The sequence below is a fragment of the Styela clava genome, chromosome 2 (assembly GCF_964204865.1).
Source record: "Styela clava chromosome 2, kaStyClav1.hap1.2, whole genome shotgun sequence".
NCBI lineage: Eukaryota > Metazoa > Chordata > Ascidiacea > Stolidobranchia > Styelidae > Styela > Styela clava.
Genome location: NC_135251.1, coordinates 18,341,931 through 18,486,109, shown reverse-complemented (window position 1 = coordinate 18,486,109; position 144,179 = coordinate 18,341,931). Strand labels below are relative to the sequence as shown.

At 34.2% G+C, this 144,179-nt stretch overlaps 13 protein-coding genes and 1 pseudogene across 18 annotated transcripts; 3 read left to right on the top strand and 11 right to left on the bottom strand.

Moving 5' to 3' along the window:
- Window positions 1-9,674: 9,674 nt before the first annotated feature.
- LOC120336281 (zona pellucida sperm-binding protein 3 receptor-like) lies at window positions 9,675-13,995 on the bottom strand. 2 transcript variants are annotated; one of them, XM_039403923.2, is made up of 10 exons: window positions 13,758-13,995; window positions 13,100-13,294; window positions 12,658-12,846; window positions 12,265-12,450; window positions 11,704-11,880; window positions 11,201-11,557; window positions 10,763-10,936; window positions 10,426-10,611; window positions 9,901-10,041; window positions 9,675-9,819 (listed from the first exon to the last, which is right to left on the bottom strand). In XM_039403923.2, the coding sequence occupies exons 1-10, from the start codon at window positions 13,978-13,980 to the stop codon at window positions 9,800-9,802; spliced, it is 1,848 nt and encodes a 615-aa protein (XP_039259857.2). In that variant the 5' UTR covers window positions 13,981-13,995; the 3' UTR covers window positions 9,675-9,799. The 2 variants fall into 2 exon arrangements, with proteins under 2 accessions (XP_039259857.2, XP_039259858.2); XM_039403924.2 differs by lacking the exon at window positions 12,658-12,846.
- A 15,012-nt stretch (window positions 13,996-29,007) lies between these two features.
- LOC120336286 (uncharacterized) lies at window positions 29,008-35,622 on the bottom strand. Its single transcript, XM_039403928.2, has 2 exons — window positions 31,806-35,622; window positions 29,008-31,261 (listed from the first exon to the last, which is right to left on the bottom strand). The coding sequence occupies exons 1-2, from the start codon at window positions 34,801-34,803 to the stop codon at window positions 31,176-31,178; spliced, it is 3,084 nt and encodes a 1,027-aa protein (XP_039259862.2). The 5' UTR covers window positions 34,804-35,622; the 3' UTR covers window positions 29,008-31,175.
- A 3,264-nt stretch (window positions 35,623-38,886) lies between these two features.
- LOC120335418 (serine hydrolase BPHL pseudogene) lies at window positions 38,887-40,949 on the bottom strand (annotated as a pseudogene).
- A 38-nt stretch (window positions 40,950-40,987) lies between these two features.
- Window positions 40,988-44,716, bottom strand: LOC120335471 (uncharacterized). The gene has a single exon (XM_039402973.2). The coding sequence runs from the start codon at window positions 44,703-44,705 to the stop codon at window positions 43,059-43,061; it is 1,647 nt and encodes a 548-aa protein (XP_039258907.2). The 5' UTR covers window positions 44,706-44,716; the 3' UTR covers window positions 40,988-43,058.
- An 18-nt stretch (window positions 44,717-44,734) lies between these two features.
- LOC120335472 (serine hydrolase BPHL-like) lies at window positions 44,735-46,632 on the bottom strand. The gene has a single exon (XM_039402974.2). It carries the CDS (start codon window positions 46,526-46,528, stop codon window positions 45,704-45,706), a length of 825 nt encoding a protein of 274 aa, XP_039258908.2. The 5' UTR covers window positions 46,529-46,632; the 3' UTR covers window positions 44,735-45,703.
- Window positions 46,633-56,142: 9,510 nt separating this feature from the next.
- LOC120335420 (uncharacterized) lies at window positions 56,143-66,164 on the top strand. 2 transcript variants are annotated; one of them, XM_078109656.1, is made up of 16 exons: window positions 56,143-56,421; window positions 56,756-56,915; window positions 57,406-57,501; window positions 57,702-57,814; window positions 59,685-59,975; window positions 60,267-60,369; window positions 61,128-61,248; window positions 61,363-61,545; window positions 61,832-62,039; window positions 63,429-63,531; window positions 63,814-63,945; window positions 64,342-64,491; window positions 64,746-64,831; window positions 65,558-65,622; window positions 65,789-65,834; window positions 66,149-66,164. In XM_078109656.1, the coding sequence occupies exons 1-14, from the start codon at window positions 56,364-56,366 to the stop codon at window positions 65,566-65,568; spliced, it is 1,815 nt and encodes a 604-aa protein (XP_077965782.1). In that variant the 5' UTR covers window positions 56,143-56,363; the 3' UTR covers window positions 65,569-65,622; window positions 65,789-65,834; window positions 66,149-66,164. The 2 variants fall into 2 exon arrangements, with proteins under 2 accessions (XP_077965782.1, XP_077965781.1); XM_078109655.1 differs by lacking the exon at window positions 66,149-66,164 and having other exon boundaries at window positions 65,725-65,810.
- Window positions 66,165-66,175: 11 nt separating this feature from the next.
- On the top strand, window positions 66,176-67,936 carry LOC144432007 (receptor-type tyrosine-protein phosphatase O-like). The gene is made up of 7 exons (XM_078120000.1): window positions 66,176-66,245; window positions 66,413-66,477; window positions 66,643-66,798; window positions 66,846-66,977; window positions 67,116-67,267; window positions 67,390-67,525; window positions 67,931-67,936. The coding sequence occupies exons 1-7, from the start codon at window positions 66,176-66,178 to the stop codon at window positions 67,934-67,936; spliced, it is 717 nt and encodes a 238-aa protein (XP_077976126.1).
- LOC120336315 (receptor-type tyrosine-protein phosphatase epsilon-like) lies at window positions 67,707-72,897 on the top strand. The gene is made up of 8 exons (XM_078109663.1): window positions 67,707-67,810; window positions 67,931-68,061; window positions 68,142-68,218; window positions 68,310-68,432; window positions 69,885-70,018; window positions 70,185-70,324; window positions 70,422-70,557; window positions 70,926-72,897. Exons 2-7 carry the CDS (start codon window positions 68,007-68,009, stop codon window positions 70,466-70,468), a joined length of 576 nt encoding a protein of 191 aa, XP_077965789.1. The 5' UTR covers window positions 67,707-67,810; window positions 67,931-68,006; the 3' UTR covers window positions 70,469-70,557; window positions 70,926-72,897.
- A 190-nt stretch (window positions 72,898-73,087) lies between these two features.
- Window positions 73,088-87,105, bottom strand: LOC120335422 (uncharacterized). Its single transcript, XM_039402925.2, has 10 exons — window positions 86,293-87,105; window positions 82,339-82,478; window positions 82,018-82,155; window positions 81,312-81,456; window positions 80,765-80,895; window positions 80,570-80,675; window positions 79,824-79,966; window positions 76,983-77,065; window positions 76,229-76,330; window positions 73,088-73,618 (listed from the first exon to the last, which is right to left on the bottom strand). Exons 1-10 carry the CDS (start codon window positions 86,372-86,374, stop codon window positions 73,393-73,395), a joined length of 1,296 nt encoding a protein of 431 aa, XP_039258859.2. The 5' UTR covers window positions 86,375-87,105; the 3' UTR covers window positions 73,088-73,392.
- A 755-nt stretch (window positions 87,106-87,860) lies between these two features.
- On the bottom strand, window positions 87,861-94,579 carry LOC120336445 (cAMP-regulated D2 protein-like). 2 transcript variants are annotated; one of them, XM_039404130.2, is made up of 11 exons: window positions 94,431-94,579; window positions 92,960-93,105; window positions 92,652-92,863; window positions 92,167-92,420; window positions 91,813-91,948; window positions 91,313-91,521; window positions 90,836-90,980; window positions 90,417-90,581; window positions 89,708-89,851; window positions 88,741-88,917; window positions 87,861-88,409 (listed from the first exon to the last, which is right to left on the bottom strand). In XM_039404130.2, exons 1-11 carry the CDS (start codon window positions 94,433-94,435, stop codon window positions 88,203-88,205), a joined length of 1,800 nt encoding a protein of 599 aa, XP_039260064.2. In that variant the 5' UTR covers window positions 94,436-94,579; the 3' UTR covers window positions 87,861-88,202. The 2 variants fall into 2 exon arrangements, with proteins under 2 accessions (XP_039260064.2, XP_039260063.2); XM_039404129.2 differs by lacking the exon at window positions 94,431-94,579 and adding an exon at window positions 93,547-94,356.
- Window positions 94,580-97,704: 3,125 nt separating this feature from the next.
- LOC120336446 (uncharacterized) lies at window positions 97,705-102,035 on the bottom strand. Of its 3 annotated transcripts, XM_078109659.1 has the most exons (8): window positions 101,942-102,035; window positions 101,510-101,626; window positions 101,323-101,428; window positions 100,983-101,066; window positions 99,945-100,028; window positions 99,625-99,687; window positions 99,188-99,244; window positions 97,705-98,455 (listed from the first exon to the last, which is right to left on the bottom strand). In XM_078109659.1, exons 2-8 carry the CDS (start codon window positions 101,600-101,602, stop codon window positions 98,130-98,132), a joined length of 813 nt encoding a protein of 270 aa, XP_077965785.1. In that variant the 5' UTR covers window positions 101,603-101,626; window positions 101,942-102,035; the 3' UTR covers window positions 97,705-98,129. The 3 variants fall into 3 exon arrangements, with proteins under 3 accessions (XP_077965785.1, XP_077965784.1, XP_077965786.1); XM_078109658.1 differs by having other exon boundaries at window positions 101,323-101,626; XM_078109660.1 differs by lacking the exon at window positions 100,983-101,066 and having other exon boundaries at window positions 101,323-101,626.
- A 6,436-nt stretch (window positions 102,036-108,471) lies between these two features.
- On the bottom strand, window positions 108,472-112,386 carry LOC120336275 (interleukin-17A-like). The gene is made up of 5 exons (XM_078109664.1): window positions 112,269-112,386; window positions 112,042-112,142; window positions 111,902-111,959; window positions 109,934-110,049; window positions 108,472-109,744 (listed from the first exon to the last, which is right to left on the bottom strand). Exons 1-5 carry the CDS (start codon window positions 112,272-112,274, stop codon window positions 109,510-109,512), a joined length of 516 nt encoding a protein of 171 aa, XP_077965790.1. The 5' UTR covers window positions 112,275-112,386; the 3' UTR covers window positions 108,472-109,509.
- A 12,396-nt stretch (window positions 112,387-124,782) lies between these two features.
- LOC120336175 (interleukin-17A-like) lies at window positions 124,783-127,915 on the bottom strand. The gene is made up of 5 exons (XM_078109665.1): window positions 127,762-127,915; window positions 127,535-127,635; window positions 127,399-127,456; window positions 126,082-126,197; window positions 124,783-125,892 (listed from the first exon to the last, which is right to left on the bottom strand). Exons 1-5 carry the CDS (start codon window positions 127,765-127,767, stop codon window positions 125,658-125,660), a joined length of 516 nt encoding a protein of 171 aa, XP_077965791.1. The 5' UTR covers window positions 127,768-127,915; the 3' UTR covers window positions 124,783-125,657.
- A 7,642-nt stretch (window positions 127,916-135,557) lies between these two features.
- On the bottom strand, window positions 135,558-137,483 carry LOC120336294 (interleukin-17A-like). Its single transcript, XM_039403939.2, has 5 exons — window positions 137,348-137,483; window positions 137,122-137,222; window positions 136,982-137,039; window positions 136,559-136,674; window positions 135,558-136,350 (listed from the first exon to the last, which is right to left on the bottom strand). Exons 1-5 carry the CDS (start codon window positions 137,351-137,353, stop codon window positions 136,116-136,118), a joined length of 516 nt encoding a protein of 171 aa, XP_039259873.1. The 5' UTR covers window positions 137,354-137,483; the 3' UTR covers window positions 135,558-136,115.
- Between the last annotated feature and the right edge of the window lie 6,696 nt (window positions 137,484-144,179).

Here is a 144,179-nt window from a genome sequence, read left to right as displayed (position 1 = left end):
AGTGTGGCATACAAGAATTAAATGAAAATTCTGAAATCATATTGAGAATCATTACACAATGTATATCTCAAATGTACACCTATTCGGCCACCTAAGTGTGGCATACAAGAATTGAAATGAAAATTCTGAAATCATATTGAGAATCATTACACAAAGTATATCTCAAATGTCCACCTATTCGACCACCTAAGTGTGGCATACAAGAATTGAAAGGAAAATTCTGAAATCATATTGAGAAACATTACACAAAGTATATCTCAAATGTCCACCTATTCGACCACCTAAGTGTGGCATACAAAAATTGAAATGAAAATTCTGAAATCATATTGATAATCATTACACAAAGTATATCTCAAATGTCCACCTATTCGACCACCTAAGTGTGGCATACAAGAATTGAAAGGAAAATTCTGAAATCATATTGAGAAACATTACACAAAGTATATCTCAAATGTCCACCTATTCGACCACCTAAGTATGGCATACAAGAATTGAAATGAAAATTCTGAAATCATATTGAGAATCATTACACAATGTATATCTCAAATGTACACCTATCCGACCACCTAAGTGTGGTATAAAACAATCAAAATTAAAATTCTGAAATCATATTGAAAAACATTACACAAAGTATATCTCAAATGTACACCTATCCGACCACCTAAGTGTGGTATAAAACAATCAAAATTAAAACTCTGAAATCATATTGAGAAACATTACACAAAGTATATCTCAAATGTCCACCTATCCGGCCACCTAACTGTGGCATACAAGAATCGGAATGAAAATTCTGAAATCATATTGGGAATCATTACACAATGTATATCTCAAATGTACACCTATCCGACCACCTAAGTGTGGTATAAACAATCAAAATTGAAATTCTGAAATCACATTGAGAAACATTACTCAAAGTATATCTCAAATGTCCACCTATCCGGCCACCTAACTGTGGCATACAAGAATGGAAATGAAAATTCTGAAATCATATTGGGAATCATTACACAATATATATCTCAATTGTACACCTATCCGACCACCTAAGTGTGGTATAAAACAATCAAAATTAAATTCTGAAATCATATTGAGAAACATTACACAAAGTATATCTCAAATGTCCACCTATTCGACCACCTAAGTGTGGCATACAAGAATTGAAATGAAAATTAACCATCCGACCATTTCAGAAGATATGTAATTAAAACACGAAATTCTGAAAAAATATCGAGAAACATTACACACAACATATCCCAAATGTTCAATTAAGTGACGATTTCAGTGAGGCCTATAAATGAGAAACGAAGTTTTGTCATGTCAAATAAAATGAGAAACATACACCAATTATAACTCAAATGTCATCAACATGGAATTATTGTACCCCCGTATCAATTTAGAATCTTTGATCAATTTATATAAAATATTTGCACCAACTCAGAATACAAAAACATGCTTGTTATTTTGAAGTTATAATTCAAATAGTAAAAATGTAGGCCAAGTATGTATACGAATGTGAATATGTCCACTAGAACAAGTTGTTGGGGAGAGACAAAATTATGCTTACTGCCGGTTCATCTTTATGAATTATACGGTTCCCGTACATTTGAACCCACATACATTTGAACCCACGACAATTGCACCTGCATACTATTGCACCTATAGAAATTTGTTTTGTTTTGCAGATGTTTTAATCCATACTAACCCTAACCCATGGGTTTTAGCACCCGCATATAGATTAAACCCGCGGATATACACATGGGTTCAAATGTACGTGGGTTCAAGTGTACGGTCACCGAATTATACAGAGATGTCCTAAACGGACCTAAAGCTTTACAATAAACCTCTCGCAAGATTTACTATTTGTCGTTTCTTTTCTGATTCGCGTTTATTTAGAAGCTTTTTTTGTAATTGATTTACAGCCTTTTTTCTTTTCCATATATATGGTTTTCTTTGAAATCACTCCCGATTCTTATTGAAAGTAATTCTGAAGATGGTGCGGTATAGTCTGTTGATTCATCTGAAAATTTGGTCAAAAATACATGCATAAGTCACAAACATCATCACTACAATTATTCGTAGATAACTGCGCTATTCGTGATAGGCTACAAGTGATATTATGACTGATTTATTATCATTCATTGGTATCAATTTGAGATGTTTATTAAAAACAAGCATTGCAACCTGGCACACCTACATGTGAACAAATAATACAGCCCAGTAAATAACTAGATAAGGATTGTAAAATAACACAGGGATATGTGCCAAATCACAGAACCAAATTGCTAGCAATGCAATTCTTCAAAACTGTTTTCCGAAGATAAAATATTCTAATTGAAGCGGTGTATCAGATATTTTCATTTATACCAAGCTATACGAACCTATACTGAGTGGAGTCAACCACTCGCTTCTCGTATCTCCTTCTGTTTCGAGAAAAAATTGAATTCATTGAATTTTCACAATCTTCGTTTGTATATTGTCATCTGGATTTAGAAATCTTTCTGAATTACACACTCACAAACGCAAACCCAGTCGTAGCATTATTTTGATGGTCAGATCAGAACTACGACCAGTAAAAGCATAACAGTAATAGTAATCTATATTTTGATAATCTGGATTACGTAAAAAATCTCAACACCAAAAATAGTAGCCCTAATATTAAAAATCGTTATGACTAATCATCTTATCCGATGAGTGATGATTTCCAGCAACATTCCTCGGTGACGTTGAAAACCTTGTTTCAAGTTATTATGACTCGACTTTGAATTACTGGGTAATTGACTCTTAACATAAAAGGAAAGGCTTGAATCGCTTATCCAAACATAACTGTTCCTTTTTACCTAAATTGCTGCAATCACGCACTCATGAAGATTCCAATCCCCTCATGGCGTCCAGGTTACTTGCGAACAAAACGGCAAACGTGGTAAAGGCAAACGTGGCAAACGTGGTTCTCGGCGAACCCGACAGTTTTACTATTGTGACACAATGCCTCTTTACTACGGAGTTGTGAATTGAGGTCCTTTATAATATGCAGATATTTCAAAAATATTAAAAGAAAATTTTTTGATACTGTTTTACCGAAGAAAAAGAGACTTCAGCAAAAAATCGCAAAACGTTTTAATTATGGAACGTGGAATAATTAAGCGGACAGGAAAATGTCTACCCAATTTTTCCGTCTACATAACTGTCGCTTTTTTAGCACGGTAAGTTTACTTAACTACCGTTTTATATATGTATATATAGCGAAGTTTGCGGTGTCGTAGTACTTCAACATAACAGTTTATACATATATGTGACGGACTTGTCACAAAACGTTACATTGTTTGCAATTCAAGTTTCAACCTCAAGAATCGATTCCAATGTATCGGAATCGATTATAGTCGATTCCGCGAAGAACCCATTCTGTAATCGAATCCGGACTCGATTTCGCCATCCCTACTTGTAGCGTGAGCAGGTCTGGTGCTACCGTCAAAGAACAACCAAGTTCGTCTAAATTGGGATTCCGGACCCAGATAAAAAAATATATAAATTGGATCGCGTGGCGCTTCGTCAGCTCTGCGGTTCGTCACTGTTGTCACATGGCCAACTCTTGAAAATAGAGGAGAGTTTGTACTAAAATAAAGGCACGAAACGCCTCTTCAAATGAGGAGTTACTTGTCGTAAGCTTATCTCACCGACTTGGTCCGAGGCGCAGTTCTTACCACTTCATGGCAGCTCCTGCCACGTCTTGGACACGGTGTGGGCCACCTTGAATTAAATAAAATGATAATGTAATTCTAAATTACAAGAAAACTATATACAACTTAGTAAAGTTGGTAGTGACAACAAATAGGTTGAGATGATGATTGATATTTTACATTTGTTGCTCTGGTGAATAAACGCAAAAACTTCTTCGGAATTCCAGTCACATTCAGTCAACCACATGGTATTTATAAAATAGCCTTCATTCCACGGCATCCATAAAATCGGTTCCGTACAGGCAAATTTATATTTTCAACATTAACTAATAACAACAATTTAGATAGAATGATTCAAATTACTAAGTAAATCAAATTCAGCCACGGGCAATGCTGAAGTATATGTTGATATATTTAGGGAAGTTATCGGTTTTGAAACTATTTGGCCATAACGGAAAACAAGTTTCATTTTGACAGCATTCATATATAATAGGAAAAGTATCAATCAGTTCAATTTAGTTTCTATTTTGCCAAGTCCTGCAAAATATATGATACTTTTATACTGAAATTATTTTTCTCAAATAGATTGAATTTTTGTAGACATTGTTCATCGAATAATACTTAAACTTCACCCAGTGGTGGCATAATTTCAAAATTCGTTTAAATAAACTTGATCAGATTTACAAATTCAAGCTTAAGATTTCGAAAAAAATCGGTCTTGCCAATAAACTTGAGGTATAAGTAATTACATGAATCGACTTGTCCTCAGAACTGAGGTTTAGAGCGCAATAATGCTATTTATCGCAAAATCGAAGAGGTCGTAATTTTGGTGTTGATAACCTCCGCCAATTTGGAGAATTAATTTTGAAAAATACTTCATGCACCTCAAATTTCTCTGAAAACATTTTTAATCAGTAATCATGCGGCACCTTTAATATTCACTTATAACAAATATTATCAGGTTTATTAAGTCTTAAGTATTTTAACAAGAATTGATATGTCAGAACTTTGTACTGTTTATTCCGAGATTAAAATGATTATGTTGCGTAGTTATTCTTAAATAATACGATGTACAATAATCACATGATGTACATTACAGAATGGAATATAAAAATAATAATGATTGTCTGGATACTTTATGCTAAAAACTAAACTGCCTTCCATAAGGAAATGAAAAAAGTTTATCAACGAATTTGTTAAAATCTGCGCATAACGCGTGAGCCTCTGAAGCCACGAAACGTAGAACAATATGTAGGTGAAAAAATTAGAAAATGTGGGGCAATATATGATCTACTCCCACGAAAAATCTGGCATTTCAGTGAATTTGGGCACTGATACGAAATGATGTTTGGAGAAAAGTTCGAATAACATTCGGCTATAGTAAATTTTTTACATCTTTAAAAATAGTTTCTCTGAAAACCGAAGGGGAAAATCCGGTTAAATTAGATTTTACAAGCAACTGGAAAAATTACAATGGGATTTTGTTTGGTTGAAAAGCCATTCGTGGATTGACAGTTTGCTATTTTTCAAACATTTTGAGGTAAAACTGCGCAAATACTGATAGAGAGGAACACAGAAATCGAAACCGCTAATATTAAAAATGTGATTTTGACAGAAGATTCCCGGTTGTGGAGACAACAATTTGTAATCCTTGGAAACCAATGTAAATTATTAAACTAGGTATAAATAATTAAACACTGATATTAAATTTGATTTTTCATTGTGAAATTCGTGAAACGAAGTGTTGCGTTATTGAAAACACATTACTAATTATTATAATAAAACGAAAGAACTCGAATTGTTTATATTATTGAAGTCTATTAAAGTTTTGAAATGAAAACCCTTTTTATCAAAATGAGATCGCAAGTGACTTTCGGCGTTAAAGTTTAATTGGGTTCATTTGACGTTCGGCTGATTAAGGTGCAGCAGACGAAATGTGATTGGATCAAATGAAGACCAATGTAATGCGCATTTGCAAGGTAACTTTATCAAAATTATTAAAGTTGGTGGTAATAACAATCAAGTTTTGAGATGTTTTACTGACCATTTCTATATTTTACACTTGCTGCATTGTTAAATAAACGTGAGAACTTCTTTATAATTTCAGTTAAATTCAGACAAGTTTCTGATATTTATGAACCAGCCTACATTTTACAGTATCCATAAAAATCTGGTACAGGCAACTATATTTTTTCATCATTTAAATACAGCCACGATAACTGTCTACCATAATTATTCAGGGGAACAAAAATGATAATACATTTGTTTCCAAATATTCAGACTGAATTTAGAAATTACTATTTAAAATTTATGTATGAAATGTTTTCTCATTTTCAAAAATGTTAAAAAACGAACGTATTTTTGGAATGTCAAAATTCTGAGGTAATATCACTGAATGAAATAATAGATATCATTCTAGTGACAGAATATTATGTAAAGAGGGTAGCAGATAACAAAGAAATAGACCCATATTTCTATTTGGTGAAGTAAAAGTATCGAAGAAAATTAATCACTGTTTAAATATTCCAAGCTTTTTTAAACTCCACTCGACAACACACTTGACAGAATGATCAAAAAGTTATAGAACCGCTTTTCATATTCGAACCATTTTGTTTGTTTGTAGAACTGTCTATAAAGCAGGCACCAACAATGCAGATATCATTAGTTTTTCAACATATTATCCATAAATTGGAATTGACTTCATACCATTGATGCAATTTATCGAGAGAACTTCTGTTTTATTTTTTTTGCGTGTGTTCGTTTGTGTTTTTTCTCGTTGCGTAATCTTTGTATTGTCTATCGCATTTTCACGTATATGTGCAATGTGTTCTTACAAACATCATTATAGAGGAGAATCTCAGTTTCTTTTTTAGCTGAACTTTGATAAAATATTTTTCCATAGTATGTGCTTTCTGAGCAGATATCTTCGTTTAACAATTTGACGTACCAAACCCAGTTTCAGACACTATAGTACTAGTAGATTGTGTGTATAGTATTGTATTTTTAACTAATTAGATATGACATAGAAATACTTTACGATGAGCTTGTTCTTGTGTATCAAAAATTCACATGCCAGTGAACTCACATGTGAAATGATTGCCACAATAGTGAAAGATGGCCCAACTCTACGTGTTCTTACCCGAGTACTATTAAACGTGCTTTAGCGGGATAACCCCGCTGTCTTCATTGTGGGTCAATGAACACACAATAGATTGTAATGTCAAAGGTTTGTGTATTGCAGAATTGTGCGACGAAATCAAATTTCTAACTCACGAAGATAGCTAAACAAGGGTCAAAATATAAATAATATGTCATCCACTTCTTTGCATAAAACCTTGCATGAAGGTAATCATATAGCAAATGAAATCGGGCAACAATCTTGGTATAGGCAAATAGCATACACTATTAACAATAAGTGGTTAAAAAGATTGTAAATACACAGTAACTATACCTATGTACTCACTACAACAACCCCGCTTTTTCGTGAATTATATATCTTTCATAATCTCTTTTATTATATGTCAAGTGTGCTTTATGTTGCCTCTGATATTTTGTATTTTTGCGATATAATATTTTATTTGGATTTTCTTATAATGTGAGCTAGAGCCAGAATATTCTTATACTTTTTATATTTTGCTCGTTGGCTTGAAGTGACATTCATGTAGTATTTTCTATGCAACAATTATTTACGACCTACATATACTAGATGTCTTTGGCGTATTGATCAGCCTGGTTATCTTGCGTTTTAACAAGGTAATAAAGTGGTTGAACGTCTTCTTGATGTGTTCAATTCAGTGGTATAAGATTATCAAAGGCATTTTCGGCATCAAGCTTGAAACTTTCTTTACAGGACATTTTACGTCTTAGGCATGCCTTAGCTGCCCTATAAGTCACTTTGATATTGTAAATGCAAAATATAATGAGAAAATGATCGGAGATATCCAATAAAATGTAAGACGAACAATCATGATCTATTGTATATATGCATCTATGATAGATTATTTAATGAAGTGACTCTTGCGGGGTGAGTAATCATGGGTACAGCCAAGTGAGTTAAAAGCATGTCTATGTATTGATCAGTATGTATATCCTAAGCTAGTAGATTAATAATAAAATTGCCCATAAAATTCCGAAATGACTATTTTTGTTCTTTAATCTGTCATATGTCCACTGCTTCTGTGAAGTGAACAACATTACTGCGAGGATGTTTGTATACTCTTTCGACAATGATGCTTTTCTCATAATGATGACTTTCAGAAAAATGAAAATCTCCTAATAAACGGGCCAACAGCTTTCGTGGGAGAGGGGTTATGCAGGTCAACTTATTTTCGCTTATGGCTAATATATGGGTTGCAAGACGAAAGCAAATATTTCAAACAGTATCGGAATCTGCATAACTAAATTTGTTGGGTCAAATGGTCGAAAAAATAGTCAGAAATTTCCGATTAGTGTTGGTCAAGAAAGGGTTTTCTGTTGATTGGTGAATGTATTGGTAAATGATTCAGTATTATCCATAGTTGTCGTATTTTTTCTATAAATGGCATAATGATATTAAGCAGTTTCAACACTGGCCTTTGGGTGAGAAGGAATAAATTGGTTATTTTATACTGGGATGGAATTACCCCAATGTTAATAAAACTCTTCTTTTAACGGGCACATGGATGTAGACAAACTCAATGATGTCTCAGAAGAAATGTCTGACGAGTTGGAATTTTGAATCAAGGCATATAGAGGACAAATAGCCAGAATTAGAAGGTGGCAAACTTATGCAGGTAAGATGAAATTTAAGATAACATGATTTAAAAACGTATATATGAGTTATCATGGCATAATGTACAACAGTTATTGCATTTCATGAATATTTGTGATGGTTCAAGAAAAAGAATTAAAAAAAATCTGACATATTTGATTTTTTGAATATCTTCTTGGCCTAAAATTTCCAAAGTATCCGTCATTTTTATTCTGACTTTTCCATAGATATGCATACGCACATTTAAGCCCTCGCTTAAAAAATTTTTGGACTGCGAGTCGGAAAACAATGACTACAGGAAATGTCACTTGGTTGGATATCTACTTTTGTTAGTTTAGAGATTTCGAGTACAAGTGTCCTCATTGGCTAGCTGTAATTTTAGTTTTTCAATGCTGGTGCGCCTTTCCTGATCTTTCGCATGCTCAGTAACATACAAAAGATATTTCTCGGGATTTAGAGTCGGTATAGAATCCGTGTTTTGGGATCGCGATTGATCATCTATCATGTTCTCGCAATTCAGGAAAGATTGAGACGTCTTGGTAATTAGTCTTTGAGATTTTCACTAATTGATTACTATTTAATACCTGGTCTTAGGGATATGAATTCTGATGTTGGAGATGGTAAAGTTTTCAGAAATACAATGAGTATAATGAATCTCGGAAGTTTAGTTCAATGTTTTATGTATCGTTTCTTGAATCGTTGGCCAGCATGGGAAAGTCACTGCCTAACTAATTAAGATCGGTGTAGCGAAAAAAAATGACACTGTGGCAACAATTGAGGATAGTCCAGGTTATGGTGGACTTGTGTGAGATTTTTCGTGCAGATTTGTTTCTTCAGAGCTGTTCATTTTTGGATGTTAGATCATTATCTTAGTTATCTTTGATATATCTAGAACTTTAATCGAAATATGTCAACCACGCCAGTTAATTATTTGGACACTATCCATTATGACACTAATGCACAACTCTTTCACATACCAGGCCTAACGGATTTGGGCTCTAACTTAGAATCTTTCGTGCCGTGAATTCGAATGTAATTTTCGTGGAGCCGCTTAGGTTTTGTATTCTTTTCATCTGACTCATTCAATGTAGTTTTTCTTTTCAAATATTATTGCAAAAATAATTGCTAGAGCATGCGTCACGTGTTTGTCTATACAAGTCAGAAAAAACGAGCCACATTATAGCCCTCTTAAGGGATAAGCCTTTGTACAAAACATATCGGTATTCTGGCTTTGATTTTAATATGACACTGTATATTGCTGAAGTTTTATTAATATAACGTTCAATATAATTATTAAATGACAATTTATCGTAACGTTGATTCCAAAATTCCAGTGTGTCTTATGATGAGTGCTCATCTCTATTGGCGTCTGTTGCAGTTAATACAAATGGCCATAACCTGAAAAATTGAAAATTTTCAATGTCATTACCATTCCCACGAGAAGTTTGTATTTTAAGCAATATTCGTGATGAAACTTACGTTTGTTAGCGACACATTGTTTATGATAGTCAGGGCAACAGTTGTACATTTTCTTACACCTATAATGACATTGACATCCGTATCCAAAGTAGTCGCCCTTTTCTCCACAACGTTTATAGCAGGAATCTTCATGAATTATTTCTAAAGTGCAATAATATGATGTTATGAGAACGAACTTTTGCTTCGGTATCTGTTTGTAAACATCTGAGCGTCTTGGACATGACACCTGGGACAGAGGGCCTACAACCGCGAAATAGAAAACCTTGTACAAGCTTGTAAAGAGTCTGGTAGTCACTATGAGTTTAAATAAATTTTATTGTTGAAATTTTGAGCAGGTTTTTAGTTTTTAAACCGGTTTACAGATTGAAAAGCTCTGTCGACCTCTAGTGGATTATATTGAAATTTTAGGTACATGAGAAATGTAGTCGTCAACATACAGTGTGGGAATGAAAAATACACTTTTGTATGTGTAGCTTCAACAGTTTTTCTAAATTAACCAGCAATTCAATAAAAATGTAAATTTACTTTCGCATGTGGGAATAGGATATTGCCAAGTTCCATCTTTATTGCATCGGTTCTTGAAGTATTTTCCTGTTAATTTGTATCCCGCAGAGCAATAATAAATTACGTAGCTTCCGGCATTGTACCAGTCATAAGATGGCTTGACTCCTCCACCAACTAATTTGTGTCCACGACATTTTTTCTCTAATGCTGCATAAAAATAACATGCGTTTTAATGATTCACTCAGCAAAATGTCATAGGGCATTTATCCACAACATTGTGTAATGAGAGTCTTAACATTGGCCAATTCGAGAGCACGCAACAGCAAACCAACCGCTGATATTTACTCAATGAACATACCTTTGCAAGTTGGGACGTGGCTCCATTGCCCATTGGCCTTGCATTGACCTTCATCATCTCCATCCAGAACATAGCCATCAATGCAGAAATATTCAATATATTCTCTTGCCAAGTAGAAATCTTTTTCATCTTCAACTCCACCATTTTCGATCTCAGGTGTATAGCACTTTCGAACTAGGACATATATATATATATATATATATATGATCAAATAAAGAAACAACTCACGTATAGTAGAAGTTTGTGATAGAAATGGGGTATGGTGGTTTTTTATTAAGAACAATAATGAAAGTTAGGTATTACATATATCCACGTCCTTTAATACTTTGGAAGAACCCCATAAATAAAGCCAGTAGATATTATTACAACTGTATAATATATACCTATTAGTTTCATGAAATGATATATTATATTACTTCGAAATTTCACTTTTCTTACCGCAAATGGGAAACTCTGTATCCCAATTTCCGCCTTTCGAACATCTAGATTTTTTCTCTCCGACAAGGTGGTAGTGTTCTCTATCGCACTTGAAGTATATTACTTTTCCTTGATCGTAGTAATCAGCTTCAGGGCTATAGGTGACGTATGGCGCCAAATCTTCCACTTTGCATTGTTTTAAGCAATATACCGGTTTGTTGACCGCCCATTTCCCATTTGATTTGCACTTGTCTTTTGAGTTACCACTGAGACTATACCCGTCTCTGCAGCTGAACTCGATCACTTCATGTACGGAGTATCGTTTTCGGGATGGAGTCACTTTACCGTTTTCTGGTGCTTCCCTGCGAGGACATGTTACTGCAAAAAAAAAGTTAACAGTTTTGTTCGAGTTTTTAGAACTTGCAATAAACGATGAAGGTAGTTATTATGAATTATGTAAGAAGGTGTTTTAGCATTGAGGTTAAAAATTCAGATATTCAACCATTAGAATTCTCAATTCTTACTTTGACATGTAGGTGAAGGATAGTTCCATTTTCCACCTTTCTGACAGGTGAGTACCTCTTTTCCCTTAAGTTCGTAGTATTTTTCACATGTGAAAGTTGTTATTGCACCAACGGTATAGTAATCCTGAATGGGTTCAAACTCGCCTTTGGTTGGTTTAGATGGTTGCTTGCACAGTGCTGGTTAAACCAAATGTAAAAAGTTAACCTGCAGATCTGGCAGAAGTTAGGCTATTGGTTGTTTTTCGACAGTAATAGATCATGCAGAATTGCGTATAAGGCGAAAATAAATGTAACCAGGCTAATTATGTTTTAGTAGGCTACATTGATATTGTCAGAAATATGCCAACTGCTCGTACCAACTTGAAGTATCTCAAATTAAGGAAGCAAACGCACTCCCCCAAATGTAAGTAAACTAAAGTGGAAACGACGTATAGTAGTTTCAACAGGTAATTAACAGATTGAATTAGTATTTAGTTACTCACTCTTACTCACATCGATTTTAGGTTTCATTTCGAAATCAGGCAATTAAAGTAAATTTGAAATTGTTTAATTATCACTTACGAAGGCATTTTGGAGGAGGAGTGGGATGCCAACTTCCACTTTTCATGCATTGGTATTTTGCTTTGCCAACCATGTAAAATCCAACGTTGCATGAGTATATTATTTTGTCTGGAAACTTATATTTTGGTCTGGCCAATCCAAAAGAACCATAGCTGATTTTAGGTGGATTAGGACAATACTTGACACCTTAAAATAAAAAATAAGAACACTAGTGACTAGTGAGTGAGCACCACAATTAAGCATCTTTTTGTAAAAAAGCAATTAGTAGGAAGACCATTTTTGGTGATAACACATTTTATATCTCAAGCGTCAGTCATATTCTGATTGTTTCACGTAAACAACATGATTTATGGGAAAGATGGGAAGTGAAATAAATATTTTTGAAAAACTCACGTGCAAGACATTCTGGGGCCGGAAGGTCCCAATCGCCACTTGCGGTACATGTACGAACAGTGTATTTGGGGTTGCTCAAATAATAACCGTATTTGCATTCATAGGTAATGCTCTGTTTGTAGAAGTAATATTTTTGAACAGGTGAGTATGAACCCTTTGAAGGTTGTGGTGGTGGATAGCATTTGGTTCCTGTTAAGCAAAAAATGCAATAAGTATAAAACAACAGTCCAATCAACATGACTTGTACGCATATACGGCCATCGACTGAAAAAAATTGATATATATATAATGATTATTTTATCTACGGATGTATTTGTACATAGATGGCAAACCTTAGAGGGAGAATATAATAATTATTAATTGATTATGCTATTGTTTTTAAACGGAAAACCAGAGGTAGGAATATGATATATAATAAATAAAATTGTGTAAATACACTCACGTTCTACGCATTTTCCAAATTTGCGTGGGTCCCATCCGTAATAATTACACTCGTATGAATTTGATTCGGCAGTCCAATCATAACCGGGATCACAGTGGCATTTTACAACTGTTCCATATGGGATGAAACTCCTTGGTACGTAACCAACCATATCAGGTTCGCAATACCCATACTTGATATCTGGATTCCGACAACCTGCAAGCCGAAGTTTCGTGAATATAGAAAGCGCTTGATCACAAGATAAATATGAAAATGAAATGGTTCAAATTCGAATGAACTAATCGATATTAACTAATCCACCGCCTTAATTCTTCATAGTCTCGGTAGCGCATGGCACGTCTGTGGATGGCTGTAACCTTGCTCAGAGACCAGTATCTTTTACTTCTGAGTTATTGTACGTGACTTAGCTTTGAGCAAATTTTCTTATGTTAAATTGCCATTTTTTCAATAATAATTGTAGAGCTTTCGTACGGTGTACACTACCAATGAGTTTAATTGATTTCTAATTATTTGCTTATCGCTTTTAAGCTGGCAGCTTGCGTCTCTAATTCTAGGGGACTCACTCTTCTCGTGTGTAGGCCGACCCGATCCTGACTTGAACAAATATTCGTATGGAAATTAATCAGATAAAATAAAACGGCAAATGCCGTGTACTCACCACCGGCAGCAAGGGATACGCCGATAATTGCCAGAAATACGGCGATCGATAATTTACTCATTTTCTTGTATTCTTCCAAACCGTGTAAAGGTGAGAAGAAGATGTAAGGAAATGTGTCGTCAGTTGTAAATCCAGGGTATTTAAAGTTTTTTTGCCACCATTTTTTTCTTCTAAAATGTATCTGACATGGCCTGAAGTCAAAAATGATATCAGCAATTTTCATTTTTTTCGCTGATGTGTCATGCGTCAAGGTGACGTGATGTCTGTTCACAACTTTTTCGTTTCCATATTTCGAAACCAAATGTTGGCTGCCTGTTTAAACAAAAAAATCATTGAGTCATCATTTTATTGTGTTTGCTTACCAGTGAAAGCAACTGAAACATCTTACTATATTTGTCGTTTTGTATGCAATTGAGTAAGTGGTTCCTAACCTTGTCTATTTAGGAATTTTTTATACCCCCTATTCCTCAATATGCATAAAAAAAACTCTGTTTCTAATATTTTTTCCATCTTTAGTAGGTCCGTAACTAGTGCTCCACACAATTTGCATTATGACTTTTGTGCAGTTCGAATAGTTGATAATTTATCGATGAACACGTCTTAGCATATTGTTAAATAACTAAACAATAATTGTGAAACCACGCTAAATACAATTTGTATTTCCTCCCAAGAACATCAAAATTCTTCCCGGGGAGGAATTCCTTCCTGGTTGGTAAACGTTGAACTAAATAAAATAAATGGTGGAATGTAATGACAAAACCGATATCCTTAGTATTCTTCTCTTCAAATGTCTATTTATTGTTGGATGATATTGGCCATTAATTTTAGAGTACATAAATAAAATAACAAGGTATCTGAATTATATTACAATCTATAATGCGCTTACAAAATTAATAGGGGAATGTAAAGTTCAACTGAGTCGCGATTTGAGGTTACAGTAATTTTGTGTTGCACTGAAGTGCACAATAATATTTTTCAAAGTGTAGCAATTGCGGATATTAACACCGAAAAATTAAAACCAGATGTGGCGATGTCTACATAGCTTATTTATTATAACTCCGTAATGTAACGCCATTTGCTGAAACAATCGATGGTTAGCTGAATCGCCCGAATTTGGTCTATGACACTATAGTCTATGTGGTAATCAGAATTGGCTATAAAAAACATGATTGTCTTGAAACTCAATTGCCTTCCATGACGAAATGGAGAGAGTTTCCCATCAGATTGAATAAAATTTGCGCATAACGCGTGATAGGATATAGTCCGTAGTCATTTCATACCCATGGTTTGGATAAGCTCACAGAGAGGCGCACCCTCTGAGCCACGAGACGTTAAACAATATGTAGATGGAAAAATTAGCGAATGTGGGGCAATAAATGATCTACTCCCACAAAAAATCTAGCGTTTTATTAAATTTAGGCACGGATACGAAATGATGTTTGGAAAAAAGTTCGAATCAAATTCGGCTATACTAAATTTTATGCATCTTTAAAAATGGTTTCTCTGAAAACCGAAGTGGAAAATCCAGATAAACTAGATTTTACAAGCAACTGAAAAAATCATAATAGGATTTTGTTTGGTTGAAAAACCATTCGTGGATTGACAGTTTGCTATTTTTCGAACATTCCAAAGTAAAATTGTTGTGCGCAAATACTGATTGAGCGGAACACAGAAATCAAAACTGCTAATAATAAAAATGTGAATAAGATAGGTATAAATAAACACATACTCAGAATATAATTTGATTTTTAATTGCGAAATTCTTGAAACGAAGTTTTGCGTTATTGAAAACTCATCACTTATTATTATAATAAAACGGAAAACTCGAAGGTTTATATTATTGAATCCTATTGTAAATTTAAAACGAAAGCCCTATTTATCATAATGAGTTCGCATGGGCCTCTCGGCGCTAAATTTTAATTGAGTACATCTGACGTTCGGACGATTAAGGTGCAGTAGATGAAATGTGATTAATTAAATTAACTGAAATGTCAATGTAATGCGCAATTGCAAGGTAACTTTATACAACTTAGTAAAGTTGGTAGTAATACCAATTAAGTTGAGATGTTTTTATGATCCCTCTTATATTTTATATTTTACACTTGCAGCTTTGTTAAATAAACGCATGAACTTCTTTAGAATTCCAGTTAAATTCAGTCAACCTCCTGATATTTATAAAATAGCCTACATTTTATTGCATCAATAAAAATCTGTTACGTACAGGTAAATTAAATTTTTCTTCATTAACTAATAATAATAATTTAGATAAAATGATTCGAATTACTAAGTAAATCAAATACAGCCATGAGCAATGCCAAAGTATATGTCAGGGATGGCCAACCATTGACCCGCGGGTCAGAAAGTGACCCATCGCGTGTTTTCGGTGACTCGCCGACGCACAAATGAAATAAAAACATACTAACATATAAGTGATTAAAATTGATATGACCGGCTCTAATTGAATTTAAGATTAAGTAAACTAACATAATGTACAGCCAGTCAGGCCTGCAGACGCTCAAATTCAAAATTTTCATTTTTTGGATTGGTATGGTAATTTCCGAAAATCTCAAACTCGGATGCACGTGTTCACCATTGTATACCGTTATGCACTTATGGCTGAGACATCGTTAATGACAAAACAATACAATTGATTTTTTTTCACTACATCTGGTTAAAGTGTTCCCTATCGGAAGGACATGAACCAAAAGGCAGCACTTTGGACTGCTTTGGGTATACGAAAGCTAGATGCTACTTTGAATTTATTAGTTTCTCGCCTACAATGCCGTTGAGAAAACAAAATCTTCTAGACTTGAAGTAAAGAAATCTGAAATAAAAATAGGGCAGGTTGAAAGTGTCCTAGTGTAGTTGGAAGCTGATCGAAAAACATAATTCTATCAGAGTGGAATTGCCTCCAAACTCTTTAGTAATTTGCCGCATCATCCTGAAAGTGTTTGGGTAATTTATATGGATATTTTGTACACGGGTTTCATAAAATCGAGTGTCATAAAGAGTCTAGTAGTTACTGATAGAAGTGCATCGTGAATAAAGCCCAAAACCACACACAACACCAACTGAAGCTTATGAGATTTGCAAGATTAGATGCAGCAGCAAGTTTTTTATATATACCAATCATTGATTACATATCTGTGACTGTGACCCCCACTCTTCTGTTCCGTGATAAAATCCAATTTTTGACCCATTCTTTAAAAAAGATTCGCCATCCCTGGTATATGTTAATATATTTGGGGATGTTATACTCAAACTCTACCCAGTGGTGGCATAATTTCAAAATCCGTTTAAATAAACTTGATCAGATTTAAAAAAAAATGGCTTAGGATTTTGCAGGGAATCGGCCTTGCCAATAAACTTGAAGTATATATAAGTAATTACATGAATCGACTTATCCTTAGAACTGAGGTTCAGAGCACAATAATGTTATTCATTGCAAGATCAAAGAGGTCGTAATTTTGGTATTGTTAACCTCCGCCAATTTGAAGAAATAATATTGAAAAATAACTTCATGCACCTCAAATTTCTCTAAAAACTTTTTTAATCAGTAACCATTGCAAATTAAAGATGTAACTCCCTTTCTATTCACTTGTAACAAATACCTTTAGGTTTATTAGGCCTTAAGTTTTTTAACAAGAATTGTAATGTCAGAACTTTGCACTGTTTATTCCAAGATTAAAAATGAGCATCTTGCGAAGATATCGTTAAATTGCTAAATAATGCGATGTACAATAATCACATTATGTACATTACAGAATGAAACAAAAAAAAAAACATGATTGTCTGGATTCTTTATGCTAAAAATTCAATTGCCTTCCATAAAGGAATAGAGAAAGTTTCTCAACGAATTTGTTAAAATTTGCGCATAACGCGTTATAGGATATGGTCCGTAGTCATTTCATATCCATGGTTTGAATAGGCTCACAGAGAGGCTCATCCTCTAAGCCAGGTGACGTAAAACGATGTGTAGGTAAAATAAATCAGAAAATGTGAGGCAATATATGATCTAGACTAGTTTCAGTAATTTTAGGCACTGATACGAAATGATGTTTGGAAAAAAGTTCGAATCAAATTCGGTTATAGTAAATTTTATGCATCTTTAAAAATGGTTCTTTGAACACCGAAGTGAAAAATCCAGATAAACTAGATTTTACAAGCAACTGAAAAAATCATAATAGGATTTTGTTTGGTTGAAAAACCATTCGTTGATTGACAGTTTGCTATTTTTCAAACCTCTAAGTAAAACTGTTGTGCGCAAATACTGATTAAGCGGAACACAGAAATCGAAACCGCTAATAATAAAAAATGTGGTTTTGACAGAAGATTCCCGGTTGTGGAAACAACAAATTGTAATCCTCGGAAGCCAATATAAATTAATGATATACGTATCAATATTTACAGACTGAGAATAAAATTAGATTTTTGATTGCGAAATTCTTGAAACGAAGTCTTGCGTTATTGAAAACTCATCAATCATTATTATAACAAAACGAAAGAACTCGAATTGTTTATATTATGGAATTGTATTGAAGTTTCAAAACAAAAGCCCTATTTATCAAAATGAGTTCGCATGTGCCTCTCGGTGTTTAAGTTTAACTGGGTACATTTGACGTTGGGCCGATTAAGGTGCAGTAGATGAAATGTGATTAAATTAAATGAAAGGTCAATGTAATGCGAAATTACAAGGTAACTTTATACAACTTAGTGAAGTTGGTAGTAGTAACAATTAAATTGAGATGTTTTTATAATCACTTCTATATTTTATATTTTACACTTGCTGCTTTGGTAAAGAAACGCAAAAACTTCTTTAGAATTCCAGTTAAATTTAGTCAATTTATGATATTTATAAAATAGCCTGTATTCTACGGCATTCATAAATCGTACAGGCATATTTATGTTTTCGTCATTAAAACTAAAAATAATAATTTAGATAGAATGATTCCAATTACTAAGTAAATCAAATACAGCCACGAGCAATGCCAAAGTATATGTTAATATATTTAGGGATGTTATTGTTTTTTAAACTAATCGGTATCACGGAAAATGAGTTTCATTTTGACAGTATTCATACTTAATAGGAGAAGTATATCAATCAGCTGGATTTAGTTTCTATGTTGCCAAGTCCTGCAAAACATATGATACTTTTATACTAAAATTGTTTTTCTCAAATGGATTGATTTTGTGTAGACATTAAACATTAGGGACATTAGACATTTTGTTAATCGAATAATACTCAAACTCCACCCCGTGGTGGCATAATTTTAAAATTCGTTCAAATAGACTATCAGATTGGGAAGGCTTGGAATTTAAAAAAAAAATGGCCTGCCCGACTTCCGGTGAGTCGACTTGTCTTTAGAACTGAGGTTTAGAGCGCAATAATGCTATTTATTGTAAGATCAAAGAGGTCGTAATTTATTTATTGCTAACTTCCGCCAATTTGAAGAAATAATATTCAAAAATATTTTCATGCACCTCAAATTTCTCTGAAAATATTTTTAATCCGTAATAATTGCAGCTTAATCATGTAACACGTTTTTTTAGGTTTATTAAGCTTTAAGTTTTTTTTTAACAAGAATTGAAATGTCAGAACTTTCCACTGTTTATTCCATGATTAAAAATGATTACGTTGCGTAGTTATTCTTAAATGATGCGATGCACAATAACCATACAGTTTGTAATTTTGCTCCAGTGGTTCTTTTAATCCGAGTGATATATTATATGTCATCTACGACTCATTTCACGGTATTTCTAGGAACAGAAAGAAAATATGTATTCGCTGCAAACATTGGATTCAAATTTGAAATTTGCGCAAATGGGGTATGCAATAGAGCCATTTTTCAACAAACGCAAAATATACCTTGTGAATGTATAAAATGACTGTGATGTAAACATGCTAAAATGTACGTTTGAATAGTTTGAAATGAACAAAAGAACTTGTTGGACACGTAGTGGACATAACGATCGTTTCAAAATTTTGTCGTTATTGTTATTATTTGTCTCCATCATTTTTAAAAAAATCGCTTTTCTCTTTGACTACTGGACCAATTGCTTTGAATTTTTCAGTGAGTAAAGATTGATTTTTTTGCCAGAAGGCTATTACTTTTATTTATTTCTAAATTTCGCATGAAATCTGATATTTCGTCTAAAATTTCGCTGTATTATTTTATCCATGGGAACACTGGCTGTCCGGTTTGATTCTGTAAATTATTTCTACGCTAAACTCGGATTTTTTTGTGGGTACCGGTGGCGTCAAAGGTAAATACTGCTTCGCTCTGGTTAACGTGTCCATATATTTGAGCACAGCTCTCTTGTTATGTATTACAAATCTATTTATTTCGTTGAGTTCATTCGACCAAATTCTTAGAATAACATGTATTCGGATTTTACATTCTGAAAACTAATTGATATAATAGGATCGGCTTAAAAACCACACTTCTTGTCCTGATAACTTAATTAAAACAACACTTGAAATAACATGAAATTATTTTCGAGATCGTCAAGTATCATTATAGTAGGTTCATGTAGTTTGGTAAACGGCAATGAATCGTGCCTTTTTGCAAAAATTGCAGACACAAGACCTAAAATATTCAGCTTTTGGAAACCAGGCGTTCCTGTCATGAGAATGCATATCAATGTGGTCAATTTGACGTTGATATTAAATATTGTCCATTCATTAAGTCAGTTCCTACTGGTTCATGCCGTATTTGTTGTTATTCTTTATAAAGTATATCCCTGCTGTACAACAAGATTGCTTGAAAATATATCCGTGTCTTCCACATAAGTCGACATCTGGCGGTAAATATTGTTTAATAAAGTGATTTAGTTTAGACTAACGCGCGTAGGCGGCTTTGTTGGGGGAAAGAAGCGAATGTTTACATCGCCCGATGTTATGATGTTTTCGTTGTCTCGCAAAAAGGCATCTCGCTCAGAGACGTTTTCATTATTTGGATCTAGTTGCTTTAATCCATTTTTATGAGAGATTTCAAATCCTGTCTTTGTCATTTGAGAAGTCTCCTCGCTAAATCTGGTAGATCAACCCTAACAATCTGAATCATTAGACGTTTTTAAAATTTAGCAAAGTATATAATGAAAAGTATGTAAATAAACGCCTTGGTTGATCTCAAAAGTGTCAAGACCGTTAGACTAATCTTCTATCTATAGAATCTATATTACCGTGTATACGACACGAATATAATATGTTTTCGAATGAAACTCAATCGCGATTCATGGTTACAGTAATTTTGTGTTGCACTGAAGTGCACAATATTAGTTTTTAAAGCGTAGCAGTTGCAGATATTAACACCGAAATATTAACTAAATGTGGCGATGTCTACATAGATTATTTTTGTAACGTCTTGAAGTAACGCTTTTTTAGATATGTGGTGGTGAGACGATCTATAGATAACTGATTCGCCTGAATTTGTTCTGTGTGATAATACAAGATTACAGAATCAAATATAAACGAATTGTTTTGAATAAAAAATAATGATCGTCTGAATACCTTATGCTAAAAATGCTGGTTTTGAAGTGTGCTAAACAAGTGTGTTTAAATTCGCGTATAGCCCGTGATAGGAAATGGACCGTAGCCATTTCATACCCATGGTTTGAATAGGCTCTCAGAGAGGCGGACCCTCTGAGCCCGAAACGTATAACAAAATTTAATAATAATATTGAAATGATTAGAAATTCGACTAGTAGATTTTAGACATTTTTAAAACTTTTTTCTCTGAAAACCGGAGCGGAAAATCCAGATTAACTGGGTTTTACAAGCAGATTGAAAAAGACTTAATAGGATTTTGTTTGGTTAAAAACAATTACTGAATCGACAGCTTGCTATTTTGCAATCATTTTTAAGTAAAAATGCTGATGGGCGGAACACAGAAATCGAAACTGCTAATAATAGAACGACAGAAGACAGAAGATTCTCAGTTATGAAAACAATTCGTACTTTTCAGAAGCCAATATAAATATATATATATAATAGGTATAAATATTTAAATACTGAGAATAAAATTTGATTTTTCATCATGAAATTCTTGAAACGAAGTCTTGCGTTGTTGAAAGCATATTACTCATTATTATAATGAAACGAAAGAACTCAAATTGTTTATATTATTGAAGGCCGTAATAAAGTTTTAAAACGAAAGTCCCATTTCTCAAAATGAGTTCGCATGTGCCTCTCGGCGTTAAATTTCATTTAAGTACATTCACTTTCGACTGAGTGAGGTGCAGTAGACGAAATGTGATTAAATTACCTGAAAAGTCAATGTAATGCGCAATTGCAACTTTATACAACTTAGTGGAATTGATAGTAATAACAATTATGTTGAGATGTTTTCACTAACCACTTCTATATTTTACACTTGCTGTATTGTTAAATATGCGTGAGAACTTCTTAATAATTACCGTATTTCCCATCGAATAAGTCTACCCGGCAAATAAGACGAGGCCCGTTTTTCGCCTGAAAAAAATGGGTTTTTGCATATAACCTGCCAATAAAAGGGTAGTAAAACCTCATCAACATCGGATTCTCAAATTACCATTCAAAAGCTTTTGAGCGGTTGCCGCGTTTGCGCATTGGTTGAAATGGTTGCCTATAATGACTTTTTCTTATAGCGTAATATTCAATCCATACCAACTACGGGAATTCAAACTATCTTCCAATATCAATCTAATTGTGTTCAATGTAACTCGCGATTGCGTCCACCATATAAGAACATTGCCGATCTGAAATAACACCGCAATCTGCGGACATAATAATGTGAGATAAACTACCTGATTATATTTAGTTTGTATAAATAAATACACGTAGTGTATATATGAAACATACATATTTATCACCTGGAAATCTCCACAAAACGAAATGTGTTGCTTCATTGATTTAATTGTGATCAATTCAATCTGTCATTGGAACAATATAAATAGTATCAATGCTCTAAGACTAAGTTACCAAGGCAATCCGTGGACATAAACATGTACGATTATGTGTTGTTTTGATTTGTATTTTTGCAATTTAAAAACATATCTGAGCTGTTTCTGCAACAATTCCGCTTTATCGCAATGCTGCCACTCGTTATTTTGAGTATTTCAGGTAGGAAAAAACCTTAGTCAGCGATAATATCTCACCGAGTAAAATTTATGTCGAAAAAAATGAATTAAATATACTTTACATTACGGTATTATATACATATATCATAGTCGTGTCAGGGGATGCTATCGCCGAAGGTATTTTATCGGCCGAATTGAATGATAAGGCGACACCAAAAATATGAAAATTATCATACTCGCCTAATAAGACGACCTCCCCAAAAATCAGGCCAAAAATTTGGGTCTAGAAAAGCGACTTATTCGCCGGGAAATACGGTAATTCCAGTTAAGTTTAAACAACTTTCTGATATTTTTTATAAAATAGCCTATATTTTACGGCATCCACAAAAATCTGTACAGGTACAGGCAATTTTTTTTTTCATTCAAATACTGCCACGATAACTCTCCATCATAATTATTTTCAGAAACGAAAATGCTAATACATTTGTTTTCAAAAATTATGCTAAATTTAGAAATTACAATTTAAGAATTATATATATATGAAATGTTCTTTCTTTTTCAAAAATGTTAAAAAACAAACGTATTTTAGAAATGTCAAAAATTTGAGGATTTTTAATTTCATACTAGTGACAGAATTATGTGTAAACGAGCGTAGCAAATGAAAAGAAATAGACCCATAATTTTATCTGTTAAAATCAGGTACGTCAAAGAAAATTATCCACCGCAGTTTGAATATTCCAAGCTTTCTAAACTTCACAGGAGGGGTAACAACACGCTCGACAAAATGATCCAAAAATTATAGAACCACTTTTCATAATTAAACCATTTTTTGTTTGTAAAACTTTTTATAAAGTAGGAACCAGCAATGCAGATTTTATTAGTTTTCAACATATTCTCCATAGATTGAAATTTACTTTAAACAATTGATTCAATGTATCGAGAGAACTTCTGTTTTTTTTGCCGTTTGTGTCTTCCGTCGTTGCGGAAGCTTTGCACTGCTTATTGCATTTTTCACCTGGACATGAAGTGTGTTCTTACAAACATCATCATAGAGTTTAGTTCTTTTTTTTAGGTAAACTTTGATACGAATTTTTTTCCACAGTATGTGCTTTATGAGCAGATATCTTCGATCATTGACTTGACTTACCAAACCCAGTTTCAGAAGCTATAGTATTAGTAGATGAAGGAATCAAATGATATATTTTCTGTGAAATGGTGATGTAAACGACGAGAATTTTTGATAGTATTATTTGTCCCGATAAACTAAACTTCTTTTTTCAATTTACCAACGAAACTTTGTAATTCTCTGAAATAAATTAAAATAAAACCCCTAATACTGCCCTGGGGCATAGATTTTCGGTATTGGTAAGTGAGTAATCTTGTTTTCAACCACAGTATTAGGTTTGTATATTTTCGTGTTTACTCTAGAAAAATTAATTAATTCATGGCCTATTTGGAACTTAGAATTCAGCGCATTCGTCATCAAAACCCAACCAAATCAGTGCATTTTAGGTTCATTGTCGTAACGGATTGATGAAAAAACTATTGGTATATGATTGGAATTTGCCTGTCCAAAGAAAAGTTTATTGATAACCCAAACGATATGAGTCAGAAAACATTTGTGGTCTGCACTTGACAAATATGAAGCACAAAATAAATGAAAGCATTTCTATTTTAAGTTATTGGTTATTAAAAATCTACTTGAACATCTTACACACATTCACGGAAAATGAGTTTCATTTTGACATTTTCATACATAAATAGAAGAAGTATATCATTCAGCTAAGTTTGGTTTCTATATTACCTAAAGCCAGAAAAATATAGAATACTTTTATTCTAAAATTGTTTCTCTCAAATAGATTGGTATTTTGTAGACATTTGTTACTCGAATAATACTCCACCCAGTGGTGGCTCAATTTTAAACTCCGTTTAAATACGTTTGATCGGATTCAAAAATTAAGGTTTGGGAAATCAGCCTTGCCGCTAAACTTGAAGTATAAGTAAATATATGACTTGACGTGACCTTAGACTTGAGATTTAGAAGTCAGCAATGCTATTTATTGCAAGATCAGAGAGGTCGAAATTTTGTCTTTCATAACCTTCGCCAATTTCAAGAATTGACATTTTAAAAGAACTTCATGTATCCAAATTTCTCCGAAAACATTTTTTCACCAGTAATTACAAAAAAATATTTTTCGATTTATAAGGTTTTGTAACAAGAATTGAAATGTCAACACGTGTCATATACCAAGCCATGACATTTTAGTGGCTGATTGAAAGAAGTCTGCACAGTTTATCCCAAGATTAAAAATGATTATGTTGCGTAGTTCTTGTTAAACTGTCAAATAATGCGATGTCATAGATAGAAAGAAGTTTTCACATGTGATCCCAAAATCGAAAATTATTATGTAGCGTAGTTCTTGGTAAAATTTGAAATAATGCAATGTCATGATCGTTTTAGAAATCTCACACGAAACTTTAGTCGAGTAGGCTACTGTTGTGGTTTGTGCTCAAGTTAATAATTGACTGCAATGCAATACTTTTGTTTCCACGTTTTGGTTGTAATTTTCCTCAATAACAACAAATATAATTAGATTTTAATTGAAGTATTGATAATTTTTTTATAACATCTACATAGTTCAAGCTGAAGTTCTTGTGTGTTGTTAAATGCAAAACTGTTGACCTTTTAATTGCCCCAATATTATCTTGCTTCGTAAATAGAACTTGGAAATAAAAATAAAACAGCTTTAATATAACGTGATTATTTGGCTGTTTTTGTGCTATTGTTTACTGTTGGAATAGTAATAGACTGTAATAGATTTAAACAGAGAAACTCAAATGAACTAAACCATTTATCTTACCAACTACCTATACATAATTTAATAATATTAATAGTTTGGTAACATAATTTTAAACGTAAGTGTCGCGTGTCGATTGTGGTTTCAAAAGAATTACTGAGGTATTAAATGCCAAATAATATGCAAAACTGCTGATGTACAATAATCATACGGTTTTGTAATCTTGCTCCAGTGGTTCTTTTAATCCGAGTATATCACGACTGTACAACAGGATTACTTGAAAATACATCCGTTGTTTTTCACATAAGTCGACATCGAGCGGTGGGTAATGTTTAAAGTGATTAAAGTGTCATTTAAAAAGTCCTAGAAGTTTTCTTGCCAAATCTGGTGGAAATATACGGGGGTGGGCGAGAGGTCACAAAATGGAATCGGAAATTTCCATGCAACGGCTCCTAAAAACGGTCTCCGCGTTGTGTTAAAAATGCCGGTCTTTTCACATGATAATAAATTTTTCTGTCTCGTAATATTCAATCTATGACAACTACAAGAATTCAAAATGTCTCTCTATTTTAATTCATTTGTGTCCAAGGTAACTTGCGGTGGCGTCGACGACAAAAAAACTCATTACCGATCTAAAATACCACGCCAATATGCGGACATAATAATGTGCTAATGATAATAATCAATCAATCAGTGATAATCAATTGCTCGATTATATTTAGTTTTGATATGTATTGCGCCCATGCGAATTCCTTATCGTCGTTAGAAAGATCTGGTGTAAAATAAAATACCAGAAAGTATATATAATTAATTTAGTACAATGAGAATACATGTAAAGTTTATTAGTAAATCAAAAATGTATATTTATCTCCCCGAAATTCCGCGATACGGCTCCTGGCCCCTGGGTCAGTCATTGAGATTATGTCACTCGTTAGAAGAGCCGACTTTTTCAACGGATATGTAATGGTTTTTGAGATGGTTGAATAAAATATTAGATCCATGACCGATATACATATTTAAAATGCTTGCTTTATTTATTTAATTGTATATAATTAACTTGCGATTGCTTTGATAAAATAAAAGCACCCCTACCCCAAAATACCACAGCAATCCGCGGACATAAAAATGTGTTGTAAACTGACAGAATACATTTTGTTTTGATTCATATTCCTGCAAATTAGACCAATATGAGTTTTCGCTACAGCTCTTACTCCGCGCCATTGCAATGCTGCCACTCGATTGATTTTCAGATATCATTGTTAGAGAAATTCCCAAGTTTGTGATAAAATCCAAGGGAGACGAATTTATTTCAAGTCGGTGGTTTCAGAACATTACAGGTGTGCCGCAAGCACGAGGAATTTATAAGTTTTGCAAGGTCTAAGAAAGTGTTTTTAATCTGTCGCGGCAGACGAAAACAATCGGATATTTAAACAAAATGCAATCGCAAACGTCATTCTTACTTTATTTTTCAGTGGTCAATGTCGGGGAATCGTCCACATGCATGATACTTTTTAGAAAAAGGACTTTTTTTCTTTTTGCTAAAAATGTACATAAATTGATTTACACTTCTCCATTTTATAAACTGGGTTTTTGAACCTGGTGGTTGTCCAAGGGTATAGATAGTGAATTTTGGAGACGTTAGGCAAGCCAAAAAGTCTGTTATTATTGTGTGTTTTTAACACACAGTAGATAGTTTTTGCATTGCTCAATAGTGATGAAGTAAACATTGGATTGAAATTTTACGTGTCTTAAGTGAACTTCCAAGCAGAAAATACATACGTACGTACGCATACGTTTGTTGCGTGCCTAGTTTCACCTGAAACTTAGTTTAACTTTACCAGAATGTATGATGACCACTGGTATGGCTTTATGCATACGACCATGAATGGCGAAGTTGTATTCCGATGCGTTTTTAGCCTAATAAACATTCAGAGCAATGACGCTATGAGACCAACACTCTTACAGCGCCATATTAATATAAAACAACCAGCCCATTGCGAAAAGCAGATTTTCAAAGAAAAAAAATGGGGGGAGGGGGCGAATTTTATAAAATTTTTCAAAGGGGGCGCGACTCAAAGATTTTAAGAACCACTGATCTAATCAAATATACTTCTACAAGTTGAACGCATGCCTGTTAAATATGCATGCCGCTATATGGTGCCAGATAACAATAAGTGAATGAATGGACGCAATTAGCTAAATCTGTTGCAGCGATGGTTATTTCCCAATATTTCATATGCTCAACACCAAAAAAATTTTCGAAAATCATACAGTTTCGTTTGTAGCTTATTCTGTGAACGAAGAATTACGCAGGATGATAGAAACAAGGTATTCAAACAGATTACATCCATGTGGCACAAAGCACTCGTTCTATGAAGACAGCCAAACGAGAATAGAGGGCTGCGAGTCCGAGCTACATCACTGCCAACTTACGCAGAGGTGGCAGAAACAAAATCTGGGTACAATAGCTAAAATAGGGATGAGAGTAATTAAGACATAAGGCGCACAACTATATGTGGTCTACAAAATGACAAATATGCATACATATACTGCAGATGCATGATGAGATGTATTGGTTTTAGGAATAATATTTGCAATAATTTTGCATTTGGCAAACGTTTGAAGAGTTTTCCTTTCAGGATTGGGTAAATTTGTCTTAAGATAAATAAGTTTTTACCAAGTCACATGCGTTGTAGTGTCGTTCTGACTTCAAAATTTGAAACCTGATTAACGCTGTCCTTGAATCCCTTCCCTATTGTTTGGTTGGGTTGTTTCATTTGTTTTGTGTCAACCGGGAACCTTCTGACACACAAACCATTATGCTATTGTTTTGGAAATAGCCTACGTCGTGTTAGGACTTGAATACACCACGAATGACGCCTTTGTATTTGTTTTTATAATCATTTATTACTCTTTAAATATGTTTTGCCGTAACATGTAAACGTAACATCAATGTGTCGTTTTCGAGGGCTTCGTTTGAATCGTGTTTGATCATTCCAAATTCGCTCCTCTTAAATATAAGATTACATGTCATGCTGGAGACGCAAGTGTAAAACGATATACAATTACACAATACCCGTAACTATTCAGTAGGGTGGAACAAATGATTTGATATGACAAGCATCTTTAATTGCTATGTTGAGTGGCAAAATCAGAAATTTTATAGAATTGCAGTGAAATTCACGAACTTAATGACGTGTCATTCGGTGCTCAATTGCAATTGTCTGGGTAATTAATAGCGAATCTCTTGATTTTTGGTATCATTGGTTTTGAACTGTTTTCAAAATTCATCTAATTTGCCCAGAATGCTACGACTTATTCGAATTGAATGTCGATTCTAAGGTGCACTGCTGTAGCCCTAATATAAATTCAGCGCCTGCGCATTTTATTTCCCTGCAGCAAGCATATGAGATCAATAATTCAAACATTTATTCTCTAAGATAAGACGTTGAATATAAACATCATTCAAACATAATACAGAGATAATCATCATGATCAACAAAAATAATATTTTAGACTTATTTGTAATGTTAATCAATTTGGTTATGACCTATAGATATGAGCCGTAGATAGGCAATGAACAGTAAAGCATAAATCAGGAAAATCCTCTGACCAGGATTTAAAGAAAATATAATATTTGATTCGAATAATTGCAATGCAAATGCAACAACACAGTGTTATAAATCATATTAAAACAGACTTGAAGATTAATGATATGGGGTGGCGTGTTCCTCTACAATATTCTAAAGTAGCATACTAACAGAACCAAACAAAGAAAAATTTGAATCCGATTTTTGATTAGGTTTAAAAAATATGAAGACAACTAAACATCATACAGGCATCGACCTAGCTTTTAAGACATAAATGTCAAATTGATGAATCCATATTTATTCAGAAATATAGACCAACTACTGTTGCTAAATTTTTTCATTCCTGAACAGAGCTAATGACAAATTAATGGGGATAAAGTTTTACATTAAAGCGATTATAAATTATGGTAAACAATATAAAAAACAATATCTTGAAAACTACCGTAACTACAAATATCTGCAAGTATTTGCCACTCATATGCAAGTTAAAATTACAAATGTATAAACAAAACACTATAACAAGCTCATCACTATGATAATGTACTAAAACAGGAAGTGAAGTTCCACAGTTGCTTAGACAATTTTGGACAAAAGTTGGTTGAATGTACCCTGATAAATATAGAAGGTACATGCTACATAAAAATCGGGAGGTTTTAAACAAATTTTGCTCGAACATGAAGGTGATTTGAAAGAAATGATTATTATTTGATAGAAGATCGTACAGCAGGAGGCATTATATTATTCTTCTGTTTTGAATGCTTCGTTTCGAAAAATAGATAGGAGCGTAAATTATAAAATATTCATACTGTAATCAATCATACTAGAATTGGTAATAAAACACATCTAAGATGTAACAATAGGTACGTCTTCTATTTTTATTACCATCATCAAAATCTCAGGGAGACACTTGAAGAAATTACACACCAAACTAATATTACACCATCTAACGATCTTTGGGATAAAAATAGTGCAATCACAATGATTATGTTGAGCCAAGCAAGAGAAATGAGGGAAAATAAACTGTTAGAAAATCATTATCTATGGTACAAGCATATTCTTGTGGTCTTCTAAGATTGAAACATCAATGAAGGAGCAAACAATATAAAGGTCGCTAGACAATGTCTGCAAACAATATTTATGTAGGAACGAAGATATGAATTTATTATTCGTGACCTGTGACAATCAAATCAACAAACAAAGAGGATAAGCTATGGTGCTAGGTGTACTATCATGTTGAAAGTAACCAATAGCTCAGCTTTCGTAACACATGTTTTTGTATTCAAAAAGATTATCATTATTAATATTTAACAAATATTTTCCCTCATAAAATAGAAAAATGTAATAACGTAATCAGAGAAGACTACCTTATACTAATATACATAAAATTGATGCCAGTGATGACAAAATGCAGCAAAAACCTGTACTGGAAAATAAACAGAAATATCATTATTGTAAAAATTAATGTGCAATTGAATGAAGAACACAAGCTAAAACAGTGATACTACATTAAAAATAAGCAAAAATGAAGAAAAAACATAAAATCTATTTGATATTCACATTATTCTATGTACAATATATTTACAATTCAAAAATGCTGCAGCATGTGGACAAAAACTCGAAGCGATCACCAATACCAGTTTCAACTTCAAAATTGAGGATTCTGAAATATCTTCCGAATAACTGCCTTTTCATCTATGTTTTGGATTATTTGACACAAAAATACCCAGAAAGATGCTTAGAAATGGCATGATCTTATTGTATGAGATAACGAATATTTATGAGATTTTGCCAGAACACGGTTCACAAACAATCTTTTTTCCCAAAAGAACAGAAGTAAAAACACAGCTATTCCAATGATTTTGCTTCAAAATTTCACAGAGTATTTATACATTCACCAACATGCTTCAGTACTGAACATCAGTTTTGTTATCTGAATAATGGGTAATTAAACCCTGCTAACAGTAACATAATTTTCACTCAAGAATCAATGTTTCTAGGGAATTGTTTTTTCTTTTATATTCTTCAAGTTTCTCAATTCCTTCTTTGGTTATTCTATTGCCTGGAAAAATGCAAATAATAATGAATAAATTACTTAAAACTGTAAATGACAAATCGAAGCATAACGAGCGAGTCATTGAGTCCAGAAATTTAAAGAGAATTTTGAGATTTAAATTAATCTATTTAAGAAAGATGTTCCAAGATATTCAAAATTTTATCCAATTTCATGAGTGAAATTTGGCATATTTTTCTTAAAAAGAATGTCTGAACTCGAAGTCCAGATTGGAAAGAATACCAAACCATTAAGATGTGAAAATCACAAAATCATATGCAGTAATCAGTAAGTAGTAGCAGTAATGAGTACTTTGAAAATATTAATACTGTCCAAAATTCAAATACTACAAATAAAATTAATACTGTCCAAAACCAGTTCACAGGCAATCATGGTATTGTTCAATATTAGTCTTAGTTATTAGAATTCAAAAATCTGAGCCCCGAAAATTTTTGCATTGCAGTGGCTTACCCTAATTTTAAACATTGAATCCACTGTGGCTCAAAAATACTTAGCCTAGGGCTACGCACATCAAAATTCATGGTTTTCTTACCTTTTACACTAAGTTCTAATAATCGACATTTGTCGGTGAGTTTTTCTGCTATTAATTCAGCATGTCTGTTGTCCATTGTTGTGCTGTTCATGCCCAAAATTCGGAGATTTTTATTGCTGCCATCTCCTAAAGAGTTTATCAGGGATTCCAAAGCTGTTGTACTTATCGAGTTTCCGCTCAAATTCAATGTTGTTACTTTAGGATTTAGTGCTAAGTACGAGCCAAGACTAACAAAAGTACCATGTCCTGCCTTGGTATTGGAAATATCCAAATCTTGTAGAAAAACTGTTTCTGTTACAGCTGTTGAAGCCAAGCTTGACATGCTTGAAGAACTGGACATACCAGCGCCACTTTCATCACCGAGTTCCTTTCGAGAATCTTTTAGAACTGAGGAAATTAGGCTTTGAGAAACTCTTTTCTGAATTTGAGCTGTGACGACATTTGCTTGGGACCTTGTAAATCCGCTAATCAGTTCTTCACACCCATGGTCACCCAGAGGATTGTTAGCGACAGACAAATGATCAACTGGATTTTTCTGGCACACATCAAGTAGCAACTCAACAGAGTCTTGTGTAATATTGTTCCCGCTCATGTCAAGGCTTTTCAGAGACTTGGCTTTGAGTAATGATTTTAGTATTGCTTTTCCTCCTTCATTTCCAACATCACAGCCTTTTAGTGACATTTGTTGTATACCAAGAGCCGATGGATCTTTATCCAAAAACTCAGTTAGTTCTTCAATCTGATATTTTGTTATTTGCTTGCCACTGAGATCAGCAGTAACTTTTCCTCGAACAAGGGGTAAAATGGATGCATTAATTTTCTCTTTCTGATCTGCATCTTTTGAACCCTTTTCAGCATCACTAGACTTGCTTTCAAAACTCTCAGCTTCGCTACTATCAGAATCACTACTAGAGCTTGATTCAGATGCTGTTACAGGTGTTTTAGGTCTTGGAACATCCACAGGTTCAGTACCATTCAAATGATCATCAGTAGTTGAGGGCTTTTCGTCAGTCTCTGTTTTTATTTCGCTACTATTGTTGTTATTTTTATTGACATCAGGAGTTTTCCTTTGTGGTTCTTTTGTTTTCCCTGTTTCTGGTTTGATTGCCTCTTCAACAGTATCTCCAGAATCAGTGCTTGACATACTTGACAAAGACTCTGATGCAGAAGTTCCCCCTATATCATCTTTTCCTGAATTGGACGAGGGAGGTGGGCTTTTGTTAACTTTCTGAATAGATGGTTGCTCAGATTTAGTGACATTTTGTACTGGTGATGGGGTTCTTGTTTTTTCTATGGGACTTTTTGCTCTTTCCTTTTCTACTGGGCTCCTAACATGCTTCCTCTGTTGCGGTGGATCCTGTTTAGCTGGAGTTGGGTTTTTTGATGTTTTTGCAGGTGGTGGACTTTTCTTCATGGTCTTTTTTGTTTGTTTACTTCTCTTTTGAGAATCTTCGCTACTACTATCAGATGAGTATGAATCATCTTCACCAGGCTTCAACGATGACAATCTACTCTCAGATTCTGAACGTTGGTTTGCATCTTCATTTTCCGAATCACTTACATCACTTATTGTACTCTCCGATTCTGTGTCTGATAATTCAGAAGATGATTCATCTGAGGCCATTTTGGGACCATCTGTCTGAACATCCTCAGATGTTGAAGATTTTGATGATGTTTGGAAGTCATCAGCATACTCTTCTGGCTTCTGCTCATCTACTCCATGTAGCCTTTTGGCTGGTCTCCTCTTGGTTCTTGTTGGCTTGCTGGGTTTCCCTGTTGGAGGAGGAGTAGGATCTGGCCTTGTTTTCAACTTTCCTTGAGCTATCAAGCATTTGAAGCAAGCTTGAGAACCGTCGACTTTGACAATACCAAAATGACTGGATTTTGCACCCAACTTGTGGCCAAGCTTGTGTTTGTACTCACAACAAGTGCTCAATCTTTCCACTTGAACTCCGTTGAGATAAAATGTCAAGCTAAATGGGAATGTACGATGTCTACGTGAAATGACAACAAATCTATCTCCCTTCATTAACATGCCTTTGAAAATACGCAGATTTTCTCCTCCACAGTGTTGTTGCATCACAACAACTTCATCTCTGGGATCTTCTTCCTCATGATCCAAGTGAACCATCTGACCCAAATATTTGAAAGTAACACGGGCCAAAGTATGAAGTTGTGCTCTATGCATCATTGGTGGCTCCCTGCGATGCAATTTCAGTGATCTAGCATTGGATCTTGGGCGAGGTGCTCTTATGCTTACTCGAGCACTTGTACCTGTGGCTGTTGCTGGTCGCCTTCTTTCTTTCTTTTTGACAGTTTTCTCCAGTGGAGGAACAGAATATGGGCTCACACCACTACCAAGATCAAACTGCGATAAATTGAGAGTGAAAGAGCGCAAAGCATCCCTGTCTAACTCATATAGATGTTGATTGTCAACTTCAACTTCTGGATATTGAGTTTTCATTCGGTCAGTACGAGTGTTGTAAGGTGTATCCGACGGAATAGCTGGGTAACCCACACTTTGAGGTGGTTGTTGTTGATAATCATCGCTATCCGTTACTGTCTGTAAAATTGGTACTTTCTCCCTGCTTTTCGATTTCCTGCCATGCTTTTTATCTTTGCTGTGCTTCATTCTTGGAGAAAGTAGTGGCAACAAATCTTCATCACCTCGAAGAGATCTTTCTGAACGGACCCTGCGTACTCGTTCAATTTTTCCAATTTCTTCAAGCTGCTTTTTAATATGCATCTGTCTGTGTCTTTCCATATCAAGAGCCTTATGTATTATAGCTTGAGCCAACACATCCCGAATATGCCTCTGGTGTTCTTTTCGAGCATTGTTCAGACGAAAAACCTTTTCTGATACAATGTTACCTCTACTAGTTATCAGACCCATTTTTCTCAAATGTCTTCTCATTCGAGAATTATTGAAGTACCCAGTCAGATGAGGGTCTGCTAGACTTTCATAAGTAGCAAGCGGGCCTGGATCTATGTGACTCATGATTTTTTTTGGTTTTTTGAAAGTAAAACTGAAATTACAGGCTCTAGGTAAACTGAAGCTATAAAAGCAAAAGATCAAATAATATTAGATAAAGAATCGGTATATTAGTGTTCTCAATCAGAATTTATAACCTCTAAGGAATAGTAAGATCAAAATTGTAGCAATCATTTTCGTGAGCCCAAGAAAATTGTTGGTTCAATTTTAGTTGCTTCTTTGACACTACTTAGCCGAATCAAAGATCATCACAATACTGTAATAGAATGCATTCCTGGCTCTTTCACTAAAACCTAGTAATATAAGTAAGTGTAAATAATGAAAATATAACTGAGTTAAAGATTATTTGATAAAAATTTGAAATCACTAAAAATTAGAGGAGATGTTTAGCAAACAGCCTCATACACCCAGTGGTGGGATTCAGCCGGTTCTATAGAACCGTCTCACGGAAGTTTATGAGATCAGCAAACCGGTTAACATTACTGGTTACTGTCAATGTTCTGTTTGTAACAAAACGGACTTGTGTAAAGGAACCGGCTGACAAAAAAATTGAATCCCACCACTGCATAGGGCCTACACCTGCACACAGATGTGAGAGTGCAGTATCAGGGTATTGGGGAAATAAACAGATAAAATATCATTCCCAGGAACAGACTATTTTAGTATTTTAAACAACTGATCTGGCCTACCACATAGATAACTGTCACTGATAATTTCCCTTAGAGTACGCTAAATATACTCCCTTCTTTAGCTGAAGCTGCTCGTAGACCTTGCATACTGTATTTCGAATTTAACAATTGAATGGCTGCGAACACTTTGACAATAGTCCAACATCCTACAGTCCTTATTCATCAATACAGCAAAATTCTACTTTTTTTTAGCTTTCCCTAAAAACTGAAAAAAGAGTATTTGACGTCAGTTTACCTTTACACATATTCTGCATAATACTGTACCGGTACCTGTGTACAGTAATATGCAGAATAGCTTCAGGCCTATTAGTTTCAATTATACCGCAATCAGACAATGGGGTCTGAAATTTATAGCCCTACTCATACACAGTCTATTTTTGTACATGTATTCATTCAGCTATGGTAATTGGTACCGGTACCGTATTGCAGTAGATATTAGTCAATACTGCAATGGGCTAATGTACCGTACCGTACCGGTGCAGCAATAAAAATATATCTTTAACAATCAATCATCCAGAGATGGATCAACTTGAAGAATTATAAACAGTTGATATTTTAGAAATAAGTGAAAAAACACTCGCCATGACAAGAAGTGAAATAATCCTGGATTTCTGAACTACTCGCTGCTCATTTGCCCTGATGCCGAGTGGTGTTTAGCAGCTGACGCGGTTGCTATAGATGGTTGCTATGTTTGTACCGACACCTAGCGTAAAATTACGAGCCCTCCCCCCGCTGGCTTTTGGGGTGGGGAATTTTATGTAGCACTACATCCATTTTTAGATTTTCGTGCGAAGTTTCCACGTATTATTTATATGCAGTAACAACGTAATAATTACGTGCAAAATCGCAAGAGAATTTGCGTTATCTACCGTCGGAGCCGAACAGCTTTAATCATCGCCTCCTTGCGCATCGATTTCCTTGCTTACTTCTGTAACAACTACAAATCAGCAAAAAGGTAACAATTACGTAATATTCAAAATTTATGCCGCGATCAAATATTAATCACTCAGACAGATATTTAGACGTGGTTGCAAACAATGCCTCTTGTTTGCGGCTTTGTGTGTTATTTGTCAAGTTTTAGTTGTGTTTCCAAAAAGTAGTTGTAAATCAAATAATTTAATTGTCATTGTGTATAAATACATGCTGATCGACGCTAGCCGCTATCACGAACTGCCTGATCTAGTTTCCAAATTAATTAGCCTCAAAACTTATGATTATTCCGATCAGCCAGCACATACATCAGGTAGCAATAGTAATATCCGTATCGTGTATCAAGCCGCTGCCCGCTATTAGGGTATCTCGGCGCGCATCGACCACTTCCGCCGAAAGCTCCTAATGCAGATGCATTGTGGACGTAACACATGAAACAAGCGAAAACATGCCCGTCTCGTTTCGCTGTAGGCGGGCCGCGGGCAGTAGCGGATAAGGGCGATCAGACAAGGACCGGCAACGCTACAAACCGGTTCAGCGAATAAATACAGTATGGGAGATGAAGATCGAGTTGCCGCCATATTTTAGCCAACTCATAAGTAGGGCTGGGCATTTTCAAATAATGATGATTTCAGAATCGAATCGAATAATTTTTTCGAATCGAATACTTGGAAGGTATGAAATTGTATGTAACTTTCTTATTATTTTAGGTCTTCCAAACACATAAATAACTGAAAACATAGTCAATACATCACTGACAATAAAAAACACGTTTTCATCAATACCTCAATACAGAAAAGAGTCATGTGTCAGAATTGTGTTGAAAAAATATGGCTTCAGTGAAAAAAAATGAGAAATTTACCTCGACCATTGGCGGAAAAAGTAAAACAAGATGGCGGCGATTCGAAAATTTGCTCTTAACCGATTCGAATAATTTACTATTCGATTCGAAATGCCCAGCCCTACTCATAAGTTAATTGTTGCAATGATTAATGCAATAATGGGTACAACAGGTTAAGAACCACTGCTCTAAAATACCCAAATTTTAGTTACAATTTGCATGCCATCTTTTTTGTTTTGTTTGAAACTTATTGACCCCTGTCTCATTTTTGTGCCCAAAATTCTTTTTTTTTACGCTGACTGCTCGCTCAATTGCAGTATTATTATGATAGGAAGATATAATTAGTGAATAATTCTCCAAAAAGCTTGTCTGGGGATTGACATTTGACAACCTCTACTTTATAAATCTTCGGCACTCGAACCTTGATGCAAATCAGCCTAATATAGTGCTTTTCCCACACATGTTAATAATGAAAGTAATACCCGCACGTTGTATTAATTAATGATATGTAGATAGGAATTGAACACTAATATTTCTGTAGTCAGGCGAAAGCACGTAACTTGTACGAGCGTCATTGCTATAAATGTTGTCAAAACGGGTAATAAAAACGAAGATCATAGAGCAGACTATTGATTCGTTAAGACCAGATTATTTAAGCCTTTTTCTATAGCTGACGTCATCACGTTTTGCATTAAAAGTACGGCTTTTTCTTGATACATCTCATTTACTTGAGCCCAAAAATTCATTCTTGCCTTATTTTGCAAAAAAATAACATACGCCAGCACGACCGCAGGTTTTAGCCTCGACGGCTACATGTTGTGTATACCTGGCTTAGACAGAGCGAATCTCGATTAAAGTAAAACCTTCCATAACGATGGTCAATCAATCAATCATCATATGTCTGGTCTGGTCGCCATATATCTCTTTCGAATACCTTCTGTTCTTTGGCAATCAGTATATTCACACCGTGAGTACATCATTTTTCTCTTGTTCCATCCACGACAAGATAACGTCTTTGAATATCTTCCCCATTCACATGTAAATATCGTAATGAAGGTTTGGTTGGATATCAATCGATAGTGAAAATTTGTCAGATATAATTGAGATTTAAATTAAATTGACTAGACCAGTGGTTCTTGAATTTTTTGAGCCGCGCCCTCCTTTGAAAAATTTTACAGTCTTCGCGCTCGTCACCCCCTTTTCTTTTTTTGCAATGAAAAAAATGCCGTTGTGATGGGCAAGTTGCTCCTTTTTCCGCTCAGTTTGCAATACCTGGTTAAGTCAAACTAAGTTTTAAGTAAAACTAAACACGCTATAAACGTCTGCTTTTTGCGCTCCAATGCATTTTCTGCTTAACGTTTACATAAGACACGTAAAATTTCAATCAATTGTTTACTTCATCACTACTGACTCACAAATACACAGCAATTACAGACTTTATGGCTTGCCTAACGTCTCCAAATTTCACTAGCAATACCTTTGGATAACCTGGTACAAAAATACAGTTTACAAAATGGAGGAGTGCAAATGAATTGATGTACATTTTTAGCATAAAGAAAGCAGTTCAATTTTAATAGTTATTATGCATGTGGACATTTTGGTGTTTATTCTCCCTAAATGAGAAATTTTTCTCTACATATTTTTGTGCCGCGAAGACGATAATTACTTTTTTTTTTATCTCGCATGGAACTATGACACATGCGAGGAAAACGAGTTATTATATATATAAGCATCAGCGACGAGATGCTAAAGATAGAATAATAAAGTGATTCCGCAACCAAAAAATTATTGACTGAAAAAGCGACATTATAAAATACTAAAATTAAAACGGAAAACACCATAAGTTTTGTTTTGAGGTGGACCGCGACAGATTGAAAACACTTTCTTAGACATTGCAAATCTCATAAATTCCTTGTGCATGCGCACACCTGTAGTGTTCTAAAACTACCGACCTGAAATAAATTTTACTCAGTGGTATTTTATCGCAGACTTAATCTGCAATCGCAAATTTAATTTATCATAATTAAATAAATAAAGCAACCATTTCAAATATGTATATCGGTCATGAATAGAATTTTTTATTCAACAAAAAAACCATTATATATCCGTTGAAAAAGTCGGCTCTTTTGAGTGGCGGCCGTACCGCGGAGATTTAGGGGCGATGGATATGTATTTTTCATATGCTAATATACTTTACATGTATTTACATTCTACTAAATTAAATATATATTTTGGGATTTTATACCAGACCATTCTAACGACGATAACGAATTCGCATGAGCGCAATATATATCAAAACTAAATATAATCGGGCAGTTGATCACACATATGTCTTCGGATTGGCGTGTTATTGTAGATGGTAATGAGTTCATTTTGTCGCGAGTCGCCGCAACCGCGAGTTACCTTGACCACAAATGAGTTAAAATAGAGAGACATTTTGAATTCTTGTAGTTGTCATTAATTGAATATTACGAGACAGAAAAAAATATTATACCGCGAAAAAGCCGGTATTTTCAACGAACGAGGAGACGGTTTCAGAAGCCGTTACATTGAAATTTCCGATTCCATCTTGTGACCTCTCGCCAAGACATCTGCCCCCAGTTTAAGAACCACTGGACTTGACTATCTGAAAAATTCGGAGTCAAATGACAAGCCTCATGCTATCATGGATAAATGATGAGTCATGGAAAACCTGTACAACAGCACTGCAGATTAGTCTTGATTGTCTGGTTTTGAATCTGCTTTTAAATAATACTTATCAATTTTATGCAAAACCAAGATTCTTGGCCCCATTGTTCGTTCGAGTGTTGAGGTGCAAAATCAGGTCGCTACGACAATTTTGAGGTAAAAAATCACACTGTGATGAAATCTGGCGCTGCGAATCTCACCGCATTAAATTATATTTGTTTTACTTTGCCAAAAGAAAGGCTTGTACTATTGAGTTGAATTTTGCGGAGTGCTGCAAATGGAGGCTGTGCTTACCCTCAGGCCAGCATTCGATATTAGACCGTTTTATATTTTCGTGCAAACATTTAGCATGTGCATAATTTACCACCTGGTCCTTCATACCATGAATGATTAAAGTACGAGCTTGAATATTTCCCAGGCATTTTTTGTAAACATCTCCATCATAATCTTCAAGTATCTTTTTCATAGTGTCCAAGTTTTCGGTCCAAGACTTTTGTAGTTGTTCTGCACCGTACATTTCCAAGTGTGCATCTCTTGCACGGCCGCTCCAAGATGAAATATTTTTCAATTTATGCCAAATTTCAACATCTTCTTTGTTAACGTACGAATTTGCACCCCAAACAAAGTTTATTAATCCTCCCCGGATAAGTTGCTGCTAATATAGAAGCGGCAGTTCCGCCATCACTCCAACCAAGAACGCAGTATTCATTGAATCCAAGCAATTCCATTAATCTGGCAGCATCATTCGCATCTCGTGAAAGATAATCTATTGGAAAATCTCTCGGCGGGGGTACGGAACGCCCACATCCTCTCGGATCAAACGCTACAAGCGTAAATTCCTGTTTATCATAGCCGCGTAATTGTGGTTCAAAATCTCGACTTCCTGAACCAAATATTCCAGGAATCATAAGAACAACTATTCGACCGCTTCCACATTTTTCGTAATATATCTCAACATTGTTAACAGAAATTTTCTCTGCTGTGCGATCGGCCTCTGTGTCCATATCTGCGTTTACTGTTTGGTCGATTGAAACAAACGAAGTAGTGAAAATCGAATATATGCGGATTTACATATAATATGACGCAACAACACAAATATATAACAAATTAATTGTTACAAATAAAAAGGTCGATCAGAAGGATCAAAATTGCTGAAGATCAACCCGAAACACAGCAATAATAAAATCCGCAATTCCGACAGTGCGTGACGCAGAAAAGTCGCGTTTGATGGAGAGTTTCTGATAATTTTAGGCGGGAAACGCAGATTTTTTTGCAAAAGTGTTTTTCAACCCCAAAAAACATTGTCCCATTTTTTCGACTAAATTTAAACAAGCGATCCCACCTGAATCCGTTCCGAGGTTTCAACTACATAAATTTAGCTTTTTATGTTGATTGCATGCTATCCAATAGGAGACACAGTATTTTTAGGTATGACAATGAGATTTATTTATTGGAAAGTCCTGTAGCAAAAATGTTTGACTTTACCTGAGACATTTTCACAGCAATTTATTGTGAAATTGCGCATATTTGACAGATATGATGATTTGGAAATAGTTTTTAAAAACGGTTAGAGCGTGGAATTGAAATTCAGCAAAATTGGAGATATAGTATTGACCCGTAAGTTAAAAGTAAGTACCGGAAATATGAAATATTTGCTAATTTTTTCAGACATAGGTTATGAGAAATGAGACTAAATAATGGAATAAAAACAAATCAAGCCAAAAATTTTGGATTCTAATTGTCAGAAAACAGAAGAACACCCAAGAAATCTTTTCAATAACTCACACAATCTTTTGAATAAAATTTGAATATATTACTTCTGCAAAATCATGATTTATTGTAAGTTCGATTTCATCTAATTTTTTCTAAACAGACTCGATATAAATCTTTATTTTAAAAAAATTCTAATTCAAAACAAAACCACCAAAGAATTGGAATCATCATGAATAAACTCAAAGACAAAATAAACCACCTCAGCCATACCACATACCCACACAATTTATAAACGGCATCTCCTACAACCCAGATCAAAATATTATAATACCACTACTTGAAATTCCCATAATTTATCATTGTTAAATAGTAGCCTTGATTTAGGTGAATTCATTTTTCAGACTGTAGTATGCTAACAATTCCATGACTAGATTGACTACCAAAGAAAATTTATGATGCACATTTTGCTCTTAATACAACCAATAATATCAATATGAACATTGTCATGGAACATGAAATTTTACAAGGAACTGTTTAAAAATGTACTGGACCTCAGGCTGCTATCAAAGAATTGTACTAATCAAAATTGGTACGGAAATGTTTTCGTCTACAAAAAATTTGCAAATAAAATAACAAGAAAAGATTCACAGTTTATACTTGGATAGCAAACAGAAAATGTAACTGATGGTGTAGGACCAAGAAAAAGGGGTCTCATCTACAAACTTGAAACACATTCAATACCAAAAAAAGAAGCATGTGATATACATTCACAAATTACAAGGGTAAAGAAAAAACATATGAATAAATGTTACATCACTGATTGGCTGGTTGAATGCTTTGAACATCATCATAAAAAAATCTAACGCGAAATGTGGCACTCTTGTCAGAAAGTTGAATGCTTTGAACATCATCATAAAAAAATCTGATGCAAAATGCGGCACTCAAGATGTCAGAAAGTTGAAAGAAATCTGTTCTGCAAACCCATTTAATTTCTAGATTTTATATGATAAAACAAATGGCTTTTCAACTTTTCCACCATGATGAGTTTGCACAATATTTTCATAACTGATATTTTTGATTATGCACATTTGTGTATATATGTTCATGTAATCCCAAAAGCTTATACCCACCAACACCAGATAAACAAATAAGAAACAGCTGGGATTCTAATAAATTATGATATATTATCAGTACTTGAAATTGCTGACTTGCTTTTAGCCAAGCTTCAATAGGCAGTCAACTTGAATATAAATACATATACCGATACTTCTCAAAATAAAATTGTGCTAAATGCTGCATATTTCTGAATCTGAATTAAGGAAAATTGCAAGCCCCACCTTTATTTGGAATTTTATATTTATCAAACTGAACGAAGATTCATATTCATACATATAGAGCTGTCATTTGACTGTTGCTTCAGCACTTGGCTTATTATTCAAACTGCGAGAATTATCGTTATTATCAAGTTTTGGTTCAAACATATCATCCGTCCATTTACTTAAATGTTGTTGCATGAGAGCTTTATCAATACGATTGGGATTCTTTTTGCGCTCACGCTTAAATTTTCTTCTCAAATCATCTGGAGTTCTTTCTCTAAACATTGCTCCCATTAAGCTGAATTCGGCACCAACAACACAAAGACATTTGTAAAATTTATCAGTTTCCTCTAATGACCATTTTGCAGTTCTCACATATGGGCGTCGCATAAAACTACATTGATTGATTGTGCTTTCTTTTCCAAATTCATAAACAGTACTGATTTTAGGATCGACAGGTTTTTGAGTGTCTAAAACCAAACTGTCTTCATCGACAACTATAGAACCGTCATCAGCAATTCGAATTTGTGGCACAGGAAGTGCAGCATCTTCACCTTGTTCTTCCGAGTTTGATTTCGCTACCTCCACTGAGGGTGCAGACAATTGGTCTTCTTTCTGCGACAGAATTTCTTCCCTTGCTTCCTCTTGACGTACATTCATACCTAAAGTCAATCCAAGCTTATTAGGTGGGTTCAGAAAAATTAAATCTGACATAGAAACCAGATTTTGATCAAACTCTGGCCACTCATTTCCATCTTCTTGATTTTCTTTCAATTGTTTCAATTTTTTGAAAGCATTACTTCGATGTTTAGCAGTCGCTGAATACTGTTTTGCTTTGAGATCTGATTTTTTTGGATTAGAAATATAATTTACTTTTTTGTCAATGTTAGGTTTTAATGATTTACTGGCGTCAACAGTTATCGAAGTCTGAGTGTTTTCTTTGATTACAGATAAGGTACCAGTAGGGCAGTCTATCACATCCGAAGGGTTACAAGATACAACAGCAACATTATTATTTTTTGGTATGTCGACATCACTATTTGAAACTGGAATGTTTATTTTGTCTTGTGATCCTGCTTCGATACTGCAATCCCCAGCCTCTAAAGCTGTTGATGTAACTGGAGTCAATGTGATAAATTGTGATGATGAATCATGATCCATAGTGTTAATTTCATGAGGTTGGGAAACTACATGTATGGGAGATAGAAGATTTTCAATAGGAGGTAATTTGTTTGAATCCAATTGTACATCATCAAATTGTATTTGAGTGGAAGTTATAATTGGTGCTATAATGGCGCAACGAGAGATTGGGGGTGAAGCAGCTTTTTCACTTTCCAAGTCAGTCTTTTCTTTGTGTTCACTAATAGAAATCTTTTGCCTCTTTTTAGCCATAAGAGGGCAAGCAACAAGTTTTCGTCTTCTTGATATAGCTGGTGTTTTCTGGGTTGATTTGTCAGGTATCTTATCACTTAAACTTTTATCAACACCATTATTTCCATTACTTTTTACTGGACTAGTTTTTACTTCCATGTGAGGTTCTGGCATTTTATTATCTACACTGATCATGGCAGTTTTGATTGATCCAGATGGTTCAGATTGAATTGAAGCAGTTCTGTTTTCGTCAATAGGCTTGTCATCATTAATTTTTTGGTTCAAAGAGCCAGTTCCTTGGGATGACGATAAACTTCTTCTGATTGCTGGACGTACTTTTAACTTTGATCGCCTGATCATTTTTAAGAATTATTCATCACACCACATAATTCTGTAAAGTAGAATAAACATTTATAGATTTAAAGCTAAACACAATTAGATTGCAACTACGATAATTTATAAAAATTAGTAATGGCTGCTGTAACTACTAGGACTGGGAAAACACTACAATGGTTTAATCTAATAATTCGAGCAAGTTATGACCGAATGGTTCCAAAGCAATTTTGCGTGATCTATCCTGGTATCGCTCGAAATTATTCATGTATCAGGATGGTTTCATGGTCGCACTAATGGAAGAAATATGCAGCGTACTTCGGACATATTGACTTATTTTAATAAATTTAATTTTGTTAGCAAACAATATTTATGTGGCTTTCAGTGTAAGATGTGCAACTTCTACTTTGAGATATCAATATCATAAAGAAAAACAGCATCAACTACGATCAAGAGCTACCTGAGATGTCAGTTAACGAACAAAATAAATCGTAACCGTTATTAAACATCTAAAAACGGTTAACAGATTAACCATTCCCAGCCCTAGTAACTACGCTTGCAGCTTGTAGTTCGATAAGAATAGAATGTACTGTAATGACAAGAATAGAATGCAAAAATGATACTTTGCCAATATTATTATGTTATAGACTCACTTGAAAAGATAAAAAGAGTCAACAGTCTGGGTTTGGCACACTTTAATAATGATATCAGAATTGCATTTTTAAACTCTTGGAGTCAAAATTTCAGAACTCTAATGATGATCGAAGTCAAGATCTTTGACAGAAACTATAAAAAAGTTGACTAAGCGCTTTTTAACAGTCATTGAAGGCTTGCACGTGCCAAAGTTCCTGTTATCAAAATTAAATATCCTTGGGCGTTTGAAGCTGGAGTCAAAACTTCCATCAAACTGGAAACTGAAGGCAGAGTAAAAATTTTTTTCAGCTCGAGAGTCTGGAGAAGGAGTAAAAATTTTTTAACTAAAAGTCGGGAGTCGATTGTGAATTTCAACGAAATTCAAATGTTTATCATTTCAAAAGGAAGTTTTCGACTTGAGCATTGAACCTATCCGCATATTTTAAATGTAGGTTGTGCTTTGCATTTTCCCAGTAATCAATGATAGATCCTTTTATATTTTTATGTAAGTATTCTGGATGGAAACGAGGCACCATTGCATCCTTTTCACCATGAATAATGAGAGTTGGTGCACAAATATGCTCGAGTTCCTTTCTAAAAATATCACCATTTCGTTCATTGAAGATCTTGATGCAGCCGTTAACCCAATCGCTCCACTTTTGGCGAAAATATTCCTCACCATAGATATCGATCATTGGCTTGCGCATTGCTTCACTCCAGCGTGATATATCTCTTACTTTTTCAAATAAATCCATGTCTTCTTTGGTGATAAAAGAGTTCGACCCCCATAGAATTAATTTGTCAATATTATTCGGATATTTTGCAGCAACAATTCCAGCAGTGTTACCACCATCACTCCAGCCAAGCAAAGAATACTTTGCAAACCCAAGATTTTTCATAAGACCAGCAGCATCATGAGCATCTCGATAAAAGAAATCAACAGGAAAATCCCTATCTGGTGGAATAGAACGCCCATATCCTCTCGGATCCCAACTAACAATTGTTAATTTATCCCTGTCAAGTCCATTGATTTGGGGCTTGAAGTCAGTTTCCCCACATCCAAGAGCCCCAGGAAGAAGTAATACCACATGCTGTCCAGTGCCAACTTTCTGGTATGCCAAGTCCACACCATTCACATTAACTTTTGAACTAACAGATCTTGATATCATATGCTGACACATTATCTTAAGTCTAGTGGTTGCTCTTATTGACTGCATAGTTTATCACATTAGCACCAGCCACCAGGCCAACTTAATTAGAAAAGACTAATGCAGTAATGCAGTACTCTTACCTAAATACAGGACTACTGAAAAAATGAATGAATTTGCAGACGTACAGTATTCAAACAAACAAAAAAACAATTAAAGTTTAATAAGTGTTTTATGAAAAAATACAATACAGTGCAGCAGTGTCATGATCAGAAAATCAGCATATACAAACACCTTTAAATTGCTCAAAACAAGTCAAATTTGATGTCAGATGAATCATAAATCTGTAAATGATTCAGACCAAAGCTATCATGAAATTCAAGTTATCATCTAATTCAGTAATCCTGTAATTGCAGAATTGAGTTATCTTCACATAGTCATAGACCTGTAGACTCACCAATAATTTCAGAATTTGCAATAACTGAATAAATACGAGAATACTGAGATTTGTCTACAGGTCTAATTTGTGTGGACTTTAGGTTTGTTATGGAGTTTTCGAAATAAACTATCTATCTATCTAACACTAACAAGGCCTATAATCACATGGCGAAGCACGGCCTCTCGTCCATTTGCGGTACCGGTACCAGTCCATGTTGGGTATGCTGGTAGTCAGGTAGTGGGGGTATGGGATTAGTTAGCCAGTTACCTGTATTTGCTTTCGGAAGAGACAGATTTTATTTCACAAATAATGTACCGTGAGTAGTAGTAGTAGTCGGTAAAATGAATAGACTTGTGCAGACAGGACCAAGCCGCGACAACCCTTTTTTTGTTATTATCTAGGTCCGAGGTCTCAACTTAGACGGACTTAGTTGTTTTTTTCAAGGTAGCACTAGACCTGCTTACGCTACAAGTATTCATGATAAAATGAGTGTAGAAAAAAGGTGACCGAAGTAAACTGAGAGTTAACGTATTTCCTCACCCACAACAACGTTTAACCACGTGTCTGGTGTGTTTTCAAGTAATATCTGTCACTAAAGAATATAATTTTAAGCGCCATTACAAAACCAAATACGAGGAAAGATACCGAAAATACCACGATATTTCTCGGGAAAATTTTTTTAAAATAACTAAAGGCTCCATATAGTTTTCTTGAAAAACTGATTAGAACGATGACCTCACATTATCAAGTATATTTAAATTGCGATATTTTGATCACTTTTGAGTTTTCTCCGACTGCGGCCCGCGAGACCTTCTCAAAAGTTTTTGCGGCCCGCCAACCTCGCAACCTTAAACCACTCTGATCTATATGCATATATAGAGTCAAAGTCATATGCATACATAGCCAGTTCAATATAATACCCGTCATTAAAGTAATGTGCATTCACAGAATATAGTCAATTAATATATATTCATGTACAGTTATAGCATATTGCGTTAATTGCCTCACTGCCTTCAGTTAACAGTTGTATGTGTTTCAACTCAAAATTGTTTTTAACATTACTCGAACATTAAAATTAGAACCAAGACAAGGTAATAAAGGAGCGACAATTAGACGACCTGTATGTAGGCTCCAATGACATTACAAAGCGATGTCCTCGGGATACAAAAACAAGATTATAAATGACCACTTGTTGAAGTGATGATCAGCTAGGAAACTAACGGTTAAGTGCTGGACTAATTACCAGGACTCAGCATTTGTGCAGTGTAACTTAGATTTTCTCTGGCTTATCAGCAATGCTTTGGAACTGTTCACCTGGATATGATCTCAATATATGTATTCGGAACTGTATCAGCGTCAGACAAATACAGGTCAGCTAGGTAACAACAACAGAGTTAGCCAGCAACCACCAGGCAGAAAGATTTTATAAACACTACATCGGTGTTCCGACAGATGGACTGCGACTTCCGAAATGGAGTCAGAACAGTTGGCCAAAAGTTAATTAAACCACGAATATCAAGTGCACAAACCGAGGATAAATAGATCGAAGGATAATAAAAAACAGCATTTTGTCACCAATCAAAAGAGAACTGAAAGAATAGCGAAAAACAAGGAATATACAACGACTAGAAACAACAACAGGACTGTTTTATTGAAAAATGTGTGTGAAACATTCACACTATATGGACTGTTATTTTACCGAAAAATGTAAAAGTTAAAACTAGTAGTAAGACACCTTGACAACAAAAACAAATGAGAGGAAGTATGAAACACCCAGAACTTCAAGGAAAAAACGCCCTGAATTAGCTTCAAGAAATCTCACGATTATTGCAATAAATGTTATTGTATTTTATCATTTTCAATTTTGTGTAGAAAATGGACACATATTCTTCTTTTTCACAGCTAATTTATATTTTCCTGTTTCTAACTGTATCGGCGTTCTATATTGGGTAATAAACCCAACGAGGTTCAACTTGAAAATACTAAATTTATTCGATCTTGACAGTTATTAGAAATCGTGTTCTTCGAATATATAGCTTATATATATATATATATATATAAAGCAGGGGCAATATATAGCGTATTGGATTAATTTAACGGCCTTTAGTTACCAGTTGTACGTGTTTTCACTTAAAAATATTTTTAATCTTAGTCGAACATTAAAATTAGAACCAAGCAATGGTAATAAAACAATTAGAGGACCTGTCACCTACAATGACATTACGACGTCATGCCCTCGTGATACCAAAACAATTTTGTGAGGGACTAATTACCAAGACTCAGTCAACAACAACCAGAAAGGTTTATAAACCTACACAGTCATGTAAGTGATTTACATAAAAAATTCGATGTCATAAGCATATCCAGTCAATTTAATTTTCAAATACAGCCATTCAAGGGATGCACATGCAGAAGTCAATGTCATATACACATACAGCTAAGTCAATATACATAGGCAGCCTATGCAAGTAATGTACACACACAGCAATGTCATATACAAGCAACTAAATGTGGATATACAGTTATTCCAGTAATATTCATCCAGTGTAAACGCACCGTAACGCTTAGCACGATGCGCCGCAACGACGTTATATAAACGTCACTTGGCTCTGACAGTGCGGTGAGAGTAGAGCGATCGGCAACTTTCAGGAATGATGCGTCGGACCACATTACAGAGTGTGGTTGTATACAGTAGGCGGGCCGTACGTTGTCCAACCCTGTGCTAGGCGTATGGTTCAGGTAACTCGCTCGTGTTTCACTGTTTGCGGACAGCACTTTGTTGATGTGGATTACTGCAGCACGGATCGGAAATGAACTGTACCAGAGAGTGTCAGGAAAACGCAAGGTTGAACAATTCAGAGAAAGACGAAAGGAACGTGCCGACTACCAGTGCCGGTAGTTTGATTGAGCTTTTCATGCCCTTCCTGATTAAATCATAATCAGGTTGTGTAGATTTTAGAGAAAAAATAAATGGAGTAGCCTTCTAACGACTTCTTCCGTCTCCCAGTACAGAGGTACTGAAATTATCAAACTGATTGTTCAAACACGATTTTACATATCACTGTGTTATGGACAACACAATTTGGTTACATACTGGTAACCATTTTTGCAATTTGAAGGGTCTGGGGTTGGAAAAGACAACTGACAAGTCTGAAAGTGGAAAAGCTGGAAAGTGAATACAACAGAGTTGTGAAGAAATGTGATATGACTTTTTGCCCACAAATATTGCACTCATAACTACACAAGCCAGTTTAATTCTGTAATTTGATTTTTTTAATTCTGTTGAACTTATATTTGGCCACTTCATGAATGGTATTAATCAGCACTGCACCATATCTCAGGATGTCCTGTTCACTTTATAACAAAGTTAAGGACTAAAGAGTTTTCACTATGAATAGTATAGTATGCTGGGCATTGCTGGCAGGGGATGGAAATTTTAAAGACCCCCACAAATTTTCCAATTGCAAGTGTGCTTTCTGTTTTAATATGGTTGTTTGTATTGTGTTACTTTTGATAAATATGCCTTGAATTGTTCATCTTATTTCAATGGCAAAATTATCCATGTTGTATTTTTTTATGAGCTCCTGCAACCTTACTCTGTGGATATTATTTTGGCAATATCTATTTTTTCCTCTTCTGCTGCCAATAAGTGGTTATGTACCACCTATAACACCAGCATAATTTGAATTTTCTACTGCAACATCAATGTTTCACTTTTGCTCATGGTATTTCTTTGTGTGAGTGTGTAATTAAGATTGCTTTTACTGTTTTAATAAATGATTTTACACCTCCATGTTGCCTGCCAATATTGACAGTGTTTGGATATTGTTTTGGTAAATAGTACCAATGTATATAGCTTTTTTGTGTTTTTTCCTGTGTTACTAGTCACTATTTTCTTCTAACATTGGCACGCATTGTTAGGTATTTGTATTCACAGCTATTTTTATTCCCATTATTCAAAACTTCATGCTGCTTTTCAACCATGTATTTATTTATCTGTCTTGCACATTTGATAGGTTTTTGGTGATTTTTTGCATTTCTGACAGCAAGCGTTGTCTCCCATAGATTTTGACTTGTATATTTCTATGCTATATAGGAATCTCAGACCCGAAATATACAGAATTCGAGATCAGCTTTATTTATATATATTTACTGCAAGACTAATTCTGGCGATTTCTCAGCTACCATATTCGTATACGAACATTTGAAACATCTATCAGAGACGGAGGAGGTCGTTGGGATTCTATTACATTTAATTTTATCTACCTGAATTTTGCTGTCTTATTTCAAGCGCAACACTTATTTTACTCCATGTAAATTATCCACTGGTTCAAGCAATTATTTGGCTTTTATCATTTTAAATTGAGTTATAAGCACTGCCCGATTTTGAATCGTGTCCATATTTTTTGTATAATCGTATTATTTCTATTTTATTTTTTGGTGGGTGGGCACGTACTTGTACGTTTTTTAACTTTATAATAAGTTATGCTCGCCTTCCAGGTATCTCTGTATTTGTTGTCTGTTTACTTTTTTGTATTGTTCCGTTTTAGTCAGAGAGCCGAAATAAAATGATTGATTGATTGATTCATACAAAAGTCATTCTTATATGCATATAGAGCCAAATAAATGCGCATCTAAACTGTTTATTTAAGTGATGAACATAAAAAATCAGTGTCAAATGCACATACAGCAAACTCAATATGCATATCAATCAATCAATCTTTTATTTGTCATCATAAAAAACAAGTACATAGAAAACTGTCACAACAAATAAAATATACAGATCGTGTTAATTGTGTGACCGGGTCCCGAGGGACCAAGCAGCGACACCTAGCTGATGCAGGTTCGTATAAAAAAGCAACTGAATAAGGCTCAGCTACTAAATACCAGTAGTTGCGACAGTATATACCGAATTGAGGGTACTGCGCAGATTATCTAAAACAATAAATAGGCTAAATGAACTATCGCGAGAGAATGCACTGAAGAACAAATATGGGATGAAAACAAGAAAAAATAAAGAAAACCCGAAGAGAATGCAAATTTGGCAAATGTAAAACTAAAAACCAACAAATACAAACGACACACACAGAACGTTTTTACCAAATGAAATTTTGGAAGGCTTATATACAAATTAAAAAGAGGAAAAATTAACTGACTCTAATAAGGTTACAGCGAAGAATATATATTGCAAACAATACCGGTACGGTATGCAATCATATGTATATAAAACTCGCGGGCCGCGGCATATACAGACAATTAAATAACGTACTCTCACAGACATTTAAAATCAATTTAGTTTTATACCCAGCTTCATATGCATATACAGCCAATAACATATGGATATACAGACAATGTCATATGAATTTATACCCATATGTCATATACGCAGCCAATTCCATATAACATACGGCCATTGAAGTAATGTACACACTCAGAATATATAATCAACTCAATAATGCCATATAATGTGCATAGATAGCCAATGCCATATACTTATATACCCAATTATTACAATGATTACAACAGTGCTGGATCTGCACAAATTGACACCGCAATCGATAAAATAAATATAATTTGCAATATAACTTAAATTTTTGTCCTATGAATCAATGAAAAATTTTGCTTATGAATCGGTTGGCATACAACTGTTCTAATTAGCTTCTGTCACAGATCTTCATAATAAAATATTTTTATGCAATTGTCGATTTATTAGTTATAATAAATATTAGTCATAAATAAATTGTTAAAATCCTATAAGTTGGCCTAAGGCTTTGGTTCTCAACCTTTTACTGACCGCGTACCTACCACTTTACTGTTTTTTTACTATGGCCGCGTACCACCGACAAAGCTCCTTTTTTGGTGTGGGGAAAAAGACACAAGAAACATGCTATGTGTGTATTTTATAACGTGGCACTACATCCTTTTTAGCGTAACACGCAAAACGAACAAAAACATGCCCATATCGCGATAGCGGGCGTGGGCGATCTCTAAAGACAAGGACCGATAGCGCACCAGCGCTATGGACGTTTCCCCGACTATTGACCCCGGAAAAATTACTCTTATACTTTACTATTGCAAACTTCATGCTCATTTTGAGATTGTTTTGGTGTGTTGGCGCATATAAACTGGTTTACGTGTTTGAAACCATAATTTTTATCAAAATTAATCAACCATGTACCGTTTGCAGGCCCTAAATTTTTTTTATTTCCCACGAAGAACGCATATTTTCGTAAACTTGTATAGTTTTATCAAATAATACTACACTGCATCGGATTTTGGGTGTCTTTAAAGGCGCGTACAACCTTGAACGAAAATGTAGTTTCACACTGTTTTTCAAATTCTGATCAAAACAAACAGAATTGATATATTGTATTGCATTACATTGAATTGGGACTCTCACAAAAATATTCTTATATTGACCACGTGACATCTAAAATGGATTCAATCCTGTTGGATAAATGATCTGCTCGTAACCATTTGACGCTGATGTTGATGTTTCTGAACGAATGAAAAATCATCCAACTTTATTCATATTTATATGATTCAAATATAAAAAAGATTTGAAAGACGAACTATGGAATTAACTGATGACCAATAAATTGATAAATTCTCACTGTAGCAATAGCATTATTTTAAATATCCACTGTAGTAGATCTTCAACTCAGTCGCTCTGTATGTTTGTTAATTTGCCAGCCTGTATGTCCAAATGTAACGTCCAAACGGCTGGATGAAATTTAAATGTCATTCGAGTAATGTTCTTATCATTCAGCGCAAAAAAACGCTTGTTAAGAAATTTTGGATTTTTTGATCACTGGTCGCTGTTTTCTTGTTGAGTCAAAAATTAAGAATGCGAGATAGAGTTCAAACTTTGCTTTATTCAATTAAATATAGTAAACACGGTTTCCATTATTCAAATTATTTTTTATAAATTTATGATCAATGAATAGACACATTTTCTAAATAATATTAAATCATAGAACGATTATATAGATATTAAAATACAATCGAAGAACTTTATCAAGTTTACTATTTTATATAAATATTTCAAACTTCTGCAGGTGAATCTTCTTGATTCTAAAGAAAACCTGGTGCAAAACCTTGGTAAATTCCATTGCATACATTGTGGGATTTTCAGTTATAGCAGCTTTCGATGAAATCCCAATGCGCAGATTTTTTGGCGCTGATGATTCACAGTTTACAACGTACTGAGGAAAAACCAAATTCCCGGACTTCCGCTACGATACATCGATCATGGGAAGAAACTGAAGGTTAAAGTATCTAAAATATGCTCATAAAAGGATAACGTATTTCAGGTGATGAAAGAATTCATGTCGACAAACATTTACTGACAAATCCAAATAGAAAGCATGAGGGATAGCATAAGTTTGAAAACAACTTCGGACAAATACCGGTTGTATGACAGATTTTACTTTGTATTAAATGTTTTATTTATTTTTTTGAAGATCAAGTGAGTATTGATTTAATCAATTAAAGAATTTTGTAAATTGATAAAATATTTCGATGTACATACAAATTTGTGCTCGATGATATGTATAGTCATGAAATTGTTTAATATATATATATTATAATTTAATATAATTTATATATTTTAGGAAATTATTGCAATTGTTGAATGGACAATACTGGCCAACTACAGCATTTTAAAATGAAATGCCTATAAGCTCATTCGCTGGATCTAAATAGGCTAAACAGTTTTAGACATTACCCTATTCATTAGATTAAACCGAAACATTTTAGATTTAACGAACGAAAGTATCAAGAAGTGTAAATCATTTAACACAATTATTAAACTTTAATTTATCAACGTCTTTCATCACTTGTATTCTTAAACTATATTGAACAGTAAATACAATTACAGCATCATGAATAAACAAAATAATAAACTTGAATAAAAAAAAGCAATAAAAAGAGCAGACCAACACAATTTTCGCATTATTATCAAAAACATTGTTAATTCTTAAAGCAAATTTTTGCGCAGCGGACTCTTGTTATGTAAATACATAGGCAGGCATCTCTCAATGTATTCAGAGATCCGTTATGTAGGATGTAAAAAACATAAACACAATGTGGGATTTTGCATATTGGGAATATAAGTAGACGCAGACTATAATTATATTGTATTCGCTATTTTCAATTCTGATATACAGTATTTTTATGTTGCGGAATAAATTATATAGCGTGATTTTAATTCAGTGATGTAGCATTTTGAAATATTGCTCATAATAACATTATACTTCCTATAGTTATTTGACGCCACTAATATGATAGGAATCAATTGTTGGTTTGTTATGTTAACATTTCTTGCAACATCAATTGCAGGTGTAGTAAAGTAAATGCTAAGTTTTATTTGATTTTTGTTTTGATAATTATAATAAGCAACGATAATTTGCATGTAGTATGCAGTGGTACGTTTTTTTCAGTAATTGATAAATCATGTGCATTAAAAACAAATAAATTAATTTGTTGTTTTTCTTTTGTTAGTAGCTTAGACTTTTGTTGAAATTTTGGTGATAAAGTAATCATGTCGATATTACCTAAATCAATCATGTATGTTTTGATAAATGTAATAAGCAACAATAATTTGCATTCGGTATGCAATGGTTTTTCTCAGTAATCGATAAATCATGTGCATTGACAACCAATATATTAATTTGTTGTATTTGTTGTTTTTCTTTTGTCAGTAGCATAGACATTTGTTTAAATTTTGGTGATAAAGTAACCATGTCAATATTACTTAAATCAATCATGTATGTCACTCGGTATCCGTAATATTCTAATGTTATTATCCCCGTGATCAATTTATAATTTTTGTGTTCACTGTTCATTATGATTTTATAGGATTTAGGACCTTGGAAAAAAGTGAACAAGCCATTTTATGAACTCACATTTCACAACACTGCCTCGACCTGGTCACATTTTAGATTTAACGAACGAAAGTATCAAGAAGTGTAAATCATTTAACACAATTATTAAACTTTAATTTATCAACGTCTTTCATCAATTGTATTCTTAAACTATATTGAACAGTAAATACAATTACAGCATCATGAATAAACAAAATAATAAACTTGAATAAAAAAAAGTAATAAACAGAGCAGACCAAGACAATTTTCGCATTATTATCAAAAACATTGTTACTTCTTAAAGCAAATTTTCGCGCCGCGGACTCTTGTTATGTAAATACATAGGCCGGCATCTCATAATGTATTCAGATCCGTTATGTAGGATGTAAAAAACATATACACAATGTGGGATTTTGCATATTGGGAATATAAGTAGACGCAGACTATAATTATATTGTATTCCCTATTTTCAATCCTGATATAAGGTTCTTTTTAGGTTGCGGAATAAATTATATAGCGTGATTTTCATTCAGTGATGTAGCATTTTGAAATATTGCTCTTAATAACATTATGCTTCCTATGGTTATTTAACGCCACTAATATGATTGGAATCAATTGCTGGTTTGTTATGTTAACATTTCTTGCAACATCAATTGCAGGTATATAGTAAAGTAAATGCTGAGTTTTATTTGATTTTTGTAATGATAGTTATAATAAGCAACGATAATTTGCATGTATGCAATGGTACGTTTTTCTCAGTAATTGATAAACTATGTGCTTTGACAAACAATATATTAATTTGTTGTATTTGTTGTTTTTCTTCTGTCAGTAGCATAGACATTTGTTGAAATTTTGGTGATGAAGGAAACATGTCGATATTACTTAAATCAATCATGTATGTCACTTGGTATCCGTAATATTCTAATGTTATTATCCCCATGATCAATTTATAATTTTTGTGTTCACTGTTCATTATGATTTTATATGATTTAGGACCTTGGATAAAAGTGAACAAGCCATTTTATGAACTCACATTTCACAACACTGCCTCGACCTGGCCACAAGCAAAATCGTTTTGTGAGAACAGCAGATCAAGTCTTGTTCAACTTGATGTTAGCTCTGTGAAAGATGACGTTTATGATACAGTCAGAAGGTGATGCTTCATTTTATCGACGGTTTTACATTAGGTATATATATAATAAATATCCCCGCGTCAATAAATATGTAATATTCGAAACGCTGACGCCTATAAATCGCATTTTAGGCGTCATCACTTTTGAATAATAAAGAAATTAATTTACTCGTGCTTTGAAATAATCATTTTATTACGATTTTGTTTTCTATCTCCAGTGAATAGTTTTTGTTGTAACCAGTCTTTAAAAATCAATAACTGCATTCTCTATTTCTCAATTTTGTCATGTTATCGAGCAATTTATTACAAACTGATTACAGTCAAATTGTTGGGCCAAAATATTTTTGTCCAATTCAAATTGCATCAGTTTACTTTGAATGCATGATAGAAATTATTTCGTTGTTTTTTATCATCTTTACATCTTCATTCAAAATGAGCTTATTCTCTGCCAAAATACAGCTCACTATGCGTGCACATATTTTGTATTATAATAAGAATTAATATATTATAGTTCAGGAGCCATTTCTACCTATTGGATCGGAGCAACAGACGAAGCTGCGGAAGGAGTTTGGAAATGGATAGATGGAACTCCAGCATCGATTGACTGGTAAATATCTCAATATCATTTGGCTAGAATAAATTTTGTAAGAATTTATAAATTGAAAAGTTGTAAGTAATCAAATCCTTATTGATATTTACCATTCCGCTCGGTTATTTTAAAAATATATAAGAATGTAAGGCTTTGTAATATGTGAAGCAATTCATCAGGAAATGGTTTTCTATTTGTTTTTACGTGATGCTTTGCAGGGCACCTAATGAGCCGGGAGGAGGGTTAGAGGAAAATTATCTTGTAATTGAGAACGCAGAAAAATTATCTGATTATCCTTCAAACCATAAAGGAGGGATTATATGCATAAAAGGTCAGCAAATCAATTATTGCATATATATCAGTGTTTAGGGCATTTTTGTTTTCATTTTTGTGAAATAAAATATCCTGGAATATCCTCAAAATTTGCATTGGAATGTATATCGTATAGAAATTATCATTTTCACTACCAAATCTTTAGGTTTAGGTAAGCCTAAGTCCAATCCGCATAATAGGATTTGTATTGAACGCTCAATCTTAACACGATTCATTCACATCTCAAGACCAATCTAATCTATACCTTGCTAAACAATAACAGCGAATGAAAAACAGTGCTATGTACAATAACCTCATTATATGAATGTTCAGATTTGATTTAACAACCTGATTTATAAGAGTCACATCAAATCGAACCTACATATCGTTACAAAAAAAAACAAGAAAATCGGTTTATCCATTACACACTACACGGAACTTATTTGTCACAAGTTAGGTGAAAGGAATAATGAGTGACTTTCGACGTTGATCAACACTCGGGGCATGCCCCCCGCCTTCTCTAACCGCCCAACCCCGATAGGCTAGTGCATAGGTTCTCAAAGTGCTCCGTACGGAGCCCCAGGGCTCCGCGAGAAGAACCCACGGGCTCCGCGAACTATCCGATTACTTTTCAAAATACGGACTTGGTTAATTTTGTAACTGTGCAAAGAAGCAATAACAGCTTTGATAAAATTTGACAATAATATAGCCTTGAAATATGGAAAAGAGGCGGAATTAAAAAATGACGTTATTTATGAGCTGGAGCGCAGGCAGGATTTTTAAAAGGATTCAAAATTGAAATCGGAAATTTCCGTGCAACATCATTAGCAATTAAAAAAAAAACGGATAACGAGATTTCTATTGCGTAAAATATTCAATACATGACCGATGCGAGTATTTAAAGTGTCTTGTCGTAATAATTTAATTGTGCTCATCGTTACTCACGTTTGATTCCAGATTACTATTAGGATTGCTAAAAAGAAAGAATACTATTCTGAAATAACATAAAATACGTGATAAAGTGTCAACTATAAATAATTGGAGTCGTATTTTTGCGATTTGTCAAACTTGATTTGTTCCTTCGCACTCGAGATTATTTTTAAGCAAGATAAGTTCGCCGTTTGAAAAATTACAAGATCTGGGCAGAATACGAATGATCGAAGTTTATTTTATTGCATGCGGCTCCGTTGGTAGTTTCAGAATGGAAAAAAGGTACACCGCGCGCACAATTGACTGTGTTTCGACATCGCAGTTACTACGATGAATAACCAAAAAAAAACTAACAAAACATCAAATTTTGTGATTTACAATGCCTATAAAAGCGTTTTTAATCTGACGTGAGTATAATATAATGCATGATTGCCACCAGGTAAAGTCATGTTGATAATAAATGAAGCACAACCGGTGTTAGCAAAACGATGTAATTTGCCGACGTTTCGAATTTCTATACAGGAAAACTTCATCAGGGCATGATATGAAAAGAACACAAGTGGATATATATAGACCAAGAAAAAGAAAAAAAAGGAAAAATATGAAAAAATTATCATGCACATTATTAGTGGCCTTTCAAGTCTTCCGAAAATGTCAAAAGGGAAAAGATTCGACTTCTAATTTATTAATATGTTTGTCAAGTGTCAAATTTACAGCGTTTTGTATATTTAAATTATTAAATTATGACTTGTAATAACCCTATTAAAAAAGTTTTGCATTTAAGTTAGGTAAAGTATTTTTAACTTACTCAGGAATATTAATCGGAAAGTACCAATTCTAACATTTATTTTGGGGCTCCGGGAATGATAGTCAACTTTTCAAGGGCTCCGCAACACCAAAAGTTTGAGAACCCCTGGGCTTGTGTGTTAAAAAAATTATTTTTGATGTTTTTATTTTAGTTAAACCGCCTGATATGATGTTATCAGAAACCAAACTCACTGTGACGTTGTATAAGGGTGAAAAGGAAATACTTTGCATGGTATCTGGTTTTCCAACTACGACAGTTCAATGGATGAAAGGAAAAATGACCAAGCCTTCAATTCGATCAAATAAACAATCCAGAGTAGAACAAAAACTAGTTTTGAACCTGAAGCAATTGACAATTGCAGACGAAGGACAATATAAATGTTTGGCATCAAATACAGTTGGGAAAACTACTACATCGATTTCGAAAACAGTTGATATAACTGGTAAGATTAGTAAAATATTCATAAATAGATTGCTTACATATGTAAATGAAAATATGTAATAAACACAAAAAGTATTATGCGTTCATCAAGCTAATTGAGGCAATTACTATTTTGCACACGCTCTTAACCCTAAACTTATATAGAACTTTTATTGCTGATATTTGTAAACTCCCAAAAAAGCAGATACAAAAAACGAATAATTTTATATATACAAGGTGACCCCAAAAAACGAATACCATAGAATATGTTCCAAATGAAATGGGTTCTTTTTGTGGTTACCCTATATTGCAGTTCCAAGTCAACCATCAATCCTGAACATTACAACTTCACCTTGCAACTCAAGTCTATGGATTACCTGGAAGCCACATCTTCGCGGGATTGGAATTAAGCACAGGTATCCACCTATCTATCTATCTATCTATACCTGAGCATTTACAATTAACTTGCTATAAAATGCAATCTAATATAGTCTACTTATCCAGCGGAAGCACCCACACGTAAGGTCGGAATCAAATATCGAAAACTCAGTAATGATTTAGTAATAGGCTCAAGCATATCTGGAAGTCGACTCTGATCATCTTTTGACGGTCCTTAACTCATCGTGACAACCCACTCATTTACCGAAAACGATTTGGTAAATCATTCATTTTTATGTGGGATTTATGTTCTATTTGCTACGTCAAATAAAACTCTTCAATATCCAGCAAACAGATTTGACCAGGACACTAGTATTTTCCATGAATTCAGACAAAATAGAATATGGCCGTTAGCATACAATACATTTGCCGCCTGAAATATCTGAAGAATCCAATTTAACCACAAAAAGTCTACAAAGTACAATTTATTTAACTAATGCTAATTGAATATTAGACAAAAAACACGAGACCGATACTAAGAAATTACTGACTTAATCAAAAAGTTTTTTTTGTCAGCCATATCGTCCATAATCTGATTCCAAAGGTAATTCTTTAATTAAAACCTCTTCGGATAGTTACGAGTCATTTCTGCCATGAATATATTTTATTTTACATGGTATTGTTTTATGTTTTGTCTATAAAATATCATGTCTTAAAATCCGTACTAGTGTTTTTTTGTTTGTTTTAAATATTGCATACGTATTTTTACTTACCATCCAATAACATTATGCCATAGATTTCGAATTGTGGATCCTAGCAACAGCACCAATCACATCATTTTCTTTACGACACCGAATAAAATCTCCATTACGTCAATCGTGGCAAGTCTTCAACCGTCAACTCCCTATTTCATCAAGGTGAATACTAGGTTAGAATATATAATTTGACCGCTATTAATGGACAACATTTTCTCTGACGTAAACGCAATATGCTTATTCCCCTATTTACCCCCTTAATATTTTACATTTTAGATTGATCCATGTTTAACAACTGCAACTTGCTTTAATCATTATGCAACAACCAGAAATGCTACTACTGGAGGACTGCCGGGTCCAGTAACCAAAACAAGCGTCGAAATGACTGATGATGGTTGTTGCAACATTTCTTGGGCGATACCAATGTTTTCAAATTCGATGTATATATCTGATTTTAAGGTTAGTATAGTTTCTATTGATTGAATGCATGGGAGTTATTGAGCCTACTATACGCAACACAAGTTTTAAAACTTTCTATTTGAACGTAAAAATTGAGTCATGCCATATTGTGTCACACACTGATTACAAAAGAAATTATTTTAGGTAAAGGTTAATTAGAATTTCTACCTCTACGGGTGTTTGATGTTGGATTACCTTAGCATATTGGTGTGAAAAAACTTTGCAATAATAATTGTGTTTGGGAAACGGTAAAATATGGACCTGCAAACTGTTCATTGTATTTCAGCTTGTGATCAACTCAACAAGAGCCAAGATATCGCCATACAATAATCATAATTACAAAATTGATGAAATTCTGCTGCGATCTCAGATAACCTCATATGTTATTCCAAAAGTTTTTAACAGAAAATACAATGTCTCCATTCAAGCGAAGTCTTGTGCAGGCTTTGGTCCAGAGTCAGGGGCAGTACTAGAATGCGTTACCGATACCAATGGTGAGAAATTTAGAAATTACTCATGGATTTTCCATGAATTTGTTGCAATAAAAATGTGGAGGTGCAATGATATATACGTTTTTTGAATATTTATGGTCTACAACATAAAGCTTGTGATCATATTCTTTCTTCGGCCTATATGTTTTCACCAATTTGGCACTCAGCTTATTGCTTTTTGTTTTGTTTTTGCTCAGTTCTTTTTTGCCTTTTGTATCAAATCACAATATTGTTTTTAATATAAAATGATGGGTTTGCCGTATTATATTGCTTGACACGATCTTTCAAAAAGTAAACAATTCTGAACAAGAAATATCAGCATCGAACTTTCCTGAAAAAAAAAAAATTTTGGGTAAAAAAATTACATCACAACGTATATAAAACAAAATATTCCGCATCAAGTTATGCAAACAACAAAGTTGCTAGCGTCTTGCAATGAAATTTGACCTATTGCTATATATAATATATAGCTGAAATCACAAAAATAAAATGAACCGTAGACTGATGGTATTAATTCAAGTCTATCTTCAAACAAAATCTCTGAAGCATGGCTCGATTTATCAGGATTTAAATACTTTATGTTCCCTACTTTAAATTCGCCTTTCCTTTGCGTCAAATCATTAAACGAGAATATCGGTTGGAAACCGAAGACTTATCGATCGATAGTTAGGGGATCTCCCAAAACAGAAACTGCAGTTTCGATTCATCCGCTCTTGTAACTTGCGCACTGCGCATCGCACACACACACTCGGCGGGTTTCAAAATTCTCTCGCTTTACAAAAATCTAGATCACTATATCAATAATTGATTGATAACTCGCTAATTATACGACATAATTCGCCCAAAATCAATAGGCTTCTGGTCCGAGATAAGATGAATGCACATGCAAAATCTGGAGCAGATTCAATCTCGCTTTCGTGAGATATCGCGTGCATCTAACAGACACACACACAGACACACAGACAGACAGACAGACATACAGACAAATACCTATCAATATACTTACCGATCTTAAGATCGATAAGTGATAACTCTTCGGTGCAAATCTCAATATCTCGCAAAAGATCAAATATTTTTCTCTTGAGAAGTCAAAGCTTATATCGAAAGAAATACTTGAAATACTCAGGGGTACTCGAAATACTTTACGAAGTCACCGAGAATATTCAACCTTACCTACGACTAATTAAACCTCTTTAGTGAAACCAGGCAAGTTTTGTCTTTCAACAAGGATGTCGCCTTTCCTTTCTGTTTATTATCGGTTTATTTCACTGGAAATGTGTATGATTGCTTGATGGGGAAAATAAATATACAGATGAAACATTTTTTTTACTAATTCAATAAATTCAAAAATAAAATTGCAATCAATATTTTAATGGAATTTGTAATTTGCAGTACCATCTAACCTTCAAGCACCTGCAACCAAGGACAAAGTGACGAATGATGGAATTGTTGAGATTTCAATAAACGCTCCGGATGAATCTAATGGCCCTATAAGGTAATTTTGTTATCTTATTGACTTTTCACACTAATTCGACTGTTTTTAGCGACCCGACTCATGTAGTAAGTGAGTCAATTTTAATATTAGGCGATGTCTTTGTTGTTGTCAAATGAAAATTGTCGCTTTGAGCTCGGGGTAACCCTGAGCCAAGCTAAGTTGAGCCGAGATAAAGCCGAAAACGTTTTTAATCGTAATAAATGTCTAAAACGTTGATAACAACATTGAACATAGTAAGCAAATTCTATTCATTTATTAATATACGTTATGTAACATTGTCAGTTGCCTATTTATCGTTGTACAAGTCAACGTGAAAAGAAGAACATTGTCTGTTCTCAACAAAGAACGTATGAATAAACTAAATAATTCACAACTTGAAGATGAATATATTGCAATAGCTTTAAACACAACCAGGTATGATTCATTCATTAAATTTCGCAACATGATATTAAATTATGTTAGAATAATGCATGATTATTGTGTGGGATGTGCCTTCTGTTATCAAAACATACAACATCCCTGCTTTTCTGCTCCTTATCTGTTTGAATTAGGTGTACGTAGGTGTAATATAAAATTGCACATTTCCGCAGTTCTATATTACATCCTGCGCGAAAAACAAAAAACAAAACGTCTGCGTTGGTTTATTTTATATACAAATTCAGAATGTACATTTGGCTGAATATATATCTATTAATAGTTTCAATCATTAGGCCTGAAAATAAAATATTTAAATTCTAGTAAACAGAACTATATATATATATATATAATAAACTGCATGACAAAACACTAATATGTATTATACTATTGAAGAGCCAGGCAAGATCATTCGAAATTACATCTGAAACTTGGAGATCGAGTAAAAACAACTTGTGACATCAGTGGTCAAAATAACGCAAGCAGTGTTACGAAAAATTTGTATGTTGCCTATAACAGGAGATTGGCACTCACCGAAACTTACAGGTAGAAGAAAAATAATACCAATGCAAGATTTGTCGTCGATATATTTTAATGATACCTCTGAAATGAAAGCATTCAGTTTTAACTATTTAAGTACATTTATATTATAAATAACAAGTTTCAATCAGTATATGATCTGTAGACTGCAGATATACATATTATTTGAAAATATTTCAAAAAAAATGTCAAATACAATAATCGATACAATTTTTAAACTAATTGTTGAACCTTCTAACTGTCGTCATTGTATATTGCAGTATATTTCTTGTGACTTCAACACCAACAAAAAAAAATGTTTTGTTCGGTGCTAGTGAAGGCCTCCTGATTGAGAAACCTTATCCAGGTGAAATAAAAATTGAATTTCTATTTTCTTCAAAAAGTAAATATTTTTTCTTCGCGGAAATAAAAACTTCACTAGGAAATAAACATTTTGCAACTAACTAAAAACTAGTATTATGCATTACATACAATTCATTTCAAACAATATATAAATATATTCTATGAGTGAGCGATGTAATTCTTCATAATATAATATTGTTTTAGATGAGTGGAAAACTTAATCAGGTATTAAACATATTTATGTCTTATTCGACAAATTTAGATTAAATTGTTCGAATTAGAGACGATTAGAACAATATTTCATACTTTCTGGGCATTTCTTTAATTGTTCTTTTCGATCGTGAAAGCTTCTTTGATAGGGATTATTGTTTTGTAAATTCATGGTGTAATTTAAAATAAAGCAGAGAACGACTATTTTCAAGGTATGGTCGGTCTTAACTGAGTCATTTAATTTACGAAAAGAAACAAAAATTCTAAAATTCACTCATCTTTACTCTGACCTGCTTTAACTGACACGCTATTCAAGAACTATTCATTTTTTTATCATAGGTCCGGATATAAACAAATCAATTATGCAAACGAAGTATATATAGGAAAACGAAACTGAGTAGGATTCAATACCTGAAACTTTTTGTCAAATGTGTGAATAATATCCAAAACAATTTATTTTACTTTTTTTTCACTTCACTGGCGCTATCTAAAACAGAAAATTCTTTTTTACTTGTTATAGACGGAGAATGAAACCTCGCAAGGAAGAAGATCAAATTGTTTTTCAATATCGAAACAATGAACAAGGTAATAGCAATAACGAGCATCTGTCTTTTTTTATTTTCAATCTAAAGCCTTGTATTATCCTGTAAAAAGTTATTATCAATCAATTGCATAAATACCACACAGATGAAGATAAAGAAATAATCCCCAACACAAAAGTTCCGCTTCATAGTTTCGAAAAATATTACAGGAATCTATTTCACAATGAGAAGACATTGTTTCACGAACAGTTCAAGGTAATCTGTATTAAAATTGAGTAATATGTAGGTAACTTAATTTCATCTATTCCATACCCGCAATCTGGAAAAAAATTGAATTTTTTCCCATGTTATATGACCCGATGATTTGCCCAGTATATTACTTAATTTACATAATTAAAAAGGTCGTTTTGAATAAACGCTAGATGTCACTAGAAGACAGTTAAAACATGTTTCTCTTTTTTACAAATAAATGAGAATCAATAATGATTCTTACTGCAAATATCATTTTAATATTGTTTTCATGAAAACATACCAAATTAATAGGATTTTATTTTACATATATTCTTCAGAGGATAAAGACTGAATCAAAAACAAATATGAAAAGTACAACGTTCGCATCTAATCCTGGATTGAGAAGGAAAAATAGATATAAAAGCATATTACCATGTTAGTGTCTATTACCTTTTTTGGATGGACCCGAAAACATATTATACACAGTTGCACACATATCTCTATGTAGTTTTCACAGTAAAAACAATCAAAAATAGCATGAGAGGTCTACATCTAATGTGAGTAACAGGTGGTACTAATCAAAATATCTCGTTTATTTATAGATGACGAAACTCGTGTTTGTATCAAAGCAAAAGACACTGGATATATCAACGCATGCTACGTTAATGTAAGTGGTCTTTGCACTGCAAATACGAGTTAAATATGCTTATCTTCTTGAGTACATCTTATCTTCTTGTGGATGTCAAATACAAAAAGTGAAAGATATATATAAAACAATGTTTCACTTTATTTTGACTGTTACATATTTTGACTGTCTTTTTTGCATTAACAGGGTTATGCTAGACCACACAAATACATTGCAACGCAAGGTCCTTTACCAACAACTGTGGATGATTTTTGGTTGATGGTTGTTGAACAAGAATGCAAAATTATTGTTATGCTGGCAAAATGTTTTGAAGCAGGAAAAGTGAGTTTTGAAGCAGGAAAAGTGAGTTATTAAATGATTAATTAATGTGGTTTTCCATTTATTTGCAGAAAAAGTGTCAAAAGTACTGGCCAGATTCTGGCATTACTTCATGTTTCGGAGTAGTTAAAGTTTTTAACTCCGGAGAAGTAAAGTATTCTGGCTTTGTACGAAGAACATTTCAAGTAGAGACAAACGACGGAGTGAGTACAGTTATGTTTTATGACAAACAATGTGTTTCCCTGTCAATCGATAAAAATCTAATCTTTATTCAACAAAGTGACATGGCACTAAACACGATAGTTAGAGTCAGACTCATATTTCAAACAATTCTATTTCAGAAAATAGCAATGGAAGTGTTGCAATATCAATATGTAACCTGGCCTGACCATGATATACCATATACAACATCCAATCTTATTAGAATGCATAAAGCTGTGATTCAATGTTTAGAAGAGTTTGGAGCTGATAGATCGATGATAGTGCATTGCAGGTGACTGCTATGTTTTTAGTCCCCGCTAGGCACGTGATATATAACACGCAGTACAATGATTATAATCGAAATTAAGTTAATAGTATTTGTGAATTTTGAGTGAAACCAATATTCCATTTTAGCGCTGGTGCTGGAAGAACTGGAACATTTATAGGATACGACTATTTGCTGGAAGAAGGAAGACATATAGAAAGTGTTGATGCATTGCAATGTGTATTGAAAATGAGGTCACAACGTGTCGACATGATACAAAATTGCGTGAGTGTTTTATTTTATTTTTTTCATTTTGACTTTTGAAAGCACTTCAATCATCATCAGCACATCATCAAAAAAAATCAAGAAACCTCATCATAAATAATTAGTTTTAAACTGTAATTAGAGTCAATGATATTATCAGTTGCAAGATATTTTAAAACTTGAGCAACTCTCATACCTATAGGACCAGTACATACTTCTACACAAATAGATCTTGGAAAACTATCTATTTGGAAATACGGATTATAATGCACAAGATATTGGACACAAATTTCAGGAAATAACAAGGTAGGATTAACCAAACAGTAGCAATAGTATTACATCCAATAAAAAGGATTTTGTTTTTACGAGACTTTAGGTTGTAGGAGGTTAAGCAAGAAAAAGATTTTTTTTTAATATTCAATACAGCCATGAAAAACGAAGAGATTTTCTTGCTGAATTTGAAAAATTGTCAACGTTGGAACCTTTGAAATGTTCTAGACTGATGGGAAAACGTTATGAAAATAAAGTATTCAATTTATCAGATGATGTGATTCCTTGTGAGTTGATCTAAATATTATAATTTTGTTTTTTTATTGCATCTCATAAAATATCTTCATTTCTGATTTTTTTTTATCAGATGATCATAATGCTGTTGTTCTGGTAATGTGCAACAATGAAACAAGTGTACCATATGTAAATGCATCGTGGGTAGAGGTAAGACATCACAGATATTGATTATTATTTGTCTTGCAACTGTGATCTCATAATTTTTAACATATCTTCATACAATGCCTCTTTGTCTCAGACATACGACGAAAATACTAGTATGATTGCAGCACAAACACCGATGAACGAAGGAATTTCATTCTTTTGGAGATCTGTATTGGATAATAGAGTTAATACTATTGTCATGCTTGCACGTGCTGAGGTAAATTCGAGTAAATGACTGCCTAATTATGTCAGTCAACAATGTTTGATTGAAGATAACGTAGGATCTTTTAGTTGAAAGAATTGAGTAAAACGTAATAATGTAACAATATTGAATGAGCTCTCAATTAGTTACCACCGTGGATTCGGTGTAATCAAGGATAATCATTTCAACGTTTCGGCTTCATGAATGCTGTTGATATCTGAAGCTTCGAGCGGCTAGAATCCCAACTAATATTATAATTTTTAAAAATTGTTCCCAGTGAAATCCTGACTTGCGATACAAGCGCAGAATAATCTATGGCAGGGTGGTTCAAGATTGCGAGGTTGGCGGGCCGCAAAAACTTTTGAGGATGTCTCGATGGCCGCAGTCGGAGAAAACCCAAAAGTGATCAAACACCTCCAGTTTACTCCCTTTAAATATATTTATAGTTTTTAGGGCAGTTATTAAAAGCCTTTAGGTATTTAAAATTGCATCCCGAGAAATACCGTGGTATTTTTTCTGGTGTTTGGTTTTGTAATGTCGCTTAAAATTACATTCTTTTGTGACAGATATTATTTGAAAACACACCAGACACTGTGGTATAACGTTGTTGGGGGTAAGGAAATACGTTTCCTCCCAGTTTAGCTTGGTCACTTTTTTTTATTACATTCATTGTATGATGAATTGTCATATTCGACTAATTTTATTACATGTAGAGTGATCAGGCTTGGTACTATCGTCAATGAGCAACCATGTCCGTCTAAATTGGGACTCCAGACCAAGCTAAAAAATGTTTGGATCGCGCGGCGCTAAGTAAGCTCTGCGATTTGTCACTGCTGTCACATGGCCAACGCTTGAAAATAGAGGAGTGTTTTTACTAAAATGAAGGCACAAAGCGTCTCTCCAAATGAGCAGTTACTTGCGCGGCTCATCTTATCGGCATTGTTGCACAAGACAATGCATTCTCCTTGTTACGATCACAGGAAGTTATTCCCATATTGGCACCGTCTTGAGGTTTATAGATATAACATTGAAATTCCGGGATTTTAACAAACATCAATCTCGACGTCGGGATTAGGGAAGAGGCTATTCCAAGTTGGAATTGTATAAAAATACCTCAAAAATGGTCTGCCAATAAATACAAATATCTGCCAATGGTTAAGTATAAGCTAAATTTGTTCTGCGGTCTGGACCACCCTGATCTATGGTATAAGATGAGTGGAGTCTATATTGCAAGGAGTGATCTAATCGCTGGACAACTTTCATCTGGTCACTATCCCACCATAAAATGTAACCGATGTTTACTTATAAAAGCATAACATTTTTTAAAGTATAGCTTGTTATGTTATTATTTGTTGTTATATATTATAGGCCTATCATCTTCATAGAACTAAATTATAATTTTGAAAACATCTATAGTAAATAATGACATTGTTCAATGAAATACAATCTTTTTGCTTCTATACACAGGAGTGCATTCAATATTGGCCACAAAGGTTTTGCGAACCGTTAAGAATAGATAACGTTAGTGTTACCTTGCTGGGAGAGAATATAAATGGATCGATATCTCATAGATTTTTTAAAGTCCTCAGAGAAACCAGGAGGTAAACATTGTTGATATTAAAACTAATTTTCAACGCATGTTTTAACTTCGATACTAGCAAGGTTTGCGTAGTTAAGTGCTAAATTTAGATATTGCAAAACAAACAAATCAAGGCGAACATACAGTTCAAAATTTTTACCAAACATCCGATTATTTTATTATTTCAGACTCGTGTTACACAAATACAATATTCTGACTGGAGTAATGAACAATGTCCAGAAGATGGTAGCATTGTATTGGATATTATTGGGGAGATGCAGAGAAATACAAGAGGTGTTCGGGGATCAGCTTGTCTTATTCACTGCACGTACGTAATTTAGTATAAATTTTTATACATGCCAATTTTCAATTGATAAGTGATAATGTTACAAACATTAAACATCCATTTTGACGTATATTTATAGCGATGGTGCTGGACGAACTGGAGCATTTTGCGCAATCTCAAATTTGATAGAGAGATTGAAATATGAGAATAAAGTTGATGTTTTCCGCGCAGTAAAAGATTTGCGTGATTGCAGACAAGGAATGGTTAAGACGTTGGTAAATGATTCTAAATGTTATTTCTAGATAGATCTCAAAAGAATATTATAAACATCTAACTAATTAACTTTGTTATAAACTTTCAGTTTTATCCCTGGTTATCGTATACCATCACTCATTATATATGACCTTAGATTATGTCAGTATAAAATACTCGCAATGCTGGTATTCCGATTGCTCAAATTGAATTAGTTTTTATGTAACAAGTGTACGATTTTTTCCCCCGTAATTTTTATATTTATATGCAGACGCGTATGTTTAATAGTAGGGATTCTAATCTTCGTGTATTCGCTTTTACTCATATCTACTTTCCTTTGAACTCTTTTATCGTGAAAACTATAGAGTAACAAAATATATGATAATTGCAGGAACAATACAAATTCTGTCATACTGCAATCTGCAACTACATGAAGTCGTTCGAAATTTATCCTAATTTCGAAGAAAAGAAATGATTGATAAATGTATAAGCTGTATATTTCAACTACTATTCAACCCACATCTAATGTAACTACAACTCATTATCTTCGCTCAGTAGTGGTCTATTGAAGTGTCTAGAATATTTGAGGCGCCGAGCAATCTTTATTAAACTTTATGTAATTTTTTCACATTCATCAAACTTTAAATATGATACAGAATATTTTAAAATGTCCTATCAGCTTCATACTATTAATTTCATCAGGCTTCAATCTCTGAGTCAATTGAGTTATGACATGATAATACTTCTAGAAAGCTAACGAGAGCGACACCAATCAATATACAAGCGCTCAAATTAAGTGGTAGAATTTGCCGGCAAGATGCTCTAGATGCGCTCACACAAAATTGATGGAACCAATTGTTATTTTAACGTCAAACAATGCGATAACCTTCATACAGCGGTATGGGATGGTTTTAATGAAAATAGGATTTATGGCTCACGCTGATGCAAGAGTATCTAAGGGTTGTTCCCGGAAATCGCGGATCGTAATTGCGCTAACTAAATAATGATTGTAAGATTCATACTTTGCTGCGATTGCTTCAGAAGAGATATATATTTTATTTTATACTTTCTTGTCATTGAATCATTTTAGTACTTTCAAATTCCAATTCAATTTATAGGATTTAATATTAAGCATTTTGATATTGGTGAAACTACTGTCGTAGACCAATTTTGCACTCCAGGTATATATATATATATATTAATTTTTGATATGATGGATTTAACAAAAGTATATTCGTAATGATATCGAAAAAAATTAAAACAATTAGTTACATATTTTTGAATGAAAGCTTGATTTTCAATTTGGTATTTACATATCAAAATTAAATTGTCTATTTTAAATTTATGTTCCACGTATTCCGTATAAATGTTGTTATACATAAAAGTTGGTTCTCTAATTCACCGAGATAAGATTCCATTCATTTCATGACTACACGTGACGTCACATTTACTATTTCCATACGCTACGATAGTGTCAGACTGAATTGTAATTAAATCTGAATTAAATTGTTGAACCTAGAGATTAAAAAACAAATTTCTCATGCAATTGTAAGAAATTTCCACAACTTTCTTCGTGGGCGGGAGATCCGAACAAAATTCATTGGTTCGTAGTTGACTTATTGCCTATTGCTTACCTTAGGTTTCGAAGTGTTGCAAAATTCTGTATTTTATGACGTTGACCGATCATTTATTCCATTTCTTCTCATAAAGGCGTGAAATATAGTAAAAAAAATATTTAACATTAAATAGATTAAATGATTTAAAGGCCTAGCCTTCGTTAGGTACGACCAGTTTAGTAATCCACATGATATTCGACTAGGGGCGTTATAGCAAGCGTGCTTTTTTGATTTATTCATTGCTCGTATTGTATTAGTGTAAACTGCCTATATATATACAATTTGAAGATAACTTCCACATATTTTCAATTATCTAATAGTTTTTTTTATTTTGATATTTGACTGCGTATTATCAAGTTTCAGTTATATCTTTTAGCTGATATTGCAAATTCGGTCTTTAAATTTCAATGTTTGAAAACATCTTTCAAAATTATACGGCCTTATATTATTGTAAGTCTATTGTACTTATTGTCATAAATGGATGTTAATATGTTTTGCAGAAATAAGTGCATTCAATCTCATTTTACTTTCAACAATTTATTGGTGCTTTGGAAATGAATGAGTGATGAAAGCTTTTTTTTTTACCAAACTAGATCTATTCATCGTTGCAAATTTGAGAAAGTCAAAATATAACGCCCTCAATATATTGTCATTACTTCATAAGTAAAAACTTCCGTCCGGTTTGTACCATTTATTTGTGCTATTTATTATCCATGGCACGGCAATTGTATATCTTCATATTATATCAGTTGCCTGTAATTTCGTTCGTGATTGAGGTTGGAATGGGGCAGGTTTGAGAAAAAATATAGCAATACTTATTTCTGGTAGCGTCGCGGTCGACTCGCGATTCGCGACAACATAAAAGCGTTACTATTCTAAAATACCACGACAACCTGCGGAAATAAAAATGCAAGGAAACTTTCGATAAATATTCAGTTTAGATGTTTATTCTTTGCAATCTTGCAAATTCGTTATCACTGTAGGAAAAACACAATATCTGATATAAAATCTATAAAGTATATCAGAATAATAAATCGAAAATATTAATTAACTACAACTTTCTCAACGGATAATGATTTATCTGTTTCGTAAAGTACTCAATACCATGCCCGGTGAGGACGTATTTAAATGTATTGCTTTATTTTAACACACCGTATATACTTGGTAAAGTTTGTGATATTTCGAAAACTTTGTTTTTTTGAAACTATGAGTAAAGACAGTGGTATATGGTAAGTAATGATGCTAGTAATATGGTTCTGGTGATGCCCGTTTAACAATCCTTCTAAACATGATGAAGAGTAAAATAACAAGTAATATACCAACTACAATAGATAATACAATAACAGTGTACATGTATCCAGACAAGATGATTCTACTTTGGTAATCTAGGTTTATTTTGTCGGTAGCGTTTTCCTCGAAATATGTGTAACTGACACTGATTTCTCCAAAATCATCAGGCTGTATGTCTCTAAAAGAGAAGGAGGAATATTTCAAAATACTCCCTTTTATGACATGTTTACTGTTAGCGATGGGTGGAAATTGTGGTTTGCATTTGTGACCAAAAATATGCATTGCGAACAATGGATTCATCACTCAAACATAAATATCATTTTATTTTATAAGACTAACTTTAATTTTAAATCACCATTCAATATCAAATGAAAACTAACGTAATACACAGATAAAGGCACTCGTGAAATTTATGTGCGAAGACATGGATCAGCATACATATGATTTAGCGAAAAACGTTTATAATGCAGCAGCAAATCTTTTCATCGTTTCCAAAGAGTTTGGAAAATAATTTCATTCCGAAGGAATTATATTTTTAACCTCTTGAACCCGGCAAGCCGGTTTACCGGCTTGTTTGAGTACGCTCTGTGCCCCGGCAAGCCGGTTTACCGGCTTGTTTTTCGTGTCGGAAGGAATCAACTTTAAGATCTCGTATCTCAAGAACCACAATGAGTATTTAAATAAATTTTGTATTGCATGAAAGCTTGTTATTGGGACTAATTATATTGTAAATATCGGTGCTCTAATATACGATGTTCCAGTGAAATTGGCAATTTGAAAGTGCGTATGAAATTATTGTATGATAACAAATATTTAATATAAAGAATTTCGACTTCTTGCCTAAATAGCCACATATTCAATCGACAATATATGTGGCAAATTTGAATAGCTTTTTATATACGTATCCAAAACGATTTTACGATGAACCATTCAAATTTTATGGCTAAATATAATAGATTATCTGTAGATTTAACAGCGACGCTGCGTCAAAATGATGTTCTCATTAAAGAGAGGCAACGTCTCGTCACGCACAACTTTACGTATATTACGCAAATGCAACAAAACGTGACGATATCCGCAATAACGTTACGTCGAGATGTTATTATTTAAATGTCCGCAGGAAGTAATTAATTGACCCGATGTTACGCATTCAAAATTCGCACTACGCTTTGACTTTGACTGCCCGCTCAAGCCCCATTAAGTTGTGGTTACGTATACGCAATAGGAACAAGATTGTGATTTTATTAGCGGATAACCGAACAATAAAGACCATGAAGAATGTATGTACATAAAAGACTGTTTGCTAAAATTTTTAAATTGAATATTGTACTTTGTTGTGCCCGGAACAATGAAGAACATGAAAATATTATGCAGATAAAAGACACCTTCTAAATCCAATATTGCAATTTGTTGTGCCAGTTATACCAATGGTTGTTGGTTTCGTTACCTATACATAGGTACTCATTACAGTATTTGCACTTATATACTGTCTTGCATCGTTTCAGCAACGCTTTATCTTTAGCAGCTGGATTGGATTTTTGGCAATAATGTAAATTTTGCTGCATACGACGCATCTATTATTAGAACTGGCGTTTTGCGGTGGGGGTATCTAGTTCTGGCGACGCATATGATCTTCTTGGAATAAGAGTTGCTCATTCTGGATTATTAGTTCTCTCAGATATTGATCCATCCACTTGCTTCGCCTAACATTCGTACAATCAGATATTTTGATCTGCAGAGCAGGCAAGTACTTATTTTGGTTGATATTTGAACAAATACTGATGGGCGAATAAAACATTTTCCACGGGAAATTTAATATGACGATATTAACTTCCCTTCACTTTGCTATTACTGCGCGCATTACTCGACGTCGGTACTTCACTCCATGCAGGGTTAATTTCATATCGAAACTCGGCGACCGATGTCCCGCTGAGAACGTCGTCGTGAAAGTTATCTTGCGCATTTTGCCACGCAATACGTTTCGAACGTACTTATCAACATCTTCATGACGTTAGTCACGTGATCGGCTTTTGCGTAGCTGCGTAATCAGTGCGTCATGGCCGCTTATCGAAGTTGTTCACCCGACACAATGATACACAATTGAATATTTAAATATAAAATTGGTTATATGGCAGCCACAATAGTAATTCAAATATCAACAAAGAGCTTATAAAAAACTCTTTATGAACATCAATTATTGGCAGTATATTTTGTACCAAAATAACGAAATTTCAAGCCAAAACTCACATACATGCAGAAAAATCACTGTTAGATTAGGGTCAATTTTATTAATTTTGACAAAATGTATTTCAAATTGGAAAATACATTCTGAATGCACGATAAAATTTCCTTTCGATTGAAATGTCACACAACGTGCTACTATAATTGGTAAAAAAATTATAAGCGTTCCAAATAGCCAGTATTTAGAATAATTTTATTGTTTTACCAACACGGCGCCGCGAACCTTCAGGGTGAGCGAGTAACTTCGCTCAGAGCCGTCAGAGTTCAAAGAGTTAAGCGCGGCTTTCAAGCGTAGTAACGTCTCTACCACCCACTGATATCCCAGAGTTCAGTGGTCGTTAACTCGAGCCTATACAATTTTTCTGAACGGCATTGAACGCGGGAGAATAATAAAATGGAAAGTATTATATAGTTATTGTATACCACCAAACATTCTGCTAGCCACGTTGGTTCATGCACCTCTAAAAGGAAACCGCTGTAGCAGGATAAGTTGCGGAAATACACAGATCAATTGCACTGATGTGTTATAAACGGTATAACCTCTTACCTTATTTCAAGTGTCATTTGTAAGATGTTTTCAATAGGTTCTTTCTCGCGAACAGTTGGTTCATAAAGATAGCACCTATCGTTGTGTTCTTGCGATACATTACTGTTCAAACAAAACTAGAATTGTAGAGCTTGATTCAAAAATGATATAAATCCGTTGTAGAACAAAAATTAAATAAAAATTTCTTTGTGCGTGAAAATTAGATGATAAAAATGTAAGTGTTCACAAACTCATCGGGCTTGTCCATACCCAATTACTGCATGTGTATATCGTATTTTACGTACTATATTCTTCCTGTTTTAAAACATACAACAGGCGCTGTGAAACTGGTTCAAGGCAATTTTTTGGGGTGTGTTATCAAAATTACTCAACATCAGACACGATCAATTACTATACGTGGCGATCGACGTGTTGTTCACCTCTAAAGTATTGAGTGAAATTTCTAAAGACGGCATAATTTGTATGGGTAAACACTATTGTTTTCGATTACCCCTAAACTGCTACAAATAAAAAGAGCTCATTGGTTAGTTTGGTATTAGTTAGGATATTACTGACTCAGCCATTCATTATTTATTTGAGTGCCACTGCGTGATATATTGGCTTTGTGTATAGATGTCAATTGAAGATTCAACAAGCCTTTAGTAAAAAGGAAAATGCGTGATAATCTAAATCAGAAATTTTAGTTTTCGACATAATATAATTTCAGGGACTAAAATTATATTAACAACTTTTAAGTTGCTGGAATCCTAACTACCTGTAGCATTGGGCTTTCTCCTTCCATCCGTGCATCGTTGAAATGCCAGCATGTGAACAAGAATATGTTTTATTTCGATTAATCTGTGTAGAAAAAAGGTTTGTATTGAACGTACAATAAAATTAACAACCTAGACTAATAGTCCAGCAGATGAAGGGACCTTTTTGGCCCAAGTTTGATTTCAGACATAAAGTTTTTTTTATTTGTGATTATTCATCTTGGGGTCATTGCCAATCATTTCTACATGGGTGTGGAGTTTGCAGCCTTGAGCAATTTTCTTTACGGCTCGATATTTGTATTAGTGTTTTTTGTCAAACCTGTGCATCATAATGACGCACAACCTGAATCATAACCTGTTACAATACTACGTTCAGGTTGTGCGCAATCTTGGTGCACAAACTACGCAAGCGCCAAATTTACTAGGAAATAAAATCAATAACTTTTAGGTATTTGTTGAGATATTTGTATTAGTGTTTTTCGTCAAACCTGTGCATCATAATGACGCACAACCTGAACCATAACCTACGACAAACTACGGAAGCACCAAACAGAAATACTGTTGAAACGTACGGGTAAAATAAAGAGTACCATTTCAAAATACCCTCTATTGTTGCAATTAACGATACAAGCCTGCTAATGCAGTCGCCAGGGGTTCAAGTGGATATACACCCGGTGTAGAACAGTCAATTATTTGTTAGAGAGAATTGTTATGCAGCGGGATGATCACGACGGGCAGTGAAAGATAATGATATCACGAGAACAAGAATGAGAAAATTGCTACATTTTATAGTATTTCCCTGGGAAAGAATGTAGTTTATTGTTATGTTCCATGACAATGCTTTTCAAACTACCAAACACTCTAAACACTTTTGCTTCTTCTCTTCTATAAAAATACGTTGTTATTATATATTCGCATTTCCATCTGTTTGTTCTTTCTCCCAGATAACCGATCCAAGGAGGACAGGGTCCCCTTTGAAGAAACCCTGTCATAAACTAAAAGAGGCGACCGTGCTTCTCTTGCCTGTTGTCATGCTGTCCCTGGAATTCAGCTACAACAAAAAATTCACGAAAACGGATTTTTAAATCTTTTTGATTTCAATAATATTCTCAACAATGAATGATATACGGGTGGTAAAATGCCAAGTTATTCCAACAACATGATCATGTTTTGCAATTAACAGCCAATATTGTAACTTTGCTTGACAGAGCCCAAAGAGCTCTAACTACAAATATCAAAAATGTAAGGCCAAAAAAGTCACACTACAACATTGTCAAATGTGCTGTATTTACGATAGATAACAGGTTTACCAAAAAGAATTACATGAAAAATGGTAAAATAAATATCAATTCAGCAATATCTACTTAGTGATATGCATCTGTTGATGATTTTATGTGTTTGTTTTGGAAGTTTAATAACAGAATTAATTGTGGTTGTTGGGGATGTTTAAAAAAAGGTTGCATGGAAAAAAGTTTTCACAAAATGTCAAGGTTTGATAGTAGTAGAGAAGTAGAAAAAATACTCGTCCCATGTTTTTTTTTCATTTGATAACCACGCCACAGAACTTCGATAAGTATACGCAGCAATTGCGAGAGGCAGAAATGCCAAGATGGGATTTCATCGCATTGCAAACCAATATCAGCAATTCTTATATATATACAGTCCGAAACTTTTTGTCTGTAGCTGAGCTGAGCTGAGATGCCAATTGGCACTCATGTAAACTGAACTGTAAGAGGCACGCGATGGAGCAGATACTAGGAGTATCCATCCCCCAGCTGTCATTTGAGTGGGTGCTGCTGGTTTTATTGCAGATGTTACTAATCTTTTTGTATTGAAGATTTACTGGCATCACCGATTTAGGGATGTTGAAAACCAACACGCAATATTACAAAACTTACTTTCAACACGCGGTTTGAATGAATGAAAAAGATGAAACTAGTATTGTTTAGAACAGCATACAATTCTATAGAATGAAATCATACACAAAAGCTCGTCAGAAACCTATAGCTCAATAATCAAGTGGAATTTGATGCATTGCGCAAAAATGTGCGCGTTACTACGTACAACCGAAGCACACAGGAAAATGTGTGTGATGTACTAGCATTCAAAATTTTGAATAAACTATGTTGGCATAACAGGTGTACATCTCGGTTTTGCATACGCATACCTTCTATCTCCACAAGGATATATTAATTTTGTCAAAGTCAATGCAGCACTGAAAGGTTCCGGTTCTTCCAAAAGAAAACACGTTACACATCGTTAGATACCAGTGGATGGTTTTACATGGCCTTGTTCGGAGTGAAAAACGAGGTCAAATATTCCAATCCAATTCAACTAATAAAATATTTCCAAGTTCCTAAGCTTAAACTAGGAAAACAAAATGCGCGCGGCAACGCAAATGTAGTTTGAAGAGCGCAGTAGAAAGTGGCTAGTTGCTGTCGATGGATCTTGGCTTGTATTAGTGAAATAAACTACCATTTATTCTACTAAAATTGAATTTCTGACATGGTAAGAAGATTCAATGTTACTATGTATGCAAAACTATACCATGTAGTTATGAAATAATTGTTTTTAACAAAAAGGCGCTCCTGAAGTATTCGTACCAAGATGACGCACAACCTGAACATTGTATGTTTACCAGGTTAGGGTTCAGGATGTGCGTCATCTTGGTACGAATATTTTAAATCCACTTAAAAAAAAATCGCTCAACATTATATACTCCACACCCACCTGGGTATCATTATATATGTCATCTACATTATATCTGAACAATAAAAAATAAAAAAAATGTCCCAAAACAATGTTAAGGCCCGATTCTGCCGGACTATAAAATGAATGCATACCTGCTGCCAAGATCCTTCCATCGCAAATGTGCTTACGGCACTGTATCCCACACTAACGTTACAAGATATTTTTACTGATTCCCCAATTTTTGCTTTCACCAATTTTGGACAACGTATCGTGGGCTTGCTAGTCTGGGTAGGAGCTAAAAATATGATAAAATGAAATTAGGGTATTTTATTGTTTTAGGCTCGTTTGCTCTACATGGTCAGACATTCGCAATCAAAAATCTCTTCTGTTCGCATTATCTGATATATTGGCTGTACAACATTAATCAAATCAACTTAGCAGTAGGTGTTATATGTATGTTATATTTCATGACATAATATCTGGAAATGTTAGTTTGGTGAAATATTTTGACGTAATAAGATTAAAAAAAAACTTCCGGGAGGGATCCGGAGACGAATCCAATCTCAAAGATGATAAAAACTATGAATGATTCAGAATTTGGTGATGACATTATGTAACATCATTTGCAACAAAGGTTCTGCGTTTTTATCGCCAGAGCAGCTATCGCGTCTTTAAATACCCGCTTCATCATGTTATTTTATGTTGTTTTATTGATAATCGAAGCCAATCTTCCCTAAAGCATTGAAATGTAAACTTGTCGTGTCACGCATTTGGTCCCAGATAAATATTTGGCAAAATAGCAAATTAAAATAATTTGTTATTTCAGATGGGCATATTTTTGTGATGTATATTTCAATGTTCGTATATGTGGTATAAATCAAAATAATCAATTACATACGTTTAGCACATAGACTAAATGCTATCGGGTGCCTCGTATGTCCATTGTATGTTATTTTACAAGAATATATTCCAACTATGCTGAAGTCCAACGACGATATAGTGAGCTGAATAATATGAAAATGGCCAATATTATTACTGTTTATATTACAAATCAGGCAAAAGAAGGAATAGATAATCAATCAATAACACATACTTTCGATCCCATCATATGGTATACATCCGGGCGCCTTTTTGGATGAAGTTCAGTGCAGTTTAAATACCATGTAACGTTGTAATCGTGCATTTCTTTAGTTAAATCAAGTTGAGGCTCAATTTCAAGCGGTGCTGTGAAGTGGAATATGTCAATTTCAGTATACAACTTTACAAATGGAATATTCATTTTTTTGTTATTGCTTTAAAACCTGTTCAGACTGTAAAATAATTTTTTCAGTATTTTAGGTTGATCTTCCTTTCTGATTCAAAATTATTATCCTGGATATATATTACAAGTACTCATATTATGAAGCGAGCAAGGAAGGAAGTTTGGGGAAAACAACAACACATTCTGCAGAAAACAAAAGTTCCACTTAGCACACTTGATTTAACAATGCCAATCTTGTTTTAATTTATAATTAAATTGATTACACAGGAGAAAAGAAAATGCTATGTTAACTGGAATTTATGTGTATCAAAAACTGTAAAAAGTTGTAGGCTACATCAGCATATTAGCACATATTAATCAGTCGTGATTAAATATTTACTTGTACATTCCATTGATTTTATTTGGCCTTTCCTTCCTTCTGTTGGCACAATGGGATATTTTTTCTGATTGTCGGCGCATGTTTCCTCTGGTTGCTTTGTTACATTTAATTTCATCACAGAATAATAACATGTAGCGTTGGAAGGCTTAAACATGAACAAGTTATAACCTTCTATGGCACATATTTATGAATTTATTGAGAAATAGGAAAAAGTACGTTGATGCCAATATGATAAGTTTAAGCACTACATGAACTCTTTAAAAATTTCGAATCTTCCGTATTTGTGCAAATGGTTACACACGTGTTTGGTGGACGGGAAATATATATATTGCTATAACACAACGAAAATACTTTCCTTTTTGAAAACGATTGAAAAATCCATTGCGTAATAATGCGATTGCGACATTTTAAATTAACATATATGAAAACATAAGTGCCAACACAAAATGCAACCCCTCTCATGGTCCCAGCCAAAACGTGGCGCAGGACAACTTTGTGCCTTTTACGCCCCACGGAATTAATTAAAGCAATTGTATCACTCAATCGAAACAACAGGTGGAATAAACAAAAGTTGGGAGACAGCACACGGAAAAGTCACATCACAATAAAACCTTGTGTTTGTGTTATAAAAAATATCCTACCTTTATATTCCCTGATACACTGTATTAAATAGAACAAGTGAATTTTTTCATACCAACAAATATACCTTTATATTGATTTGATATGTCGTCGGAGAATTGCCCGTTAAATCTGTAGTATAATATTTAGGCCCGTCATAATAATTTGATTTATCCATCGGCTTCGACCAAAGTGTTCTGTTGGTGACAGGATCGATAATTAAGCACTAAAAATGTTAAAATTATATTTTATATAACGATTTCATTATTTTATTATCTTGCAGTGTCATTCGAGAGAGAAATGAAACTTGGTATTGAACGGATGTACAATTCAATCATTCCATTTTTTTTATATCGAAAAAAATTGATTATGTTTTATAATACGCACAGTAATAAAAAGTTCGTCTTACTGTTAAATTCCCAACTCCGTTCAGACCATAATTTATGTTCCTACGAAGGGCGGCAATAAGATGAAAGCAAGACATAGCAACGGGCCAACCTGCGTAAACTTGTTTAATTTCTGTCTCTTCAAAATGACAACCAATTGTGCCTGTAAATAAAAGATCACAGAGTCAGTAAAGTCACAAAAGCAGAGCTTTCATACGTTTACAATCTGTTTTATGACCAAATTTTTTTCATGAACTTCAATTATGTAGAGTCGTGGATCAATCGGCATTTACTTAGGGCAGGGGTCGGGAACCTTTTTGGTCAAGAGGCCCTGAAATATACATATTTTCAATTGCATTTTCGTGCGAGCCATATAACATTTCTTCACTTAATCAGGCCTGAAAGGTTTACTCAAAAGTCAACACATTCCATGTCAATATACATTTAATGTGACTTCTGATGCTGCATGTTTTCGTTGCGGGCCTTGAACGGTTGCTCACATGCAGCCCAAGTTGGAATCTACGATACTCATCACCCTTTTTCGTTTAGGCATCTCCGTAGTATTTTAAAACTCTATCGCTTTGTGATGTCACAATATATGTTCCAGAATCCCCATGTTTTGTCTGGTAATTCTCTTACATAACATAGACATGCGCTGGGCCCGCGTTGTCAAACGTATAAGGAATTTTTTGCCAAATTTGGCCATAAAATAGTTTGAAGTCTAGTAACAATAGTAAGCTTAATCTTAGAATAATAGATTTTTCTGGGAGCCATATGCCGTCACCAAAAGAGCCATATATGGCTCGCGAGCCATGGGTTCCCGACCCCTGACTTAGGGGGTAACTAACTCCACACTCCACAATCATTTTACTCTCGTGAAACCTTAGTAGTCGTCCATAACTATGCTCAATTCCTTTCATAACTGAGTGATAATATTTGCTTTGAGCAAATGTTTTTTTATAACGGTTTAGTTAAACAATCGAACGTCCTTGAAATTAGCTTGTACAATCTAGGAAAAATGGAAATAGTAATAAGATGAAGAATTATAGACTACTATACTATATGGTTATAAAATGATCTACATTTTTCCAGTCGTTGACCTTTCTTTCGTTGGTTATCTACGTACTTGGGATTCATAACGTATTATATACACAGCATGCTATTGGTATACGAACTTGTCCGCTGGTTTACACTATAACTTTATAAATATTTGATTTTATATTGAAATTTGGTGTAAAATTTACTTTCAGTTAAAATAGATTGTAATATATTCGCAAGGTCTCTCTGGAAGACAATTTCGAATACCGATAGATTTGTCAAATTTTATGATAATTACGAACATTCAACTGAACTGCTTGTGATAGAATTTACTCAATTCAATCAAGTATAGATTTAAATAATTTCCCCACTTGAAAAATCTTAACTTCGTTCATTTTCAGATAGTTTGATTTATTTATGGGCGAATATGCTCAGGCTTTTTCCTAGTTTGAAATCCAAGAAAATGCGGCCTACAGTTCAATGACTCTTCTGTTTGTCAATTTTAACAAAATAATTCATTCATTCAGAATAAAAAAAGGTGATCCCTGAGAAACGAAACGGCAACCAATAAAGTGTCACAATCTACTGGAACTATATTTAAATAAGCGGGCTTGTCCATTGGAATAGGATTTCAATGGGAATCCCATGGAAAACGTCCCATGGGTTGGGACAGCACACATTTGTATTTCCCATGGGACCCGTGGGACACGAAAACTGTATGATATTCAGGAAAATAATGGCAAACCTTTCGTAATGGACTTCGTGTTCATATATTTGAGCATAGCTCTCTTGTTAGTTATAAAGAGCAAAATATATTCAGCCTTAACAACATACTTCGTGAAGGGGTTGATGAACACATGCATTGACGTTATGAATATAAAGTTAACAAAGTCGATAAATTTGTTGTGTTGCATGTCTCTTCGTACATGTAGTCCTGTTTAGTAGACGCTAATCCTAAATTTAATATTTGTTATTGAATTTTATTCCAATGGGCATCCCATGGGATGGGGTGGGACAGGCATAATTGCTATACTCAGGGGTCACCAACTTTTTCGAAGTCGAGGGCTACTTTCTGGGTACAGATTAAGCTGCGGGCTACCAGTTCAATGTTCACTTCTAGAAAAATCAGTTGCTCGATTAAGCTTCAATTATTGATATAATTACTGGTATTTAGTGAAGTATAGACACTAATAAACTTTAGGATTCTTCAGGAAATCAAACGATTATCACAACGTTGCAAATAAATTTCTATCAATAACACTTGTATTTCAAAACTGAGTGTTTTTAAATTGATTTTCAACACTCTGCACACGTCTAAGATAAAATGGACTTAACAGTTGTACTATCCAATGTTATAGAGTATTATACTCCGACGTGTAACTTGACACTGTAACTCTGAGCGAGTCTTGCAGATTTTCATCAGTGAGGCGTGTTCCATGTTTGTTCCCGGTGGAGTGAGTCGCAGCGCTATGGCCCATCGTGTTAAGCGTTAGGTTCGCAGGTTAGAATCCCATGCGGGGATTGTTATGTGCAAATGGATAGCTGGACTCCTCGCCGCCGTAGGGTGGTTCACGTAACCGCTGGTCGGTTAAGGCTTCCTTCGCCATCAAGTCCAGGCTTCCAGAAACAAATAACTAACTAATTCCATACCCGACATCGAATGGTAACCGGCGAGAAGCCGTGGTTTATCATATGGTTAAGCCGTCTTATCGGTTATCTTCTCCCCCGGGATAAATATGTAAATCTCCTCCTATCCTGAATTTATGTCAAAAATGTTGTTTCGAAAGGATAGGTTGAAACAAACGATGGTCTCGTAAAATAGGATTGCTGTATGATTTGAATCGCGAGCTTTTTCTGTCCGTTCTGTGCTGACCAGTGGGTAGTTAGCGCGGAAGATTACGTGACAAGATGTGAAATATCTCTCCGCTTTGCCGTCGCTAAAATCGCCCCACTAATGAGACACACGTAGGCTGTTTTCATGGTGGTATAAATATATCCACCTCCCATTCATCGTGAAAATGATGGGGTTTGCTTTGGAATCAATATTTGTATTATTAGTGCTCCGCTAACCAACGGACAAGAAAAAGCGCGGGTTCGTGGAAAGTGATCTCAGTGTGATGTCATAATTGGAAGAGTGTTAATTGACCCGTCACATTACTGAGGTCAAATAAAAATAAGGTTGATGGTTACAATAATTAATATAGTGTCATTTCTAGTTCCCATATAAGTGTGATTTATACTTAAATAGCAGGACAAAATATAATTGATGTAGCTTACTTATAAGAGCCATTATTAGGCTTAGTTTGGAACAGACCTGCGGGCGACTAATATAGTCTTCGCGGGCGACTTGGTGCCCGCGGGCAACGCGTTGGTGACCCCTGTGCTATAGGATGGGAATGGGACAGAAAAATATGTCCCATGGACAAGCCTGGAAATAAGGCAGTGCATTACGCATTCATTGTTATTTGGTAAGTTCACTGTTAGTAAACGGATGTGAGCTTGCAGTCAATCAATCGAGTAACAAGATCAAAAACTTTCGGGAGAAGTTCCGATATTCCAAAGGTCTGCTATAATATATATCTGTAATTTAATTAATTTTGACGAGATAAAGGGTACCATTCTGTAGCCAATTGTGGTCCAATAATATTTGTAATTCAATCCGACATACTTAGTACAATAAAGAATAACAGCCCAGAGATGACATTGTCAACCTTTAGTTAGGCAATGTAAACTAAATTTCAACTTAAAATAAAAAAAAATTCAAATTGTGGTTAAAACAAAATAAATATGCAACATTTTTGCCAGAGACTTTCATTTTGAGTTCATGTGGTAAATATATATCGTTACGTATAAGGCAATAGTTACACTTTTAAAATAATAAGAAAAGATGCGTCATTGTAGAATGTCCGAAATCGTGGAGGAAAAAAAACGTTACTCACTTCGTTCAGATTCATTGGAATAGCCGAATGCCACAAGAAATAGTACAATGAAAAGTATTGTTTTCGATACCACTCGGTGCATTGTAGCTGTTTTGATTGGTGAAAACTGAAATGCGTCAAAGTTGAGGCTCGAAACTGATTCCCGACGATCGATTGTGAGCAAGTGCACGTCTTTGAAATATGGAGTTCTATCTATGTAATATTGGCCGACTTCAACAACTAGTTATTTCTACGAGTTAGTTTCCTCTTCCGTGGATAATTTGATTCACTTCTAATCTTACAAACTCAAGATAAAAACTCAAACCGTAGGCGGAACCCTGGTATTGAAGCTGGTATTATACAAATAAAACATGTTTTCAAGATTTGGTCATAAAATTTTATTATATTGTTAAACGTAATTTAAAGATGCTTTTACTCGAACTCATAACTAGATGGATCTTATTTACCTTTTTTTTACATCGACGGTGAGGTGTGTCTGAGCATAATGTTAATCTCACAACAGTTAACTGTTTATATAGGCCTCAAAAAAACGCAATGCTGACACCATGAGATAAAAACCGATTTAACTCAGATATAGCGATGTCTTAATTAATTAATTAATATTGACGGTTTTACAGATCTGTAATAGCTGATATATAAATCGAAAATATATAAATTATATTTGACGAAAGTGATACGTCAGTTTCTTCCTCTTTACATATTGTACAGGAAAGGGCCTATTGCGTTGTAGTTCTCCAAACCGGGCATTCACGACTAAGTAACGTAAAAACTGCTTCCCACTCACAAATTATATCCTTCATTACAATGACAGTTACGATTCGCATAATGTTTTTAACATATTTCTTTATCAATATTACCTTGAAATATAAAAATTATTTTCGGACATTTAACCTGTTTTGGTAACTTTTTCGTGCGGTTTTACATATTTCCATGTAATAATATAAGATTTTATCCGGTCAGCTGATAACTTACAAATAAAAGTCTGAACTGAATTGAAATATTCATATATAAGCTAGTAAGAATAAAGAAACAATTTTAGTAGGTGAAGAAAAGCTTGACTCTACTGAATCTAACAACACTTTTACTCGAAGCTACTGAAAGATACCAAGCTAAACGCTAATGCACGGCGAGCGACACGTTTGATGACTCAAATCAAAATATAATATTCTCCACAGTCAATTTGGTTGTGTCATATCACAATCAAGTGGTCCATTCAATAGCCAGACATATGGTATTTTGTATCTAACATAGTTTTAATTGTATTAATGCCTTCCCTTAATGCCTGAACATACTTTCGAACATTTCTGTCCTTCTATTTCCTTGTTCGAGGAAATTCTGTCTTAAGTGGGTTTTGACGGGGCTGATCGATCAGTCATGGATTCGCAATAATGTGATAAAACACTCTCAAAGCACCAGATTCCAATTCCCAGAACCAATTCAAATATATGGCTTTTGTTATGTTGTTCACTATGCTAAAAGATACCCAGCGTAGCAACTACTTAACAATGATTATGAAATCTCATCTTGTAGTGATATAACTCATTGAAAAGCCAATACCTTACGTTACAATTTGAGAAACATTTGTGAATATACAATACAAAATATATTCGTTTAGTTTTATCAAACATACATAAAATAGTGCATTTGATACAATAATAAATGTAATATTAAAACATTTTTATTTTGCAGAATATAAAGCAGATTTATATTGCAGATATTTGAAACGAAACTGATTTTAATGTGAACGATTTTCACATTTCAAAGCTTGCATTTTGTTTTCCGGCGGGAAATGACTTCGAAACTTTTGTTCATATTTCAACTTTCTACCCGTTATCACCACTGCACATCACATGACAGCCTTGTCAGTCGGACCTTACACAAATTCTACAATTGCTCTTACGAACAAATGATCATCTAAACGTCCCATAAGAATCCAATTCGTCCCAGAACATGCAAGTCTTCTGATATGGATCAGAAAGAATCTTATCACCGTCAGATTTGAGTTCAATAGCTGAATATGCACCGAAGCTTTGCTCTGTAAAACGTGGCCAGTAGGCGGCGCTGTACTCGCCATATGTTCCTTCTTCCCGTTGCCCAGAGGTATTTTGGAATTCTCCCTTTCAAAGTAAAAGTTTGGAATTCATTGAGAATAATACTTCAATATATGACTTCTGCCATAAACCTGTGCGCTATCGATAGTTGTGGTATGGATCATAATCATATATACATGAATATTTGTATACGACGTCAATTAATCTAATTTCCCGTAATTAATATTAACCATATATCAATGCTAATTTTATGAATCACATTGAAATTTTTCCATATTTCAAGAATCTGATAATTATTTTTGTTTTCAAACTCCAACTATAATAACATTCAATATGGAAAAAGTAAAAAGCCCTGAAAATATTCACTAATATATAATTATTGTAAAAAAATAAATACCTCGCCATTCGGATTGCCATATTTAGCAAAATTTGTCCAGAAGTAGACTATCCTTTTTGCTAACATTTGTTCCTTATTATCAAATTTGTAATCTGACAGACCAACAGTGTTAAAAATAAAAGGCAGGTCCGCGCAATGGCAAACTCTGTCGAAACAAAAATCGGTTTCCCAGAGTTCCTGACAAAAGATATTATTAAGAAGACAGAATATGACACATGAATGATGAAAAAATATATTGCTAACAAATGGGTAAAATTCCTTTCGAATCTTATTGAATCGTGGCTACTGTATTAATGGGGGCCTAATCCAGCGTTTCCCAATTGAAGAGAAATTAGTTTTTTGGGGGGAAGGAAATACAGCCGTTTGACTAAAATTGAATAATAAGTTTGACTATTTAGTTATTTAGCATTATTTATACATACTTATGGGCACGTCATGAACTATTCATATTATTTAAATGCTAGAGTGCGATCTGCGCGGAACAGTAGTAATAAATCCTTGAAGCTCGAATAAATAATGAAAACATATTTTTATGCATAGTGAGGAAGAAATAATAAGATCCAAAGTAGGCTAAAGAGGGAATCATCGAAGAAGGTTGGGAACCACTGGTTTAATAAAAAAAAATAAGTCAGTAAATATGGTCGGATTCTATGATAAATAGAAAAATTAGCAGAATTCGTTTTTAATGAAGAATGTGAAACTACGAAAAAATGGAAAAAGAAAATCATAAACCTTTTTGTTTAATATATTAGGTTAGAGCCAATTTTGCTATGTATCTAAGTAAAGGGCTGACTTATATGAGTATATGAATCATAATACGGTCGCATTCATTCTTTATATATGTCGGCCTGGGTCTATTACTTTCGTGTCAGATGTCGAAAAAGATTCATTTCGGAAACGCGTCATGCGTCGATCGGCAAATGTGCCTAAGACGTCATAAACGCACACTGAGAATAAGTTTACTCACGTGAATAGGTAGTGATTCGTTAAATATGTAAAACCAAGAATCATATCTGGTATGAAATAGTGTTGCTCTTTCTGGACAAAGGAATGCATAATCAGTGATTATTTTTCCGATTGCAAACCGGTTGTCGCATGATTGCTCGCTGCACTGCAAGGTAAAATAGTAATATTGTTTAATGAATTTGATACGTAATAAAAAACAAGATAACAATGCTCAAAACGAAGAAGTACCTGTATCACGTTTTTTACATTATCTGTACATTTGTAAAACACTCCCGGCTTGACAACCAGATTGTTCAAATGTGATCGCGGAACCGCCACACGGAGCACATTTTTTAAATTTAATTGCGTCATAAAAAAAAAACTTTAACGTGAAAAACGATTCTCATTGAGCCCATATAAATCTTTGAAATATAGCCGTCTAGCGATAACAACAAAATCTAACTGTTGAAAATGCCAAAGAATTTCGTCCAGTATTTAAAGTGAAAAGCGTTTTTCACACCAATGATAACAACACAAATAAGAATACTAACAACAGCATAATAACAAAAAAACGATCCGTAGATACACTTCGTGTCCAACAATATCTATATCTATTGATAGGGTACAAACCCCAAAATACATCGTAAAGTGTATATATTGCAGAATAGAATAAGATATATTATTAAGTTAAAATCGCAAAGTTGGTGAGACTAAGATCAGACTATACTTACCGCAGGATACTCCTTGAGTACTTGAGATGTAGCAGATGGCATTACTGTTCCAATAGTAAATTGATAAATAAAATTTGCAACTGGTGTTTTGAAAACTTCTGGAACGAAAAACATTCCCTCATCCACTGTTCCTCCAATAATTACTGGTATTTTCATCGTTCTTTTCTAAAATTTACAATTAAAACTCAAGTATACAAGTATATTTTGTTGAAGATTTTAAATCCAACATAATTTAACATCATTATAATACTGTTCCCATCTATAACGTTTTTCTACTTCTGTTTCGCTCTTAAAAATGTTTGCAAATATATGAAATTTGTTGACAATAACATTAGTAATTATTCGTATTGTAGATTGCAATGTTCTTCTCCTAATCATCCGAGACAAAAATCAACTCATTAGCTATGATATTAATTTACATTCTTGAATGCTTCCAGGGGAGATTCCATTAAGAATTTTCCATCAATAACTGGGCCCCATGGTTGAAGAGCTAACAGTTTTCTACCACCTCCGAATAACGAACATCCTTGTACTTGTGAGGCCTCGATGATCTCGCTTGTGTCTCTATAAAAAAACACTTTAGTTTATTCAGAGTATATAATCGAGCAAGCAACTGTCTGAACATTGCGATTGAATGTACACACAAACCACTATCAACAACGAATGGCCCTTTAAAAATAAGTTAATATTGATATAATATGATACATATGTGGCATTTTACTAGGAAGTACCTTAGCACGAAAATGATTTGGTTAAGTATACATTTTTTTCCACTGACATTTGGATATACAGTTATTTTATGCAATTGGTGAGCGGGTAATTTGCTTATTTATCAGTACATCGATTGGCTAAAAGATGTAAGTTAATTGCATGTTTTATAAAGTAAAACATCTCACGCTGATCTAATGCATGTCATGTTATCTGGTAAACATCCAAGTGCTTCAGCAAATTTTGCACCATATTGCCTGGCGTTTGCAACATCACGCAATGGAACCGACATCGGATTGCTTGACATGATTGCTCGATGGAATAAGTCTTTTGCGTCCGGTGACGTCATCAATACTGCAACAGATTCGGCTCCAGAACTTTGCCCAAACAATGTGATCTGTGGTATTCAAGGGCATTAACACCTTGTGTTTTGATTTATTATTTTAATTCTTTAAAATACAGAGATAATATAATGTCAAGAATTTATAAATTCAAAATTCGACATTGTCAATTAAATTCATTATATCATGCTATATCATTCGTTCATTCAAAATAGGTGATCTCTTCGTAATAAAAACGCCATTTTATTAAGAAATAATTAGTAAAATAATTTTGAAATAAAATAAGAAAAAGGTGGCCGAAGGTAAATGTAGGCTCGTCTGTTGTGAGGATAAATATAAAGATTTACCTTTTTTGGATTTCCACCAAAGAACTTGATATTCTCTTGAATCCATTTTAAAGCAGCAATTTGATCCCATATTCCATAGTTTCCTAGCGCGGCATCTTCACCGTCACCTTGAACCAAAAATCCCAACGCCCCCAATCTGGAAGATTACATTTTAAACAGGATTAATATCAATAGAGTAAACTTGAAGAATGAAAGGAAATTGACTTCTGCTATTTTAAATAGTTGTCCATGAATTTATGACTTCTGCAAGACTGAAAAATAAACGCGCGATTATTTGAGAAATGTAATATGCTTGTGGAAGAACTTTTTCGGCAATTTCAACAATATTTTATTTGTAAATTATGACACACCAACCTGAAATTTGTGGATACAACTATAACGTTCCCTTGATCTGCAATAAATCTGCCATCGTATAATCTAGCTGATCCAGCACCAGTCATGAAATTTCCACCGTGTAAATAGACCATCACAGCTAAAGATTCTTCGTCAACTTTCTGGTATTTGTCAGGAATTGTATAATGTTTCCCAAGATGTAGATCACTCGTAGCAACAACTTCTAGTATTTTTTGCGGCACCCAAACGTTTAAATAAAGGCAATCTTCGTTTGTCTGAAAAAAGTTGAACACAAAACAATTTAAAAACTTTCTAGGTGTAACTGACGATTAAATTATTTTGTTATTCTGTACATACTATATTGAAATTCAAAATAAACAAAACAATCTTGAATATATTCTAAAAATATTTTTTAATTCCTATATATTATTTTGAGAAAAACAAATCAGTCTACCATAGCCTAGTTACAGCATTGAGCAGAGAACATAAATATTTTATTAACTCACTTCGTCTGGACACGTATATTTCTTGCTTTTGTAAGTGCATGTTTGTGGACAACCAGGTCGAACATATGTCGCATTCCATATATCTTTTGAAAATGTTGTCAATGGTTGTGGTTTCTTCCATCGGAATTGACCAGTCGGTGGATGACTGAAAGGGATACCTTGGAATATGCCAGCTTCAGGGCTTGCTAAACCAACAATGATACCCTGTTTCCCTGGACAATTAACATTCCATAAATTAGACAAATTTGATCAAAAGTGCAGATTCAATAAAAACACCATTCGAATATAATCCTATATCATTCACTTACCTTCTGCGACAACAATTTCAGGTTTTTCCGCCTCCTGTCTTTCAGAAATTGTCATTCCAACTACAATTGCTGTAAATACCAATATTGGCAAGACGAAGACGAAAATCAAGTAGGTTATATTCATCTTGCGTGGTTGACTTCTACATCTAAATGATACAAATAACATACTCAATGCATCGGATATCAGATTTGGATTAGTCATACGCGTGCTACGCATATAAGCGAATATTTTGTAATATGTCATTCTTTTCAATTTTGTAATACTTGAGAACAGTGTCGGACACTTATAATAATCTTATGCTATTGTTATGGATGGTTCACAATTTAGGCGGCTGAGAATTAGGTGAAATAAATTATTTAGGTGTTGAGAAAAAAACATTTTCCGATGGATCAACATTGGCATTCACAAACTCCTGGCGTGGTTCTAACGAAAATCCCAACATGATTGAAATACAGAAAAAAATGGGGTAATTCAATATAATTGTTGTTTTCCGGAAAAGGTAATCTCTGGAATGCGCAGAAAGAGTAAATAATCCAATGCAATTTTCTCGATTATGATTACAATATCGGTGAACGATTGAACTCGCCTTTCAGTAAGGTTTATCCTGCAAGTCATTGCATATAGTATTGATGGTGTCTGTTTCTATCATTCTAATCTTTGATGCAATCTATCTATGCACTGGCCGTTGTGTCGAGGTACTTAAACAAGAGATAAATCACAGGTCTTAGTCATTCTTTGGACATCCGCCATGTGCCATTTTAAGCTTACGCATTAAAAAAAGAACTTTGCTTTTATCTGCGGCGACAAGCTAACTATAACACGATGATATACACCCTTGCTATAAGCTTTACCTGGTGTAGATTGGTAATTCGACAATGGTGTCAAGGAATTACAGAACTTCTACATTTTATATTATGAATATAACAAATGTATATGTGTTGCAGTATTCAAGTTGTATTACTTTCATGAATTTGAATAGTACAATATTTATAGCTTGTAGGAATTTTCCTCCAACCGTACCCTACTGATAAATACTCTCTATTACATGCCTTTGAAGTCCAATCACGCAAAAACTGACTGATTAACACTGATACAGGCAGAAACTTTTTCATGTGATATTTATATTTACGAACTAGGCTAGTCAATTAAATATTCAATATTAGACTTATCCTTTCTGTCTCATTCTTTAAAAGTAATCGTCTCGCTACATTTGTTTGAGTACAATGGAAATATTATGCTTTCACAGCATCAAATATTTGTGAAAGTTCCGCCTATAATATTGTGTCAATATTACAAAAAAAGTTGGTTGAATTGAATACCGATGAGATATTTTAAATATCAAACTTCCAACTTCCACAAACATAGCCCAATACCTTCTTTGGTCGAACTTTTAACAATATCGCCCAACAGTAAACTGCAAAGTATGTTTACAATGCTACTACATTTCATTTCATCGTTCACTTCACTCACCTCATTTATGCTAGGTATATGTGACTGGCATTTTATCTGTACGCAACTACAGGTGAATGAATGTAATAAAATTTGCCTCTCACAGCTGACCGCGCGCAGGGCAGAGGAAGTGATTCGTTTAGCCATTGTGTCTGGCAACTCGGGCGTAACAGCAACTGAACGTATGTTATCGTTGTTCCGAATGTTGCGAGGTAGCGCTTACTTGACATATTCATAGAATAAGTTTAACAATAATTTCCTATTCAAAGTCGAATAAATACCATATGTATTTGTAGACAATATGTGTAACAGAAGCCTAATAAAATTTTAACATCAGTCATATGATTTGACTCATTTCATACGTTCATCCAATTCGATGTTATAGGTAAAATTTCTAAACACATTGAGAATCTATTATGAAGTTCTAATATGCGATACAAATGGCAAGCGCATTCATAAATGTGTTACACTAATTAGTTTACATAAGTGGTGTCATATCCGCTATGCAATCTATGACACTGTTATAATCATGGAGTATATATATTAACACGGTGTTTTCCTAACCACGATCCACGGTCTACTAGACTCTAGACCAGTGATTCCCAAAGTGGGCGATATCGCCCCCCGGTGGGCGAAAACGATACAGAAGGGGGCGAAAAAGTCGAAGGGGGCGATAGGGGGGCGATTTCGCGAAACCTGTTTTTGGTCGGCGCATCGTTCACTTGATTACTGTACTCTGCGTGCTTTCGTAGGTTTGAATCACGTGGGCGATGTCACACGCGAAAGAATTGCTGGACTCGTCTTTGCAGTAATAAGGTACGGTAGTTTGCGTATCCCAGTGGTCGGGAAATCTGAAGTAATCTGGCCCGGGACGCTTCACTGAATGGACCTTTTCCCGACCTTTGACCCCGGTAAATTCTTCCCTTACTTTATATACTAAAATTTATTTTTTCGGTGCTTATTTCAAGAGTGGTTTCGCGAGTTATTGCCTATAAAATAAAGTATTTGTTTCAAACTATCATTCTAATTCATACCATTCAGCAATCTGCTTTTTAAAAGTACCGGTAAAGAATTTTTGCCTAGTCTATCACAGCTATTTCTACACTAATTTTTGATTTCTGTAATTGAACTAAAACTCATAGAATGATCATTGACTTATTTAACTAAAAACTAACGAATATAATTCAAAATCGCGAAAAAGAGGTAATGTTCACGACCACGCCTGAAAGTCTGTCTGAGCGAGGAATGTGTCTGAGGCTCTGAGCAGATGCGAAAGGGGCATTGTTACGTTTATTTTTGCATTTTGCTCAATGACCAACGTCATGAAGTATACAAGGAAGTCTATGCCAGGGGAAGCATCCAAACGGCGGTTTTAACGATGAATTAATTTTATTTATTATCTACGCTCGAGGAGTAAATTACATTTTTTTACGTAACAGAATTTATCGCGAGACACGTTTAGACTAAATTTCATTATATATATCCTGAACAGCTACTCGTTTAACGAGCCTACAATTCAATCATAACTAGAAAAATGGAAACACGCAGATATAAAATTCATATTGTATTCGAGAGATTCGTCACTGCTTAATTTTTGTAAGAATGTATATCTTCTTAAAGCAAAACTTTATCAAAATTCTAGAAACCCTGCGAAAATATTCATTTCGATGTTTGGAAGTACATATTTGTGCGAACAATTATTTTCGAAAATGAACATTACAAAGAACGAGCAAAAAACTAAGGTTAGTGATGCCCATTTAGAAAATCTTCCAATCTTGGCGTCGTAAAGCTATCAAGCGTGATGCGGCAACAAGACAGTGACACATTAAATGTCATTGTAATAATTTTTAATAAGACGACTAAGTTGAGTTCACGAATTGTCGCAGTTTTCGCACGATGTTCCGTTTTTAACTTTCAAAAAATATATGCGATCCGCAAAATAGCAACCCTAAATTTTGTCCCGCGAGCGATGTAAAATTTGCCGACCCCTGGGCCATCCGAGTCCACAAATCGAAGACAAAGGGCTGATTGATTCTATGGACTGGTGATCGGACCGGAGGACGTGGTAGGAAGAGGAATCGAGGATGAATTTTACCGAAGACCGTTATATATCATGTATTTTGGTGAAGGTCATTAGGCTGTTTTGGAAAATTAAATTTGTTTTCATTATTTTAATGTTTAATGGGGTGAATTTAGGGAGATAAATGCTATAAGGCAAGATCTTCGAGAAGGTAGAACCCTGGATTCTTTTATTTCCGACCTCTGATACGATGAAAGAGGGGTTTTTAGCCGTGCTGCTATTGCTATCAAAACAACTAAATCGCCTTTCCATCAGTAAACGGGGTAATTTTAGATATTTTAAAAAACTCGCTGAAGAACACCAAGCTCATCCATCTCATTAAAAACACTATAAACTATGATTTGTCTTCTTATTTGGTCTGTAATATATTCGTTTCAGACTTTCATTTTTTTTGCAGTGCCGGGGGGCGATGAAGTTGTATAAACTACTATAGGGGGGCGATGGTACAAAAAGTTTGGGAACCACTGCTCTAGACTAGAGTCTAGAGGTCCAAGTTACAGTTGAAAGTTACTTCCAAAACATTATCGTATCAAAGGCTACGATAGCGCATTTTGATTTATTTCTCATCTATTTTTAATAGCGTTAAAAAGCTTGTGATTGCAAATTTGAACCACGTATGTGGTGTTAATAATGTATATGGGGTTTACTATCTTTGTAGTTTATATCTGTAGTACTTACCTTGCTCCACCACACCACTTGCGTTTGCAACTATACACATAGACAGGCTTGGGATAGAATGGGATGGGACAGCACACATTTGGATTTCCCATGGGACACGAAACCCGTATGATTTTCGAGGAAATGATGGTAAAACAGTTTGTTATGAACTTCGTGTCCATATATTTGAGCATAGCTCTCTTGTTAGTTTTAAAGAGCAAAATGTATTCAGCATCAAAATACTTCTTGAAGGGGCTGACGGACAAATGTATAATAGTTAATATAAAGTTAACAAAGTCCGTAAATTTTGTTGTTTTGCATGTCTCTTCGTACTATTTATATATATAATATTAGGATAAGCAAAAATAGCGTAATACGCATTGGATTTTTATGTTATTGAATGGACTATGTATGATTCTGCAATTTTACTAAAAATAGTAATTTCAATCATCTTGATTCCTAAAACATTTTATTTTCAAATTTCTTCGAACCCAATTCTTCGAAAATTACTACTACTACTAAATTACTACAACTTACCACTACTGACTAGTTCTTTATTAAGCTCCGAATTAGATCCGATCAAAATTGTACGTACACAGAACACAATTTTAATACCTAATATATACAATATGAATAATTATTTGCTGTTTGCACAAGTCAAGACTAAGGCAATACGAATTCGAAGTTCATTTTACACATAGTCATGTTTTCACACAATGAAAGATGATGATTAAAACAAATCGTGAATCTCAAATTCACCACAAAATTGTCAATTTCACTAATACAATGCATTGAATTACACTATTGCTAGAAATATAATGCAAAAATTAACTGCCTAATAGGAAAATTTATACCATGCATATAATCTGGTTGCTGGAAAAAGTGCGATATACTTATTTCATATATATTGCAAAAATAAAACCTGTTTACTTTGGATTCAATCCCATCGGAAATTAGGATATTAAAATTGATGTACAAACTCATTAATTGCATACTACTGACGCGTCGTCTTCGTGATCGCAAAGATATGTTTGTTTACCAAAAGTTCCATGGCAATGATAAAAATCCGTGTTTTCATCGCTGCAGGTATGCTCGAAAGCAATCCATATAGGTCCAGCTCCAGATCCAAAATGTGCCTGTCCTAAAGCAAACTTTGCTCCACTAAATCCCAAAGTATAACAAACAGCATTTGCCTCGTCAATCTCGAATTCTCTATCGCATATTGTTCCCCATTTTCCCGCATGGAAGATTTCCACTCTACCCTCTTTATTGTTACGTCCGTCCACAAGCCTCAGTGCGCCTTCGTGTTCTGTAGAATGTTGACCATTATCAGAAACTATTTATAACGTTAAAAAGTTTTGCTTTGCGTGCATTAAATTCAAAATGGATGTTTTTCTTCAACTCAATGCAAATGTTTAGGAATTGCCTGTCGTACTTGCTTAAAAAAGCTCACATCGAGGCCAAATTGAACAACTGAGATGACACAATTAACACAAATTGGCAGTCATATAATATGTGGCAAAGTAAGTGGTTTGTTGCCATCATTGTATTCCCATGGTTTGATATTGAGTCTTTTATAAATCTAAAATACATTGTTGTTCATATATATAATATATAAAAGTGCTGGGAACAAAAAGCGTGGTGCTCAAAAATTATTTACTTGAAAATTCCACCGGGCTGGTTTGTATGGTGAGGTTTAAATTTGTTTAAACTATCTTAAGTTAAGTTTGTTAAAATATTGGTTTAGGGACAAATGTACTAACGAGAAACTGAGGTTAGACTGAAATAGCTCCGACTCTCAGCTTTCAAGTCTTAAACTACAATTTCAAAATTTTAACTCGGTCTGAATAAAATTCAAATTGCGCTTTAAGAAATAACGGTAATTAGAGCTCTCGTATTTGTTATCAATGTCAGACAATATAAAAAGTTGTCAATTTAATGCAGACACGCTATTTTTACTGTTTATAGGTTTGTTTATTCGAGGCGACTCGAACTTTATTCAGCAGAATTCATTCCAAGTCTTGAGTACAAAATGTCTTACCTGCTACGGTTGTTGGTTTGACTCTAAATACTGGGCTGGGCTTTGATGTTGCACCTTCTTTTTATATGAAGAAATGATAAGCAAATTTTAAATTGGAAAGATAAAAATATGTACCTGGTATGACAACCGTTTTGGATTATGCCAACATATTATTTGCTGATTTTACCTCTTCAATTGTTTTTGTTGTTTTCATCATTCGACAAATGTCTCTCTTTTTACCTACATGGCCAGTCAGTTTTATATTTTCAGAGGCTACAGAAGTTTTTTAAAGATCATATACTTTCAAATTTTTCTAGGGTTCAGTTGCAATCCTATAATCTTAAAAATTAAAAATAATGACGTTTTCCACTTGATAAATTTTGGGGACTTATGAAAATACCAGTATATACCATAATGTATATTTTGATAAAAATGGTTATGTCACTGCCTACAATTACCTTTCATTAGGGCCCGTAAGCTGTCTTTTATAATTTTAAGTTCTTTCTTTTGCTTTTGGATTTCTGTGAAATAAATTTCAATCATTTTATATAAAAATAGTTTTTAAAATTGCAAAATTTAGTAAAGCCCTCAATAATACTATTTCTGCAATGAAGTGGAGCATAATATGTTGCTATATATTTCGATACTGATATCTTTGGTTATGACAAAAGTATGTCCTTGTTTGAATACAGTGTTTTGCACTTCCATGGCTTTAAAAACCGTCTTTTTTCTTATTTGACACACAAATTTATATTGACCTGAATTCCACATTACTCACGTTCTTGAGTTTTGGTGTTTTCAGTTCTCAGTTCAATCAGTTCTTCAGCTTGCCTTTTGTTGATTTGATTATTAATTCTAAGCACTGTAACAAAATGATATATTGCAAAATGAATATTCAAATAGGTTGAGAATACATGGCCTTTTTGATCCGATTCTAGTTAAAATAAAATTTGATTTTTTTATTTACGGCATCCGTTAGAAGGCGTAATGTAAAAAGTTTAGACCAGAAATAGATCAGAAAAACAGTGTTCACCAGAATAGTTTCAGATCACGGATTGCTTCACTTACTTGTTTGCATCCTAGCATAGTTATGTCCGCCCTTAGAGACCTTGTCAATTTATTATTAAATCTATCTCCACAAAAGATAGTTTTATTCAAGCCTACATAATAAGGCTTGTTTCCATGTATATGCACACCGCAGAACTGTGCGGAAAATTAAGTATCTTTCAATTTGAAATTTGTAGATAATGTCTGTAACCTATAGGTAAAATGTATATAGCGTTGAAGTTCATTCCAATTTTAAATAAAACCTTGTACGAGGTATTATCTATATTCAGTACTCATATGCATGTCTGGTAAAAATGTTTGAAATATCGAATAGTTTATATCTGATCCCAATGTTGTACCATGTTAATACTCACTGCTGTTTTAAATAATCGAGTAATCAACGCTATTTTAGTGTTTTTATTGTGAATGACGTTGTGATATATGACGACGATTCAATTTGATATTATTATCCAAGTGAAAAGTAGATAAGATGAAGCGATTGGATATTGTATTTAATTTATATTTTTATCTATATATCTCCCCCTTCCACGTGATTAAACATAGAATATATATATATACATTATGTCACTGTTGTGAAAGCTGAAACATGAAAGTTTACTGAGATCATAATATAGTAATCACCTTAAAGTCCATGTGGTAACTCAAGACATTGTTCAGAATAATAATTATACTCGTTAGTAATAACAATTAAAATCAACACCACGCCTCGAACCGCAAAATCATATTTTGAATTATTTATGAAACTTACGGTCTTTGGTTTGACGATTTTCGTACTTTAATATTACTAGTTGCTCGTTTTGTTCTTTGACAGTTCTTTCAACGCGTCGCAGTTCTACGAAAAGCAAAAAAACGTTAAGCATTTATCACCGACTGCTTAATAACCTAAAGTAGAGTGAGCGTGGTGCGATCCCGCCAGTAATCGCCAATCTCGTAATGAATGTTAATGGAATTTTGTGAATTAAACTGTAGACGTGCTTACAATATTGACCCTATTTTAGTAGGATAATAATTCACTGCAAAGCGTAAAACCAATTGAGGCACATATGTCGCTTGGATCTTATTCAGGAAGAGAACCACTAGTTACTTACCTTGCTTGAGAACATCAATTTCCTCATTATCATTTATAATTTCTGGTAAAACATTGTTACTTCTTTGTTGACCTCTTGCTTCACAAACGATTGGAAATTCTTGCACCTGTAGATAATCATCGATATTGAAACCGAATTTATTTAAAGCCCCTGGAATTGGATCGCATTGAGGAAAATTGCATCCTGCCTTCATTTTACATTGAAATATTCCTTGTGCAGCACCAGAAGTTGATTCGAAAATAAATAGAGCAAGAACGAACGAACGAAAGGCCAACATCATTGTTTGACAAATCTCGACCTAAAACTAAATTATAAGGTTAATGAAGGTTCTTAAATTTCTACCCGCATTCTTCACTTGTTTAAGTAAATAAACAATATCGTGCTAATATAATATTCAATGTTTACGTCAGTACAGGAATGACTTTTGTATCAGATTGGGGATTTTCTAGGTTGCCCAAAGCGGTAAATTAACCGCCGGGTATTATCAAAAAACTATTTAACCTTCAACAGTATTCCACGAACAGTGTATTACACAATAATTTATATTCATTAACGACACGTTTTCCATAAAAAAGATCCCCAAAACTATTCTTATATTTAATATAAAAAGCATCCTTACTGCAGTTGAACACTCAAATCAAGTTTTCTGAAGCTACTTTTGTCTATATTTTCGTATCAATCATACACAACCCACTTACACCAACGAATACTTCAAAAGATAACTTTGCCTTAGCCTGAGAAATCGAAGCACTACATTTGGCTAAAGTTTGCCTAAGGCAATTTGATGTAACAAAAGAGGTGATGTTGTGCAATAACTATGATAAAACAAAAATTATGTCATTTTCAATACAAACTTTTTAATAGCTTCATATTTTCGCCGAAAATTTGTCGTTACAAGTTTTTAGTTTCACATTGAGATTCTGTTTCAAGAGTGAAGAGCTCAGTTTCAAAATGTTAAATAATTTTGAAACAAAAGAGTATGTGCGTTGAAAATTGAACAACAAACACTAATCATCACAACACATATAAAGAAAATTGCAATGAAAAATCGAAATTGTTTTTGTATTTGAAGAGAAAGGGGAAATTTAATATTTCTTCCCAGTATTATTCTTTACCGGTTCTTGAATGCCAAATGTAATTATTTTCACCAAATTCAGAATGAAAGGGAAAATTATGTAAACTCCTCCGAGGCTAAGCATGTTCGCGCAAAACTTTACAAACGTAAAAAGGCCCACCAACACTGGCTTGTCAAATCCATTAAAATATTTTATGTATGCTTCAATTTAAACAAATGTCACAGAAAAACATCACACTGTACCAGAAGTGTCTCAATGCTGTACGCTTCAGTCACGCAGCGTCCTAGACCGTTCGTTCACGGGCGATTAGTATTATCTGAACGGATTCTTCGCGAATTGAATAAAATGTGGAGTAGCCTTCGAGACCAACAAATAGCATGAATCCAAGGAAGTCGTAGCGCGGAATTTATTATTGGACACGAAAATGCACCAATGGATAAGTTCGTTGAATTGGTATTTGTTGTTAGTACTCTTCTTGATATTTTTTTTATCCGTTCTGTTATTGTCTTTGTGTTGATTATAAACCAAATTTTGTGATGCTAAATAATGAAACTATTGCAATTTTTTATTTTCAATGGTATTTAACGCGGATCTATAATCCATCAGCTAGGTTTTGTACAAATAACAGTAATATTATATTGTTATAATATATGTAATTAAAGTTAACATGAAGTGAGAAGTAAAAAAAAAACATCACATGACCATACACAAGAAACACTGTAGTCCCCAGCATCGGTGCTTTTCATTTGATCGTAAATTTTATGATCGCTTTTTATTTGATCGTAAAGTGATGAGAGGAAGGTTATTGACACAATAAAATGAGATAGAATGCAGCACCTTTATGGTTTATTCTGCAAATATCATGTGATAAGTTTCAGAATATGACACAACGAGCTTGAAACAGTTAAATACAAAGAAAATATAGTGTTCAGCTGAACTGAATAGGTAATAAAGGCCACAGCTGTACAGTAGAAAAACATGGATGGTTTCAGGAAGCATACCTATATCAGAAGCAATGTGTCACACTTTACTGAGAAGGGTCTTCAGAGCATTGAGAAATATAAGATTTAAGTTATAGAATTTTCAATGCGAGTATATGGGAATTATCATTCAAATACTATAAGGGTGTGCAGTCCATAACTTAACTTCATTAAATTAAATGAAATTTTATGTAAGATTGGTTGAAAAACGATTCACATAAAACGAAAATCCAGCAGAGGATCGTGTTCCAAATGAGTGAACATCACTCTGTCTAGAAAAGTAGTTGGTGAATGACTGAATGTAGAAGAAAGTTTTCTGTTGTGAATATAGCGCAATAATTCTAATGCTTCGATTTGGTGCATATTCGTAAGATGATATTTATGACGTCATTATTAATGCTTTAATTATGTCGCTTGGTGTCACCGCTGAGCTCTCTCTCTTTTGCTGTAGTGTACTGCATGCTGCTTGGTGATGTGATTTAAGATGTCTATGTTATATCCGTAATATACTCAAGCATCTTGAGCAGTTCATTGTTTACCCACAAACAAACATGGTGCTAGAAGCGGGATTGATTTGAAATTTCCTAAAGATTTCAAAAAATCGCGTCAGTAAGAAATCAATTTAAAGGTGATTATTTTAAGGCTGATTCGTCATTAAACAGACCAGATCCTCTGATTTTTTATGGTAATGTTGCTAGGAACTGGTAAATATATGTTCGTGAATATGATAATTTTATCAGAGCACTGTACAGTGATTAAACAGACAAAGCTAAAGCTTTCATATAAATTAATTTGATTGGGAAAGACGGCAGAGCAACGGCAAAATATGAGCCAAATGAAGGTGACGTTCCTGCTGAATCTCGTAATGATCCAGAATGCTCGAAAAGAAAATTTGCTGAAATATCCCTACCCAAGTAAACATAGTCCTAACAAGACCTCAATTTAACATGAGAGCTCCGATAACAGATGAATCTATTCAAACAATTGTTGTAGACTTGAAAACCAAGCCAAGTCTTGCGAATTGGGTGATCTCAGAGATGAGTTGATTAGAGACAGATTTTTGACAGGTGTTTTTGATGATAACCTACGATGACAATTTATATAAGAAGCTATTGATATATGCGTGATATATGAACTCACGAATGAGAGAATGAAATCTACATCGGTAAATGCAAAGAAAAAAGTTTATTTTTTAAAACAGTGTTCCCATGAGTAAATTTAAAAATAGCGAAATTTAGAATGAAATATCAGATCTCATAGGATTCATAGAACATTTAAAAATAAATAAAAGTAATAGCCTTCTTGAAAAAAATCAAACTTTCACCACTGAAAATTTCAAAGCAATTGGTCCAGTACTCGAAGAGAAAAGCGATTTTATAATGATGATGACGAAGAATAACAATAACAACAAGAGAGCTATGCTCAAATATATGGACACGTAGATCCACATATTTTTTGATGACGTCATAGCAAAAAGTAAAAGCCCTCTAGCAAAAATAATAATCTCTGCTCACTGAAAATTTCAAAGCGATTGGTCCAGTAACCACAGAGAAAAGCGATTTCTTCAAACGTGTCAAAGAACAAGAACAACATAACGCCAAAACCATCGTTATGTCCACTGCGTGTCCAATAACAACATGAGAGCTGTGCTCAAATATATGGACACGTCACAAGGTGTCGCTATTTTTTATTCTGACACATAAGAAACGAATCTCTCGAAGTTCACAGAAATTTTGGAAATAAGTAAAAGTGATAGCTTTCTGGCAAAAAAATCAATATTTGACTACTGAAAATTCCAAAGCAATTGGTCAAGTAATCAAAAAGAAGAGCGACTTTTTAAAAACGTGTCAAAGAACAAGAACAACAACATAATATTGAAACAATTGTTATGTCCACTACCGTGTCCAAAAAGCGAAATATTCAACGTTTATGTGTAACAAATTAACCAATAATTTTGGAAATAATGACATCAAGACTAAATATAATTCTTGACGTCATAATATATTGGAGATTATTCTAAAACATTCTAATATAATATTTCGACACATAGCCGTATGCAGAGTGAATAATTCTCATATGATATGATGAATCACCCCTGTTTTACATGGATTTCTCTGGAACAGGGTGGTCCAAACTGCGGCCCGCGGGCTGTATGCGGCCCCCGGACACATTCCGTGCGGCCCGCAGAACAATTTTAGCGTGTACTAAACCATTGGCAGATATTTGTATTCATTGGCAAACAATTTTTGAGTGTTTTTTAAAATATCTCAATTGGGAATAGCCCTTTTCCTAATCCCGTTGTCGGGATTAATGTTTTTTGAATTCACGGAATTTCAATGTTGTCTCTATAAACGTCAGGACGGCGTCAGTTTAATTAGTAGTTAGAACATAAGACGTTTAATATGCAAATGGTATACCCATACAAAATTCTTCTCTTGTATCGGTATAGTGATCAACAGATAATGTGAATGGAAATACGTAGTGTCACCAAAATAAAGACGTTTAAATTTCTATGCACCAATTATTATCAGGGTATCGCAATGTAACCAAGCAAACATTCCCCCATGTTCACTTTATAATAATTAGTCAAAATGGCGTGATTATGAGCTACCATATCTTGGTCAAAAAATTGGTTTAGGTAATTCATCGTAAGTTTTCCTTTTCGAAACTGATAATTTATTGCTCCTGAAGAGACCTTTCTCCCCTTAGAGAGAGAAACTGTGATTAGAGTATATTTCTAGACTAAGTGCGAAGCAAGTTCACATAAGATGTCGAAAAATTTCGTAAGATATCCTATGGCGCGTTTTGCAATTAGATTTACGGTATCTGAAATTCATTCGTTTTTCTTCAAGCACATTACCTTCCCATTCATTTTGATGTTTATCAACGACAAATTCATTTCTTGTGCTGTTGGAAAAACATGAATATTGATCTGTCAATATGAATGTAGCGGAATTTCCGTATTTACTGTATGTATTTGTGCGCATATGATATGGCTATTTAATTCTTTGGTGTTATTTACTCTTGATCACAGCCGATTTTATTTCAACACCAAGATAACGGCATATCACAACAATCTACACCTTCCATGTTTTTTGCTATGATCTTGGACCATTGACGGACCCGTGAAATTATTTTCAGCTTCGCAAGCTTTCTCTAATCAAGACCCATATGCGTAGAAACAAGTTCAACAATGCTAAAATCAATCCAACTGGTTAGCGAAGTATAGGCTTTCGCAATGTTTCTGTCAAGTGAAGCAAATTAATCATTGCGCAAAAATAATGGTTCTCAAAAAAATGTAATTTTTCATATTAATTAGCATTCCAATCTGAAAGTATAACATGTCTATACTTTCATAATTTAATAAAAATGGTGAATTCCTTAGTATCTAGACTTTGTATTTATACATTTCCTCCAATAATTGTGAATCCTAATCATAACAGTGAATTTGAGGCGTGTTGACATTGACGGTCATATCGCCTCCTCCAACGCAATACATTGTGTCTGTTATCATTGTTTGCTTTCGTTTATGGCTGTTTTCGGTTGACGAATCAATAAATTCATATATCACAATACGACTTCGTTTCATGCAGCCATCACATGAGGCACAATTTGGTTAATGGATATTTGGTTAATGGATATGTCCAGCAACCAATGAAACGAGATAGCGATCAGAAACCGCCGACTTATGGATCTAGTGGCGTGTATCTTTCGCTATGAATCAATAGCGACACTGCGTGTCCCATCACTAATTAAATAATACATCGCTAATTATTCGACATAATTCAACCGAAATCAATAGGCTTCTGATCCGATATATGATGAATACACATGCAGAATTTGGAGCGGATTCAACCTCGCTTTCGTGAGATATCGCGTGTGTCCAACAGCCAAACAGACAAATACCTATCAACATACTTACCGATCAAGATCGATAAGTAAAAAGGGTGCAGAAAACGTTCAGTGCGCTACATACAGCAATATGGTGCGTATAGTACGCGCATATGGCGCGTGTTTGTGCCTATGTATGCATATTTTAAAGGTAATTGAAAATTATGTTGCCCAAATGGATGAAAATGGAATGATCTCTCGTACAAGAGGACCTGGAGTTCTAAATAATAAAAACATAAGAGCCTGTCTCTAAGCTCATAGATAATTTAGAAATGTCTTATTCAAACATGCCATGTTCTGCATTAATTTCGCGCCATTTCTTAATATATTAGCCGTTCCTATTACCCTACTACGTAAAATTCTGGTACTTTTGATCGGATAACAAACACAATCCTATATAGATATATTATGACCATTGTGCCCTTATATTTCATTTTCCAAAGTCATTGATCATACTATAACCGGAATTGTTAGAGTTTAGAGAAAGATAGTGAATATAACCAAATTTCTTAATAGTATACGAAAAAAAGATTAAACTCGTTTAATTCGATCTAAATTAAATGAATAAATTATGAATTCTTTCTTATAACAAGCTTGTATTTACCCTCTTGTGACAATTGTCTCTATTCGAAACACGTTGACGTTTTTCTAAATTACAGAAAAAGAAATAATTGTCCCAATTCTAATGCAATTTTTTATATTTCACGCCATGTTTAAAGTGACACGAAAGACATATTTATCGTCTCACTAAATTATAAAAGTCTTAGAAATTTCTGAATTTTTACCGACTCATTTGACTAGCAACTACTACAACATCAATAACAAATTTTAAACACGTTGTTAAAATAATGTTTTCTTGCAAAAAGATCTGACGACAATCAAAGCAGCAATCAAAGCATTACTCTGCTACCACTGTAATGTGGTGCTACAAAGCCATTCATCGCTCTAGTAATTTTAGGGCATATTGAACATTGCAATATTTATATTTTTCAGAAAGTAAACGAAGTGGTTCTATGGATCGTTTTTACGTTGTTTGGTCACCATCCTGCAGTATAAAAACGCTATACGCTGATTATAGGTATTCATATTCAACATAATCGGTGGAATCATAAGTAAAACCCGACCGAAACGGTTATTTGATTTCAAATCGCGTTGGTTCCATGTTCTGCTAAAACACGAGTAAAAACAACAAATCTATTCAATTCAAGAGACTTGCTGCACACGAACACAAATATATTTCTGTAACGTTTCGTCTGACCGAGGTCAGACTTCTTCAGACAAGCATTTTACAACTATCAACAATGAACAATGATCGCAATCACTGCTAATCAAAGTTTATAAGTATTTACACTTCACGTAATTTTATTACACTTCAATTATACTATTGAAAGATTGCTATTACGATACAAAATATTCTTTCCTATTTTATTTGACAAACATAAACGTCTTGTTTCTTTTGTGATCTGTAACGAACGATTAGCGGTATAAACGTTAATACTGGTTATGTGAACAGCTGTGATATAGAAACCATTATAAATCGAACATCCAAATATAATAAATAGTCCAAACTGATGAAGAAATAGAAGATTCTTCTTTATTTGCCTTTAATTTTGTTTCAAAATCTCGCAAAGAGCCAAATAATGGGTACATTTTGACACATTCTAAGTGTTTCCTTCATATTAATTTTATCGCAAAACATTTCGACATTTTCAAAAACTCTGAGATTAACATATTTTAACACACTTACATTATTTATTATAACACTCGTTTGGTAAAATAGTCAATGATTAAACGCAGAAAAAAATATATGTATTGATAAATAATAGCTTAAATACACACTAAATCAGTGGCTTTCAACCGGGGATCAGCGAGCCTCTGGAATGTTTCATTGGGGTTTTGCTCCACCAAAAGGGCTGAAAACCACTGCACTAAATAATAATACTATTCACAATAAAGTAGAACAAAATTCACATGATTTTTATATGAAAAACGAACATATAAATAACTTTGTGTGAATAAATTCAGTGTAGACTTTTCCTTGAAATCGATTCCTTTTCGTAGAATATATAAAATATTTACACGCTTCATAAAAATCAACCGCCACACGAGACAAACTTTACTTCGTTGGGCTGTAGTACATAAAACATTTCCTAAAAGTATTTAAAGCATTTGATGAAATTCTCAAAATATTTTAAAACATATTTTAAAAGTAAACGACAAATTAAACTTCATGTTTCAGGTTACATTCGATGTCCACCAAAGGGTTTGTGAACACAGGTGCATCCAACAGCTACTTTGATATAGCGAGGTCGAAATCCATCCTCCGCTCTTCTCACTTCCTTTTTTACGTAGACTTTCTCACTGTAATGTTCTCGCAGGATTTTAGGCTCGGAACCAGACATGTCAACGCAGTGGGTGCATGCACAACACACTACTGGAAAAGCCTGGGGTGAGCGTAAAGGATCCATGTCAATTCTGTAAACAAATCAAAACATAATGCTTTTATAAAATGAAAAATTGAAGGTTCAAATATTTTCTCAAAATTGTCCTACATTTCCACTACAAAATAAAGTAACATAATGCAACCCCGCGTTGTAATGTTAAAACAACAGTCAATGCAAATTTTATGTTTGTAAAACGATCAATCGAACCTGATCAACTTACCTTGTTGTCCAAGGAGTAATGCTACTTCCTGATAGATTTTCTTGATCATTCGTTCCAGAGTATCCTCTGACGTATGGACAATGTCTTGGCGAGTCAATGATTGATGGACAATCAGCCTATAATTCAAAAGCGGTTTAATTTTGCATAATCAACAACAGTGGGAATGCTACATATGACATACAGGTGCCACATAGACCACAGAGAAAAGCGTTGCGCCGCTTACAACATGACATACGGTAGGTAGTTGTGTGCACCGGGGCTGTATGTTTTTTATCCAAGCATCCTTAACTTCAATTGACGTGCTATAGTGCTTGGTTGTTTTACGCAGTCAATTAGTATTCTTGGAGAAAATTTGTTAATATAGAGCAGTGGTTCTCAACCTTTTTGTCTTTGCGGACCCTTCTGGTGCTCTCAAATGTTTTTTATTTGAAATTTAGTTTATAGCTTGAACAGCAACCTAATGTTCCATACAGATTTAACCAAGTCAATAATAACACCAAACTAGTGGACATTTTCATTTATTTTGTAAAATCGAAAACACTTAATGGGATTTCTGCTGTTGCATATCAGAAGCAAGTCTTGAAATACGTGGTCGTGTTTTCGATAACGATAGACGCATATCGTCTTCGACGTTTAGTTGGCTACGAGCCTTGCATTTGATATGGACGAGAGCAGAAAATCCACTTTTACAAAGGTAAGTGGAGGCAAATGGGACAATAACACGTAATGCTTCCATCGATACTTTTGGGTCAGCCTATAATTCAAAAGCGGTTTAATTTTGCATAATCAACAACAGTGGGAATGCTACATATGACATACAGGTGCCACATAGACCACAGAGAAAAGCGTTGCGCCGCTTACAACATGACATACGGTAGGTAGTTGTGTGCACCGGGGCTGTATGTTTTTTATCCAAGCATCCTTAACTTCAATTGACGTGCTATAGTGCTTGGTTGTTTTACGCAGTCAATTAGTATTCTTGGAGAAAATTTGTTAATATAGAGCAGTGGTTCTCAACCTTTTTGTCTTTGCGGACCCTTCTGGTGCTCTCAAATGTTTTTTATTTGAAATTTAGTTTATAGCTTGAACAGCAACCTAATGTTCCATACAGATTTAACCAAGTCAATAATAACACCAAACTAGTGGACATTTTCATTTATTTTGTAAAATCGAAAACACTTAATGGGATTTCTGCTGTTGCATATCAGAAGCAAGTCTTGAAATACGTGGTCGTGTTTTCGATAACGATAGACGCATATCGTCTTCGACGTTTAGTTGGCTACGAGCCTTGCATTTGATATGGACGAGAGCAGAAAATCCACTTTTACAAAGGTAAGTGGAGGCAAATGGGACAATAACACGTAATGCTTCCATCGATACTTTTGGGTCCGACGGCAAAATGGCGCTCCAAAACTGAGAAAGGGATTTTTGAGAAAGTTGCTGAGGACAGCATAGCATAAAACGCATTGCGGTTTTTCCTTGCCACCCTCTGACACTGAGGTAAACCCCATTTCAAGATAACTTTCCGAGTACTTTCTCGATTTAGCCATGCTGGTTAAATTTTGGAAAGCAACACGATCTCCTTTGTTGGCTGTAGAACAACTAGCTACTTCGCTTCAAATGAGAATGTGACCAATGACTACATACCCTTGAAATCACTGTAGCTGCGTTCTCGTATTTATCATTGTGATGTCATAACTCGTATTTGTCACAATAGGTCTACGGGAGGTAAATCAAAATAGTTTTTGTAGGCTATTGTCCCATTGTCATAGGCAGCAAATGTTCGAGCGTATTACAAATAAAAACGATATTAAAATGCAAATAATTTCATAAAATCTAAATTTAATCGCGGACCCCCTGGAAATGCTTCGCGAACCCCCGGTTGAGAACCACTGATATAGAGCTTGAAAACCACCTTAACAATCGCTACAACAAATTACATTTATGAAAATCTATTTTGTAACATACCGACTGTCTTTTTATTTCTCTGTAGCTTGGGAAATCAGCTGATTCATCTAGATGTTCGCTGGAAATTGAGGAAATATTTATACATTTCTTACATATCAATATTTTTTCGAAGTTGGCTCATTTTAATTTGTTTTTCTTACCTGGATAGAAATTGAGCTTCTGCATCATAAATTCGACGTGAAAAACATCTTTGACAATTTGCAAGGAATACAAGTATAATTACACCGCTGACTTGATGTGCCTGAAAGTAAAAAAAAATTGTATTTTAAATTTTCGTCCGTGAATTATCCACCATTAACAATAGTGGAACAGTGCATATATTCAAATAATCTAGAATAGATGAATAAATCTTAAAAATTTACTTCACCTTCATTTTTGTATAGTGCGTATCGACGTTGAGAAATTTCCTTAAATTGAGTACTACTTCTTCTTGATAGTGTGATGTTTGAATTCAGACACATTTTTTGCATTCAATTTATACCTTCGAGAAACGATTTTCGTCAAATTGAGAAAATAGAAATTTTATATTCAGTGAGTTGATATCGCTGAGTTTTCGGAATTACTTTACATAAATATAGAAAGATATCGTTTATGCAAGACTGATGACGGATTGTTTTATACAACGAATGGTTTCGTACAATGAAACAATGAATTAGTATTGTCAACACAGTAGAAAAAAGACATATACATGTATAGAAATTAATTCACTCCTGGTCCGAAACAAGATTGTTACTATATTGGTCTAAAATCAGAAATCGTATGTATTTGAGAACAATGTTTTTCTTGGTTTTGGATGCTGGTTAATAAGAGCTAGCAAGACGTACGTGTTTGGAAACATGAATAAATCTGGAATTCTCTCGGCATTGTGATCTTTGGTACATCCTTTTTGCAGAATCAATACGCAAGACTGGACTTTTCATGGCTTCATATCATAGGTAATTAATGAAAGTGAAACAATACGGTTCCGGGCGCTCATAAAGCCTATATTTTACTGGAGAATCTAATTTATATCTTGTTAATTGTAGTGACATACATGTAAATGATATGAAGATAGCTCTGACCTACACACACTAATATTCAACTAGAAGCGAAATATTTAATGTTAATGCAAATGATATACGCGTACAAAATTCTTCTCTTGTATCGGTATAATGATCAACAGATGTTGTGAGTGGAAATGCGTAGTTTCACCCAAATAAAGACGATCAAATTTCTATGCACCTATTATTATCAGAGTATCGCTATGCACCCAAGCAATCATTCCCAATGTTCAATTTATCCCAAAACGTCCGAAATACTAAATTGATGAAAATATTTGGTCAAAATGATTTATGACGTGAATATAAGCTGCCATGTTATTGTCAGTAAATTGGGTTAGGTATTTATTGTAATTTTCCATTTTCGAAGCTGATAATTTCGTATTTCCAAAGAGACCTTTGTCCCCTGTAGGTACGTCTGTCAAAAAATTGGATTAGGTAATTCATTGTAATTTTTCTTTTTCGAAGCTGATAATTTAGTGCTGTGCTTTAAAGAAACTGTGGTTAGAGTATATTTCAATAGGCTTGGTGTAGAATCAAGTTCGTATAAAATATCGGAACATTTCGTAGTATATCCTATCGCGCGTTTGCTGTGAAACATATCCCTAAATCTGAGTTTACAATTAGTTTTATCTGGAAATCATACGTTTTTTTTTCAAGCACATTACCTTCCCATTCTTTTTGATGTTTATCAACGACATATACATTTTTGTGCTACTGGAAAAACATGATTATTTGATCTGTCAATGTGGATGTAGCAGAATTTTTACATTTACTGTATGTATTTGTGCAATTATGCGCAGAGGCCCATTTATTTACTTGGGGTTATTCCATCCAGTGGAATTTTCATATTTCTTTGTAATGATGAATCCGTATGCGTATAACGTACAGATACTATTGTACATATAAATATTACTATATTATGTATCATTCATGTATTTTCAACGTTTCTCATTTGATTAACGATTTGGAACGTTGGAGAGTCTAGGAATGAATATACAAGAGGGGTAGCCTATCCATTCATTTGTTTAATTTGAGCGTTATATACGATTACTGACTGAATAGTTATTAGCCATTTATTTTAAAAGTGAAATTATTCATAGTCAACAGTTGAAGGTCATCGTGGCGTTCACCCAATCAGAAAACTTCATCTGTGCTGTTTGCGGAGTACTTGAAGAATGTTTAGTTTACTAATATTTATTCGTCACAAACACTGCGGGATATTCAACTCAATAATTTGCTGCTTAACTGTCCCTCCCTATTGTTGTTCAGGTGCCCATAATTTGCCTCCATTGAAAACACACTCAACAATGTTATACCCAATATTTATGTGCATGTTATGGCCCTTTCTTGTAATAGTTGAAACATGCTCATCTGTATAAATCTGAACTCGGCATGACGAAATAAAAAAATAAAATAAAAGTTTGTGTTAAATGAACTCGGAATTCTCTTGGCATTATGATCTTGTGTACATAATTATTGCAGGATTATTACTTAAGACTGGACTTTCCACGTCTTCATATCATAGCTAATTGATGAAAATGAAATCATTTATCCATAAAGGAATACGGTCCCGGACGACAACACAGCCATAATTTTACTGAAGCATCTAATTTACATTTTGTTTATTGTAATGACATACATGTCAGTGATATGAAGATCACTCTGACCTACACACACAAATATTCAACTAAAAGCAAAGCAAAATATTCAATGTTAATGCAAACGATATATACGCGTACAAAATTCTTCTCTTGTATCGGTATAATGATCAACAGATGTTGTGAGTGGAAATGCGTAGTGTCACCAAAAAAAAAAAGACGATCAAATTTCTATGCACCTATTATTATCAGAGTATCGCTATGCACCCAAGCAATCATTTCCTATGTCCAATTTATCCCAAAACGTCCGAGATACTAAATTGATGAAAATATTTAGTCAAAATGATTTATGACGTGAATATAAGCTGCTGTGTTATTATCAGTAAATTGGGTTAGGTATTTATTGTAATTTTCTATTTTCGAAGCTGATAATTTCTTGCTTCCAAAGAGACCTTTGTCCCCTGTAGGTACGTGTCTATGTCAAAAAATTGGGTTAGCTAATTCATTGTCATTTTTTTTGTCGAAGCTGATAATTTAGTGCTGTGCTTGGTTCATATAAAATATCGGAACATTTCGTAGTATATCCTATCGCGCGTTTGCTGTGAAACATATCCCTAAATCTGAGTTTGAAATTGGATTTATCTGAAAATCATACGTTTGTCTTCAAACACATTACCTTCCCATTCATTTTGATGTTAATCAACGACAAATGCATTTCTTGTGCTGCTGGAAAAACATGATTATTTGATCTGTCAATGTGGATGTAGCGGAATTTTCATATTTTCTGTATGTATTTGTGGAAATAATGCGCAGAGGCCCATTTAATTATTTAGTAATATTCCATCCAGTGGAATTTTCAAATTTTTTTGCAATGGTGAATCCGTATGCGTATAACGTACGGATACTATTTATTCGGCACGCGAGCGAGGCCTTGAAAACAAGATCCTTCACCTTCATTTCCCGGCGAAAAAGTCGCTTTTCTAGACCCAAATTTTTGGCCTGATTTTGAGGGGGTCGTCTTATTAGGCGAGTCTGGTAATTTTCATTTTTTTGGTGTCGCCTTATTATGAATTAGCTAATGTTCTTTTATGGTGGACGCAATCACGAGTTGAACACAATTAGATTAAAATTTAAAGACAGTTCGAATTCCCGTAGTTATTATGGATTGAATATTACCTTGCAAAAAACGTCATTATAGGCTATATTAACCAATGCGCAAACGCGGCGACCGCTCAAAAGGCATTGCATGGTAGTTTGAGATTCCGATGTTGATGCGATTTTACTACCCCGACTTATTGTAGGTTATATGCAAAAACCCATGTTTTCAGGCTTAAAAACCGGCCTCGTCTTATTTACAGGGTAGACTTATTCGCCGGGAAATACGGTATGTCGTCTGTGCCGCCCTTTTTCTTCTTTCTGCCTGATTTATGAAGTATAGCTCATGTTGGCTAGAGTTACTTGCTACCTTACTGTTATAAATTGATTTCGGAAAAATTATAAACGATCATGGAAAGGGATACAAGAGAGAAGTGCAGAAAACAACTATTGCGCTATTGGAAAGCTATAGTGATTAGTTATCACTACACATAGATTGTTTGTAGATTGGTCTGGTTTATGTGTTATAACCCCAGCATTGACTGACAATAGTTTTGTCTTGCGTTCGTTAACTCGAACTGTCTATCTGTCGATAGCCTTCGGCTGTAGTAAGGAGACGTTTGAAAACACCTTATGAGTTTATTGCAATTCCGACAATATATACAGAAATACAATGTACACACAATTTGATCAAATCTAGTCTGATTAAAACAAAACACGTTGCTGAATATATAGCTTTCTACCAAGCAATTAAAATAGAATAAAGAAACAGATTTTTACATTAACGATTAAAGAATCACGCGTCATTCCGGTTTCTGGTTAGCTTTCGGTTCACTATAATCAAACATTATTAAAAGTGTTTTCTTGAAGTTCATTACTAGCAATTAACATGTTATTGCCAAGTCACCGTGTTCCTGGTCACGTACTTACTCCAATTATGAGATGTAAAAAATTGTTCTCAAGTGGATAATTTGGTTTTAACAAGATATTTCGAATTTACGTTATTGGAATATTACTGGAAATAAATTTTATTTTTACATGGGATGGCACCGAAATGCTATTAAATCTTGAAATTGGATTTTGAGAAATTGATAATTGCTATAACGGGAATAATTAATTTTGGTTTTCATGAGTTTCTCACGAATTGGGCCAATTTGGTGTAGTTTTGTAGTTACATAACAACTAATTGGCTACATAACTCCCCCGCAGGAGTTCGGAGAATTCTAATGATGCAATTTGGGCTGAGAAGGCGGAAATGACGTGCTGTTTTCATGAAATTCAACTAAAAATAAAAAATAAATTTTAAGCTGTATAAAGGTAGATTAAATATAGTTATTCCTGAGATAGTTATACATGAGGTATATTATTGTTATAGGTATTGATGTAAATGCACGAAGTATTTAATTCTTCGTAAAACACATGTTAGAAAGAAATCATGTTAAAGTATAATATATATGTACAATATGAGCATTGCTATTCGACTAGTCTGCCAGACTAGGGTATAAGTTCGAATTTGATCTATTATTGGGATTTGATCTAGATTGATAGATTTGACCCCCCTGATCTTGTCTATTGTTTTGCACAAGAGGTTGAGGTGGTTCAACAGGGTTCACTTGTTCCCTGCGAGCAGCCAAGTATTGCCGAAGCCGTTGTATTCTAGGAAGTCCTTCATCTCTCAGTTTTGGGCAAAGTTTCTTGATAAAACAAACGGTCCAAATAGTGGCCCAAATGAGAGATAAATGGAATAAGAGCATATAAATACCTGATAAAATTGAAGTCTTAATGAAGGAGAGGGCATGAACAAAAGTGTCTTGCACTTCATGTGAGATAGCATCAGTATCAGTGTCTGATGTGCTATCTGCATTAGTTAGGGTTTGCTCACTTAATATTCGTTCTCGAATAAGGTTAATGTGGCTGATTGATAATAACATATTATTAATATCATCATAACCCTGGTGTCCCCTTGGTAATTCGTTATATGCTTCATTGTAATCGATAGGATTAAAATTGTCGACAAAAGGCTTGAATGTGGGTCTCAGAAATTTTACATGCATATCCGCATGATTTAAAGTATAATTGACGTAGTTATAGAACCGACCGTCAATTTGAAACGTAAATATACGACCAGGCGTATAATTTTCAAAAAAATGAATACCCACATAAGCGTTAGAATCAGGGAATATTTGTGCAATGATCGTTTCATTGCTATTATTAATAAAGTGCACTAAAGGTCGGGTAGCATATTTACCATGTGAAAAGAGGTTCCTAAGAACGGTAACGTTAATACGTTGGCATTCAATTTCGGTCAATATATCACCCACGGTGATAGCTGCTCTGTTCCCACCTAGTAACTGACTTAGGATCTTACCGGGGTATTGTTTAGACAGGAGTTTAATATTAGTGGTTAGAATGCTTTCAATTTGGCATTCCAAATAATTAATATCTGCTGTCAATTTGTTTATTACCTCGGAAACCCTATCAGTGCTTTCTTGAAAAAACCCAATTAGAGGAGAAGATTCTGAAAAATTCTTTACAGTATAATCGTAATTAAAGGCGGGATATTTAAGAGTAAAAAGGGATGAACCATCAAGTGCAATGCATTGTTGCGTTTCGAATAACAAACCATTATTGGTACAAAGAGTATCAGACTTAAAACATCTTTTAACTGACTTGCCACATGAACCCCAGTTATGGATTGATTGCCCAAGTTTTGGAAAATCTAAGCGGTAAATCTGATTAGAAGAATTATAATGTAAAATAGTTTCAGTAACAGTTGTTTGGTATTGAGGGCAATCAATTAAAGGGTGGTGTTTCCAAATTAAAGTTTGACTTCCTAACGTGCATGACCCAGTTAATATGTTGCAGGTGGAAATTGAAGGGAAAGCACCTAACATTACCCCATGAAAAGGATCATACGAAATTTGAATACGAGACAAATGAGCATTGATCACTTGTCCGTGTCTAGAGGATGGCCAACTATAAGTAACTTTTGCCTTGTTTTGAGTGGACCAAGTATCTGGGGAAGTGGGTTCTAAATCTCCAATATTATCAGCTTTTAACGTGTGTACCCAATCTTCACAATATAAAGGGGTGGGTGGTTCTATCATGGTAGAAGTCAGTTTACTCGAATGTGCACCAAAGAAAAAATAATGACTAGACCATTTAGTAGCAGATTTCTGACATACATATAAAGTAATATTTGTATAGCTAGAAGATAATTCATGTACCGTAACAGAGCATTGCTTAATGGTTTGGGGTGTCTCCTTAGTACAATTATTGGGCTTCTGAATAAAGTATTCAGCTTTGGGTCTATTGGGGTGGCATAGGTTTACTGTAACTGTTGGAGTTGGTAAAGCAGATTTAAATGGCAGACTAGACGAATAAACAAAAAGATACATACAGATTGCGAGGCACTTAATAGTAAACATAATCGTCTCTCTGTGGCGGTCTAGTTGTCCTTCCGTGTCGAGTCCTTGATTGTATTGATCCTAAACCTTGTTGATTGCTATTAGTTTCCTCGTTCTGCGTAATAAGTAAAGAGTCGTCAATATCGGTTGATATTCGTACGTTATATCTGTGTATTAGTACGTCAGATTCAGTAGTTGGGGTATTTGAATTAGAAATGTCTTGAGTATCGGGAGTGAAAATTTCTTCATGAGCCGGCTTAACTCTATCAATAGAAACAGTGGTAGGTTTGCCTTTAAAATCAATCTTAAAAAACTTGTCGTATTTTTGTATAACACGAAAAGGTCCTTGATAAGGTGGTACCAGTGGTCTTCTAACTGCGTCAACACGTAGAAAGATGTGACTGCAAGTATTCAATTCTGGTGATAAGAATGTCTTTCTATTTAGAGGTGTTTTCGGTTGGATTGGTTTCAACTTATTGATGAAATTGCTCAAGCGTTTCATAAACGCCTGAGGGTTAGTGTTGATACCCGGTTGGTTGGTCGAGAAAAATTCTCCAGGCAATTTCAATGGTGTTCCATAAAGTAGTTCGGCGCTACTGTATCCTAAGTCCTGTTTAATGGCAGTTCGCATGCCAAGTAGAACTAAACCCAAGTTTTGATACCAATCTGCAGTATTCCGGCAGTGAGTCATCAGAGATGCTTTTAATTGTCGTATTTGTCTTTCAACAGCTGCGTTTGAGGCTGGGTGATAGCTAGTAGTTGAAATGTGTTGAGAACCGAGAAATTGCATTGCTTCTTGCCATAGAACACTTTGAAAGCAACCTCCACGGTCACTGGTGATGATTGCAGGTACGCCATATTTAGAAATCCAGAACAGAAAAAATGTTTTAACTACCGTTTCAGATGTTATGTCTTTGATAGGAATAGCTTCCACCCATCTCGAAAATTTGTCCACAACGAGAAGTATATAATTATATCGGTTAGATGGTGGTAAAGGTCCAGCAATGTCAATGTTGATATGGTAGAATCTTTCGTCTGGAGTTACGATAGTTTGCAAAGGTGAGATCGTGTGCCTTTGAATTTTACATGATTGGCATGGAATACACGCTCGGCACATTTTCCTGATGTCAATGTTCATGTTTGGCCAAATATATCTTGCTTGAATAAGATCTTGAGTTGCTCGAATTCCAGGGTGACTTAATTGATGATTCGTATCGAATATACGTTTTCGAAATTTCTTCGGAATAACTGGGCGTAGTGTTGATAGTTTTGAATCGCATAGTAGATGTAAATCGTCACTAAGTTTCACAAATCGTAATTCCATGCTTTTAGGTTCATTGTACAGGTTTTGAATGTCCGGATCCTTACGTTGTTCCAAAGCGATGTCAGACAAGGTTAGAGTTGTAGGCAAGTGTGAGAATGCGGCAATTGTCGCTCTAGACAAAGCATCGGCTACCACATTACTGCTTCCAGCAATATATCTCATGTCATTTGTGTATTGACTTATAAAATCGAGATGACGAACTTGTCGTGGAGATGATCTTTCAGCACTTTTGTGTAGGGCATACGTCAATGGTTTATGGTCAGAGAGGATGAAAAACGAACGTCCTTCCAAATCATATCGAAAATGTTTGACACTCAGATAAGCAGCCAGTAGTTCCCGATCAAAAGTAGAATATTTCCGTTGGGCTGGGTTTAACGATTTTGAGAAAAATCACGGAGCTCACGTTTACAGTATTTAATTAGATGTACGATCGACGTATAAATACGACTCCGATATATTTCGAAGGAGGACGATGTGAGGAAGACGATGTAAACCATTCTAAGCTAGTCTGGATAAATGTTATAAGATTTGTATTCTGTGTGTTGTGGAAATTTACAAATAAAAACATATAGAGATTTTTAACGCATCTTCATTCACGTGGGCGTTGAAGCTGAAGGGTGAACGGGTGACTTACAAGTCAGAGACAATCTACAAATTAGCAATATACGGTAACATCACATTTATCTACCAATTATATATGCTATAAAGCCATCGCCGAAAATTTTTCGTGTCTGCAACTGCATTACTCATGTATGTTTTTATTTACATATGCTTGTGAATCTCTGTTCTCAGTTATGAACCTTATTAAGTCTCGTAACAGGAGTATCCCTAAAGATGAAACCAGTAGTTGGTGTATTTCTTTCTTTGACAGTTACCAAATATAAATTCAATGTAAAATCTCTATCAGTGGTAATGCAGCAGCATTAGAAAAGTAATCAAATATCTTTACGGACTGATATTTTACCGAAAAGTGAATCTGTCTGTACATGTTCAAAAAGTTTTTTGCTTTGACAGTAGCAAAGCATAGTTTTTAATATTGGTCGGCACGCGGGAGAATTTTGTCGTTAAGTTTAGCCGATTTTGGCACGCGAGCCGAAAAAGGTTGCCCACCCATGTTCTAGAACATTCTAATATGAAATTTCGACACATAGCTGTATGCAGAGTGAATAATTCTCATATGATATGATGAATCACCCCTGTTTTACATGGATTTCTCTAGAATCATCGAGAAAAGCCTGTTTGAATTGTGATATACTTTAAAATGCGATCTCAAACAAACAAAGAGATCTCAAGTACAATTAATCTGATAATCTCTATTAATCAACCGTCAATAATAATAACTTAGAATTGTAAATAGGTTTATTTGATTTAAGTTATTGTAATATATTTATCAAGGAAATAAAATCTATACAGGTAAATATTTGGATCTTTTTGCTGTTATATCAAATTAACAGACATCTCAGCTGAACACGTAACCTATTAATCTTTCTGTTTTGGAGTCAGACGAATATCTAACTAATTTAATTAGTAGTTAGAACATAAGGCGTTTCATTTTCAAACGATATACCCATACAAAATTCTTCTCTTGTATCGGTATAGTGATCAACAGATAATGTGAGTGGAAACATGTAGTGTCAGCAAAATAAAGACCATCAAATTTCTATGCACCAATTATTATCAGGGTATCGCAATGTAACCAAGCAAACATTCCCCATGTTCACTTTATAATAATTAGTCAAAATGGCGTGATTTTAATCTACCATGTCATGGTCAAAAAAATGGTTTAGGTAATTCATCGTAATTTTTCCTTTCCGAAACTGATAATTTATTGCTCCTGAAGAACCCTTTCTCCCCTCAAAGAGAGAAGCTGTGATTAGAGTATATTTCTAGACTAAGTGCGAAGCAAGTTCACATAAGATGTCGAAAAACTTCGTAAGATATCCTATTGCGCGTTTTTTGTGAAACCTATTCCTAAATATGAGTTTGCCATTAGATTCACGCTATCCAAAATTCATACGTTTTTCTTCTAGCACATTACCTTCCCATTCATTTTGATGTTTATCAACGACAAATACATTTCTTGTGCTGCTTAAAAACATGAATATTGATCTGTCAATATGAATGTAGCGGAATTTCCATATTTACTGTATGTATTTGTGCGCATAATGCGCATATGATATGCCCTTTTAATTATTTGGTGTTATTTACGCTTGATCACAGCCAATTTTATTTCAATACAAAGATAACGGCATATCACAACAATCTACACCCCCCATGTTTTTGCTATGATCTTGAACCATTGACGGACCTGTGTTATTATTTTCAGCCTCGCAAGCTCTCCCTAATCAAGACCCATATGCGTAGAAAAAAGTTGAACAATGCTGAAATCAATCCAGCGGTTTAGTAAAGTATAGACTTTCGCACTGTTTCCGTCAAGTGAAGCAAATTAATCAATGCATAAAAAATAATTGTTCAAATACAAATGTAATTTTTCATATTCATTGGCATTCCAATCTGAAAGTATGACATGTCTGTACATTCATAATTTATTAAAAATAGTGAATTCTTTAATATTTAAACTTCGTTATGCATATCATCCAATAGTTGTGAATCTTAATCATAACAGTGAATATGAGTCGAGTTGACATTGACGGTGGTATTGTATCCTCCGGCACAAAACATCGTGTCTGTTATCATTGTTTGTTCTTGTTTATGGCTGTTTTCGGTTATCACAACACGCCTATGTTTCATGCAACAGTCACATAAGGCACGGTTTGATTGGTTAATGGATATGTCCGCCAACCAATGAAAAAATGGGGCAGAAAACGTTCAGTGCGCTTCATACGGCAATATGGTGAATGTATATATTATGAATTCTTTCTCATATCAAGAATGTAATTACCCTTTTTGTGACAATTGTCTCTATTCGAAACAACTTAATTTGCCCCCCAACAATATTAATTCGACAAACCACTTTTTCATTGTTCTCGGACAACTATTCCAAATAATATAATTAGGCATGTGACGCTATTATAAAATACATAAAAAGAAATAATTGCCCGAATTCTTATAAAATTTTTTATATTTCCTGCCATGTTTAAAGTGACACGAAAGGCATACCCTATTTATCATCTCACAAAAGTATAAAAGTCTTATAGAAATTTCTGAATTTTTACCGACTCATAATTTGGTCAGCTTGGTTAGACTACTACTTGAACTACTATAACAGCAATAAACAATATTAAACCGAGTTAAAATATTGTTTTCTTGCAAAAAGATCTGACGACAATCGAAGCAGCTTGCATTACTCTGCTACCACTGTAATGTGGTGCTGCATAGCCATTCATCGCCCAATAATTTAGGAGCATATTAACTGCCCATCAAACATTGCAATATTTATATTTTTCAGGGAGTAAATGAATTGGTCCTATGGATCGTGTTTACATTGTTTGGTCACCATCCTGGAGTATGAAAACGCAACTGATTATAGGCAACGTTCCCTCGAGCTTGCGTAGTTGCGCGGAATAGAAGGCCATGTGAGCTCCAAAAAAAGGTTTGCGCGAATAATTTAGCTTGTTTTGTTGTCAATATTTATGCAGTGCGCGGCAGAACAAAAGTACTGCGAGGGGATTCCCGGCCAGCTTAGAGGGAACGTTGATTATAGGTATATATTCATATTCAACATAGTCGGTATAATCATAGGTAAAACCTGACGGAAACGCGGTTATTCCATTTTAAATCGCGATGCCTCGGTTCCATGTGTCGGCAGACCTCTGGTCTGAAGTTTTTTGGGTTCCTTCAATTGTATATCGTCATCATGATGATTATCGCCATCTTGTCGACGTCATCCTCACTGTGTTTATTTTCTTGCATCCGGCGTGTTGCGTTTTTCTCTTTCACGTGTCATCGTTTTACGTATTCATTTTATTATCGTCCCTCAGGCTCAGCAAGATGTTCATGATTGCATTTCTGGTGTTAGCAGTTTAGGATTTTAATTCTTGTTATGACAGTTTAAGATTACATCGCTTTTATAACATTGTGGTTTGAATTCATTTAGTAGTCTCCGTTTATAGCGTCTTTTCATACTGTATTTCAAATCGTTCGATATAACATTATATTTGCATGTCTGCAGCTCGTATTGTATTGTATTTATAGTGTTTTATCTTGGTTGTATATCTGTCGTTTTGGGACTATGCTGTTACATGGAGTTGTTTTGTGTAAGTAGTAGTTTTATATTCTTTAATTCTGTATCAATTGTCTTTGGTTTATTTGGTGCTAATTACTTCCTTTTGTATTTTAGTCAACCGTTTTGAATATTTTTAATAAAATGAGTCTGGCAGAGCGACTTATCATTTATGGGTCCCAAAAGTGACACCATGTTCTGCTAAAACACGAGTAAAAACAAATATGATCGCAATCACTACTAATCGGAGTTTATTAAGTATTTACATTTCACATAATTTTATTACATTCCATTCATACGGATGAAAGATTGCTAATACGATACAAAATATTCTTTTCTATATTATTTGACAAACATAAACGTCTTGTTTCTTTTGTGAGCTGTAAACTGTTTTGTAAACTGTTGTGATATCCATAAGAACCATTATAAATCGAACATCCAAATATAATAAATAGTCCAAACTGATGAGGAAATAAAAGTTTCTTCTTTATTTGCCTTCAATTTTATTTTGAAATATCGCAAAAAGCCAAACAATGGGTACATTTTGACACTTTCTAATTGTTTCCTTTATATTAATTAATCGTTATAAAACATATTTTGTTGATTCGACTTAGTAAGACCAGTATAAGACAGAATATTGCGACATTTTCAAAAACTCTGAGATAAACATACTTTAACACACTTACATTATATATTATAACACTTGTTTGGTAAAATAGTCAATAAATAGCTTAAATACACACTAAATCAGTGGCTTTCAACCGGGGTTCAGCGAGCCTAAGGCTGAAAACCACTGAACTAAATGATAATACTATTCGCAATAAAGTAGAACAAAAATCACATGATTTTTATATGAAAAACAAACATATAAATAACTTTGTCTGAATAAATTCATTGTAGACTTTTTCTTGAAATTGATTCTTTTTTGTGGAATATATGAAATGTTTACACGCTTCATAAAATTCAACCGCCACACGAGACAAACTTTACTTTGTTGGCTGTAGTACATAAAACATTTCCTAAAAGTATTTAAAGCATTTGATGAAATTCTCAAAACATTTTAAAACATATTTTAAAAGTAAACGACAAATTAAACTTCATGTCCCAGGTTACATTCGATGTCCACCAAAGGGTTTGTGAACACAGGTGCATCCAACAGCTACTTTGATATAACGAGGTCGAAATCCATCCTCTGCTCTTCTCACTTCCTTTTTTACGTAGACTTTCTCACTGTAATGTTCTCGCAGGATTTTAGGCTCAGAACCAGATATGTCAACGCAGTGGGTGCATGCACAACAAACTACTGGAAAAGCCTGGGGTGAGCGTAAAGGATCAATGTCAATTCTGTAAACAAATCAAAACATAATGCTTTTATAAAATGAAAAATTGAAGGTTCAAATATTTTCTCAAAATTGTCCTACATTTCCACTACAAAATAAAGTAACATAATGCAACCCCGCGTTGTAATGTTAAAACAACAGTCAATGCAAATTTTATGTTTGTAAAACGATCAATCGAACCTGATCAACTTACCTTGTTGTCCAAGGAGTAATGCTACTTCCTGATAGATTTTCTTGATCATTCGTTCCAGAGTATCCTCTGACGTATGGACAATGTCTTGGCGAGTCAATGATTGATGGACAATCAGCCTATAATTCAAAAGCGGTTTAATTTTGCATAATCAACAACAGTGGGAATGCTACATATGACATACAGGTGCCACATAGACCACAGAGAAAAGCGTTGCGCCGCTTACAACATGACATACGGTAGGTAGTTGTGTGCACCGGGGCTGTATGTTTTTTATCTAAGCATCCTTAACTTCAATTGACGTGCTATAGTGCTTGGTTGTTTTACGCAGTCAATTAGTATTCTTGGAGAAAATTTGTTAATATAGAGCAGTGGTTCTCAACCTTTTTGTCTTTGCGGACCCTTCTGGTGCTCTCAAATGTTTTTTATTTGAAACTTAGTTTATAGCTTGAACAGCAACCTAATGTTCCATACAGATTTAACCAAGTCAATAATAACACCAAACTAGTGGACATTTTCATTTATTTTGTAAAATCGAAAACACTTAATGGGATTTCTGCTGTTGCATATCAGAAGCAAGTCTTGAAATACGTGGTCGTGTTTTCGATAACGATAGACGCATATCGTCTTCGACGTTTAGTTGGTTACGAGCCTTGCATTTGATATGGACGACAGCAGAAAATCCACTTTTACAAAGGTAAGTGGAGGCAAATGGGACAATAACACGTAATGCTTCCATCGATACTTTTGGGTCCGACGGCAAAATGGCGCTCCAAAACTGAGAAAGGGATTTGTGAGAAAGTTGCTGAGGACAGCATAGCATAAAACGCATTGCGGTTTTTCCTTGCCACCCTCTGACACTGAGGTAAACCCCATTTCAAGATAACTTTCCGAGTACTTTCTCGATTTAGCCATGCTGGTTAAATTTTGGAAAGCAACACGATCTCCTTTGTTGGCTGTAGAACAACTAGCTACTTCGCTTCAAATGAGAATGTGACCAATGACTACATACCCTTGAAATCACTGTAGCTGCGTTCTCGTATTTATCATTGTGATGTCATAACTCGTATTTGTCACAATAGGTCTACGGGAGGTTTTTGTAGGCTATTGTCACATTGTCATAGGCAGCAAATGTTCGAGCGTATTACAAATAAAAACGATATTAAAATGCAAATAATTTCATAAAATCTAAATTTAATCGCGGACCCCCTGGAAATGCTTCGCGAACCCCCGGTTGAGAACCACTGATATAGAGCTTGAAAACCACTTTAACAATCGCTACAACAAATTACATTTATGAAAATCTATTTTGTAACATACCGACTGTCTTCTTATTTCTCTGTAGCTTGGGAAATCAGCTGATTCATCTAGATGTTCGCTGGAAAATTGAGGAAATATTTATACATTACATATCAATATTTTTTCGAAGTTGGCTCATTTTAATTTGTTTTCTTACCTGGATAGAAATTGAGCTTCTGCATCATAAATTCGACGTGAAAAACATCTTTGACAATTTGCAAGGAATACAAGTATAATTACACCGCTGACTTGATGTGCCTGAAAGTAAAAAAAAATTGTATTTTAAATTTTCGTCCGTTAATTATCCACCATTAACAATAGTGGAACAGTGCATATATTCAAATAATCTAGAATAGATGAATAAATCTTAAAAATTTACTTCACCTTCATTTTTGTATAGTGCGTATCGACGTTGAGAAATTTCCTCAAATTGAGTACTACTTCTTCTTGATAGTGTGATGTTTGAATTCAGACACATTTTTTGCATTCTATTTATACCTTCGAGAAACGATTTTCGTCAAATTGAGAAAATAGAAATTTTATATTCAGTGAGTTGATATCGCTGAGTTTTCGGAATTACTTTACATAAATATAGAAAGATATCGTTTATGCAAGACTGATGACGGATTGTTTTATACAACGAATGGTTTCGTACAATGAAACAATGAATTAGTATTGTCAACACAGTAGAAAAAAGACATATACATATATAGAAATTAATTCACTCCTGGTCCGAAACAAGATTGTTACTATATTGGTCTAAAATCAGAAATCGTATGTATTTGAGAACAATGTTTTTCTTGGTTTTGGATGCTGGTTAATAAGAGCTAGCAAGACGTACGTGTTTGGAAACATGAATAAATCTGGAATTCTCTCGGCATTGTGATCTTTGGTACATCCTTTTTGCAGAATCAATACGCAAGACTGGACTTTCCATGGCTTCATATCATAGGTAATTAATGAAAGTGAAACAATACGGTTCCGGACGCTCATAAAGCCTATATTTTACTGGAGAATCTAATTTATATCTTGTTAATTGTAGTGACATACATGTAAATGATATGAAGATAGCTCTGACCTACACAAACTAATATTCAACTAGAAGCGAAATATTTAATGTTAATGCAAATGATATACGCGTACAAAATTCTTCTCTTGTATCGGTATAATGATGAACAGATGTTGTGAGTGGAAATGCGTAGTTTCACCCAAATAAAGACGATCAAATTTCTATGCACCTATTATTATCAGAGTATCGCTATGCACCCAAGCAATCATTCCCAATGTTCAATTTATCCCAAAACGTCCGAGATACTAAATTGATGAAAATATTTGGTCAAAATGATTTATGACGTGAATATAAGCTGCCATGTTATTGTCAGTAAATTGGGTTAGGTATTTATTGTAATTTTCCATTTTCGAAGCTGATAATTTCGTATTTCCAAAGAGACCTTTGTCCCCTGTAGGTACGTGTCTCTGTCAAAAAATTGGATTAGGTAATTCATTGTAATTTTTCTTTTTCGAAGCTGATAATTTAGTACTGTGCTTTAAAGAAACTGTGGTTAGAGTATATTTCAATAGGCTTGGTGTAGAAGCAAGTTCGTATAAAATATCGGAACATTTCGTAGTATATCCTATCGCGCGTTTGCTGTGAAACCTATCCCTAAATCTGAGTTTACAATTAGTTTTATCTGGAAATCATACGTTTTTTTTTCAAGCACATTACCTTCCCATTCTTTTTGATGTTTATCAACGACAAATACATTTTTTGTGCTACTGGAAAAACATGATTATTTGATCTGTCAATGTGGATGTAGCAGAATTTTTACATTTACTGTATGTATTTGTGCAATTATGCGCAGAGGCCCATTTATTTACTTGGGGTTATTCCATCCAGTGGAATTTTCATATTTCTTTGTAATGATGAATCCGTATGCGTATAACGTACAGATACTATTGTACATATAAAGATTACTATATTATGTATCATTCATGTATTTTCAACGTTTCTCATTTGATTAACGATTTGGAACGTTGGAGAGTCTAGGAATGAATATACAAGAGGGGTAGCCTATCCATTCATTTGTTTAATTTGAGCGTTATATACGATTACTGACTGAATAGTTATTAGCCATTTATTTTAAAAGTGAAATTATTCATAGTCAACAGTTGAAGGTCATCGTGGCGTTCACCCAATCAGAAAACTTCATCTGTGCTGTTTGCGGAGTACTTGAAGAATGTTTAGTTTACTAATATTTATTCGTCACAAACACTGCGGGATATTCAATTCAATAATTTGCTGCTTAACTGTCCCTCCCTATTGTTGTTCAGGTGCCCATAATTTGCCTCCATTGAAAACACACTCAACAATGTTATACCCAATATTTATGTGCATGTTATGGCCCTTTCTTGTAATAGTTGAAACATGCTCATCTGTATAAATCTGAACTCGGCATGACGAAATAAAAAAATAAAATAAAAGTTTGTGTTAAATGAACTCGGAATTCTCTTGGCATTATGATCTTGTGTACATAATTATTGCAGGATTATTACTTAAGACTGGACTTTCCACGTCTTCATATCATAGCTAATTGATGAAAATGAAATCATTTATCCATAAAGGAATACGGTCCCGGACGACAACACAGCCATAATTTTACTGAAGCATCTAATTTACATTTTGTTTATTGTAATGACATACATGTCAGTGATATGAAGATCACTCTGACCTACACACACAAATATTCAACTAAAAGCGAAATATTCAATGTTAATGCAAACGATATATACGCGTACAAAATTCTTCTCTTGTATCGGTATAATGATCAACAGATGTTGTGAGTGGAAATGCGTAGTGTCACCAAAAAAAAAAGACGATCAAATTTCTATGCACCTATTATTATCAGAGTATCGCTATGCACCCAAGCAATCATTTCCTATGTCCAATTTATCCCAAAACGTCCGAGATACTAAATTGATGAAAATATTTAGTCAAAATGATTTATGACGTGAATATAAGCTGCTGTGTTATTATCAGTAAATTGGGTTAGGTATTTATCGTAATTTTCTATTTTCGAAGCTGATAATTTCTTGCTTCCAAAGAGACCTTTGTCCCCTGTAGGTACGTGTCTATGTCAAAAAATTGGGTTAGCTAATTCATTGTCATTTTTTTTGTCGAAGCTGATAATTTAGTGCTGTGCTTAGTTCATACAAAATATCGGAACATTTCGTAGTATATCCTATCGCGCGTTTGCTGTGAAACATATCCCTAAATCTGAGTTTAAAATTGGATTTATCTGAAAATCATACGTTTGTCTTCAAACACATTACCTTCCCATTCATTTTGATGTTAATCAACGACAAATGCATTTCTTGTGCTGCTGGAAAAACATGATTATTTGATCTGTCAATGTGGATGTAGCGGAATTTTCATATTTACTGTATGTATTTGTGGAAATAATGCGCAGAGGCCCATTTAATTATTTAGTAATATTCCATCCAGTGGAATTTTCAAATTTTTTTGCAATGGTGAATCCGTATGCGTATAACGTACGGATACTATTTATTCGGCACGCGAGCGAGGCCTTGAAAACAAGATCCTTCACCTTCAGATAAATAATTTCAAGAATCTGAATTATCTGATGAAACTCAGTGTTTCTTTATTCCTTGTGATTCGTTGACAAACCGTTATTTATTTCAAATCTTCCCGTCCTTCCATGACATATAGCTACAAAGGAATAAATTATGACGCAACAAAAGAGAGAGGTCCGGAGAAACTTGTCAGGAAGAGCGCAGCATTTATTTGGCTAAATTTTCACGTAATATACCGTATTTCCCGGCGAAAAAGTCGCTTTTCTAGACCCAAATTTTTGGCCTGATTTTGAGGGGATCGTCTTATTAGGCGAGTCTGGTAATTTTCATTTTTTTGGTGTCGCCTTATTATGATTTAGCTAATGTTCTTTTATGGTGGACGCAATCACGAGTTGAACACAATTAGATTAAAATTTAAAGACAGTTCGAATTCCCGTAGTTATTATGGATTGAATATTACCTTGCAAAAAACGTCATTATAGGCTATATTAACCAATGCGCAAACGCGGCGACCGCTCAAAAGGCATTGCATGGTAGTTTGAGATTCCGATGTTGATGCGATTTTACTACCCCGACTTATTGTAGGTTATATGCAAAAACCCATGTTTTCAGGCTTAAAAACCGGCCTCGTCTTATTTACAGGGTAGACTTATTCGCCGGGAAATACGGTATGTCGTCTGTGCCGCCCTTTTTCTTCTTTCTGCCTGATTTATGAAGTATAGCTCATGTTGGTTAGAGTTACTTGCTACCTTACTGTTATAAATTGATTTCGGAAAAATTATAAACGATCATGGAAAGGGATACAAGAGAGAAGTGCAGAAAACAACTATTGCGCTATTGGAAAGCCATCGCCGAAAATTTTTCGTGTCTGCAACTGCATTACTCATGTATGTTTTTATTTACATATGCTTGTGAATCTCTGTTCTCAGTTATGAACCTTATTAAGTCTCGTAACAGGAGTATCCCTAAAGATGAAACCAGTAGTTGGTGTATTTCTTTCTTTGACAGTTACCAAATATAAATTCAATGTAAAATCTCTATCAGTGGTAATGCAGCAGCATTAGAAAAGTAATCAAATATCTTTACGGACTGATATTTTACCAAAAAGTGGATCTGTCTGTACATGTTCAAAAAGTTTTTTGCTTTGACAGTAGCAAAGCATAGTTTTTAATATTGGTCGGCACGCGGGAGAATTTTGTCGTTAAGTTTAGCCGATTTTGGCACGCGAGCCGAAAAAGGTTGCCCACCCATGTTCTAGAACATTCTAATATGAAATTTCGACACATAGCTGTATGCAGAGTGAATAATTCTCATATGATATGATGAATCACCCCTGTTTTACATGGATTTCTCTAGAATCATCGAGAAAAGCCTGTTTGAATTGTGATATACTTTAAAATGCGATCTCAAACAAACAAAGAGATCTCAAGTACAATTAATCTGATAATCTCTATTAATCAACCGTCAATAATAATAACTTAGAATTGTAAATAGGTTTATTTGATTTAAGTTATTGTAATATATTTATCAAGGAAATAAAATCTATACAGGTAAATATTTGGATCTTTTTGCTGTTATATCAAATTAACAGACATCTCAGCTGAACACGTAACCTATTAATCTTTCTGTTTTGGAGTCAGACGAATATCTAACTAATTTAATTAGTAGTTAGAACATAAGGCGTTTCATTTTCAAACGATATACCCATACAAAATTCTTCTCTTGTATCGGTATAGTGATCAACAGATAATGTGAGTGGAAACATGTAGTGTCACCAAAATAAAGACCATCAAATTTCTATGCACCAATTATTATCAGGGTATCGCAATGTAACCAAACAAACATTCCCCATGTTCACTTTATAATAATTAGTCAAAATGGCGTGATTTTAATCTACCAAGTCATGGTCAAAAAAATGGTTTAGGTAATTCATCGTAATTTTTCCTTTCCGAAACTGATAATTTATTGCTCCTGAAGAACCCTTTCTCCCCTCAAAGAGAGAAGCTGTGATTAGAGTATATTTCTAGACTAAGTGCGAAGCAAGTTCACATAAGATGTCGAAAAACTTCGTAAGATATCCTATTGCGCGTTTTTTGTGAAACCTATTCCTAAATATGAGTTTGCCATTAGATTCACGCTATCCAAAATTCATACGTTTTTCTTCAAGCACATTACCTTCCCATTCATTTTGATGTTTATCAACGACAAATACATTTCTTGTGCTGCTTAAAAACATGAATATTGAATTTCCATATTTACTGTATGTATTTGTGCGCATAATGCGCATATGATATGCCCTTTTAATTATTTGGTGTTATTTACGCTTGATCACAGCCAATTTTATTTCAATACAAAGATAACGGCATATCACAACAATCTACACCCCCCATGTTTTTGCTATGATCTTGAACCATTGACGGACCTGTGTTATTATTTTCAGCCTCGCAAGCTCTCCCTAATCAAGACCCATATGCGTAGAAAAAAGTTGAACAAAGCTGAAATCAATCCAGCGGTTTAGTAAAGTATAGACTTTCGCACTGTTTCCGTCAAGTGAAGCAAATTAATCAATGCATAAAAAATAATTGTTCAAATACAAATGTAATTTTTCATATTCATTGGCATTCCAATCTGAAAGTATGACATGTCTGTACTTTCATAATTTATTAAAAATAGTGAATTCTTTAATATTTAAACTTCGTTATGCATATCATCCAATAGTTGTGAATCTTAATCATAACAGTGAATATGAGGCGAGTTGACATTGACGGTAGTATTGTATCCTCCGGCACAAAACATCGTGTCTGTTATCATTGTTTGTTCTTGTTTATGGCTGTTTTCGGTTATCACAACACGCCTATGTTTCATGCAACAGTCACATAAGGCACGGTTTGATTGGTTAATGGATATGTCCGCCAACCAATGAAAAAATGGGGCAGAAAACGCTATTATAAAATACATAAAAAGAAATAATTGCCCGAATTCTTATACAATTTTTTATATTTCCTGCCATGTTTAAAGTGACACGAAAGGCATACCCTATTTATCATCTCACAAAAGTATAAAAGTCTTATAGAAATTTCTGAATTTTTACCGACTCATAATTTGGTCAGCTTGGTTAGACTACTACTTGAACTACTATAACAGCAATAAACAATATTAAACCGAGTTAAAATATTGTTTTCTTGCAAAAAGATCTGACGACAATTGAAGCAGCTTGCATTACTCTGCTACCACTGTAATGTGGTGCTGCATAGCCATTCATCGCCCAATAATTTAGGAGCATATTAACTGCCCATCAAACATTGCAATATTTATATTTTTCAGGGAGTAAATGAATTGGTCCTATGGATCGTGTTTACATTGTTTGGTCACCATCCTGGAGTATGAAAACGCAACTGATTATAGGCAACGTTCCCTCGAGCTTGCGTAGTTGCGCGGAATAGAAGGCCATGTGAGCTCCAAAAAAAGATTTGCGCGAATAATTTAGCTTGTTTTGTTGTCAATATTTATGCAGTGCGCGGCAGAACGAAAGTACTGCGAGGGGATTCCCGGCCAGCTTAGAGGGAACGTTGATTATAGGTATATATTCATATTCAACATAGTCGGTATAATCATAGGTAAAACCTGACGGAAACGCGGTTATTCCATTTTAAATCGCGATGCCTCGGTTCCATGTGTCGGCAGACCTCTGGTCTGAAGTTTTTTGGGTTCCTTCAATTGTATATCGTCATCATGATGATTATCGCCATCTTGTCGACGTCATCCTCACTGTGTTTATTTTCTTGCATCCGGCGTGTTGCGTTTTTCTCTTTCACGTGTCATCGTTTTACGTATTCATTTTATTATCGTCCCTCAGGCTCAGCAAGATGTTCATGATTGCATTTCTGGTGTTAGCAGTTTAGGATTTTAATTCTTGTTATGACAGTTTAAGATTACATCGCTTTTATAACATTGTGGTTTGAATTCATTTAGTAGTCTCCGTTTATAGCGTCTTTTCATACTGTATTTCAAATCGTTCGATATAACATTATATTTGCATGTCTGCAGCTCGTATTGTATTGTATTTATAGTGTTTTATCTTGGTTGTATATCTGTCGTTTTGGGACTATGCTGTTACATGGAGTTGTTTTGTGTAAGTAGTAGTTTTATATTCTTTAATTCTGTATCAATTGTCTTTGGTTTATTTGGTGCTAATTACTTCCTTTTGTATTTTAGTCAACCGTTTTGAATATTTTCAATAAAATGAGTCTGGCAGAGCGACTTATCATTTATGGGTCCCAAAAGTGACACCATGTTCTGCTAAAACACGAGTAAAAACAAATATGATCGCAATCACTACTAATCGGAGTTTATTAAGTATTTACATTTCACATAATTTTATTACATTCCATTCATACTGATGAAAGATTGCTAATACGATACAAAATATTCTTTTCTATATTATTTGACAAACATAAACGTCTTGTTTCTTTTGTGAGCTGTAAACTGTTTTGTAAACTGTTGTAATATTCATAAGAACCATTATATAATCGAATTCAATTTTATTTTGAAATATCGCAAAAAGCCAAACAATGGGTACATTTTGACACTTTCTAATTGTTTCCTTTATATTAATTAATCGTTATAAAACATATTTTGTTGATTCGACCTAGTAAGACCAGTATAAGACAGAATATTGCGACATTTTCAAAAACTCTGAGATTAACATACTTTAACACACTTACATTATATATTATAACACCTGTTTGGTAAAATAGTCAATAAGTAGCTTAAATACACACTAAATCAGTGGCTTTCAACCGGGGTTCAGCGAGCCTAAGGCTGAAAACCACTGAACTAAATGATAATACTATTCGCAATAAAGTAGAACAAAAATCACATGATTTTTATATGAAAAACAAACATATAAATAACTTTGTCTGAATAAATTCAGTGTAGACTTTTTCTTGAAATTGATTCTTTTTTGTGGAATATATAAAATGTTTACACGCTTCATAAAAATCAACCGCCACACGAGACAAACTTTACTTTGTTGGGCAGTAGTACATAAAACATTTCTGAAAGTATTTGAAGCATTTAATGAAGTTCTCAAAACATTTTTAAACATATTTTAAAAGCAAACGACAGATTAAACTCCATGTCCCAGGTTACATTCGATGTCCAGCAAAGGGTCTGTTTACACAGGTGCATCCGACGGCTACTTTGATATAACGAGGTCGAAATCCATCCTCTGCTCTTCTTACTTCCTTTTTCACGTAGACTTTCTCACTGTAATGTTCTCGCAGGATTTTAGGCTCGGAACCAGACATGTCAACGCAGTGGGTGCATGCACAACACACTACTGGAAAAGCCTGGGGTGAGCGTAAAGGATCAATGTCAATTCTGTAAACAAGTCGAAACATAATGCTTTTAAATGTGTAAACAATGATAATAAAGTGAAAAGTTGGAGGTTTAAATATTTTTTCATAATTGTCTTTCATTTCAACTACAAAATGAGGTAACATAATGCAAACCCGCGTTGTAATGTTAAAACAACAGTCAATGCAAATTTTATGTCTGTAAAACGACCAATCGAACCTAATCAACTTACTTTGTTGTCCAAGGAGAAATGCTACTTCCTGATAGATTTTCTTGATCATTCGTTCCAGAGTATCCTCTGACGTATGGACAATGTCTTGGCGAGTCAATGATTGATGGACAATCAGCCTATAATTCAAAAGCGGTTTAATTTTGCATAATCAACAACAGTGGGAATGCTACATATGACATACATGTGCCACATAGACCACAGAGAAAAGTGTTGTGATGTTACAACATGACGTAGTTTTGTGCACCGGGGCTTTATGTTTTTTTTATCTAAGCATCCTTGATTTCAATTCACTTGCTATACTGCTTGGTTGTTTTACGCAGTTAATTAGTATTCTTGGAAAAAAATTGTTAATATAGAGCTTGAAAACCACTTTAACAATCGCTACAACAAATTACATTTATGAAAATCTATTTTGTAACATACCGACTGTCTTCTTATTTCTCTGTAGCTTGGGAAATCAGCTGATTCATCTAGATGTTCGCTGGAAAATTCAGAAAATATTTATACATTTCCTAAATATCATTATTTTTCAAATTTGGCTTATTTTAATTTGTTTTTCTTACCTGGATAGAAATTGAGCTTCTGCATCATAAATTCGACGTGAAAAACATCTTTGACAATTTGCAAGGAAAAAAAGTATAAATATACCGCTGACTTGATGTGCCTGGAAGTAAGTAAAAATTGTTTTTAAATTTTCGTCCGTGAATTATCCACCATTAACAATAGTAGAACAGTGCATATATTCAAATAACCTAGAATAGATGAATAAATCTTAAAAATTTACTTCACCTTCATTTTTGTATAGTGCGTATCGACGTTGAGAAATTTCTTTAAATTGACTACTACTTCTTCTTGATAGTGTGATGTTTGAATTCAGACACATGTTTGCATCCAATTTATACCTTCGGGAAACAATTTTCGTCAAATTAGGAAAATAGAAATTTTATATATAGTGTGTGATATCGCTGAGTGTTCGGAATTACTTTACATATATTTAGAAACTCGTTTATGCAAGACTGATGACAGGTTAATTTATATAATCAATGGTTTCGTACAATGAAACAATGAATTAGTACTGTCAACACAGTAGAAAGAGACATACACTCGTATACATATATAAAAATAACAAGAAACAAGATTGTTACAATTTTGGTCTGAAATCTTGTGTATTTGTGTATCATGTTTTTCTTGGTTTTGGATTCTGGTTAATAAGAGCTCGCAAGACGTACGTGTTTGAAAACAATTCCGTAGTTTCATATATATCCGAGTGGGAAACTGTTGTTTATATTATTCAATTTATCTGGCAAAAATGAATACGTAACTCGTAGTTGGCTTTACCAATTAAATTGTATCGTAAATAAAAGACCCGCCTCGTTTATAAAATATAAGTACGTCTTCGTTTGCCAAGCTTAGAAATCGTCCTTAAAAAATGATTGATATCGATTTGATCGTCGTGCTATCACTGGTAGCGTAATATCGATGAGCATTGTTTGTTTTTACAACAACCCTGCGTTTACCAGTGCTATTTATATTCGTTAATAAAAGCACGAATGCAATGCATTTATGTCAATTATATGTTTCTCTGTTTACCAATGACTGCTCTGATAATAGTCACATCAACAAGGATGCGTGAGAAGATCTTGAAAGTAGTTTCTATAACGAAATAAGTAATATTTATGTTTCTTCGACCAAGAAAAAAAGTCTTGGATTATTTTTCATGACGCAAGTAACCACGACGTTTATTTTCGTAGCCCCGCCTCAAATTTTTTTCAAATTTTTAAGAAAAAAAATTATTCTTGTTTTTTCACGATACTAATATTTATTTTTTTCATTATTTTTACGATTTTTATTCAGCAAATAGTACAGCTGTTATAAAAGGATACCTATCTCAAAATTCCATGTCTCCCAAATGGCTTCCAGATAGACTCGTGAAGTTTTATACCGAGCTAGTAATTTAAAAAATGGTAAGCGCTCACATACATATAGGTTTGCAAAGGCTGGCAACCCGCCATCCATAAATAGAGATGTCGGGCCCGTAATATCAGATGCTCCTAGCAAACTAATGGAAACAAGTGCCAGTAACCAGGGCCTGTACCACCATAGCAAAGTTTTTTAATAAATGAATAAGCTTCTGCTTAAAGATCTTGCTTAGTGCATGTTGAGGCACTCACGTGGAACTCATTTCGGCTTGTGGTAGTGGTTTTAGAACATATTTTGCGATTCTGCAGCTAACCTATACAGGGATTTATCTACTAACGGAATTGTCGTAATACTCATAAAATGATCCTATTTCTTCAAGCGATTTAGATGTTTTATGAAGTTTAAGTTGCTTATTAGGGTCAGAGTACGTGATCATAATGAGCATTGCATTATGCTCCACCTCGCCCAAGATGCAATTGATTGAGTAGGCATGCCGAAACGGCAAGATATTTTTTCATTCAATAGTAGTACTTCACCAAGCAGCGGATGAATGTAATGTTTTGTATGTGGTGAATGTATGATAACGCCTCATGAAAAAAATGGGAGTTGAAAAAAGTAAGGGGTGAATGTGGGAGATATTGTTTCGTCCCATCTCAAAGCAATTTATGCCTGTCCCATTTCAATCCATAAGTTTCCCATTGACAAGCGTTGTGATTTCTGTGGGAATTCCATTCCCATGGATGCCCTTGCCGGTATCCCACTACAAAATGTAAAATAGATACAGATATATGAAGAAATAGGAGAATCATTCGAAAGGTAAAAAAGTATAAAGACTAAGGTCACCTCTGGCGAATTAAGTAGCTATGACTATTGTGGCTATGGCTATTGTCCAATGATAAATACAAATATGTGCTGTCCAATCACATTCAATGGGACTTTTCCCATGGACACGCCTGTCAATTAGCAGCATATTTATATATTATATGTATGGTACCCAATAAATATATATACACATGTTATGTATTAATAAAAATAACTGTAAACATGGTTTAAATATTTGAATTTTAATTAAACACCACGTTCACAGTTATTTTTAATGTGTATACTAGTATACATTTTATTGGGACTTTGTATATGTATATATGTATTATTCCACTACGGTTTAATTTTCCATAATCGAGAAACAGTGGGAATAGTACATATGGCATACGGGTGCCACTTAGACCACAAAGACAAGTTGTTTTAATATACTACGCTTTACCGAACAGCAAAACCTAATATATAACCTATATTTTACGCGCGCATAGAACTACAGGTTCCTACGTGTGTAGAAGATTGAATGCGCCATCAATCAAGTTTCATTTGCTCGAAAACATCACAAAAATTTGAATACAACGGAATGATCCGAAATCATAAAAACAACAATTGTGGGGTAGTTGGGGCATATCAATTACAAATGCGAAGCAAATACAGTACCATATCTTATCAAACATATGCGATATAGCATATTTTTATACACAGCATTAATGACGCACGCGAACGACCCAATTTTAAATAGAGATGCGCAAAAAATGAAATTGTATACTGATATGACTCTGTGTGAATGTTTCTGATCCAATACATTAAACGAAAGATATACATTATTGGAACACTTAGTTTAAAAGCATTTATTTTTCACAGCATGAAAAGATAGATCGCGTGATATTAAAAACACTATTTATATATTGTTTATATTAATATGCTCAGTAATCAGTGCGTCAGAAGACATTCTTTAAACTGGCTTCTTTGACAAATTTTTAAAATATTCACAAACAAGGTAAGATTTTCACAGTTATACAAATGCTCTTGTTTTCCACAACTCAAGATAAACAGGGAAGGCATTTTTTTCAAACACCAGGTGATTCGTTTTTGAAAGTCAAGTTTTCAATTTATTTTTAGGCAGACAAATAAGTGTGGAGATTGCAGTTTTAGGTGGAACCGATGGTATCACTAATGTTTAATTTACCACTTTAAATGTTTCAAAGCTTTAAAAACATATTATTTATAAGCGCTCTTTTAAAATACTGATATAATATATATCATTAATGAAAACAACATCAATATTTCTAATTAAATATGAATCGTCGATTTCAGTTTCGTTCTTCAGTTTCACGTTCGCACAAATTTGTCTGCAGTTCTAAATTTGAAGAAAGTTAGTGATAATATCGTGTTACAATAAATAGAATTAGATTTGAAAATAGTCGAATTAATACATTCTGATTCGAAATTCGATTTGACAATATATTATTCAAAATTTACATCCCTACTCTCAACGAGAATACTTTTATTTATTTGGTTGAAGTGGGTGTGGCTTTTATTACAAGTTTTATTCCCTGGGTCAGTTTAAGAAAAAATGGGGAATACCCCAGAGTAGTGTTGCTCGGACTCAGTCAAGTATAATACAGCGTCTGATATAAAAGCATATATAAGTCGGAACTATGACACTAAACGTGAGCACATAATCTTCGACCTTTACAAAAAATGTATGCATCCAAAAGAGCGATACTTGAATGTATGGATACGAAATCGGGCCACCGGTACCGGTACTGTAGGTCCGAAACTACTAAGTTTGCTGGAATACGTAAGCAATACGGAAGCGGTCGGAGTACACCGATATACAAAGCAATGCTCAAATATATGTATACGAAGTTGTTCACTCACCTAGACTACAATGCATTACCGGTATCGACAAACTTCCGAATTCTGCGTAGCGCGATTTGCAAAATCAAAACCGACAAAAAGGGGTTCACATCAATAAAAATTAGACAGAAAAATTGTGAATGAATATCAAACTGATAAAAAATTTAGAAACAATTATAAGTAATGGCCTTCTAGCGACAACAATAATCTTTAGCCACTTTCAAAGCACTTGATCCAGCACTTAATCATTGCAAAGCAAATACCTACAAGGAAATTAAGAAGGTAAAAGGTTAGGAACAACAGCAACAACGTAATAATAAAACTACCCATAGCTCCACTTCGTATCCAAAAAGTGTTCCTCTTCAATCAGAAAAAGTTATCTTTAATATATTCAAAATTATGATCGACTGGCCCATTAGTTGCGAACAATGTTTTCGATGTTCAATATCACCTGATTGTCGAGAATAGTAGACGTAGAAATGTAGCCAATTAGTTGTTATGTAACTATAAAACTACGCCAAATTGGCCCAATTCGTGAGAAACTCATGAGAAACAAAATTAAATATTCCCGGAATAGCAATTATCAAATTCTCGAAATCCAATTTCAAATTTTAATAGCCTTTCGGTACCACCCCATGTAAAAATAAATTTCATTTTCAGTAAAATTCTAATTGAGTAAATTCGAAATATGCCGTTTAAAACTAAATTATCCACTTGAGAACAACTTTTAAATTTCATAACTTGAGTAAGTACGTGACCAGGAACACGATGACTTGGCAATAACAAGTTAATTGCTAGTAATGAACTTTAAGAAAACACTTTTAATAATATTTGATTATAGTGAACCGAAAGCTACCCGGAAACCGGAATGACGCGTTATTCTTCTATTATTAATGTTAAAATCTGTTTCTTTATTATATTTTAATTGCTCTGTAAAAAGTTATATATTCAGCAATGTGTTTTGTGTTAATCAGACTAGATTTAATCTAATTGTGTGTGCATAGTATTTCTGTATATATTGTCGGAATTGCAATAAACTCATAACGTGTTTTCAAACGTCTCTTTACTACAGCCAAAGGCTATCGACAGATAGACAGTTCGAGTTAACGAACGCAAGACAAAATTATTGTCAGTCAAGGTTGGGGTTATAATCCACAAACCTGACCAATCTACAAACAATCTACGTGTGGTGGTGACTATTCACTACATTTTGGTGATACCGACGTGATTTGAACTCGCAACCACGTGGCAACTAATCACTACAGAAATACTTAAAACATTTTTCATTGAAATTACACATCCTTGTAAGAACAATATCATCGTGGAAGCCTTTTTGAAAAATTCAGTCATTAGAAATAGCATCAACCATCACTTCAGGTCACTTAATGTAATCAACCAATGTAATAGAGATGATGGCAACAACCGCAAACCAAGCCCCAACGAAAACAATCTATAAGTCCATTTCAAGTCCAATGTTATCCAATCAAACAGCAAAATGAACACAAATTCGCATCATCAAAACGAAAAGAACAACTAAGCCAATGGGTTCATCTTTCCTGGTTGAAAATCTCTGACCTATCCCTTTTGCACGAGGCTTACGTATTAGTATATACTACAGGCATACGGAACTGAATTTCGCTCTATTTTATTGATTTATTGGACACGAAATGTACATATGGATCGTTTTGTTATTATGTTGTTGTTCTTGTTGTTGGTATTTTTCTTCTTGTTGTTGAGAGAAAAAATATCGTTTTTGATTACCTATAGGACCAATTGATTTCAAGTGGTTGAGGATTGTAACTTTCGCTAGAAGGCTATTACTTTTATTTATTTCAAAAATTACTTTGGGCTCCATGGGATTCATTTTTTGTATGCGATGAAGTCATCAAAAGATTTGATGCTACTTCATTTTGGTCCTCGTGTCCATATATTTGAGCATAGCTTTCTTGTTTGTTTTTATTATTTTAGGGTCTTGTACAGGAGTGTGAAGAAGTCAGAGCCATGGTTGCGAATGATATATTCTGAATACATGGCGGATATACTTGAATAAATTTCACTATTATTGGAAATCATGGCTGAATCCGAGATCGCCATCCACGTTACCCCGTTTTAGAATTGCTCAATCTACTTTTTCTGACTACGTTTAACGTTGGATGTGTTTTTGATGCTCTATAGTCTATTTGTTATCTGTTTATGTCACGCCTTCAACTATTGTTCTGTTTTTAATCACACAAAATTTTCTGAGGGTTTTACAGACTTGGAAAGCTTATGCAATGGAGAACCCTACCTCTGCAAAATTGGTGAGCATGCCAGATTGAGAAATAAAACAGTATCAAAGATTGGAAGAATAATTTGTTGTTTGAAACATTATTAAATGAGAATCTGGAATAAAGCTATGTGCAAGCATCTCCAATTACTGAATGCTGATTTCGATAGTTTTGTGAACAATTCATACCAGTATAAGGAATTGTTTGTGAAACGGATGGACAGTAGAGGACTTGTGCGAGAACATTGAATCATTCCGGATTCAATTGAAAAAACTTCAGAATAATCAGTGATAACTATTACATACCGGATTCCATCCTGAAGATAATTTTCGAAGAGTCATATATATGCCAACCTCGAGTTCTATTGTGACTTACCTATATAGGGTATGATTATGCTATGACAATATCAAATATCCCATTGGTCTAAAAATGCAGATCAAACATATTTTTCTAGAAGTAATGAAATTTATGATAAAGCCAATAACTGCATGATTTGCTGAATGATTTATCTGAAAACTAAAGTTATATATGGTAAAATATTTTCCCGAAAGGATAAATCATAAATCGGTTGATAATCTAGCGCAGGGGTCGGCAACTTTTTGAACTCAGCGTGCCAGTTTATGAAAAATGAGCACCTTCACGTGCCAAACATTTTTATGTGTATGGTTTGCATAGACAACTACCCGATTTGAATAGTAAGCGGATGAGAAACAAATTCATTTTATTGGATAACGTGCATGGAAACTAGCATACGA

Excerpts from the sequence above, each read along its gene's own strand:
- LOC120336275 (XM_078109664.1), bottom strand. Across the intron at positions 111,960-112,041 it reads GAAGCTCAATTTCTATCCAG|CGAACATCTAGATGAATCAG; the intron begins GTAAGAAAAACA and ends CTCAATTTCCAG. Across the intron at positions 109,745-109,933 it reads ATTACTCCTTGGACAACAAG|AATTGACATGGATCCTTTAC; the intron begins GTAAGTTGATCA and ends ATTTGTTTACAG.
- LOC120336286 (XM_039403928.2), bottom strand. The coding sequence starts at position 34,803 with ATGAGTCACATAGATCCAGGCCCGCTTGCTACTTATGAAAGTCTAGCA. Across the intron at positions 31,262-31,805 it reads ATTAGAACTTAGTGTAAAAG|GCAATAGAATAACCAAAGAA; the intron begins GTAAGAAAACCA and ends GCATTTTTCCAG.
- LOC120336446 (XM_078109658.1), bottom strand. The coding sequence starts at position 101,602 with ATGATGTTGGCCTTTCGTTCGTTCGTTCTTGCTCTATTTATTTTCGAA. Across the intron at positions 100,029-100,982 it reads AAATCGTCAAACCAAAGACC|TGCTTAGAATTAATAATCAA; the intron begins GTAAGTTTCATA and ends ATTTTGTTACAG. Across the intron at positions 99,245-99,624 it reads CTTACGGGCCCTAATGAAAG|AAGGTGCAACATCAAAGCCC; the intron begins GTAATTGTAGGC and ends TCATATAAAAAG.
- LOC120336315 (XM_078109663.1), top strand. The coding sequence starts at position 68,007 with ATGGGAAAACGTTATGAAAATAAAGTATTCAATTTATCAGATGATGTG. Across the intron at positions 68,062-68,141 it reads ATCAGATGATGTGATTCCTT|ATGATCATAATGCTGTTGTT; the intron begins GTGAGTTGATCT and ends TTTTTTTATCAG. Across the intron at positions 68,219-68,309 it reads TAAATGCATCGTGGGTAGAG|ACATACGACGAAAATACTAG; the intron begins GTAAGACATCAC and ends TCTTTGTCTCAG.
- LOC120336445 (XM_039404129.2), bottom strand. The coding sequence starts at position 93,575 with ATGACTTGCAGGATAAACCTTACTGAAAG. Across the intron at positions 93,106-93,546 it reads AGGATAAACCTTACTGAAAG|ATGTAGAAGTCAACCACGCA; the intron begins GCGAGTTCAATC and ends TGTATCATTTAG. Across the intron at positions 90,582-90,835 it reads CCCTGGAAGCATTCAAGAAT|AAAAGAACGATGAAAATACC; the intron begins GTAAATTAATAT and ends TGTAAATTTTAG.
- LOC120336294 (XM_039403939.2), bottom strand. Across the intron at positions 136,675-136,981 it reads GAGAAATAAGAAGACAGTCG|GCTGATTGTCCATCAATCAT; the intron begins GTATGTTACAAA and ends TTTGAATTATAG. Across the intron at positions 136,351-136,558 it reads ATTTCTCCTTGGACAACAAA|AATTGACATTGATCCTTTAC; the intron begins GTAAGTTGATTA and ends ACTTGTTTACAG.
- LOC120336281 (XM_039403923.2), bottom strand. The coding sequence starts at position 13,980 with ATGAAAATTGCTGATATCATTTTTGACTTCAGGCCATGTCAGATACAT. Across the intron at positions 12,451-12,657 it reads GGCCCCAGAATGTCTTGCAC|GTGTCAAGTATTGTCCTAAT; the intron begins GTGAGTTTTTCA and ends TTTTATTTTAAG. Across the intron at positions 11,881-12,264 it reads TCCTCCTCCAAAATGCCTTC|CACTGTGCAAGCAACCATCT; the intron begins GTAAGTGATAAT and ends TGGTTTAACCAG.
- LOC120336175 (XM_078109665.1), bottom strand. Across the intron at positions 127,457-127,534 it reads GAAGCTCAATTTCTATCCAG|CGAACATCTAGATGAATCAG; the intron begins GTAAGAAAACAA and ends TCAATTTTCCAG. Across the intron at positions 125,893-126,081 it reads ATTACTCCTTGGACAACAAG|AATTGACATTGATCCTTTAC; the intron begins GTAAGTTGATCA and ends ATTTGTTTACAG.
- LOC120335472 (XM_039402974.2), bottom strand. The coding sequence starts at position 46,528 with ATGCAGTCAATAAGAGCAACCACTAGACTTAAGATAATGTGTCAGCAT.
- LOC120335420 (XM_078109656.1), top strand. The coding sequence starts at position 56,364 with ATGATTGGAATCAATTGCTGGTTTGTTATGTTAACATTTCTTGCAACA. Across the intron at positions 57,502-57,701 it reads ACTCCAGCATCGATTGACTG|GGCACCTAATGAGCCGGGAG; the intron begins GTAAATATCTCA and ends GATGCTTTGCAG. Across the intron at positions 63,532-63,813 it reads GAATCTAATGGCCCTATAAG|TTGCCTATTTATCGTTGTAC; the intron begins GTAATTTTGTTA and ends TAACATTGTCAG.
- LOC120335422 (XM_039402925.2), bottom strand. The coding sequence starts at position 86,374 with ATGCACCGAGTGGTATCGAAAACAATACTTTTCATTGTACTATTTCTT. Across the intron at positions 82,156-82,338 it reads ACGGAGTTGGGAATTTAACA|TGCTTAATTATCGATCCTGT; the intron begins GTAAGACGAACT and ends TAACATTTTTAG. Across the intron at positions 81,457-82,017 it reads CATATCAAATCAATATAAAG|CCTTCCAACGCTACATGTTA; the intron begins GTATATTTGTTG and ends TTCATGTTTAAG.
- LOC144432007 (XM_078120000.1), top strand. The coding sequence starts at position 66,176 with ATGAAAAGTACAACGTTCGCATCTAATCCTGGATTGAGAAGGAAAAAT. Across the intron at positions 66,246-66,412 it reads ATATAAAAGCATATTACCAT|ATGACGAAACTCGTGTTTGT; the intron begins GTTAGTGTCTAT and ends GTTTATTTATAG. Across the intron at positions 66,478-66,642 it reads TCAACGCATGCTACGTTAAT|GGTTATGCTAGACCACACAA; the intron begins GTAAGTGGTCTT and ends TTGCATTAACAG.
- LOC120335471 (XM_039402973.2), bottom strand. The coding sequence starts at position 44,705 with ATGATCAGGCGATCAAAGTTAAAAGTACGTCCAGCAATCAGAAGAAGT.